The sequence below is a fragment of the Amphiura filiformis genome, chromosome 3 (assembly GCF_039555335.1).
Source record: "Amphiura filiformis chromosome 3, Afil_fr2py, whole genome shotgun sequence".
NCBI classification, from domain to species: Eukaryota; Metazoa; Echinodermata; class Ophiuroidea; order Amphilepidida; family Amphiuridae; genus Amphiura; species Amphiura filiformis.
The window spans coordinates 57,702,852-57,847,030 of NC_092630.1; the positions used below are offsets into that span (position 1 = coordinate 57,702,852).

Genomic DNA, 144,179 nt, shown 5'->3' on the forward strand with positions numbered 1-144,179 from the left:
TCTAGACCCTTTAAAGTTTGCAAAGTGTGAACCCAAAAATTTGGCATGTGCAAAAAGGGGGGCAGACATTTTTGGCGAGCTGGGCTAGAAAGGAGCCACAAAATTTTGTCACGCCATTTGAACATTTCACCCCGGGGGAGGGGTGGCTCATATTTATTGCACAACTATTGTAATAATTAATCCTCCTTATAGTAAGCCACGAGTAAATCATGATTTGTGTTGATTATTATCTTTCAACAATATGAAAATACTCCTATCTCATATCAATCTGTAAGCATTCTTTAGCAAAGTCATAGTTCATTGAATTTACAACCGTGTGGCAAAACAGGCGAAAATAGTACCTTTTTGCACAAGATTTGCAATTTAAAGAGAATTGGACATTGCTCATTAAATTGAAGCTATTAACATTGAATCTGTCTAACCTAATGAAAAAGTGTTTTTAGGGGAAGTGTTAGCTTTCGTTCGATATTTAAAAAATTTGATTGAATGGAGGGAACACTTGAGGTTATGACAAAAACCAAGCATAGATTTCTATTTTCCACTAAATCTCACACAGCTCTTATGATGCTATGCACTCAACCGTGTAGTAAAACACAGTCTGCCTAGAGTATAGTGTCGCTGTGCTTGGACATGTTTGTGGGCTCGGGTGTATTGTGGTGGAAACTGTACGTAGATGCATTTATAAGAGAATCGTTTTTTTAGCCAAACCTTTTCATATGGAAGAACCGTCGAAATTTTATTTCATTTTTCAATGCATAACTACCTGTTAAATGAACATGAATATTCCACGATTATTGAAAACTGATATCGCGAGAAAAATTTACCCGCTTTATATAACTTTACTATAATTCATAAATCGAGTAACCTTAATACATGTATATTCCCTTCTTACTCGTATCTTTGTTTTGTATGATGAAACCGGTCATTATTGCAATAGTACACTCCGAACAATGATCTCTTGAGACATTTTGATATGAAATGTGTAATATCTTACGACGATTTGAAATTAAATTTGATACAACTGACACAAATGCAACATGCGAATACAAATGTTTTTGACACGTATCTGTGGGGCCATACTTCCAACGTCGCTAGCTCGCTTCGAACGTACAGCAGTGTTTATTTGCAAGTAGCCAGGTAGGTGTACTTGTGTGAGAAAAATAATAAAAAAAATAATAAAAAAACCTAAGCATCATTATTTCCCTTGATAGATTTTGTTTTTTTTTTTTTATGTCTTGTTCGAGACACAAAGATGATACATTTGAGGGTTAGTTTCTAGTTTTACTCCGCTTTTTCCTTCCGGCATATCAGTTTAATCCGCAAGGAGCGTCTATATATTAGTATATGAAGATAGTTTAACTTTTAATAAGACACCAAAAACGTGTCTGCTGAATTTTGTTCCGTGTTTACTTGTAATTCGAACTATTTATTTCCGGATTTATAGTTTGAAATAGGCAGTCTCTGTCATTAAACAGATACTTCCGTGTTATTGACTTTCTTCTTCCGGTAATTTGATTGTTGTTGCGGCTGCCACTGAATACTATTGATGATACTTTCATTACTGCTATTGTTGTTGTTGTTGTGGTTGTTGTTGTTGTTATTGTTGGTGTTGACGATATTAATGTTGAGGTAAATCAGTTTTCCAGCACTTTTAATCATAAACATGATAATAATGACTTTAACCCTAGTTAATATTGAGGCATATTTGGTAACACGGACTACGAAGGGGGAGGGAGAGTTGCAACAACACCCCACCCATAATTTGATGACCGGTCCTATCCCGCTCGGGTAAGGTGCTGGGGTAAAAAGTTGATCACTAAAATGAGCGCAAAGGATGGATCTACGATTAGCTTAAACGTTTGGGCATAAACACACACGCGTACGCGTTTTGTGATGACGGCGGGTGAAAAACCTTAGGGTGGTACCTGAGGGCACGGAAAAACCTGAGGGCACGGTGGCTCAGTGGTTACGGCCTTGGACTCATAATCTGAGCGCTTGCTCGACGTGCGTGGGTTCGATTCCCCGTCCCACCACCGTGTTGCGCCCTTGGGCAAGGCGCTTTGCCTCGCTTGCCTCACCCCATCCAGGTGCAATGGGAAGCTGTTAGGGGTAGTCACAGTCGTTGTGCTGATGGACCCTGCGCCACTTGTAGGCTGCAAACGTGGTTCTGAAATATTCTAATGACGGCGAAATAAATGTAAAGCGCTTTGAGGCTGTTTACGGCATAAAGCGCTATATAAATATCTACATTTTTATCTATTTTACCTCCCCCCTCGTAGTTCTAGGGTTAATAAAGGCCTGTAGCAATCTATTCTATAATAGGCACCACAATATTTTGGCGAATTAAAAGTAATCGTACATATCAAGCAAGATTGGACAATTACTGCTCTTTGTTCCCTCATTTCAAAATACTTCAGCTTTCGAATTCAACTCGCTACTTCACAAACTTTGTCAACTTTCAATTACCTCTAGTTTCTTCACGAAGTGCATATTATAAGTTAGAGGTATTGTGCATGTAGTTAGAGGTATTGTGCATTTAATGTATATATAATCAGAGGTTATAGTATATAGAGGGCTAGCCCTTGCCCAATAACCTAAAGCTAGATACGTACTGAATTATAGCTTGCACTTTAGTGTCTCTAAAAAAGCTAAACATGTTGAAATATGTTGGCCCTTGCCTTAGTAAAAGTAGACTCTTGTTATTTAATCTATTAAGACCACGCACTTCCTATTTCTTTGATATGATCACCAATGTCAGATGTAGCAAATGATGATGATTTCATAAGTATGTGGTTGTAACTTTGTCATCTGTTGCGACGTTAGGTATTCAGATTTAAAACCAACACCCCCTCAACGTCATATTTAGGCAACACGGGGTGACCCGTTAACTGAAAAAAGATGAACAAATGTCTATCAGATCTTGAGTTACATTAGGAGGACTTCAATCATCTACATGTACATAACATAACATGTAAAAACACGAGACCTTTGCAAAAATCAAATCCAGGGATTTTTTTGTGTTGAAAATATCAATTGTAATTCGCTGTCGAAGTGATGTAATAATCGGATTAACTACCATAACAATAGTTTCAAACAATTTTTGAAAATATCGCGCTGCACTATAAGCAAGTTGCACGAGCACATGTGTATGTCTGCAATCATAGATTGAATGCAATACCGCTCTTTTTACAGGTGCGAGTGATCAGCATGATATGAATATTCTATAGAATATGCAAGAGCGGTGTTGCATTCAATCTATGATTGCAGACATACACAGGTGCTCGTGCAACTTGCTTATAGTGCAGCGCGACATATTCAAACATTGTTTTAACCTATTGCTATGGGAGTTAATTCGATTATTACCTCACTTCGACAGCGAATAAAACAAATGTAAACCCACTGACCACACACACCTTCTAATCGATTTACCCAGTGATAGGTCTGAAAGATAATGAAAGGCAGAATGATTGACAGCTGATGTCAATGCTCTATTACTGGAAACTCGTAAGTGGCTTACCAAGAATAACATTACAATGGATTACAAACGACCCAATTAGTCTGCCAGTTATAATTTGTAAATCAAAGAATTTAAACAACCCATTGTTCCCATGTATAACTTCAAAGGGTATAAATTACATTCAATTGACGTGGATTTTAGTGCTTACATTTCATTTGCCGAGCAAGTTTGCAGAGTTTCAAAACCTTTTAAAACTTCTTTTTCAAACTTGCCCTCATGAGTTCTCATGATGCCAGCGATCCTTATTGGTGCCCTTGGCCATTGTTTGATTTAAATTTAAGTATTCTAGACAGATTCTAAACTTTCAAATCAAATACGAGTATTTGAAATCAAAGTACGCTAAACAGAATGTGACTTTGTTTAAATGCTGGTATAACCGGAATATCACGAACACTACCCCTTTAAACACATCAGGGCAATACAATGACGTCGAGACTCTTCAAATATATAGTCAAGAGTCAAATAGTGCACGTGTAGACGTAATCAATATCTATCACTATTCCACTGCTTTTATCATCTAGCCAAGTTTCAACTCAAAATATCTGTCTGACTGATTTGGAAAGAAGATCAATTTCCTGTAGAGTGAAAACCGGGTGAACGGTTGTCCTAAATTTATAACTAGGACTAAGTGTCTTGTCACATTCCTGTAAACTTTGGCTAGCATTTGATAATGTGCAAAGGCAAAGAAAGGTGTTTTTAATTTTGCCTATCAAGAGTGACATCGTTGGAACTTCAAGGTACAAGAAAGGTATTTTCGAAATACCACTGACCAACTGTACGCGCAGATTAACAGATCCACAGACTGACTATCGATTTGAAAAATGTTTCCCTTACATGTTTCTTCATGTGCTTAGCAACATTTCATCTTTTGAGTCTTTCAAAAGAGTCTGTTGCGGCGGTACTTAGATTTACCCCCCTCTCTCTCTCCCCTCAACGTCATATTTGGGCAACATGGGGTGACCTGTTTACTGAAAAAGATGAACAAATGTCTATCAGATCTTGAGTTACATTTGGAGGACTCTCTTCAACGCGTATTTATTTTTTGGAACCTAACCATAGATCATGCCAACCCAACCCTAACCCTAACCCTGGCCCTAACTCTAAACCCTAGCCCTAACCTTTATTGTTATTGTGACCTCATCTGGGAAAAGAAATTAAGCTAGTGTCCGATTCTATTTAATATCTCGGATGTCCACTATGACCGTGAAAATTGTCTTAATTACAGTTATTGATATAGGTATTGGTGTCGTCCTTCATTGTATCCTTGTCCTATGTTGAATATTCAAATGTCCAGAAGGCTTGTGTCTCATAGTCCGGCTGCCGAACGCTGTTTAGGCGGTTTAAAGGGGCTTGGCTTTTACATGTACAACCAATTTAAAAAATCAAATTACTGGCACTCTTACAGTATTAGTTGGGTACGTACGACGGGCTTCATAGATTCATAGATGGATCACTTAATGCTATTATATGTCGTTTTAGAGCCCTCAACAAAAAGACGCCAAACCAAGGTAAAAATGACCGGTGGCCGAATTGATGAAAAGAAAATAATTTCTTTAATGTCTTTACATTTATCTCCTGATTTATCTTCAAGCCTTGCCATCTATTTTTATGTCAATATGAAATAATGTTATGACAAATACTTTAATCCTATTATTAAAAGATTTATTACTAAATCCAAGGAATCTCACACCCGTGTTATAAAAGCAATCAATCAGAACATTTCTATTTTCAACTATACAATACGTATCAAAATAAAGTTAAAAGTTTGGAAAATGCCACTAGATTAAAAAGTATGAGATATAGTCAAAATGTTATTGCTGAATCAACATCTTGTCTATCTACAATTTTTTTAATCACTGGCGTATGACTATTAATAAGAGGTCAGGGGCTATTTTTGTGAGCCTAGTAGACCTAGTAGTAGAAATGCAGTATGCGCAAAGTCAATTAAAAGCAAAACAACATGAAAATGACATGTTTCACCAAGTAATTAACTCATCGCCTTGTAAAATTGTTTGACAATCAGGTGCTTGCTTTGAATCATCCAATGGCCTCCAAGACTTTCTGATCTTATACACAAATACTTTATACTTTTTTAATCTATTGGCATTTTTATAATTGTTCACCTAATTTTGATAACCCCCTGAGTCTTCGATTTTTTCTTTTTTACCTTGAGGTGCACTTTTGCACCCCATTTTGAACGTTGTGGTGCAATTTCATATAAGCAGAACAATTTGAAGTGCATCTCAGACAAACAAGTTAAAGTTGAATCGGAACAGGTAAATTTTAGGATAGGGCTTATTTCGAACGCTGCGCCCTTGTAGTATCCCTGGTAGTATACACTGTAAAAATAGTGTCATGGCAAGTTTTTGGCGGTAGTGCCTTGCAAGTAGACACATGTCGTCATCAACAATAATGACAATAGAAACCAACTGCTTTGTTTGAAGATTTGGAAGATTTTACCCGCTGCAGGAAAAGAACATCTGCAGGAGTGTTAAATGTGCCATTTACTGAAGGAAGAGTCCGATTCAAAACCCTAACAAATTATGCATATCTTAAAATGCTGAACTTCTTGCGTCGGCATCACCTTTACTTTTTTCTGGGTCTTTTTATTTTAATTCGTAGCACGCGTCATTTACTTCAGCTTATCATTACCGCGTATCGTAAATATATAGAACATCACGCAGCTGCATTTATTAAATGTTTAAAGAAGCAGGCACTTTTATTTCGTACTTTTGATATATAGAAACGAACATTTTAGGATCATACAACGGCTTTTTTTTTCGACAAATGGAGATAAAAATGGAGACGTTCTAAAAGATCCGACACATTTGTCTTTCCGAAGAATACCATTTTCTAATAGATACATGGAATATTGTAGCATTCAACATAAAGTATTTAAATATCAATGCATCTAACTCCTATAATACATACGATTTGCAAATAGGCGCATTATATACTTCAGTTTTTTGACAACAACACATTCCTAGTCAATTGTAAAAGCTTTGAAGCTACAATAAAGTATTTTTTTAAAGCACCTACCTATAGATTACAGCATGACAGTCAGTTCTGTTTCCAAATTCCTCCAAGTATTCAAAGTTCTTCCAGATGCTGATGGACTATTATTGGGTCCCTACAGATGGTTCTTAACTTCTCTAGTTTCTACACAAGCACGTTGATTACTATAATATTTCCCTCCTATTTACAAAAGCATTCGATCAAAGATTGATTGCACTGACGAATTTCAACTTAATATCTGAGTTTCATCACGCGGGAATTCCTCGAAGCGGCATCAGTGGAAACAAAATCCAACCAACTGTATAATCAGCATGCAAAATGCGTCCAAGTTTTAGTCCACAAAATATAGCTCCTCAAGCTGCTATTTCTCTTCAAATGACGTTGTAGAGCTGTAAGGCAACATGATAAAATGGGCTGACGTGATAACTTGACTATGATCCTCAACTGAGCTTTATGTGTTAAACAGTATTGCGACAAATACACTGTTCGAGACCGCAAGCTATAAATCAAGAGGAAGAGCCGAAAAGTGATGTGGTAACTCCTCGTACTTCCACTGCTACTATTTTATTAACACAGACGAAAGTGTTTTTTTCCTTCAACATGCATCATAATAAATATACTGGTTTAGTTGCTAACTCACATAATACTGTATATACAAAATAATACGCCATATAACATGACCATTTTCTGGTTCTACACCATTACTCACTCATCGGTCAGATAATTATTTTATAAATCTTTATTTTGCGATATCAGTTGATAATTTGCATAATTGATCCAGGTATTGCTAACTCACGCCTGAATGGATATTTGGCTAGACTAACTGGCCCAAGGCTGGACAGAGTGGCTAACGTTAAAGAAGCACTACAAAAATGACGTTAGGATACTAACATGTATGAATATTTCATGTTTATAGTTGAAACTGCTCAACGTGTTTAGTTTTGATTTTTTTCACGATATTCTACCGTTTTGCAACTATATTGAAAAACAATAACAATAGAAATAAAACAATAGAAAACATAATTATAAGGCATTTGGTATTTTAAAATATCTTTTAAGTACACCCCTTCTTTAATAAGCACAATCATGACAATTATATTTGGCATTAACATAATAATTATCAAATTCGATCATTTATAAGGCTCCTGGCTTGTGGATATACATTTGTATGTTATTTCGTTAGTGTTTGTATTCCAATAATCATACACTATATCGAAGGTTCATGAGAAGGCCCTATCTGCAATATAGCTGCCAGATGTCATATTTTGTTGTGAACAATATAGAATACAGAATCTGTCAAATGTCTATAGGGCAGCTATTGCAAATAGTGCCTTCTTGCCCTGAACCCTCGATATGTGCCAAGATGATCTCATTTTCAATGGAATAGTTTAGCGATATGTGACCCAATCTGATTCACTCAGGATAAAGTCTGAAATTTTGAAAATTGAGTTGCTATCATATCTAACTTGTTCAGTACCTACAGTTACTGATGTTGAATCATCAGGTCTCTTGAATGCTTGAAAGTTGTGAACCTTTCATATGTCCATTTTCTATTTTTTATTGTTTTTTCTCCACACTTTTTGCTAAATATCTCAGTTTCATTATTGCCGGCTTTAGCCTGATTGGACCAGATCTGGTCATACAGGGTGTCCCAAAAAAAAGAGGCCCCTCGTTGCGTCCTCTTTTTCTCCTATTTCTGAAAAAAGTTGATTAAATATATTTTGGTATGTTTTAGAGAAACCTTTAATCGCTAGCTTTAATAAACCAAAACCATTATTTCAATCGGCTCACAACTTTTGAAGATATGCCCTTTTGAATAAAAGTACCCGTTTTTCACTCTGTCCACGGATAGCAAACATAGTGGTTGGGATGGCTCATGCTGTGGAGTGGCCTGCACGATCACCAGACCTCATACTACTTTCTTTCCCTTTGTGGCAAAATCCAAGATCTTCGCAAACGTATTACTGAATGCATTCGTACGTATCCGACGCAACGCAATTGATGCAATGAGGACCAGGGCTGAAACCTGTATTCGCCAAGGAGGCAACCAGGTAGAGGGGCAGAGCAGCACAGTAAACTCACTTCAGAAGAACCAAAGATAAACCAAACAGCCTTTTAGGGCTACCTTTTATCCTAAAAAAAGAAAGCAAGAAACAACAAAGTAAGAAAGTAAGAAACATAATAGAACAAAAGGGCATTAATAACCAAGTAAAGCAAAAGAAGTCCCATTCGACATCCATTTTACCCACAAATTAATGACACTATTAACAAAATCCATATTCATAAACCCACCGGTAAAGCCCATTCCATAAATAAAGTTATTTTTATAAAGTTATCATTGAGGAATGTTTGATATTCATGCATGGTATGTGTACTCCGTTTCAATCTTTGAAGTAGCCAAACCTTCTCCGTCATTTGTCCGTGGACACAGTGAAAAACGGGTACATTTCTTTAAAAGAGCATATCTTCAAAAGTTGTGAGCCGATAATTATTTTAGTTTATTAAAGCTAACGACTCAAGGTTTCTTTACATACCAAAATATATTTGACCAACTTTTCAAAAATAGGAGAAAAAGAGGGCGCAACGAGGGGCCTCTTTATTTTGGGACACCCTGTATAATCGAATTGTAAACCCATGCCGTGTACACATCAGAGAAAGGTGCATTGAAATGCAGAAAGGAACTCTTCCGGAAACATAGTAAGATAATTGCACCGATAGAACACCGTTATTTTAACAGCTACTCGACAATTTGGTGCCTTTTATGATACACACTTCTACAAGGTAAATTACATATCGTATCAGATAATACAATAATCAGTTAAATTTTATGTCCTTGTGATTTATGAATCAATGAAAAAATATATATAATACTTGAATAACCGATTTCTATGAATAATCGTCGCTGACTTTACATGCATGGTTTATCATGTTTATGGAGCTTGATCAAAATTATTAAGGCCAAGTAACAAAAATAACATCGGTGAGGGAGGTACTTATTATTTGTTATTGTGTTATTTTTTTTACCATTCATTTCTGTGTAATATTGCAATTGCAAAGCGTTTGTCAACACATCATCAAATCGGGGAGGCCCCAGATATTTTTGTTATTTAATTCTCCAAAGCCCTACCCCTAGCTTGGAGAAAGTGTTTACAATGTGTTTATAAATGACAACCAAGAACTTCTGAACATGTCTTTTCACCACAACAATTTTAGAAATTAAGTAAGGGTGCAAATAAGAAAAATAACTAAAATATTTGAAAATCTCCAAAAATCGGTGAGGGCGGGGACGATATACATGTTATTTTTGTTACTTGGCCTAATAGTCAAAATAATTTGGGATTTTCTATTGCTACATTAGTGGAACCAATGTTTTTGGGATCCTTAAACTTAAAGGATAAAAATTTTATTGGTTCCATTTTTTTCTTTACCCCCTATGTGCAGTTCCCACGAGGGGTCGAATGTCACAGTGAACCAGAACTCAAGAACAGTCCCATCGTGTTGTTATTTATCTCAAATTGTTCATCTCATTACGAGGAATAAAAAATGTTATATTTTTTCTACAGTGCTTAGTTCAGGAGTTATAATGTCGAATAATAGGTCAAATATCAAACTTTTCACACATGAAGACCTGAGCGCAAGAAGACAGTAAGTCCACTTGGCCCCTCAAAAATGTATACACAAAAGTTACGTATAGTTTCTTAGGGTTTTATAATGTTTAATACATGTTCCAGGGTGAAAACATCATGAAAGGTTGTGACAGATTTGTTTTGCACCCTGAACATGTATAAAACATTACCAAACTATACGAAACTATACGAAACTTTAGTGTTACATGTTGAAGGTTTGTCTCAAAGCTCACGAGTGGTTTGAAAACAAATGCTAAATGCTATTTAATTATTATCGACTTTTTTTATGGCGTTTTGAGGAAAAAAATATGATTTTCGCCAAGTTTTTCCTGAAAAATGTAAAATTTTTTTTTTTTTTAAATAAAAAAAAGTTCAGCATTTCGTGTTTTTTTTTCAAATCGCGCGAATTAAAATAAAAAATCAAAATTATTCCGCCATGGGTTAATTCTGAATTGACACTTAATTTGGGTGTACTTTGTCTTGGGTCCAATCTCTATCATGGAAAGTTTGCTATATCTTTCTAAATATAATGATTGTTTGTTCTAGATTTGTGTTTTAGCGTTTCATATTTGAAAGAACTAATGTTTATTAGCCACATTTCGAAACCACAAATCCAAACTAGGTGCTATGATGTACAAGATTGGGCTACAAGTATGCATTTTACCAAGTTGGCAATAGGTATTTCCTTCATGTTGCCAATGCATGACTTTCTTTATTATACTCAAAAACGGATTTTATTATACTAGAAAGTTGTTTACGCGCATATATAGGCTCCTTCACAGCCGGTTTCTGTCGTGTATGTTTGCGACTGAGCCACATGCAGACTGGGTTGCCAGGACTACCAGGACAAAGTATCTGTTTTTGACTATAACAATGTAAATATGAGCAAGATCTGGATTTGGCCTCCTATCAGCTTTACTGATAACATGGTTAATTGGAAATCTGAAAATAAACACATATTTTGTAAACAGATAATGCTCTGTGGTTATTTATGGATGGAAACTTAGGAAATTGCTATTAATGAAATAATTAATATATTAAATATACATTTTGTTTTGTCAACGATGAAAATCCGTTCACAAATAAGGTTTTTAGGAACCATTTGACATTGCTCTGTGAAAAATAATACAATTGCACCCCGGCTGATCCAGGCTACTGTTAAGCTGTCAACAAGCATTGACAAGTAAAGTGTGACCACCAATTCAACAATAATAATGAGCATTAATCTGACCCTGAGTGCAGGTGCCCAGGCCTGGCTACTACCAACACTAATTGATGTTGGGAGTGACACTACAGTGCAACTGAGCATCAATTACCTAGAAAGTACCAAATTTACTTAAATGACATTTGCAACACCATTTCTCTTCCAATAAAGTCAAGTTTCGAGACACATATTCTATAAGTCTTTACGCAAATATTTATTATTACGATTTCACTCATCCGCCTCATTTGCATATTATTTGCATATTTAATTAGCGTCAAGTCAAAAACACATTTTAATGTATTTCTCCAAAACTTTACATCCTGGAAACCTGGAAATCACATATGTTGAGCATATTTTCAATTCTGATATTTCTGTTAGACTATGCCATAGTCGAATTTTATTAAAAATATGTTATTATTAGTCATGATGAACCCATTTCGTTGAACTCAAAATTATACTGATGTTTATTAAAATTAAAGTATTCAATAGTAAAATGGTCATAAAGAGTTAAAAATATCAGATAATTAGTGACAATAAAAGTAACTGAATGCAAACATTATCTTGCATAATTATAATGGCTAACTTTAATACTGAACAATTCTGATTTTGGAATCTACCAGTTTATTGATCTATCTATCTTGCGGACGCATCCGAGAAAGAGTTTACGATTCTTTTCCAGGAATCTCTATCAGCCATCAGATTTGGGAGGTCATTAATTTCTTGATTGACGTCCTTGCCACACAGTCGATGTAGTTGAATGGTCTTCTTCCTCTACATGTTCGTGGAAGCCTCATACAGATGACATCTGAAATTATTTGGTCTTTTGCACGGTAGCAGTGGCCTGCAAATCTGGCTCGCCGTTGAGCAACGATGGAGGACACCTGTGGAACACCATCATAGATCTCTGCTTTGGTTTTATGTTCACGCCAGGATATATTTCGAACCCTCATCAACAGCCGGGTGTAGGTACCATCAAGACGGTCCTGAAGATCTTTCTTCATTGTCCAGGTCTCACTTCCATATAAGAGGATACTCTCTATGCAGGCTCTAAAGAAGGCAAGCTTGGTATTTCTTGATATGTTGGACTGCCAGATGGTGTGCAGTTTGTTGCAAGCTTTCCATGCTTGAGCTTTGCGAGTCAGAAAGTCTTTCTTGCTGTCGGCAACAAATGAACCAAGATATTTAAAGTCCGACACCTCCTTGAGTTGTGTGCCATCCCGAGAAAGGATTGGAGTTGGGTTCTTATCTCCATTAATACACATATATTCTGTCTTCTTGGAATTGAGAAAGAGGCCAACTTTGGCGGAAGCATCTTCTAAAGATGACAGAAGATCTTGGGCATCTTGTGATAACGTAGCTGTTAAAGCGATGTCGTCTGCGTAGTCAAGATCGGTTAAATATTTGTTCTTCTCTTTGTTTATTGATAGCGAACCCCGAAAATCCACTTGGGAAGCTAACAAACAGAGGGAATGCGGTGACTGAAAAGATCAGATACAGATGTGAAAATCTATCAGTTGCACACAAATCAATATAAATCAGAGTTTTATGCTTAAATTTAATGGCCAGAGTATGCAAAATGGGCAAGTGGACTACGGAGAAGTCTAATATTTCTGTATGAGAAAATTGTAATATTTCTTTGTATTTATTTATTTATTTAGCTAATTTGCATAATTAATTAGCGATATTCGAGAATTTATTTGAGCAATACCGTAGTCCCAATATAGGCTTGTGACCTATCAAATTAGAGCTAAAGACATTTAAAACAAAATGGTATGATCTTTGAACAAGTTAAAATGGTATGAGCAAAACTTTGATATTTATCTTCAGTTTCCAAATAACAGTTTATACATTAAATTTCCAAAACACCACATTTACGGAAATAGACCTGGAGTTGAAACATATGATGATCATGATCCAAATCGTATAAAGATGGACTATGTACTCGTCGGGGAGGGGGGGTGTAAATACCAGTAATTGGGGTAGATAATGGCTTTGGTTTTATACATTTTTGGTAGACCAACTGGACAGTTAGTATTAAAGTAGTAACAATATAATCAACACATTCAGAAAATAAAGATTGGATTGAGCCCGGGAATCCCTGGGATTGAGTAATCGGTCTTTTTGATTTATGTGATTGTAACTACCAGTAAACTATACATTGCGAATAAATATCTTAAATAAAATACCATGCTTTTAATGGATTTTAACTGTAATTTACTAAATATTGGTAAATGGTAAAACACAGAAAAGGTAAAAGGACATAAATTTGGAGTTATGAATAAAAGTGTTGAGAGGAATTCGAAGGAGTTAGATTGTTATGGACATGATGGGATATTAAGCGAAAAATGTTGAAGGTCAGGTCAAGTTCATCCGAGGTGAATTAAATATAGATTAGATTGTCAGATTGTGGATAACAATTCTGCCCAAAATTGTTAAAGGTCATTTGAGGTCGACTAAGTATATATTGTGTTGGATTGTCAGAGTGTTCAAATGGTGTCAAGCGCATTTGATGTCAACTGAGCATCGATAGTCTGATTTTCATAAAACGTTGTGCATGTAATCACAATTAGGCCCTAAGCGTCAAAACATCAAGGTCGGTCATATCAAGGTTAACAGTTACTGATAATAGATATAGTTGGATTGTCATGAAACTTGGTTGATATGAAATCCCTTAAGCGCGCTTCAGACTCCGAGTATTGTACGTACAATATGTATGTACAATATGTACGTTATTTAATCTATTGCCATTCTATTTCTAGTAATGTTTAAGTTCTAACGAATGTTTTATGACGAAAAATCGATAATATGTTACATACAATATTTAGCAGAAATATATTATCGATTTTACGTCATCAAACATTCGTTAGAACTTAAACAGTACTGGAAATAGAATGGCAATAGATTAAATAACGTACATATTTACATACAATATTGTACGTACAAAAAAGTCTGTATACTGCTTTAAGCAGCAAACATTCTTAAGGGGGTACTACACCCATTGATTTTTTTTTGCATTTTTTGCATTTTGTGAAGAAATTACAAAAAAAATTGGACAAAGTGGTATGCAAAATGAAGGGCAAATCGTCTCGTTTTATTGGTGGTATCAGTATCAATGTAGCTTACATGCTTTTACAGATAGAAGCCAAAAGGAGGTACATCACTGATGATTTAAATTCACTTCATTTTGGAAAGCTTACTATCAACGGATTTCGTTAAAATTTTGGATATGTGTTGCTAACACATTAGGGAAATAAAGTTGATATGTAAAATGGGAATAAGTGGTTCCTGATTTCTTTTATGACTTCATGAACTTGGTGCTCCACAACTATCAAAAAGGAACTGGTTAAAATGCTTCTATTTTCAATGTTGAGCTATATTTTGCATTTTTAACTTGCGACATTATTGCACTGAAACTTAATTAAGCCATAGGTAACAGGTTACAACAACCATACTACAGCAATGATGAAAAAAATTGTATTTCTTGTCACCTATACAACCATATTGGGTAGTTTTCCGTAAGCTTAAGTTTTGTGATTTTGGTAACTATTTTATATTTATTTGTGAAATCCGTCTCAACTAGGCATTCTAAATTGTACTCACCATTTACATCCCAAGGTATATTAGTATATCCACCATGCACTTCTCGATATATATCCAGTTAAAGACAGAATATCAAAATTATGCCTCATATGATATCACAGACTCTCACATGTGTATTCAAAATTGATGCTTAAATTTGACCTGAACCAATTGACCTATAACCTGACATACGGTGACCTAATAGCCTTTTCTTCTCCTAACAACTAATGACTATACATCCATTGTATAAGTGTTTATTTAATTTATTCAGTGTTATATCATGGTAGGTATTTTGCATGCACCACTATAGATTTTCTATAGAGAGTATAACAAAGGATTTAATGTATTCTATCCATGTACCCTACTTGAACATTTTCAAAAGAATAAATTATGGTTTGTTATGAAACACAGATCTGAGTTACTAGGTTACAGTAAACAAAAAAATATATAGGGCTAAAATGACTTACTAAAATTGTTGAAATTCACTTTATATGTAGATATATTTTATAAGTTCAGGACATGAGGTGATAAACATATATATGTACTTAATAAATTTGCAAGAAAAAAAAGAAGAGGGGTACTGATGAAAATCGGGGTATTATATCGCCTTAAGGTTGTCTGAATATAGATTGTTGGATTGTTGTAAAACTCAGAGGATGTGATTTCAATTGAGCCGTTTGTTACAATTATGAATTAAATGTAGACCTATTTAGCACACATTTTTCAATTCAGCTTTCGACATGAAAATTTTGAGTATTTCCTAGTATGCCATTGGTGGTATTTACCAAAGTACTTGCAATGCAAAATTATGAAACATGATCTTTATCCATGGCGGTTTTTTTTTAAAAGACATTTCTTGTTTAATATGCTGCGCCAATCAAGCATTATTTTTTTCCCCGCCTATTATACTCAAAAACGGATTTTATTATAAGAAAGCTGTTTACGTGTTTCTGTCGTGTATGTTTGCGACTGAGCCACATGCAGACTGGGTTGCCAGGGACTGCCAGGACAAATTATCTGTTTTTGACTATAACAATGTAAATATGAGCAAGGTCTGGATTTGGCCCACTACCAGCTGTACTGATAACATGATTAATTGGAAATCTGAAAATAAACACTTATTTTGTAAACAGATGATACTCTGTGATTATTTATGGTTGGAAACTTAGGAAATTGCTACTAATGAAATAATTAATATATTAAACATACATTTTGTTTTGTCAACGATGGAAATCCGTTCACAAATAAGGTTTGTAGGAACTATTTGACATTAAACATTTTGAACAATTGCTCCATGAAAAAGGATATAATTGCACCCCCCTGCTGATCCAGGCTACTGATAAGCTGTCAACAAGTGTGATCACTAATTCAGTGATAAGGCCCTTCGCACTTAGTTTCCTGTTAAAAAATTTGAAAAAGGGACGAGGTGACTTTTAATTATTAATTATTAATTTTCTTTATTTAGTTTGAACTATTACAAGCAACTATTGACTTGTTTTGTTTAGAGCGGGCATTTAATTATTTCACAACAATATTTGATTTTATAAATAAGTGAAGCTGGGGTTGTACTCTTTGTTCATTCATCATTATTGTTGATATTATCATAGTCAGAAATGGCAAGTAGAAGTAGTTGAAAGTTATTTTAAAGGAGAACATTATAAATAAAAATAAAATAATTAATTATTTTGAGATTTTCAATTTTGGACACGGGCGGTAAACAGGAAACTAATAATCAAGTGCGAAGGGCCTAATAATGAGCAATTATCTGACCAGACAAGAACCAAGCTGGGTATAAACAGTGCAGGTGCTCAGGGCAGGCTACTATCATCACTAATTGATGTTGGGAGCACAGACCTCTTTTTTCTAGGGTCTGTGTTGGGAGTGACACTAGTCGGGGGGGGTCACTACAGTAAGGCCGTATAAAATTAATGTTTTGGTTCTCGTCGAGAGGATTTTCATGAATTGATGAGGGAGGGAGGTGTTTTTTTGTTGTTTTTTTCCCCAATGTAAAATTAGCATTGTCAGTAGTTTTCGGTCTTCTCCAACAGTGCTCGAGGAAACGATAAGGCCCTTCTTTCTTTTTTTCAAATGTGAGATTCTGAGGATAAACCCCTAGAGTACCACAAAAGACTTGGAAGTGATGCTTGTTCTCTAATAAACTTATTTATATGTATGAATATATTTCATAAATCATTCCAAAGTCTAAAAAATCTAAAAATCTAAAAAAAAAAAAAATCTTACAAATCCCAGAAATTGAAGAGGAGGGACGAGAACCAAACTATTAATTTTACACGGCCTAATTGGGGTAGATAGCACACATTTTTCAATTCAGCTTTCAACATGAAAATTCTGAGTATTTCCTATTTATGTCATTGGTGGTATTTACCAATAAATGCATGCCAATATTTCACACCCGGATTCAAATTTACTAGCATTCCAAGTACTTGCAATGCATTATTCTTTCCATAAACATGATCTTCATCCATGGCGTTGTCGTTTTAAAGACATTTCTTGTTTTGGCCTGATTGATGATTGCAGAAGGTGTTTCTGCTAGCAAAAACCGAAAATCCAGTTGGATTAAAATAATCAATTATTACTATTTTTTTTATAAAACTCAGGTTTAAATAGAACTTCAATACAACAGAATAACTATATTAATATTCAAACCTTAACCATTCTTTAAAAAAAATAATTGTATTGAATGTTAAAATCAATATTTCTTTTCTTAGAGATTTTAGAGGGAATTCCCTAAACGTTTCTAGATCTATTAACTGTTTCCGGCGATATTGCATGAAACGAGTCCCGAAACGACGAGTGATTTTGTCTGCGTTATTTGCCTTTTTTCTTATATCATAGCAATTATTTTACCATCGTAAAAGAATCACAATGCCAAAAAAGCCCAATTCAATACCTGACAGGTGAGTATCACTTGATTTAAGCACGGAATTGTGTATTTTCTGTACTGTAAGCTAGTTAACAGATTTATGCCAAAAAATGGTGACGAATTTGACAGCTTTGCCTGCATGATTGCTGATCATGAGATGCAATGACACAGCTGGTGCCAGTGGCAGAAAGCATACTCTTGGACAACTATCCAGTTACCACGATAGGATTGCTATATTCCGTGTGGAGGGTTTATTTTTTATTTGTTCCAAGAAAGAATTTCCAACAACTGAGGAGTCAAATTTTACTACAGTAATAATTTCCCGACTCCCAACAAAATTTAAAGTCATTTTTAACCACATTCCACTGCATACATTTTCAAAATATCGTGCTCACATTCGTGGAATTATTTATCGATAAAGCTGTCAAAAAAAGTAGCATAATTTGCTGAAAACTGAATCAATTCCCATTGGGTTTTCTTTCAGTGGGCGCCATGATGCTTATTAATATTCGGACGTAAAAAGGTCATAGGTTGCGTATTTGCATAATTCAGACCGATAACGGTGGTGACGTCACCTAAAAATGAGCTATCTGCGCTTGCGCAGAGTGAAAATAACAGCGGCCATTACACACTGCCGAATGCATACTTCGATTATGTCCCCTCATGGTAGTTTTCACGTTATAACGGGCCTTCCTTCAATGACCGGACTTTAGGGTACGGTGGGTAATAATTAATTACGAATATTAATGTCCGTTTATTGCAAGACATCCTATAAAAAGTCCGGTAAAAAGTCTGTGCCACAAAGCCATTTAGGAACAGGACACACGGACAAAAAACGACAAGCCAGGATAACCCATTAGGCAAAAAAAAAAAAAAAAAAGAGGACATGCGGGCGGGCGGGCGGATTTTTTTTTTATTTGTTTTTTTGGATTTGGCGTATTCCTGGACCTAGAGCTAAATGCTACAATCATTCATGGTGACTTAAAAAAACAACATTTTGTTTCTTTATGCAGTTAAAGTTATAATTTGTGTTCATGTCATAGTCTTTTAATGATTTCAAATCCAATGTATTTTGAAGTCACTAAAAATAATAGACTATGACATGAACACAAGTTATAACTTTGCATATTGAAGACACAAACTGTTTTTGGGGGGCTTTTTTTTTATTTTCAACCATGAAAGATCTTAGTATTTAGCTCTAGCTAGGTCCAGAGATACTCCAAATCTGAAAAAAAAAAATTGAATTTTACTTATTTTTATTTAAAACAAAAATAGAAAAAAAATATTGGTCAGGCCTTAATCTGAGGAGCGGGCGGTGGAGGACAAACAAACAACTTTTTTTTTTGGGCCTTAAGCCCGCAGAAAGAACAAGTTTATTTCCGATGGGAAGATGAGAGAACAAAAAAAATGCCTGTACACAGTGAAATCAGGCATCTCTTGAGTGAGAGCGTTGCAGGCCAGATGTTGTTTGACACTTTGTTTAAATGCAAACTTGGTATACAATCCCTTCAGTGGCGTACCGTGGCCACTCCTTCCCCCGGGGGGCTAAAGAAAATGTAAATTTTGCCGCCCCTTGGCCTTGCAGCAACAGCCTGAACAGGTTGATCCAATTTTTTTTCCAGCTAGGATAGCCCTCGAAAATCTAAAAAGTGTGTGGGGGGAGGAGCATAAATATTTAAAGTAAAATTTTACAGGTGTTACAAGTAATTAAGCTCAGGTGAGAGTGATTAACAGAGCTCCTGCAATTTTCAAAAATGAAGGCCTGGACTGTGTGTGAAATAGTATTAAAGGGGTGAGTGATTTGAGTAATTGTATGATTTATGAATGGAAAATTGAAAAGATGCCAAGAAATATGCTGCACTATTGATTGACAGCGGTGTTTGGTATTGACGGACAGTGGTCGTTGTATTTTCAACCCAGCAAATTAAATTAAATAACTAAATAATTATATATGATAAAGTACCGTACGTAGTGCATGTTATTATGCTCTGGTTGTTTCGACCCCTGGTTATAACATGGCAGCCTTAATGATTTACAGCTCATCGAGCCTCAACCTCGCTCCTACTTCAATAGCTAACATAGCAGGCTGGATTTATTCATGAAGTGTTTTTAATTTATTATTGTGGGACAAGGTAGTGCAGGGGTCTAAGACAAGCTGCAACCTACTGCAGCCACCATGTTCAAGCTCACATTGAATGAGGGATTTACCTTAATCGCAAAACTGGCAGGACCTTCATCCACACTTAATCTATCCCAGTACTAGACGGAGTAGTCGGAGACATCTGACAATGGCGCACCTGTGTCACTCCTGATTTTACAGCAAAAACTAAAAAAAATTTGAATTTGCCGTTTTAGCTGACATGGACAGAAAAATGAACGGGGAGGTGGGCTTTGAGATTTTTTTTAGCCTAACTTTGTGGTATTCATGTACATACCGTATTTCCTCGAATAGTTGCCCCCCTCAAATAAACTTCCCCCACCACTTTTCAACCAAGATGTTTCAAAAATGCCAATATTTCCATGCTATCTTGTGCAGTAAGCTTACCAAGTTGCTCACATGGTCGATAATAGCAGCAATCATTGGCGAAAATCTGCATCGGAAACCCGAAAGTGAACCAAAAGTCAGTGTTTCTAGATCATAGTTAGTCATTTTAACACGTGATTTTTAAGCTTACCTAATAATTTTAATGGGAATTGTTTGTGCTAAAAATGACCTCTAATAAAAATAAACGCCACCACCCCCCCGCTTTGGAAAATGCAACGCCCGGGTCAAAATGTGACTTGAGATCAGGGAGAAAGAACACGGAGGCAGTTCACCATTGTTAGGCCCCGTAAAATGAGCATTGAGCAACCCTCAATGGACGGCGGCTTCTTTGAGGCCTGCTTGTTATAGAAATTTATTCTGCAAATAATTATGATTATAAAAACACTGAATCAGATGTATACTGCACCTAAAATGTATCCTTACACTTGGAAAAAAATTTCTCAATTTCAAAACAGAACCATATAATTATGGGTACATTTTATTTCAATAGATGCGCTATCTATTCCTGCACATTGTGACTCCAAATTGAATCCAATGTGACCTCAAGAAGTAAAGTTACAAGCAATTGAATAATGAAGGTCCAGTTTTAAAAGTGACAAACTGGCCTATACAAGATGCAAAAAGATTCCAACAAGGGCAACAAAGAGACAACACAGTTTCTTAAATGAAGCTTAAAAAGCAATTTTTATTTCAGTTTTTACTTCTCTGTACATTGTACATGTACTTTTCATAACTTTCATTTTAATTGTCATTTCTTTGTTTCAGTTTTCTTTTGTTCCGTTTTACCCAAATATGGTTTACTTTTAAAATTAGGATTTTTTCCCAAGTGTAAGGATACTTTTTTGGTGCAGTGTATAATTTACTCATCACCCAGACTGGCACAGTAAAGACAAAGAAAAAACCTTTTTCTACTTTATGCAACATAATCTCCTGTTCACAACTTCAAAAGTACTGTGCACCATGTAAACTGCTCCAAAAAAGAAACTTACCAGGTAAGAAATTTGTCTGTCAAATTCAAACGACAAATTGTGTTACACTAAATGGGATATGAGTGGAAGCAGTGTTAATTGACGCGAATTTTTACACCTCATTTGTTGCAAACGGATGAGTATTTTTGAAGTTATGCTTATTTAACCAAACCTATCCACTGGAATGAAAGTTGCACTCATACCACTTGAGATGGTTGGCAGTATACAGGTGTAATCAGTGCTCTCCTCTTCTTCTTTGCATGACTAACTTTCCTATTGCTTCTTGTGAGGATGAAGAATGATCAAAGTTCAATGACAATTGTCCTTATTCAATCATCTGAAGAAATTGGGGGGACCTGCAACTTTCAAATTTGATAGTAGGCTTGTTCAAATGAGCATAACTTCAAAAGTTTTGATCTGTTTGCGACAAATGAGGTGTCAAACTCAGCGTAAATGTACACCGCTTCCACTCATATGCTATTCAGTATAATACGATTTGTCGTTTGAACTTGACAGACGAATTTCTTACCTGGTAAGTTACTTTTTGGGACCAGTTTACATGATATTGGGAATTTTCATCACTGATCCAAGTATATCAAGTGTTGAGAATTCATTGGGGAATTCAGGCAGATCTGGTCTTGCAAGCAAAATGTGAAAAATACTTAATGTTACTACTACTTCATGTAGTAATCACCAAAATCAAGTATGTAGGCCACCTTTATCATAAATATTCATACTTTAATCAGGAAACAGCTCAAATCCCTCCATCGTTCTAAATCCCAGTATTAAGCGTTGTTCTGATTTTGACTGCTTCAATTACCCGTCACCAGTGGCAGTAACAACAACAACATTAATAAACCAGTTCTAATTTTGCATGGAAGCAATGTTTTCAACTTTTCCTTTGCAGGGATAATTTCCAGCATGTGTCACTGGGCAACAAATTATTCTAAAAATGAGAAAAGAAAAAACAAAACTGGAGAGAAAATCAGCGTTTAGTGACAAGTCTCTTTGTATACATATCCTTTCATACAAATCAATGTGGTATATGCATGATTATGATTGTATATGGTCATTTTCACGGTACAAAGGGTGTAACTTTGGATTTTTAACATTTTGATCCGTAGTTTTCTAATAAAGCCACAGAATTCCATGATTTTTGGCCACATAAGTCATCTAGTTAGCAGCTACCTTGGGTAGCATAATCATCTTCAGGAGTTACTGCGTTCAGTTTTAGCAGGCTTAAATGTACCTAATATTGCCATTTTGAAAAACTGTAAAAAATAGTAACATTTTTGTAAAACCCTGTGTTTTCTTCAGTTAGTTCATGGATAATTTTTCTTATCCTGAAAGTACGGTCATATGTTCAGTAAACACTGCCACATTAGTTTTCATTGTGAACAGCCCTGTTTTTTTGAGAACCGGACTTCGATATTTGTCGCTTCGAGGCTTCATTTTCCGTTAACAATTGTTAACAAACTTTGTGGGTATAGCTTTGGTTCATAATTCTTGGTTATTTCTTCACTTCTTCTTGATTCATAACAGTTGATATCTTAACTTGAAATGGGTAACAAAAATTAGTTGATTTGCAAGCTTTTAAAATTTTTATAAAATCTTGACTTCAAAGAGGCGATTTTCCGTTAACTTTTTTGAAGCCTCCGAAACAAACTGTTCAGCAAGCTTGGGCAAATATAAATAAAAGAACTCATCCAATCTATTTATCAAAATGTAGCAAAGTAGATCCTCAAGTCACTTGTTTTTAAATCATGGAGATATATATCACCGTTTGAAAATGGGACCCAATACAAACTTTCCGTTAACAATTGAAGCCTCCGAAACAAATGAAGCCTCCGAAACAACAGTAAGCTTAATTATCATCTATGCATATCTAAATTGGTATGTTCCATATTGATATCTGCATTATAATTGTTGCATGATATGTGCAGAATGTCATAAATTTAAAAAAAAATTGATATTATGGTTAATGCTTGAAAAATATACTGATATCCAAGAAAGCCCGTTTCGGAGGCTTCACATGCAAATAACACCATACTTAACAAATGGGAGAAAAAATTACCATGTTATAAATCTACAATATCTGCCGCATAGAATCATTGATTCAATACACACAAGAAAATAACAGCTTAGATGATCCCAACAGTGTTGTTTTCAAAAAAACTACTTCTGCAATGTTTAGCCATTGTTAACATGAAGCCTCCGAAACAAAAAAAATGACTTGCTGTGATAATTAAATTTTTGTCACAACTGAAATTCAATACTTAGAAGCCAAGCATGAAAATTGGTAATTGTGATATTTTTTACCTATTTTTTCCTGTCAACTTGTAGTAGTTAGCCAAATATTTTACTTTTATGATCACCTGTGTTGTTAACTGAAGCCTCCGAAACACAAATCGCTTGAATTGCCAATTCTAAAAAATAACTCCAATTTCTGTGAAACTTGGCTGGGAGGTTCCTTTCATCAAGTAGTATTTGTACATGAAGTTAGACATTTAAATTATTTTAGGAACCCAATTAAAACTTAAAAAATATGTTCAAGGTTGGGAAATTTCCATTGCAAATGACCCTTGATGTTAAAAATTTTCAAAATTGCAATTACAAACATAGCAAAACATGGTATAAAATTTAACTTATATCTGTTGACTTACTTTGGAATGGGATTTCACATGTATTCCAGCTTTCATGTCATAATTTTCTGAGCTTATGTAAAATACATTTTTTCTTAGATTTTAACGAAAATGTTATGGAAATGTCAAATTTTTTATCAGAAATCAAAAGGTTTAAGCCTTGAAACATTATTTTACTGGAATTTAAGTTGCATCTATGCATGATTACAGTAAACAGAAACATATTTAAGTGGTTTGAAATTTTGACCCTAAAAATCAAAAGTTACACCCTTTACTGTGAAAATGACCATATACATACTGTACAAGTACTTTCACCTTTCAAAATTTGTATAAATATACAAAAATTATACATGTATGTGCTAAAAGTGTGTACCAGTATCTAATATTTGCCATTTGTTGTGTTTTTTGTAGATGGTTGGAGTATCAACCAGTTGGGCAAGCTATAGAGGGTACTCGCTTTATACCTTTCAAAGTGCCCTTGAAGCAGGTGAGTGGTTCTGATAGAATTAATCTTTATAATAGCCCTGTTAATTTCAATTAAATTATCATCCCACTTTCCAACTTCTGTGATTTTGCTAAGGTTGTGCCTGAACAATTGGTAACATTATTTTTCAAATCTTTGAGAGAGATATCTCAAAATATGTTTACTCATACTGAATAGAAATCACTTAATGATTTATTTTTATTATCAAAGAGTCAAATTTATTCATCTAAGATGCTTAAATCACAGGAATTTATCAAAATTATGGAAATTTTCTTTATGTGTTTAATAAAAGATGTGATTTGTGTGTTTTAATCAATCTGTAATATAAATATATTTTATTTTACCAAACTTTTTTCTAGTATCTACATGACACAAATAATATACCTGAAGACCAAGCGTAAGTGAATTACATCTTAATTTGATTTGTTGTTTTTTACCATACATGTCCACCACATACATATTTTTAATGAAATAATCATATATGAGACTAATAGAAAAATATTTAATACCAGATTTTCCCTCAGTATTTAACAACTTGGCTATTTGCCTAGTTATAGACATGTAATTGTAAACATATTAAAAAGTATGAATTATCATTAATTTTTAGAAAGTAGATATCAAAATTTTACTACAGTACCTTGAATTATTGCAGATTTTTGTTTCCTTCTAAATAATATTTGGAGTTTTATGACATTCAAGCATTTAAAAGACTGATTATGTTGACTCTTGTTGTTATTGCTTCTTTTTTAGGTTTTCACCTTCAGATCTTTTAAAAGTTTTAGGTGAGAAAAAACTTGAGTTAGGTTTGCTGATAGATTTGACATTTACAAGGAGGTACTATGACAGTGAGGTAGGTGTATTTGTTATTATTAGAATAATTATAAGCATGTTATTGTTGTGTTGTGGTTCTTGCTGATTTTGTTATTGTTTTTACTTTAGTTTTAGTTTTTATTGCTCGTGCCAGAATCATTTACAAATATTTATATTTCATATTTTACAGGAAATAACTTCAAATGATGTGCAGTATGAGAAAGTGTTTACTCCTGGCCATCATGTACCAGATAGAAGTGTTGTTAACAGGTATGAAATCAGTTATTTCCATTGAACTTATCTCTAGTTGAATAGAAAAAATACCTATTTGGCTACTGATGAGAAATATTGCTGAAGCTAGGTTAGAGGAACTCAACATGTAGAATATGTATTGATTTAGCCTGTATACATAATGCATGTCCTCATGTTTGCTCAAAATATGAAAATTGGAGGAAAACAAGTTTTATTAGTTGTTTGATTTGATTTAAACAATATTACTCTGAGTGAATGTTATTAGTCATCCAGTAGTTTCAAACAGAGTTTTGGAATTAAATCTAGTACTGGAACTTACTTTTTGCAACTATTTCAATGTGGCATCTGGAACCACCAGACTTCATCAGGCAACTAGGCAATAGTTGCAAAAAGTAAGTTCCAGTAGTAGATTTAATCCAAAACTCAATATTACTCTCTCTATATATATACAAATTTAAAAAACAGCCACTGACATATGTAATTAACATTAAATACTATGATGTTTTGTGACTATTAAAAAATTTGTATTGCATTTATTTGTCAGTTTTACAGAGGTAGTAAAGAAATTTGAAGAAAACAATGCTGACAATGGTAAGTTAAGACTATGTGTACCAGATTTGGTGCCAGAGAAGAAAGAAGGAAGTTTGTTGTTGTATGTAACTCAATAAAATAATAAATATAAGTAATATTAGTGAAATGGCACATGTTAGAAAAGATTGTTTTGCATCTCCAGCATGAATGAATGAAAAAATGAACTCCTGAAATACAACAAGGGCAAAACTACAAAACATCAGTCAGCTTAAAAGATGAAAGCCACCAAAACAAAATTCACATCTTTTAACCAAGGCCAGCAGGTTAACATTATAATTATAATTCACATGTCTTGGAGCTTGGATGGCTAGCACAGATCTAGAGCATGATGTCAAAACATGCAAGGCAAGAGTATGGAGGGTATGTAACAGTATTAGTAAAACTAAATCTGGAAGTCTGTTCTACCAAAGAAATTCAAATTTCCGGTCTTCGGTGCAACAGTGGAGTCTGGGTATCTAAAGAGCTGGATGGCTATTATGCCCAAATGCTTAAGGCAATATACAATTTTCATTGGAAACAGCACATAAAGAGCTGTATAAACTCTCAGAGAAGATAAGAGAACAAATTCAAAGGACACACTTTGCTGGACACTGTTTCATGAGTATGAGCAAACCGTTCACCAATTTGATCAATTGAGCACCAAGCATGACGCAATAAGCCCAGGTAGACTGTCCCTTGTATGTAGATGTGCTCAAACAGGACACTTGACTGGAAGCATCTGATATTGGAACTGCTATTCAGGACAGGAGCATATGGAGAGCTGTCATGGTTCTTGAAACCCACCTAAAATAAGCAAGACAAAGCAACAATGAATGGAATGGATTCAATGGAACCACACCACTGCAGGTTGCAGGTCAGAACCTGAGACTAATAATAGTCTTAGAGAAGAACAAATTCACAAACAAACAGAAATCAATTCTTCAATTAAGTAGGCATATGACTTGATGCACAGAGACATGCCAAAACTGGAACACCTTGACAACATGCACCCTGCTAGAAGCTGATAAGAAGACCAGTAACTTAAAATAACTAAACTATCGACCATGTCCTGTATTTACCTTATTAAAGCCCCAAGTGCTCAAGTAAGTTTTAATTATAGAGGTACCTATTAAGTAAAAGGTTTTTGTTGGAATTGCCAAAATGGTGCAACACAAATAGCTTATACATTCGACATTCATTTGCAGTAACCTGTATTTATGTACAGGTTACCTTTTCAATTGAGGGGCTCAGTAACTCCACATTGAGCAGTTAGTTCTGCATGGTGGAAAGTAATCAATAATACTCGTGTTATTGAATTTGTTCTTATTTCGGGCAATGGTTGAGGTTCAATCCTGTAATCTTTTTGCAACACTTCAATGTATTATGGAATCTATTATAATTAAGTTCAAATAATTACAAATTCCAGGCTGCTTTCATGGGGTTTCATACAGATTTAGACCCAATGCAGTAGTTTCACAAGTGCAATTAATTGGGAATATTTATACAAAATTTAAGTTTGAAAAAAGTGGTCTATTATAGAGGGTGCTCATTATAGACTGGGTGCTATTTGAAAGGGCAGTACAAATAACATTAATGGTTGGCCAGCTCCCATGAAATCCAGAACATGTTGGCAGACATTGGTTTGATATTAATGTCTTTACTTTAAAAAATATTATCAAAGATTAAAATACTTTATGAAGCTCAGGGAAACTGACATATATAATAAAATTGAAAGAGCAAAAAAGTCATGACTTGGAAGGTACTGGACCCTGGGGATTGCTTGGGCTTGCATCATTTATTTTGCATGATATAATATTAATTGTGTCTCACATTGTCTTAGCGCTGCAGGGGTAAAACATATAGGCCGCTTCATTTATTTAAAGCTTAAAATAAAAGACAAAGGATTCAGTCAATAATTGCTTGTCTTCTTTTAACACCATTGGAGAAAGTCTATACTTGTTATTTTTCAGGAGTGCATGAACACAATTCCATTTCAATAGTTTTATTGGCTAATTGTGTCACACACAAAATATGGCTTTTTAAGACAAAAATATAAATAAATATAAAAAGAAATATAAAAATGGTACAAAAAAATCTTCCATTCTTTGAAAAATTATTTACCGATATTTACAGCTATATCAACATTATTTAGAAAAAAAGCTATGTTTTGTCATGTTCTTACCGCTGTGAACTGGTCACATCTATTCTAGGTTTTTTTTTGTACAAACAAGAAATTTGCAAAATGCATCAATCCTTGAATCTTGGCTCGCTAGCCTTTGGGACTTGTTCAATAAAATGTGATAGTATAATCACCACGGAAAAAAAAACCCAGAAAAAGAATATATTTTCATGTAGCCTAGAAACTCATTATATTGCACTCTATTTGTTTACCCTCGTAGATCTACTGATAGGAGTGCATTGTACACATGGTGTCAACAGGACAGGCTATCTCATTTGCAGGTTGGTACAAATACTTTTATGGCCATGCCATTCCTCTCCTCTAGTATTATCGCTGGCTATAAGCACATCTATAAAAGTGGTGTATTTGAATTGCTGCTGTATGGTTCAGTAGATCTGGCAGATGCAACAATTGCTCGATGCTGGTTACAGAAACTTTATGCTCTAAAAAATACCTCAACCATTATGCATGATATTCATCTTGCATAGGGCTAAAGGTTAATTTAAAAGTGATACCAGTAAGCCGGTCTGGTGAGGTTTTGTTACAAAACCTGCCTTTTATTTTACCTATATGTATAATGTTAGGTGCGGTAAACCTTCCATCTCCATACTGGTGATTTTCACCTCAAGCTCGCAACCTGTTGGAGCCAATTTCATTGCATTTTATTTGGCTTTACTACATTAGTTTTGATGTAACCAACATCCCCAGTGCATGTAACTACTTTTCAATAGTATTGAAACATATTTTTTTTTATTTGAAATGATTATATATGCTTATTTTTATTCACAGCTTTGAATTCATTACTAAAACACAACTTGGATCTGTCTTCTGTGTGATTTCTAACCTCTTAATATTAATCAGTCTAGCTATAATGCCCCTTGGGTGGATCACACTTTATGGCCCCTAACCTGAATTCAGGATACACCCTTTCCCCTGCAAGGCCCCATTACTTCCCCTTGTTGACAGGCCATGATTTGGTTAATATGTTATTGTTGTTAAAACATAAAGTATAAGTAAAGTATAAGGCCACGCGTTTTGAACTCGCCACCCAAAAATGGTGGTTTTGTTACGCTTTTCCAAATCGAGACTCGTTCAAATTGTTATATCTCTGCTTAAACAAAAGGTATTGTAATGTGTTTGGTGTCATTTTGTAGCTAAATGAGTGACCTAACAGACCTCCAAAGGAGAATTGTTTATCAGCTAAGATAGTGGAGTTATAATTTTTTGAGTTAAGAATGGCCGAGGTGGTTGTTGTGGCGGTGGCGGTTGTGGCGGTGGCGGTATGTACAAAGTCTATGAGAAATATAGATTTTGTGTGTGCACGTTGAATCAACTGATCATATCTTTGCATCCATATGGGCTACAGGCATGGTTAAGAGCTCTAGTGAAAGGTTATTAATTATGCTAATTGTTTTTAATCATTTTGAACTCTTTATGATTGGTTTAGTCTATAAAATACAAACTTTTATGTACAAAACTACCCGTTTTCATATTAAACACTGTAGTAAGCAATGCGGATGTCTTCAAAATCTAAAAGTTGCTGTAAATATTTAATAACTTATCCTATCATAGTCAAAGTATACATTTTCTGAGAGGAAATTTGATGAGGAATCTAAATATGGACTTACTTTTTCTGTATGGGTTAGGGGTAAAATGTTTCAGTTCAAAATATGTTGAATTGTAAAAAAATTTGAACATATTTTGGGACACCCTGTATTCTGAGATTACCAAACAGCTGTGATTTTTTTTCTTCCCCAGTCAGTAGGACCCCCCTAACCTCTAACCAAATCAATGTTGTTTACTTTCAGTTTATAACTGCAAGTTAGTAATAAGCAATGCATTAAGTGACCCATTTTTTATTTGGAATTTTTTTATTCCACCCTGTATAACTTCAAGGTCACCCTGTACACTGAGTTGAAATGTGTATATTTGAATTGCTTATGCCTTCAGCTTTTAAAAAATGTATACTTTTGCTAGTTTAGGGTTGATAGTTGTGTAGATATTCTAATTTGAAACTTGATTGGTGTAAAAATTCATAATATTTGTGATGTAACGCTAAGGGTGGCGAGTTCAAAACACACGGCCATAACTACATTGTAGCATAGTGATTTTTGAAAATATGTTGACCTTGAAAATCTCACCAAGAATGGCACCAATACAGTACTTCCACACTCTTATTGTTGATATACCATGGTTAACTTGTTAAGTTCTGTTGAGTTTAAGGCAGCTATATGCCAATACACTCCCTTGCATAGGCCAGGAACGCATCTCAAGGTTGAAAAGCCCTAAGGGAGATTTGCAAGTGTTAGACAGACGAGCTTGCGATGGTAAACATGCCCATATACAAATCACCCACAGGGGATTCTATACACTCTCAAACTGTCGCATATCTTTTTTCCCCTCTCATTGGTTATGCTCGGACAGGAACATACTGTCAAACAAGTGGTATTTAACCTTTGACAAAGACTTTGATGTTGTTTTAGGGGCATGGAGAAAAGCCAATTGAGTAGTATAGTGTATACTGAAACAGAGACTAGCGGTGTGAACTTTCCATGTGAAAAACATTTGGTTGCAAGTTTTGAAATCATGTTAGAACAGATCCAAGATGGAATGTGATTAGATTATTGCAATGACATGCTAGCAATGGAATGTTACTACATGTATATACATTAATGTTGCGCAGTTTGTGAAAAAAAATTGCTAAGATCAAGAACTTGGCATGTTGTATTGTGAATAATTCATCCTTTGAGAGTAAATATTTCATTAAGGACTTCAAAAATTACCTTATAGTCAGGCACTGTGTCAGGTATGTGTTGTGTTGTGTTGTGTTGTGAGCATATATGTGAGTGGACGCGGCGAATCAGCCGTAAACTCGGCAAATTGTATTCTGAGTTAAAGTGTAAAATGTATGTGAAGGTCGTATTCATAGGTGTATCAATTTGTTGCGACAAGTATCTTATCAAACGCTGTTTAAATCAATCAATAATACTACTGCTGAAGAGGATAATAAGCGTCTACCTATTTCTATAGAATAGTTCTTGTCTTTGTTTGCTTTGGCTAAATCCTGTTCAAGTGGTAGATAACAAAGCATTGTATTTTGTCTAGGTATGTATAATCAACAATGAACAATGAGAGGATATTTCTGAACCTCGTTGACTTGGGGATGATTTGAAATGACCGCCAATTATGACTGTTGGATATTTTTTACCAGAAATGTAGAAAAAGAGACACATGTAGAACCAATAAAAAATACAATTTTGTCGAAGGAACAGAGTTCAACAAATCATAACCCCGCTTTTGGATATCGTTTGAAGTCAAATGATATACCATTTTAAAGCTTATGGTATATATTTTCTAAACACGAAATAAAACAAAATTGACCGGGGCCGACTTTACGGCTGATTCGCCGCGTCCAGTCACATATATAGTCACTGTCAAGTGGATTGCGCCCTATGTCCCTTATTAGTAATTTTATAAAAACTTTATTTATACACAGAAAATGATGGAAAATATCCATGATATGCAATTTACCATGTACCTATATACATCCTCCATAATACTTGATGTTCCTATCAAGTGCAATTTGCACTAGAAACATGGGTGTGTGGCTTTGTTGTTTATGTGCACTGTACTGTATTTTTGGACACAGAAAGCTCTTGATCTCCTTGCTCTAGAAGCAGTGCTTAAGCACCATATTAAATGGTGGGTACAGATCATGGGCTGCAGATTCTATAAAAGATTTCACACTCATTATACACAGAATTCATTGGTATGCTGCAGGGCCATAATACTCGCAGTCTGCATTTGCTGAGTGTACAGTGTCCACAGTTGACATGCTTTACAAGTGTGAGTGTTGGTGCATATTATGTACATATAATGATGTGTATAAATCTGTTCTAGTGAAAAAGCCACATGGAAGTATTGTACCTATAGCTTACATAAGGTCAATGGAAGGCATGGCATGTCAGCTCAAGTCAAAATCAATGAGTTGGTCGTCTATCATGTGGATTTGTTATCGGCAGCCAGGCGTGCAATGTTATACACTATTGATTAAATGCTAAGGTTGGCCGTATCCTTAAATATTTCAGCATACCTGATTTGCTGCCTGTAAACAGTGTCAGTGGATGTTAGTTATGGCGTGTCTTTTGTGGTTTGGTTACATAATATGTTTACTGCAAACCTTGCAACAACAACAGAATTAAGAAATGCAGGATGATATAGCATCCCTTATTGTGGATGAATGTGTTGGAATAAATGTGCACCTTATTGTTATTTGTCTATAAAGGATATTGCAAACCTTTTCTACTCGATTATCCCACAATGTTAGAGAAAATGTCAACTTTCGGATTATGTATCAACAGTGTCAGTGTGTTCCAGTATTTCAAAGATAAGTTAATGCATAGTTATTCATTCTATAATGCTAAGTTACAAATCTTAACACCAACTGGAACTCTCAAATGCAACACTAACTCGAACTTACTCTAAATTATCAAACTTTAAAATGCAACTCAAACTAGGTTTTGAGAATGTTTGATGACTCAATGGTTTTAATATACTGAGTTGAGGTATGTACATTGTATGTGCACTGGCTTTGTGGACACAGAAATCTCCAGGTGTACTCAGGAAGCGTCATTAAAAATGGATTGGCACTCAGTTCTCGGGCACGCACAGGTCATAGGCTGCAGATTCTGTAACAGGTTTCACACACATTAAACAGAATCCACTATAATGTTGTGTCCAGTACAGTTGACATGCTTCGTGAGTATGGGTGCATAATTTTCATTTGTGTATAATGTTCAAGTAATTAGCTACATGGAAGTTTTGTAGCTATAGCTTACATATAAGGTCAATGGAAGGCATGGCATGTTAGCCCAAGTCAAAATTAATGAGTTTGTCTTCTATCATGTGGATTTGTTATCGGCAGCCAGACACTATTGATTATGCATAGGTTGGCCGTATCCTTAAATATTTCAGCGTACCTCATTTGCTGCCCGTAAACATGTGTTGGTGGATGTCAGTTATGGCACATCCCTGGTGGAGTTAAGAGTTATATATCATTTTTTATGGATACCCTAAACTCCGTAAAAGAGGACTGAACTCAAGTCTAGCAAGTTGCTCCCTATTGTACCCCCCTACCTTTTGATAGCCAAGAGGCAGGTCCAATATTTTATCATAGTATATTTGACCTGCTTGTCATCTATCACACGGTAGAAAATAGTAAAAAGAAAAATTCCTATCATTTATGCTAAAATTCGGGAACGTATGGGTATCTCTAGCGACCAATCAAACAAAGCGTTTGTAAATGATGTCCCCTCGGGGTAGTAATAAATAGTTTAATGACTCTCAACTGAACCTACAGGTGACATTATTTTTTGAGAATGTTTGATGACCCAATGGTGTTAATAATGCAAACTTCTCTCCATTAATATGTGGTACATTCATGAGTGTGTGTGGTGTATTTCATTAGTGTCTGGTTCATGCTTTATCTCAGCTGATACATCAATCAATTCAGCTGCAATTGATATACGTACTCTGACTTAAACCAGACACTATTACTGTTTACTGACCTACTTTGTTATAATCTTTCTCTGTCCACTTTACAAAAATAGTGGAATTAGTGTCTATTGTGATTTAAGTAAACCAAATACATCAATTTGCACTTGATAGGGTGGATAATATAGGAAAGAGACAACTTGACTGCTCATGTATCTTGAATGCTTCTGTTTGATACTGCTGCTTGGGTAATTGCAAAAAAGTTGGAAGCACCATTTTGATCATTTTATAGAAAGAGCATTTTTGTGTTTTATTGAACAGTTTATAATGAATGTCCAGATAAAAATTGATACTAGCTGTTTAAAATAAGCATCTGACATGTTTTATATTGTGTTGTATTTACAAAATATAATGGAAATAAAAATGGCATTGAATTGATTTGAATTACAGTGAATACAACCTTGGATTAGATTTATTTCTAGATAAATGGCACTTTACAAATGATTATTTCTATTTTTAACCATTAGAACAAATGGAATTGAGTTTATTCCTATAAAAACAATTCGTAGAATCGTTATTTATGTTCAAATGGGGCATTCTGCCAACAAACATTAACCATTCATTTCCAACTTTTAACAAGAAGTAGAGCTCCATAAATGGATATAGTAAACACACGGAAATGATGAACGATAAGTGCGCTTCAACAGACAGCCTCCATTACTGTTTGTTAAGTGCAATTTTATAAGTGAGGGAAGAGAAGCAAAAAGAGCCAGGTTGCCACATATTACAGCCCAAATGCGTGGTATGCACTATGTCACAGTGGCAGCCAGTGACAGTCAAGTAGCCCAAATTCCACACGAAAATCCTAATACTTGGGTGCGTTTACTCATTCCAGTGAAGAAGTCACTCAGGCAGATAAAACAGTGGTTGATCAATTAAGTGGCCATAATGGGCTAGTCCATTTGAAATCCATACACATTGTATGGAAGACATAACCTTAATCTCCCATACAGGGGGTGTAGATTTCAAATGGAAGCACCCATTCAGGTAACCCCATTTGAATTTTGTGCTCCCTCTTGTGGAAGATCAAGGTCATATCTTCCATAGGGTGTACGTATTTAACCTGAAATAGCCCGATTGGCAAAATAAAGGGAAATCACCATTGAAACCACTACGCCTAGATACTTGAAAAAGCAGCTCCAATATTTAGCAAGACAGTGTGACTTTTTTGGAGGAATTCTTGTCCATTTGGATGTAACCCAAATGTGCTGTGAAGGTGTTTTGCAGCAACCTTGAAAAGACTCTAAATGTGAGGGGTCGGTAGGGAGTATGTTTGCATTGATAGGATCAAACAGAGTAAAACTAATATCAATGTGACCTTGCACTTTTTTCCCTGTCTAGACACTGAAGTGCACTTTTTTTATTAATAAAAATAAATATTCAAAGTACACAGAACCATGAAGATGTAAAGATGTTATGTTGATCTTTAAATTGGTTTACCTTATGCATGACATACTTGATTGGTGAATTGAAAATTCCCAAAGTGATGTCAACAATTTTTTTTTCTGCATTACTCAAGTAGAGAGGTATGGAGAGGTGTACAGTATGACAGGTTGGCACAGGTTGATATACAACTGTTAAATTTCATTTGGGTAATTTTGTATGCATTTAATATTAAATGAATTGTCTTGATTCAATTTCATGAGTTTAAAAGGACATTTTGTGATCCACAGCGTCATCCCCCACTTTTGTCAAAAAAAGTTGAGATGGCTGCATAATGTTTATGTACAAAAATATTTCTTGCAGATTTTTATAATGCGTTTTGCAAAAATATTGTGAAATTTGAATTACGTTTTGGTACACCAGAATGAAATTACAACACATTGTCTATGGAGCAGTGTAATACACATAATCATGCATAACTCACAAACGCAAAATCAGAATCAACCGAAATTTTGGGAATAAGTTTTTTTCGTGGATATCTACTGAAAAATTTCATAAAAAGAGGATGCTGGGATCACAAAATACTCCTTTTAAGATTTGTTTCATAGATCTATGTAAGTTTATTTCAGTATTACGTTGTATGTATTTCAGTCTACCAAATTATTGTCTCGCTTGACTTTGTTCAGAAAGAGACTATGCAGTCACTATTTCTCTGTGTATGTGTATCATATATGTATTATGCTAATTTGGTTAAAGTTTATTAGAATGCAATGAATATTGGGTGGGGAACTGATAGGATGCATGAAGTGAAGGGTGAAATTTTTCCACAGGAAGGAATAGATTGCCATGGTTGGTCAAAATACTTCTTAGGGGATGATGAAATGGTGTGTCAAGAAAAATACGGTCAAAGGTCATCCAAGGGTCATTATACACAAATTTTGTAAAATTTCAGGAAATGGGCCTTATTGGGCAAGTACTTGCTAGCAATACATTTGAAGGTGTGGTATGATAAAAAACAACCAGAGGTCCTCAAAGGTCATAGGTGAAACAGTAAATTGCTCCAATTTAACCTATATTTGGTGGAAATAAACATGAGGAGAACATGCTAAAAACCATCTTTTTGGCCTGGATCAGTCTCTGAAGTATTTTATTATTTACTTCTTGGATTATCAGTGGCATGTGGTATTATGGGGGTTTGCAATCGCTTGTTCAGATGCATGTCTGTGAATGCTCAATTCAGGCGAGACTAATGCACCTTCTGCGCAGTTGTTAAGCCTATGGGGCCAAGTGGTTTAGGACATTGTTCAGTAGTGTAAGTTTCAGATCCATTACAGGGGCTTTTTTGGGACAAATGGGCAATATGTGTTCACTAAACGCAAACGTAAACTGACCTAAAGGTGTACATACATCACAATATTTGCAATCAGATATTTTTGAACTTATACCTCTTACTCCCTATGTTCCTGGTAGGTACGCTGCTAGCATTAATCATATGTCTTATGATTTGATTCTCTGCCAGATTAAATCTTCCCAATTTCTTCTTAAATATTGCATTATGATGGCAAAGAAAGGTCATACGTACATAATATAGTTATGGTTTGTATGTGTATTTGTTCTAACACAAAATGCACCAAAGAGGAAAAAGTAATGTAACATAATCACATTAACAATCAGCAATTGGATCTCGCTAGTAAATAGTGCATGGTAAATCATTCATAGGACTAAAAGACATCCTAATTGCGCAGTTGAGATGTTTAAATTGAAAACTCGCCATGTAATTGAATTAATCTTATCTAGCCTTGATGGATATGACATCATTAATCTGATTTCATTATTTGCAGATACATGATTGAACATTTAAAGTTCACGCCTGATGACGCTCTTAAAGGTACGTCCTTGGTTTTATATGCATTGTGTTTGTAGTCGCTGTAAAATATTTTGTTGCATTAGTGTAAGAACATCGTATATGCATTTTTGACAATATATGTAGTGAAAGTTGACCTGTGGCCCTATATGAAGAGCTTGTTTTCAAACCAGGTTAAGTCCACAACCACATGTTTCTCATTTACTTGTGTGATAAGTTTGACATTAGCAACAATGAGTTGTATCATCAACTAGCCATTATTTACCACAACATTGCTGTTTAACAATATGCAGACTATTGTTCTCATTTGGGAACCAAAGGCCGCACACAGTATTGTTACTGTGCATCCATCCACTGTTTGCTTTGTAAAGGTGCATCCTACTGAAATTACCATATTTATAGCATCACAACCCATTGCAATATCACACAGGTAAATCAGAAACATGTGTTTGTGGGCTTAACATGGTTTGGAATCAAGCTCTTCATATATGTTGATTACTTGTATATTTCATTATGATCACATGTAAAGTCTTTGAAACAACACACACATAAATTGTAAAATATGTAACAGCATTAGCATTAAATCAATGTTCTACAGCAACTGCACGAAAATGAGGGAGAATCAGGAGATTGATGCAGGGAAATAAAGATACTGAAGTGAGGTATTGCAATATATTTTAGATTTTCTAAGAAATTAAAAGTATGGAGAGTTCTGCCTATTGGAACAGTAGTAGTAGAACACACATTTCCAGCTCATAATATCTCCTTTGTCGAGCTGGAAAGCTTTTAACTTATTTATAGCATGCTCTCAATTATGTGGTATTTTTAACAAAAACAAGGTTTTTCTCTCCAACAAACACAAACGTAGAAATTAAACATTTTTATATTTAAGTATCAGAGGGTCAAAGCTAGGGTCAAAGAGAGTGATGTGCCTCATAGGATGGAATTGGTGGCTTCAGTCCCTAACGTTTGATGTTTTCTGGGTACCTGCCTATAATCAATTTTGATTTAATGTTATGATAGCATTTGAGTTCAGCTTCGTAAGTTCTATACAGCAGTAACCAACTTTCAGGGAAAATTTTTTGTGTGTGGATGATCCCTATTATAGTACAGTTATCGGAGCATGCAACAGCTCATGTGTTTACCATGTATATATTTTGGTAATGAATACATACAAACTTCCTGATTAATGCAATAAGGCGTTGGATGTATCAGTTCAATTCATGTATGATATCCATTGATCAGCGTGACTTTAATCAACCATGTGTTCAATCCACCCACTTGATACAACATATGTGATGTGATCAAGCAAAATGAGTCGGATCTCGGAAATATTGATTTTGAGATATAGCCAATAATAGTATTCAACTGTCTTTGTATTTCATTGTTCTAGAATGGCCATATCTCTGGAACCGTAAGTCTAATTATAATGGGGTTTTCAGCAAAATGAAGCCCTAAGAATGGCTCATTTCTGATTTTTGATTTTGATTGACATAATCAGACTCATTTTGCTTGATCGCATCACATATAAATAAATAAAGTAATTTATAAAGCGCATTATGCCAGGCCTCAATGCGCTGAACAGAGAACTAAACTTACTAATACATTATGCAAAAACTACAAAAGAACATATTCTATTAGGCATAATACAACCAATACAAAATAATTATAGTAAACACATTTAAAAACATTATAAAGCAATTACACTTGATAAGAGAAACAGAATAGCATATCATATAATGAACAAAAGCATGATAATTATAAACAACACACTAAAATCCAAATCACTACTCGAATCCCCAGGAAATTTGAAGCCCACAGAAATCACCCCGACAGACCAAGCTTCAAGGTAGACAACCGTCGACCAGCACATGGCAAACAATTGTCCACCCGAGCCAGCCAAAAAATTTTCCCGAGCGAAACACGCCAGAGACTCAGAATAGTGATCCAGGTCCCAATGTGAAGACATAATAATTCAAAAACAGCAATTTCACAATATACAAATTAAATATCATTAACAAATTTACATCGATACATATATATATATATAATTATTGAAACATTTGATTTAAAAGCGTGGATTTGGCCCGCAGAATCAAAACGCGAAAATAACAAACCCGACCGGCGGGGGCCCTGCTGGAGAGGAGAGGTTGCCAGCACTTCACTCTCAACGGCTTCATCAGCAAGTCGCTCAATCAAATGCAGCAGGGCCATAAACAAAGCAGAAGAACACGCAGAAATGATAACCCTGGAGAGGAGAGGTTACCAGCACATCACTCTCAGCGAGATGGTCAGCATCTCGCTCCTGTGAGATGGAAATACAGGCAGGGTTGAAAACAAATATAATTAAATATTAAAAAGATGTGTCTTCAGACGACTCTTGAAGGACGATACCGTAATAGAAGAGCGAACTTGAAGCGGTAAATTGTTCCAGAGTGAAGGAGCTGCATACACAAATGCACGCTCACCATAGAATTTGGTTGATGGTCGACTTATGACAGTCAGAGATAACTTGTTTGATGAACGAAGATTGCGAACTGGTTTGTAGTAAGAGACGATATCGGAGATGTATTGAGGCGAGTTGATTGAGAGCCTTGTATGTCATGAGCAAGATCTTGTAAGCTGCACGCTTCTTGATGGGAAGCCAATGAAGCGACTGTAAGACTGGGGTAATGTGCTGAGATCGAGGAATGCGAGCGACTAACCGGGCTGCTGTGTTCTGGATCAGCTGAAGTTTTGTGATGTAGGAATCAGGAAGACCATAGACTAAGGCGTTGCAGGAGTCCAGCCGAGAGGTGACAAAAGCGTGAACTAATTTGGCAGCAGTTTCGTGCGTCTATGAAATTACGATTTGCCCTATTTTCCGTATGGCCGCCATAGCAGACCTGCAGATACTGTCAATATGATCCTTCATGCAGAGGTTGGAGTCGAATATGGCGCCAAGATTCCGTGCACAAGATGAAGGGAAGATGACGGAATCGCCTATGGCTAAAAACGGTGAAGGCATGTTGACGGTGGTGAACCGAGAACAGATATAAAGAAGCTCGGTTTTGGCGTCGTTTAACACCAGCCTATTCTCAACGGCCCACCGCCTCACTTCAGCGATACATTTCTCAAGAACACGGATAGCATGTTCACGATCTTCTGGTTTAAATGTAATGTAAAGTTGAGTATCATCAGCGTATGCTACTGTTGAAATGCCATAGGAAGTAATGATATCTTGGAGAGGAGCACTGTAAAGGATAAACATTAAAGGACCGCAACTGATCCTTGGGGAACTCCACAATCTAAGGTAACTTTCTTTGAGATGCAGCCATTCACTGCAACAGATTGGGTTCTACACTCAAGATAAGACTTTATCCACGCCAGTGCGGTGCCATTGATCCCATATCTTGCTGCCAAACGCTGGAGTAGAAGCTGAAGATCAACAGTATCAAATCCGCAGGAGAACTCTAGCAACACCAAGAATGCTTCCTTACCCTTATCGAGTGCACACAGGATGTCATTTTGTACACGCACCAATGCAGTTTCCGTGCCATGATTTTGACGATAGGCCGATTGCATGGTGGCAATGAGATTGTGTTCACGGAGATAAACCTGTAATTGGCTGATGACGATCGTTCGATCAGTTTACGAGGAACTTCAAATTAGAGATCGGACGATAGTTGCTAAGATCATCACGATCCAATTTAGCCTTCTTAAGAAGAGGAGACACAACAGCGTGCTTAAGGGTAGCTGGAAAATAACCAGATGCCAGCGAATGATTGACAACTTTAGTCACCATCGGTAGAAGGGCGGGGATGCGTGCCTTGAAAATACAAGAAGGTAATGGATCAAGTAGACATGATGTAATGTGAGACTGCTTGATCACGTCTAACACTTCATCTTCAGAAACAGGTTGGAAAGTCTCAAATGAAGTACAACAAGTAGCATCTGGTGTAGGAGCAGACGAAGTCGTATGCGAGCAATTCAGACGATGGCGAAGAGTGCTGATCTTAGTGTGGAAGTAATCAGCGAATTGATCAGCAAGATCATTCGAGGAATCATGAGTTGGTAACACGGTATCAACCTTCGGCTTCACGAGCTTGTCAACAACCCGAAACAAATCACGTTGATCAGCATCAGCAAGTTCTTTGCGATGATAAGATGTTTTAGCATCATCGAGGAGTTGTTTATACGATGAACACTGATCAGCATAGAGTTCTTTATGAACAGATAGTCCAGATTTCTTGAACTGCCTCTCACGTTTGCGTCTCTCCTGCTTTGCTGCTCGAAGAGCGTCACTGTACCATGAGTTTGGGCTTTATTTTTCTCAATATTTGAGCACAAAAAAAGCCAGCTCATGCACTGCTGTGACTCACCTAAAAGTTTAAACTGAACATAATGGTGGCTATACATCGCGTGCATGTGTATCATTGAATCAATGTCAAAGAAACTGTGTGCATATATCGTTTTTCGTCTTACGTCTTGTTTGTACATTCCAGCTGCGTGAAGCTCATGAATAATCATGATAAAATAATATGATCGAGCTAATACACTCATGTAGGCGCTGGAATGAAATAGCAATTTTCTTAGTTTTACTTCATTTGTTTGGCTCGAAATTAAAAGGGGACAATGTGATCAGTAGCTATCACTGAAAACTAGCATTTAAATATGAATCTATTGGGTTGTATCTCTGTTGTTCATAAAAATGGGTTGTATCTCTGTTGTTCATAAAAAAAATTCTGAATGTCGGATATGATCCTGTGCCATATACTGGGGTACCCAAAAATATGCTAGATTGTCTTTTGAATGTTACAAGTGGTGTAAATGATGTTAAGTATTAACACATTTGGTAAATTGAATGTGTGTGTGTAAATTAAATGTGTTGGTATATGTGTGCACATCACATTACTTCTCAGGACTTAAAGCAATGATAAGCGATTTGCATAAAGAATAGATTCATATTTAAATGCTAGTTTTCAGTGATAGCTACTGATCACATTGTCCCCTTTTAATTTCGAGCCAAACAAATGAAGTAAAACTAAGAAAATTGCTATTTCATTCCAGCGCCTACATGAGTGTATTAGCTCGATCATATTATTTTATCATGATTATTCATGAGCTTCACGCAGCTGGAATGTACAAACAAGACGTAAGACGAAAAACGATATATGCACACAGTTTCTTTGACATTGATTCAATGATACACATGCACGCGATGTATAGCCACCATTATGTTCAGTTTAAACTTTTAGGTGAGTCACAGCAGTGCATGAGCTGGCTTTTTTTGTGCTCAAATATTGAGAAAAATAAAGCCCAAACTCATAGGGAAAAGTATGGGTTCAATACATGAGATCCCAAGGCTCATAGTAATGGGTTTTATTTTCCCCCATCTGCATGATTTTCACTGAGAGGGAGGGAAAATGTTTTACCTATTATTTGTCATAACTCCATAACTGCAATACAAATGGATATATAAATGTAACCAGTGGCTTTCTTCGCTCATTTCCTACAAGATCAATGTATTCCTCTGCAGAAATAAACTGCATTTTTTATAGCAAAATATAAACCAAAACTGGACCAAAATAACCAAAAATGTCCTGAAAGCTCCAACTCATGTTAAATCGTATGTAAAAGAAGACAAGTCTAGAATATAAAACACTTTGTTTTATGTGCTTCTGATGAGTGAGGCCCTATATATACATGTATGGCCTTACGAAACAGATCTGTAAAGTAATGTAGCTGTATCAACCCAAGTGCAAATTAATTATTTAGGTCCCATTATGGTCGAGCAGTTTACCTTTGGCTGATTTAAACCGTCTTGGATGTATATCTTGGATTTATTTGTTTATATTTTATGTTAATCGACTGATTTTTGTGTCCAGACATTTTGTTTTCCACCCACCCTTTCCATGCCCCTTTCTAATCATTTATGGAAGTCCTGTCATGGCAAACTTATGGTAAACATGGAGCGTTAGCCCTTGTATGTCCCGTCTGAAAGTAAATTTACTAGCATGATGTTATTGTGATACAGATTATACTCTTAATTGGATGCTATTTCATCTGATAATCTATTTAGCAATTGCTATTGCCTTGTTAACTACTTGGCACTCTACTTGTCAACTCTGATATAGCGCAGAGATCCTTACTAGTAAAGAGACAGATATTTGAAGTGATTCAATTATCCTTTTGAAAGTTTGAAATATATACTGAAATATTTAATGTTGGTTGTATCAGAAATTGATAGAGTATGAAACTGCAATTGGCAAAATTTAAAAAAAAAGCATGTCCATAATGTTCCGCCCTCTAGGTAAGCTATAAAATCTCACTAGAACACAACAAGATAGCGATATCTATATTTTATGGTATCACGAATGCCACCTATAGCTTCATCAGACAAACCGGATCCAATTGTTAATTTGCACCCTAATGACAGTATATATTTAATGGATGTCTGGGGGTTGTGAATAATTGCCACATAATGTGCTGTCAGGTTTAACACAACCAAAAATGCATGAGCGGAAAAGACATTCATTAGGTGTCTTGCATATATTGATATTCAGCAATTGTCACTTACCAAAAACACCTCTAGGTGTCACCCAATTGCTCAAGTTCATGATCAAAACCGAGGAGGTGTTTCCTGTAGAATAATGGAAGCAGGATTAGTACAACTTATAACTGTTATCACCCCAAGAGATTAGGAGTAGATTTTATGGTTAGAATTAGGATAGGGTTTTGGGATAAGGGTAAGGATTTTAGGGTTAGGATTATGGTTAGGGTAGTGACTATTATAACTCTATTAGTTGCTCTGATGGATCTTATGTGAAGTATTGTCCCTGCCCTTGTCAACCATATGCAGACAGGAATCTCGAAAGCTATCATAAGTTTCGATGTACGTAACTTTTATATCATCAAAGGGGATTTATGATTGATGCACATCGTAAATATTCATAAGGGATTTGGAACAGTAGCATATTGTAGATGATTAAAGAAAAAAAATCATTGTAGATAATTAAAGATGAGTGATGAGTAAAGAGCACTCAGAACTTGAGGATCTAGGTTACTTGCACTATACAAGCATTACAATGGGGTTCAGAAAGGTAACTGCATGCACGCAAATGAATATAACCACCCACACATCTTACATTATTCATGTTGAAGGCGGCTTTGTCTGTAACCCTTCAAATTCCTGATTAACTCTCCTTTGAATATGTGTCAAGTTATTTCAAGTATTGAGTTAGTTGGGTGTCTCAGTAATAGGAATTTTAACTACTGGACAGTTGAGTGGCGGGTATCGTATGTGACATTTGCACTGTAGTCTGTACAACTGACACTTGATAACATGTGAAATCATGAATGTTGATAAACGAGTGTCCCAATTACCTAGATAAGACATTGTCTGGGGTGATTTTACTCAATTTCAAGCAGTGTTAATTCTCCTTGTGGTTGAGGCTCAGACAGCCCCACATCATGCCCTAAAGTTAAATCTAACCTGGAGTTTATTCAAACCCCTGAAGGTGAAAGACAGTTCTATATATATAAGGTAAATGTAGTCCACTTGGCATCATGGATATACTTGGGTGGGGCCTGGAAAACTTACTTTACTTACATGGTCATTTATTGACAAACTAGTTTTTGTTGAGAAACAATCTGCATACTTTGAGTCCAAAATGTTAAATGTTTTGCCAGAAACTCTCTAGCAAAATGTTATTCGGGTTTAAAGTCATTTGTCACTTTAAAAAACCTTTTTTGAGTGTTTTCGATTAAGCAATACAGACTTTTTTCAGATCTTGAATTCTGTCATAAAATTCTAAATTAAATATCTATACTTTACATACAGATTTTCAACATTACAGCTTCAGGTGAAAAAGTTGACCTTGGACTAGTTTTAGCATTTCTGTGGTATGGCTAAACTTGAGTGTGTTTATGAATGCGCACACACCGAATTAATAAATGTATGGCAAAAGCCCAAGATAATACATTATGTGTGTTCCTCATTACTTATTGGAAGTAATGTTTTATTCAGTTGAAATTATTATGGATCACATAACACCATATTCATCAACCTAAATTGATGTAGGCCACATGAAATGAAATGTAATCACTTACACACTTAATGGTCTGTCTGCCTGTATAAGTATAATATCAAATATGTGCAAACAGCAACAGTGACATGCAGATCATTAGCTTGCAGTTAGTTCAGAGTCAGAGTCATGATCTAGTTCTAATTGTAGTTTTTCCATCCATAGAGTTTTTCACTGGGTAGAGTTTTTCACTGGGGCAGCCTCCCCCCTTGCCCCTGGCTATGCCACTGCATATTTGCCACAATATATTGTATATTACTTTGTTTGGGAAACCAAACTATTCTGCCATATGCCTAAAGTTTCCAGGCCTGGAGTCAGTTTCCAGTCTTGATCATGAGAAATGAACATACCTTTCCTTTTCAGGCCTCCACATGTACGTATGTATACAGCATTTAAATTCATCTTTAACAGAGGGTTAGGGTGAAGTCTCTCCCAAATTGATCATTTTGCTTAAGGTGGTACTATACCTGAAATTTCAGTGATTCAAGACAAGTGGTTCATTATATATGTTAAGAAATGAGGTACATTCTAGCGGTACCTCTTTTCTTATCATAAATAACGTGCATCGCTTGTCTTGAGTCACAGAAATTCCAGTGTAGTGACAGGATTCCTTGCCCGTATAATATACATAACTTTTGTTACCAGCATAATATTATTTTTTGAGAAAAATGCAAAAATAGTCACACATTTATCAAGGGGTGTAGTACCACCTTAAATATAGGGCAATTTTATCTAGAGTTTTATAACTGAATTGACTTCAATGTTGTAAATGCAATTTAAATCAAATTCTATAATCTTGTATCTAATAGAAATATGCTTGAAGATAGCAAGACAATTAAAGTGAGTTGATGATTTGACACTAAATAATTTACCATGAATGATTGCATTGATGTTGTCCCAATTCATTTTGAGATGCAAATAAAATGTGAAATGCTCTTTATAATCTCACAAAACTCTTAGAATTGACATTTTGTCTGCATTGTTCTCATTTTACCTGATCGGGTCACATATCTAGTGCAAACCTGAGAGTCAAGTGTGAGTCTATTCATAAAGTGTGAATAAGGATACCCGCAAGGCGGAAACCAGACATATTTATCTTACGCAGCACACAAAGGCTGGTGGTCCTGAACTAGTTTCTCAGGCTGTGCCACAAATTAAAATTAGTCTGTACAGCATTAAAAGCAACTATGCAATCAAGTTAGTGATTAACCTCTTGCTTTTGATTTGATGATATTTCTAATTATGTGAAGTAATAACCCGTTTGTTTGTAACAGCAGTAAGACATAACTCTGTTGTCTTCACAATAAGAATGAAAAGGGAAGAGTATTGAATTACTTTGTCATACTTTTATCACTCTTTGATTTTCATTATTTGCTTATAAATTATTTTGTAGCATCAAATTTGACTATATAACAGTTTTGGGCATTGTTCTGGTTCAAAGAAACATAGGCACTTAGCCAAGAATGGTAGACATGGGGATGATGCTCACAGCAAATGGAGATGATTCTTACAGCACACAGTACTTGATTTTGCAAAAAGTACTTGAACTTTGTTATAAAAAAAATCATTTAAAAAAAAAAGAAGTTTCTTGTGACAATTATTATTTGAAAGCATTGAAGTAACTATGATTCTACCAGAAATTGAGCTCTATTATTAGAATGGTCAAACCGTGTCCATAATGTTCCTTTCTCTGTAGGTTCAGCTATAAACCTAGCTATGACACAACACAACAGCAAGAACTATATATTGTAAGGTGTCACAAATTCCAAAACCAGATCTGACTGTTAATCTGCACCCTATTGACACTATAATTAATGGGTATGTGGGGTTGTGAATAAATTGCCACATACTACTGTTAGGTTTGACAGAGTCAAAAATGCATGAAAGGAAACAACATTCATTAATGTCTGGAATATATTGATATTCATCAATTGCCACTTCCTAAAAACGCCTCTGTGTCACCCAATTGCTCAAGTTCATAATCAAAATCAAGGAGTTGTTTCCAATAGAATAATGGAAGGATTAGTATCACTTTCAGATATAACTCCTATATCACCCAAGGGATTAGGTGTATGTATGGTTAGAATTTAGGGTAAGGTTTTAGGATAAGGATTTTTAGTGTTAGGATTATGGTTAGGGTGGTGACCACTACTCTTATTTGCTCTGAAAGGATCATTGCTTCCTGCTTCCACAAAATAAGCATAAAGTCGCACATTTCACTTTCTGATATATTCTAGATTTAAAATCCTCTTTTCACAGCTTTAAAATGGTTCACATATGTCATACCTGCTCCTTGATTTCTACTTAAAAAATCAATAATTTCGTGAGAAATTCCATTGTTTTCTATTGATTTTAGTCAGGTTTAATGGATCAAATCACTTTTAATGTCCTTGCGACTTTACGCTCATTTGTTGGGTCACAATTAATGAAGCATTGTCCCTGCCCTTGTCGATCAAGTAGACTCAGGAATGTATTTCACTAAACTTTAAATCTCAAAATCCATTGTTTTGATGTACGTAACTTCTATAAGTGATTGTTTTATTGATACACATCATAACTGATTTAGGGATTCGTAAGCGGAACACATTGTAAAGTCACAATGAATGAAGAGTACACAGAACTTAATAATCTAGGTTACTGGTATGGTGGGTTCGAAAAGCTGACTGCATACAAGCAAATGAATATATCCACCCACACATTTTACATTATTCATGTTGAAGGTGGCTTTGTCTGTAACCCTTCAAATTCCTGATTAACTCTCCTTTGAATATGTGTCAAGTTATTTCAAGTATTGAGTTAGTTGGGTGTCTCAGTAATAGGAATTTTAACTACTGGACAGTTGAGTGGCGGGTATTGTATGTGACATTTGCACTCTAGTCAGTACAACTGACACTTGATAACATGTAAAATCATGAATGTTGATAAGTGTTCCAATGACCTAGATAAGACATTGTTGTAGAGGTGATTGTACTCAATACAAGTTTTGGTGAGGCGATTTTACCCAATTTCAAGCAGTGTTAGTGCTGATAACACTTACCCTTGTGGTTGAGGCTCAGACAGACCTACATGTATATTATGCCCTTAAGTTAAATCTAACCTGGAATTCTTATTCAAACCTGTGAAGGTGAAAGATAATACGTATGTACATGTACAATGGTAATGTAGTCCACTCAGCATCATGGAAAGTGTATATATACTTGTGTGTGGCCTGGGAAACTTACATTACTTACATGCATGGTTATTTATTGACAAATTAGTTTTTGGTAATAAAAACAAAACTGCACACTTAACATTTTTCAGGAACTCTTTAGAAAAATGTTCTGCAGGTTTAAAATAATTTGTCATTTTAAGAACCTTTTCTGAGTGTTGCTAATTAATTTAACAAACTTTTTTTCAGAACTTGAATTCTGTCATAAAATCCTAAACTATGCTCCTTAAGGCTCAGTCACTCACTTATGCACAGTTTTTTTTTTGTGGGATCTTAGAGCACATCAGACACCAAATTGCATTTTGAATATGAGGAATGTCCTTCTGATATCAAATAATTTCAAAATGCAACTTGATGTGTCTGTTGTGCCTTCAAGTCCTACAAAAATACTGTGCAAAAGTGTGTTACAGAGCTGTTATATTTGCTATAAAATATCTATACTTAATGTGTGGATTTTCAGCAATACAGCTTTGGGGAAAACTGGCCTGGCTGTTAGCATTTTTGTCTTAAGGCTAAATTGTATGAGGCGATTTTGGATGGATTTGCTAGAGGTGTTTGTGGGCTGCCACACAGATTAGTGTTATATAGTAAATGTCTTTATGAACACACACACCAAACTAATTAATGTATGGCATATAAACCCAAGATGATACATTATCTTTGCACCTTATACTTAATGGAAGCAATGTAATTCCATGGCGTATTTGGTTAAAAGTCTTATGGACCACTTAACACCACATTCATCAACCCAAATTGATGTCTGCCTGTATTAGTGAATATAGTAACAACAGCAACATGCATGCAGATAATTAGCCTGAATGAGAGTCATGATATAGGCCTATATAGTTCTAATTATATTGTAGTTGTTCACATTGGTGTATTTATTTATTTATTTGTTTTTTATTTATTTACATTGGAAGTTCAAGTATTTATTTATTTATATTTATTTATTTATTTATTTATTTATTTATTTATTTATTTATTTATTTATTTATTTACATTGGTTCTTTAATGCAACAGTTCAGAAACTTGTATGTCATATCAACAGGAGAATCAGGACACTCCTTCCAAGGAAATTTGTCATTTGCAGAGAATTTTGCTGAATGCTGATAATGATCAGTACAATGTACATTAGAATTGTGGAAAAGTTTGCTGTCTATGTTTGTACATTAACTATACTTCATGGGCAGCACAAATGTTCATGTTCTACAGGTGAAAATTAGCACATTTCTAACAAAGAAAATGTTGGATCACAATCAGGGTTGTTGATTTTTTTTTAAAAAAAAAAAAAAATAGATTTTTTGATTTATATTGATGTTTTGGATTTTTTTTTAATTCCAAGAACTGTTATACCTCATGATAAAGTCAAAAGAGTACCAGTGGAATGCTAGTCATATGCACAATCCTACCAGGCATTTACAAAAAATTAAAACATGTTTTTACATGTGAAAATTTCAAAGAAAAAAATTTAGTAAAATCATGGGGAACAAACCTGTTGAATTCTGCACTTTGAAGATACATTTTTAGCAATAGATAAGTGACATCATATTTTAATTGTATCCCAAAGTTGTAGAAGCATTAAGAATGAAGTAAAACAGTCAATTTAAGCAAGAAATTGACTTACATTGTACATTTATCAAAATTGGTAAAGAATGGAAAAAGTTGATTTAAATCAGTGATTAAAAAAAATCAAGTGATTTAAATCGCGATTTAATCAGTGTGATTTAAATTAAACAACCCTGAATTCCTAATTTCTTATTTATTACCTTATTTGGGAAAGTAAAATCTTCCTTCATATACCCAAAGTTTTTTTGATGGACATCAGGCCTGGATTCACTACTTTGTCCAGCCCAGTTCACGGGAAATGAATATGCCTTACCTTTTTCAGGCCTGCACATGTTACAACATTTAAATTTGATTTGTATGCTTCCACCGGAGGGATATTCTTCCTGGTTGTCCATCATTCCATTGTCATTCTGTCTGCCTCGGGTTTCGAGTGCAATTTCTCGGAACTAGTAAGGCATATCTACTGATGTGATTTGGTGGAAGGGTAGCCATTGGGGGTCTCAAAATTCCATTAGGTTTTTTCGTTTGCATAAATCAAAAACTTGTACGCATGATTTCCGATTCTGTCTGTCTGACTTTGTGAGTGCAATTTCTTGGATGTGACTTCAGAAGCGTGTCAGGATATGGGTATTTAAAAAACATACATTGTCGGTTTGAAGAAATTTGTGCAATTAGAATTTTCCACTTGGTGTTCTTAGTTCTTACACTACATAAAATGTGAAATTTAGATTATGTTTAGGGCCCAATGTTATTATTTGATCTGAATGAGCAACTGAAGACATTGAAACCAAACTTGTTAGGTTCTTTAAGTATTTGGGTAGATTTAACATTGAAATCATCTTCCTCACTCTTCCCTTCCCACTGCAGAACAACACATTAAATTGACATTTGGTTCATTTTGAGATGCAAATAAAATGTGAAATGCTCTTTATAATCTCACAAGACTCTTAGAATTGACATTTTGTCTGCATTGTTCTCATTATACCTGATCGGGTCACATATCTAGTGCAAACCTAAGAGTCAAGTGTGAGTCTATTCATAAAGTGTGAATAAGGTTACCCGCAAGGCGGAAACCAGACATATTTATCTTACGCAGCACACAAAGGCTGGTGGTCCTGAACTAGTTTCTCAGGCTGTGCCACAAATTAAAATTAGTCTGTACAGCATTAAAAGCAACTATGCAATCAAGTTAGTGATTAACCCCTTGCTTTTGATATGATGATTTCATAATTATGTGTATATAAGTAATAAACCATTTGTAAATCGAGTAAAACATAACTATGTTGTCTCTTATATATAAATTGATAAGTTTCAAACTGCATTTGGAATTCACTCCCTGTCAGGAACTACAATAGGAATGAAAAGGAAAAGTATTTAATTTACGTTGTCTTACTTTCATCTCTTTGAATATCCTTTTGTAAGTAAACTTGCTTTCATCATGGAAGAAAGAGATGAGAAGGAACCACAACGACTTCGATCGGCCAAGTTTTAATCCGCTTATCTATTGACGCATGAAAAGAAAAGCTATCAATGGTACTTCCCTTCATGTATGATCCATCTACCGCGATCGATGCTTGGCGAAATCATTACTGGAAAAATGTATAACAAACCCATCCACGAACAAACAAATGCTACCCAGAAGTAAGATTATGGAATTTCACTGATGCTCTGAACATGTATAGTAGCTTTGTTTTGGGATCTGCAGTCAAACTGTTTTCTTGATCGTGTTGTGTAGAAAATGTCCTATAAAACATCGAAAAGGTAATCAAAATCGGCCGTTTTTTTGCTGAATTTCATCTTTAGCAAATAAGGTAAGATTTTGGTGACTTTTTCGATGAAAAATAGATGTAAAATGTTCTTAAATAATGCACAATGTTCCGGTTGAGTCCGGTACATAAAACCTGTTTAATATAATAGTTTATATGTGTATAATCGTAACTAGCTAACTCGTTTCAGTGCCAAAGACTGCCAACTCTGAGAAAAAAGTCATCAAAGTTCGGAAAAATTGGGCAAAATGGAAGAAAAAGATGTAGGCCATCAATGACCGATGATCACGTTACCAGAGAAAATCCTATAGGGTGCTTGCACGGAAGGTCATTACTGTCTGTTCAATTAGCTTAGATTCTTGTAATTTTAAGATATTTGAAAAAATAAAACACTGTGGTCAAAGTCATCAAAGAAAAGTGTAAGTACAGCCTTAGACCCAGCGTGATTTATACTTTTCAAATTCCAAAGTTCAATTTGAAACCCCATTTCTTTTCAATTTTGGTCTTTTCCCGCGATATTTTTATAAAAAGCTGTAGAACGTCGGGTACCATAAACTTTTTTGAATCAATCCATTTAGTGCAATGGGGACGAATGTCATAATAATTAGATGCGCTGTATCTGAGCCAGTAGGCCTAATTTGTGTTGAAACCCCACTGTTGAAACATTACGTTATTATAAAAATGTGAATAGAACTAGGGTTTTCTAGAATAGGCCAAGCTTATATGAATAAACACAGCCAAAAAAGAAAGTCTCCAGTAGTTCCATCCCCATTTAATCAGATTCTGATGAGTTTATGGCAAAATGATTTATATAATAATTTTCTATACACTCTCCTTCGAAGATTGATACCAAATTTAATATCAAAAGTTTAATCATCGTGAGCATAGAAATATTTGTTTGGAAATTCATGCAATTTTAAAAATGACATAGGGAATTGTATCACGTAGCAGCACGGCCCTGCAAGGTGCTAACACTTCAAAGTGTTCATAGTTCCGGTCGCTAGGGTTCAAATCCCCGCACAGGCATGGAATACCACGTAATATGTATCATGTTCGCTTCCATCTAGCGATCAATAACCTGAATAACCATTGTGTAATTCAATTCAATGCATAAGCTCATACACATGTGGTTCTTTGATGTCAATCGCATACAATATAACCCGTGATCAATAATGAACGTTGGTCAAAAGACGAGCTTACTGAAGTGAAAAATTATGTACATGCAAATTCATCATTTATGCATATTGCCTTGAAAATCATAAAAAGCAACTGCTTGATCAACCCAAATGATTTTATTAGCGTTATTTCTAAACCAAATTTCAAAACCACAAAGTGTTTTACCTGACTTTTGACCCAGAAATGTATGAATTTGATGAGAAATTGTGATGAAAAATAATATTTTACAAGTCAGATTCAGAAAGAGAAAATCTCATTACACACGTTAATTACATCACAATCCAAACATAGATGGTTAAGTTCATGGAGAATGTTACAAACTGTTGTATGTTTTGCCATATTGTTTTTCTATAGGAATAATGTTTTATCGTTAAAATCGGACATGAAAACCTATCAAAACACAACAAAAACGTGCATCGCTATTTGTATGCATGAAACAAATTATAAGAATTGTACAGAAGTGACCTAACACTTATGAAGGCTGTATCTTGAGAAAGCGCATGGTCTGATGCTAGAATCTTGGCAAGGACACTCTGGTGAAATAAAGAAAAATATATGTGATTGATTTTGTGTGACGTTTGAGCGTTGAATGTTTCAAAATTTAAAAATGAACAAAATGCGAGTAACTATGATGTCATCAACATGACAATAATATTCATGATAAATAATTATTGCTCCCTAAAAAAAGAAATGGTTAACACATGGTTTGAATACATCGCACGACCTTATAGTAACTGTATCTAGAAATTTGTGCAAGTTACTTGTCAATTTTCCCTAGAAACGAGCTTTTTCTACGGTTACTGCCCAGCTCATTAGCGCGATTTGGGATATTCTTTACCTCGAGTTTACTGCCCTCTGTTAACGACAGGGCTTCGAACTCTTATCAAGGCGATCTAAGAAGTGCAGGGCCGTGGCAGAGCTAGCGTGAGTGCCAAGAATTACGTCGCCTGAATAGGCCGGCAGGTTAAAGGTTTGCCCATGCATGTCAAAATGCAAATCAAATACCCGCTTTTTTCAATTGTGCGCAGGCAAGTGTACAATGATTCCTGTACGGGCATGCTTCAGGCCACATAATAAGCTGATACCATGCATTGATTTTTGCGTGGTCAATTAAATAATTTGTCATTTTTAAAATTGCACGAATTTCCAAACAACGGCTCCTTTTCTCATGATGATTAAACTTCTGATATCAAATTTGTATAAATCTTAGCAGGAAGGTGTATAGAAAATTATTATATAAATTATTTTGCCATAAACTCATCCGAATCTGATTAAATGGGGATGGCACTACTGGAGACTTTCTTTTTTGGCTGTGTTTACATTCCTTTACATTTACATTGTTAACCAGATGAAATAAGAACGAAATCTATAATTTTAATGTCATTGTTTAGGAAAAAGATAATGCTCAGCATAATGTTATGCATATGCCTAAAACGTAATCGCGCATATAATTTCGTGCAACAAAAACAGGTGGACAATCATCACCTATAGACCCTGTCAAATAAACCGGAACGGTATTGAAATGGCAGGACAGATTGGTGGACAGTTTGTTTTGCTGATTTGGACAGGGTCTATGCCCTAAGTTGAAAATGGACCGTTCCACTCGATTTGTGAAAAGGTCGCGAACCCTTTTGGTGGACCCAAGTAACTGCCTAAAATGAGGCAAAATTGAAAAGAAATGGGGTTTTAAATTGAACTTTGGAATTTGAAAAGTTAAAATCACATTGGGTCTAGCAGTGGCGGATCCAGAGCAGTCAGAGGGGGGGGGCCCAATTTTTGAAAAAAAATGCAAGTAGGGCCTAATGGCCGGGAAGCGGCCATGTCGTCACGCTTGCGCGCCGGGGGTGTCTGAGGGGGGATGTGCCCCCTCAGAAGTTAGAAACTTTTGGAAAATGTAGACCCATTTGAAGCCATTTGGTGGACCATTTTGTCACTATTATTGTGTAAAATTTTAGTTTGAAAAAGCCAAAATTTGAGAAAAACAGCCCAATTGAAGCCATTTGTGGACAAGTTTTGACTTTTATTGTGTGAATTATTGCTATATAATTATGTACCAATAAAGTTATGACGCAGGAGGGTGTCTGAGGGGATGTTCCCCTCATAAGTGAGAAAATTTTGTAAAATGAAGGCCTAATTGAAGCCATTTGGTGGACAATTTTGCACTATTTATTGTGTCAAATTTTATGTTTTAAAAGGCCGAAAATGTATGTGCGAAATGAAGGCCCAATTGAAGCCATTCAGTGGGCAAGTTTTAACCTTTATAAATAAATTAGCTTAAATTACCCGATATTGCTTTAGATTTAAACATAAAGTTGCGCATTAGGGGGTGTCTGAGGGGGATATGCCCCCTCAGAAGTGAGAAACTTTTGCAAAATGAAGTCCTAATTGAAGCCATTTGGTGGACCATTTTACACTATCATTGCTTTTTAAAACAAAAAGGGCCCGAACTCGATTTGTAAAATTTTAAATATAACACGGACACTTTATAGGCCTAAGACTTGAGATTCGCAATTAAAGCATGTATGGTGTTGAATTGAAGTCGGCTCGAGTCCGTCTTAATAGGCCTACTGACTTTGGTGACAAAATGTGACGGGCCCTACATATCGGTGGGCTGCCGTAATTTTCACATGCTTTTAGGCAGAGGACCCGCCTTCAAGCAAAATAATCACATACCTATTAGACTGACCCGACTGCGATTTAGGCATGGGCCTACTATACGTGCAATTTAACCTTTTCCCTTCTCCTTTTCTCCCTTTTTTCTTCTTTTTTTCTCCTTTTCTCCTCTTTCTCTTCTCTTCTCTCCTTTCCTCTTTTTTTTTTTTTTTTGGGAGGAGGGGCCGGCCCCGGGCCCCCCTGAATCCGCCTGGCTGTGCTAACACTTTTCTTTGATGACTTTGACCAAATTTTTTTATTTTTTCAAATATCTTAAAAATACAAGAATCTAAGCTAATTGAACAGACAGTAGTTCAAATCATCCTTCACACACGCTCCAGAAGACATGCAAATACATGGAATACAATACCAATCACCTATTTAATGCGGGGTATTGATCAAAGTAAATCCTCATGAATAACAATGTCAACTAAATGTCGGTAAAGGGAGTGGACAAAGTGAATGCGTTCGTTGTGGTTCCTTCTTATCTCTTTCTTCCATGCTTTCATAGAGTATAGACACAGCTTATTTTGCTCTGAGCTTGTTGTCGTGTTTGCTACCGAGTTCTATTTGAACTTGCCTTCAGATTTTGACTTGAATTTGTTTTTTAACTACAGCATGTAGTTTTCGCTGTTTGATTTTATATTTTGTTGTCTGTCCCTGAAGAAGAGCAGTTTATCTGCTCGAAACGTCGTTTTTTTTTTTTGTTTTTTTCTGCTTATGTGCACAGTGATTTTCATCATTGTACACTTTTGTACTGTTTTCCTGACACTTCTGTGGGCTAATTGGCAATTTTTGGCCATCGAACTTTGCCTGTACCTACATTGGTTGTTTGGTTCTCTATGTCTGCTTATGTGCATAGTGATTTTCATCACTTGTTCCAGTGCACTTTTGTATTCCTGTTGATCTGTGTTGTTTTTGCAGGTTTAACACTTCTGTGGGCCTTGGAATTGGTCATTTTTGGCTATCAAACTTTACCTACTTCTATGCCTACTTTTGTTGTTTTTTGTCCCCCTCTGCATACCGTCTAGTCTGTATTTTGTTTCCCCACATCAAGTTGGTATACCTTGCCCTCTTTCTTTTTAATATCCTTTTGCTTTTATTTCATAGCATCGGATTTGACTATATAACAAGGTTGTGCATTGTTTTAAACTGGTTTGAAGAAAAATAAAAGAACAAGAAACTGTTTTGAAACATTGGCAGTTAGCCAAGAATGAGAGAAATGGAGATGCCCGGGTGGAGATGATGCCCACAGCACATGGTACTTATACAGAGAGTACTTGAACTGTGTTATAAAACAAAAAATAACTTAATTTTTGAGAACGTTTAGTTGGAATTTTCAATTTAGTCAACACTATAAATGTGACTAAGTACTCTCCCGATGAAATGTTTTTCCGCACCCTCTATAACCGCAGAAAATGTTAAATTGTAATGATACTACAAATGGAAAATGTGTCAAACCTAACTGTCACTAAAATATAAACCCTTATAATAGTCATAATTGCAGGAACTTGGAACCCTCATTTATTACAAAAATAAAGAAAGAAAAAATATTCTTATTTTGCGGTAAATTACACAATAAAATTCCATTGAGAAAAGTGGCGGCGCTGTTTAATGAGGCTCATTTTAAGACGTCAATACCCTGTTGCTATCAAAAAGTTGTCATGATCGACTTGTAGTTATCCTGACTGCACTGCTGGTCATCATCAACAATGTTTGATGCAAACGCTATTTGGGTTCGGTTGTTATTATTATCTTGGGTTTGTTTTTTCGGCCGTCCAGATTTCGGGCGATTGTCCATTGAGCCATGAATCTCCTTTTTTCTCAAATTATATCAAACAGATCCCTCGTCAATATTCAATAATCTTGCAATTTCACGGTTAGATTTTCCTTCACTAGGATATGCTTCTATCATTCCCTGCTGGTGATCGGTAATTTTTGGCATTTTGAGCCTGATCTGATGTTAAAACTGAGCAATTTTGGAAGTCGAAATTAAACTATAATGCGCTGCTAGATAGGAAATCCCTGTAGTGAGGCTACATGATAGTAACTGAATGGAATTTATCTTTTTTGGATCGTGGCAAATAACATAATCGCATTACAATTAATAATTTGTTGTAATTGGGGGATAGCTTTATTCCTCTAGTATCACAATTCATAACCTTGATCATTTGTTATGCATCACATGTTTTAAAAAGAGTTCAAATACCCTTCTGTCTTCTGTTGTTATGTTGGTCGTCAAGGACCGACGTCATAATTAGCTAATTAAGGGATCTAAAATGAGCGTTTATTGCGTTTCGACAGTATTTTTTGTGGCACATGAGAGCACCTCAGACCTATCAAATTGTATTCTGAATACTGAAGCATGTCTTTCTGATATCAAATAATTTTCATTTTTGAAAATCACAATATAATACAAATTTTATGACAAATTATAAAAATTTGATATTTTTGTAATTTTTGATATATAACAGTCCTCGAAGTAAATTATATAAATCTAATGATATATTCTTAAAGTGTATGTAGCTAAGGAGGAAAAGTCGACGGTCAATTGAAAATTTTGACCTTTCATATTGAAGATATGGATTTTTTTACCAAAAACCTAATTTTTTTTGGTGTTTTGGGAAAAAAAATCCATTATCTTCAATATGAAAGGTCAAAATTTTCAATTGACCGTCGGCTTTTCAACCCACCTACATACACTTTAAGTATAAATCATCAGATTTATAAAGTTTACTTCAAGTACTGTTAAATATCAAAAATATCAATTTTAATGATTTGCCATAAAATGTGTATTAAATTGCAAATTTCAAAAATTCAACATTATGTGATATCAGAATGACATTCTTCGTATTCAGAATGCAATTCGATATGTCTGATGTGCTCTAATGTCCCAAAATAAATACTGTCCAAACGTTCATACCCCAGCCCTTAAGCACATCGCCGCCACTTTTCCTATGGGGATTTTGTACAGGTTTTTCATGAGATCATAAGAAAGTTTGTTTCGTTATTTTCCAGCAATGTTTTGATGTTGAAAAGTTGATTAAAACTGATTAAAGGTATTATAGATGATATTGAAGTAAATAAATAGGTTTCAAATTAGTATTATTTTCTAAAAATTCAACAATTGTTACTGCGGAAAAACATTTCGTCGGGAGAGTGTAGTCTATATACATTATTTCTCATCTCGGCATCTTGCTGGACACTACGAGCAGAGCACAGTGCATCACACAACTGTCATTGTGTGTTAGCGCAGTTTTTGTGTTGTGCATGAAGAATCAAATGCTTAATGCACCCAAGAAAAGGCCTGTAACTACAAGATGGACATGTAATGTCACATCGGCAACCCCTATTATAGTCAATGAATATTTTTATGTATTTGTGGTTTATAGTCCGAATATTGGAAACCAGCAATGCAATGTCTTCCAAATTTTGCACAATATTTGCAAAATACATGTAGATTAATTTGTGACACAAGGTATGATGGGATATGATAAATTTGCCACAACTTCTTACAAGGTTAGGTTTTGATACAGACTCTGGAGAAGAGTAGATGTTCTAGATTTTGTTTCTTTAATTATCATTGTACAAACATCATTATCATTTCTTTAATTATAGTTGCATTCCTTGCATGAGCTTTGTTGGCCCCCTGCTAATGACATTTGGTATGTGTTGGGCTTATGATGTATAGATATGTTACGGATGATTTGCTTGTTAATGTTATCATAGTGTGGGTGGCAAAGAAACCATTATTTCAATAGACTGTGCTTGCACAACTATAAAATGAAATCAATGTTGGTGTTGTGATGAAGCACCTTGAGTTTGCAATCAGTCTACCTCATATCTTCTAAGATGCTATCTACAGTAGATATCACTAAAATAATAATATAAATGATGAATTTCAACAGTGGTAGGGTGATAAGGGACCATGAGTTCGTGTAGTTTTATGTTGAAATCATTGTACCTCATATTTTCTAAAATGCTATCTACAGTAGATAGCACTAATATGTAGTAGATAAAGGGTGAGAAACAGACCATTATCAGAAATAATGGGCGTGTTGTCCATGACTGGCCCAACTAACATTGAGCCAGTCATGAACAACACGCCCATTATTTCTGGTAATGGTCTGTTTTGAACCGCTTATCTTACATATACGGCGAGCAAAATTAAATTGTTTGCATCAAAATATGTATATATAATTGTTTAAAAATAAGTTTAATGCCAAACTGTACTTTCTTGAATTAAAAACACTAACACCTCAGACGCCAGCATTATCAAAGCAATAATAGTTATTGATCTCAATTTACATTTGTATTTGAAGTGGTTTGGTAGGTTTTTAATCCGCTGGAGTGTATTCACCCCGTGACCGTTGTTATTCAAATGATTAGTGAATAATGCAAAGAGTTGTCAACGTTTGTTCTAGGGTTTCAACACCATGAAATTTATATTTTAGAAAAATGTGAGTAACCAGATATTTGAAACACCTAGTAACGTGTGTCCAATGGTGCTCCCCATTATGGGTAGGTCACAGTAAGGCTTTGCACTCCCAGCCTCGTAATGAGTACCGCAGCAGGGGGATGACACTCACCTCATTTGCATGGCAAAATTACCCGTCTCCTCTGCAGCCAATTTGTTTTCGCTCCATCGAAATCAAGCTGGTCACGGAGGAGACTACCTTCCTTTGTGTTTGTTCATTTGTGTATGGAGAGCCTTTCTTGGAGTCCATGACTTAGGCTACTACGCTCTCAGCTAGAGTCCGACGCTGCATTGTACTAGAAATACCTTTTCTGTGAAATCGCTATAGAGCCAATCGGGAACACGTATTCAATTTATAAATATAGCATTGAATTAGTATCACATAGTGGCCTCCGTGCAGTGGAAAACCTTAATTCTTTCATCAAAAAGAAATGAAAATGACCAAAAAAAACGGATCCACCTGTACGCCTATAAAATGGGCACAGAAATTTGTCTCAAATATGAATGATTTTTAAGAAACATACGGGATATGATGAACCAATGACCTGACGCCATGATAGCAGGATCTATTAGTTGTTTTATATACAATGCATATACCGTGTTGTCATAATACCAATATTTGGCATAATATATAACGACTAATATTTAGTATTGTAAATATGCAGTTCATATGCACAAACGAACACTGATCTTTATGATATTCAGGTTGTTGTACATCTCATATAACATGTCATATAGGAGGTCATATGTGTTGACCTTCTCCTATTGTATTTGTTCATCTGTGTATGGAGAGGATTAGCGCCATTAAACGCCATTAAAACTCCATCAGTATTAGGGCGTAGTTCAGTGAACTCACCAGATTGCTATTCCAAGTACTTTGATAAATACAGATAATATGTATTGATGGGTCGAGGCGATTGCATTGAAAACCTAATACATTATTCATAACAGTTACGTAATCAATCGATAGTGCGGACACTTTTCATTTGCAAACCACCAAAATTCGTGATCTTTTAGCGTTGGAAAAGAAACCACATGAATAGAATGCCCTCTCAAGAATATCAACTCTCTGACCGCAGGTTAGTTGCGAAGCTCCCCTGGTCGGGTAGTATCCCGGGGGTTCTTGCCTAGTAGCTAATTAGCATGGACCGTTGAGCGTTTTGGGGTTGGGCAAGGATAAAGACAGTTTCCCTTCTAGAAACTAATGGCAAGTTTATATACATGTACTGAGTATACATTCAACGAAACGGTTACTTTTCATTTATGAGTATTACCTCGTTATGCTAATTAAATTTCAATTTGCATAAATTTAACTATCTTTATTAATTGAGCACCAGTGGTGTTCTATAAAATAGTATTGTTAATGTTATACGGACTGCAGTAGCCCTCTATAATTTTCTCTTGCCATGTAACATTTGCATTTAAATTGAGCTGTAAATGCATTTGTTTTCTAAGTCTACCTGAGACTAGTAACGAACTCAGATTCTACATGTATGTTGTGATCCTTTCCATAGTGTTTCTAGAATGTCCATGGTATTCCTTTTGTTTAGCTTCGCAGCCCTAGACCGTTATCTTGAGCTATTGTGTTGATAATGGTTTCTGGGCAGCCAGGCACCTCCATGTACTCTAGGTAATGGTGTGGGCAGCGAACCTTAAACAAAAGAAATACAATGGATAATCTGTGAATAGAAAAGGGCTAGACGTATATAACAAGATAACTGATTAATTTCAAAAGTGGTAGCGTGATATGGCACCGTGAGTTTGCATAGTTTTGGGTTGAAATCATTGAATCTCTTATTCTCTATGACGCTGTCTATGGTAGATAGCACTAATATGATAATACAACTGATGAATTTCCAAAGTGATAGGGTGATGAGACACCATGAGGTTACATAGTTGGGTTGAAATCATTGTACCTCATATCCTCTATGATGCTATCAAGGGTAGATAGCACTAATATAATATAACAAATGACAAATTCCATACCTGCAAGGTTGATGAAAGATGAAGACTTTCTTTGTGTCAATTTATTCACAGATAGTTATCCCCAAATTTACGTCTTATAGGAACTATATTTACCCAGCACATCATTTTTGTTAGATCTGAATTTCTTTCTTATAACGTATATGTATAAATGTTCTTGATATTGCAGCCTATGAAAAAGCCAGAGGATATCCAGTAGAAAGGAAGAATTATATTGAAGATCTACGCACAAGACCAAGGTGAGTAAATATGATCTTGGGTGGGGAGCGACCTTATAGGAAAGTGAGGAGCATTTTTAGAGTGGTCACCGCTAGCTCTTAACCAGACCCTAAGGTGACAAAAGACCCATGCACCCTATTTTTTTTGGTGAAATGACCCTAAAATACCTTACGATCATCAAAATCTATAGATTTTATTTAACTTGCTTCAATCACATATTTTCAGTCAAAATCAATTAAAAGAAAAAATGGATTTGACATCAAAAGAATATTCCCAAAGGGCAAAATCTAAGTCAAGTGGGCCGTAAAGCAACTCTGATCCTAACCCTATATCCTGTTTTTTTATAATGCTTGTGATAGAACCTGATCCTATCGTAACTGAAAAATCTACCTTAATTCTTATCTCTTGGGATGGCAACAATCATTCTAAGGTCTTGCCATTATGTATTATGGACAGCATATATTTTGTTTTTGATACGGAGTATGCCCATGAATTGTGTTTCATAACTTGAAATTCTTGTCACCAGCAATGTAAATATGGTACCCATTTCCAGTTGTGTTACAGATGGTGAGGGAGGGAGTTTCATTATAGAGCTGTATTTGTTTGTCTTTTGGTTTGTTCTCTGAGGCCAAAGAAAATGTAAAAAAATTTGAATTGAACATATTACTACTTCAGTATTTCTACTCCTTGTCTCTCACATCTTGCTCTTTTCACCTTACTTGTACCTACTCTGGTGATTACAACAATCATACTGTAATCTGACAAAGGACTCGTTTTGCTCTAAGGGACAAGTCATTTACTTTCATCCTTGCCATTAATACTTGAGGGAGCAATTCATTTACTTTCATCCTTGCCATTAATACTTGAGGGGACAGTTCATTTACTTTCATCCTTGCCATTAATACTTGAGGGGGCAAGTCTTTGACTTGCATGCTTACCATTATTATTTGAGACATAACCTCTGACAGATAACAGTGGCTGCAAGGGTTTTTTACCTCTAATTGAAAATTGCTTTGCCCCCATTTTTGCTTTCAAAACTTTATATGTCAGAATCATGCCACCTTTGAAAAGGTGTGTCAGATTTACAAACTAACAGTTGTATCTTGAATAAGTCTTGCATACTTTGAAGAAACTAACTATAATCCACATTTATCCTGGCCCACTGAAGAGCATAAAGTGTGAAGCAGGTTGTCAGACTACATACATCTCACCTGCCAATCAGTTATGCATATAAGCCCTTTCGCAAATTCAGAATCGTGATGCATTGTGGGTAATATTTGCCGATTTTTTGGAGATAAACACGAGGAGGCTGCAGTGCATTTCCAATGGCGGCGAACTTTGCACTTCCTTCAAAAACATATTTTGTAAAACATTTTTATTCATTCCTACATATGTTAAGATTTCCTGTGAAATACAAATATAAATTTCCTGCGAAGACCAAACTGTCAGCGAAATTCCAGGACAAAACATTTTATGCAAACGGCAAAGTTCACCCCATTGAAAATGTACAATAGCCTCATCGTGTTTATCTCCAATTTTATCGGCAAATATTACCCATGATGCACCATGATCTGAATTTGCGAAAGGGCTTATTGTACTATCTATACAAATGCAGCCCAATTTTGGAAAATGTTTTTGTCCAACCCTCACTAGCAGTGTAAATCAACCTTTTCTTTTATTAAACACATGCTTGCATGCGAGCTCTTTGAATGAATCCTCGCATTTCGAAATCGCGTTCATTGAAATGCGCACTGATGTCACTGACCGCATTTATAGAAAAAGTAGTAAGCCAGTATATCCTTCAGAGACTGCTCCTTTCCCATATGCATGAAACTGTGCAGGGTAAATTGGTCAATTGTACCTCTAGCAGTACAGACTGAGGAACAAAGAATATAACGTGAGCTTCCTTAACCTGCTGTGAATTAATGCTACTAAGTGGAAAAAGAAATCCAAGGTGATAAGTGAGTGGTGATGTTTTAGCTGAGATAATATTCCTACCACAATAAAAGGGCACATCGACCAAATTGATTACTTTAAGATAAAGGACAAAAACTGTACTGAACTTCCATAGACTCGTACATAAAAAGTGGGACTGTTCTAGATATTTTACGGGTAGATATCAGGCCGTGTGTCCTGATCTCGCCACCCTTAGCGTTACATGACAAATATTATGAATTTTTACACCAACCGGGTTTCTAATTAGATTATCTCGACAATCATCAACCCTAAACTAGGAAAAGTATACATTTTTGGAAGGCTGAAGGCAGAAGCAATTCAAATATATACATTTCAACTCATTATACAGGGTGACCTGCAAGTTATACAGGGTGGAATAAAAAAGATTTTGATAAAAAATGGGTCACTCAATGCATTGCTTATTACCAACTTACAGTAATAAACTGGAAGTAAACAACATTCATTTGGTTAGAGGACATGGAGAGCCAACTGACTTTGGAAGAAACCAAAATCACAGCTGTTTGGTAATCTAGGAATATAGGGTGTCCCAAAGTATATTAGATTTTTTTACAATTCAACATATTTTGAACCTCAACATTTCCCCCTAACCCATACAGAAAAAATATGTCCATATTTAGATTCCTCGTCAAATTTCCCTACAGAAAATCTATACTTTGACTATGATAGGATAAGTAATTAAAATTTTACAGTAACTTTTAGATTTTGAAGACATCTGCATTACTTACTACAGTGTTTAATATGACAACGGGTAGTTTTGTATGGAAAAGTTTGTATTTTCTAGACTAAACCAATCATAAATTATTAAAAACAATTAGTAGAATTGTTTAGCTGTAAGGCCATGAGTGTTTTAGATGCTAAATAGAGTCCAAATCCAATTTACAGCCTTTACAGAAGCAGATTACGCACTAAAAATACCAATCCCATAGAGTTTGTGTGTACCACATCCCCACCACCACATCCCCACCACCGCCACCCTGCCCATTCTGAATTCTATGAAGCACAGTGTCAGTATTAAAAAGGTTCAAGTATTTCTTTTTACAGGGTTGAAAGTGCATTTTATTTAGCAATAAAATGAGACCACAAGCATGACAATACCTTCTTGCTTGACAGAGATATCATCATTTGTTTTGAGTCGACTTTGGCAAAATGTAACGTCGCCACCTTTTTTTGGTGGCGAGCTCAAGACACACGACCATCATCAAAAGTGTCAGTTGTGTCCTTCTGTCTTGGTATAGGTCATGTATATATTTTGACATCAAATGAGAATTGTATCAAAATATGAAATTTTAAATAGAGGTAGAGCGAGGTTGTATATTTTATATGAAGACGGTTGCACCTGTGAAGTTCACTAATACAACAAGCGGAAAAACCTCTTTGGCCACACATTCCATAGTAATGTCAATCACCTTTGCCAGTTGTATAAAGTTATAATCTTTCCGAGAAACAGATTCCCTTGAAGCACTTTCTACATGAGTGTGTATGGTTGTACTGAATGTTTTATTAGGACACCCAACACTAGTCGGCCATCTTGACCTGGCAGTGGTAAACATTAGAACTCTTGTCAAATTGGCATTTTTTTCTCCTTCGCATCAATAACTCCCAATTTTTCAGAGATGGCGTATGTAGAAACCTTTTATTTGCACTTCACGCTCAACTTCTGATTGCTTACATTGCCTGGGATGTGAGTGAGCATTTTGAGATGGGCATTCTGTTAAATATTTCAAAATGTGTTTTTGTTGATTTGTTTGTTTATTCTCAGTGACTGTTTGTCAACTTAAATATTGTATACAAATGTGACATGAATTGATCCAATAAGACCAAAGGAGGCAATTTTGAAAATTGAGTTCTTATAATTACCAACTTTATAAAAAACTCAAAAAACTCTTATAATTACTGTAACTAACATGGTAATATGGTTGAACTTAAATTACGAAACTACTTATTATGTTAATATCTTAAAAGTGATTTATCATTTTTGTAGTGATAACTTGCCATTCACCACTTTATTATTCCGCCTGTCAAATTTACCAAACAGCTTTCCTTTTGTGAGTTTAGGAGAGCGTTTCTGGTTCATAATCTTATTTTAATAGACTAATGTAAAAATGATAATGCAGTTGCCCCAATAAACTGGCAGATATGGTCTGATTTGTGGATCACATTTTCAATAATAGTCTGAAAGGTAAAACTTTCCTATTTTCCCTAGAGTGCAGAGAAGCATATCAGCTGGAATTGAATTAGTCTTGTATCAAAATGCTGCTTGTATGTAACATGATGAACTAACACAAAAACAGAAAAAAGGTGATGCGATATGATTTCATGTCAGAATAGTGTAAAATTAGTATCTGTTTATGTAAGTGTTGGCACATATAATATGACATTATTGGTTCATACTATATGGCACAGATACATATTTGTCTGGTATACAGATAATACAGGTGTAAGGGGATATAGAAATAGTGTAATATGACGAAGTATGGGGGATCTTTATCTCGGGAATGTTGATGAAGCTGAACAGATCTAGGTCATGCTTGTGTTTCCAGGCATTGTTTTTAATCCTGCTCCTTTTATCTGACATTAATACTGCTCCTTTTATCTGACATTAGTCTCAGCTTTTATGATATTTTTATTCTTTTCTGAAGTAATGCAATCTAGACTATGCCTTTAGACTATAGACTATTGCTCACAATCAGTTACAATCCTCATGTATCATTCAGATGGGGGCAAATTGTTCTGTCTTTAATACCAAGATCTTGAATTAATGCTGTGACCTGAATTTTATTTTAATCTTGCAAAATCGCTCCTTTAATTTCAATTTTATTCTTTTCTGAAGTAATTGGCGTCTATAATCCTAGCCTTTAAATTTTTGGCTCATAATCAGTCACAAATTCTCATTTATCGTTAAGATCTGGGCGTTTCACTGTCTTTAAGCGGTTTAATACCAAGAATTTGAATTAATATAGCGACCTGATTTTTTTAAAAAAAAACAACAACAACAAAAACAGGTAATATGCCAAATTAAAGTACCTACCTATACTCATATATCCATCATGTTTAAATCACATGAATTCACAAATCTGCATATCATGTGGAGGGTTAAATTATTTTATTAAGATCAATTGATTTTGGTGAAAAAGATCTTAAAGATGTCTGCTTCACAACCATTCAGCCTTGGGAGAATTAAGCTAGCAACTTACATGGCCTAGCTGTGCCTTCCACTTATTGGCAGCAAAGGGTTTCCACCTTACCGACCATCAACAAGTAGGTCATGCAAGTAGAGTTTTCTAAATAATAAATGAAAGATCAAAAGTTGATAAAAGCACTTTGCTTAGCCTATGGGCAGACATTGTGAAAATGTTAGTTCAATTAACATTAAAGTTATAGAGGTTTCAGCACTCTGACATCATGCTGGACATATTCCATTCTCTAGCAGAGGCGGTTTGTGGATTTGAATGCAATGAAAACAAAATAATTAAAAATTAATAGAGGTCTACTTACCGGTATGCTGTATTACATGTAATACTGAAGTTCCTTCAAAATAACTAGAGAATATCAAAGTTCCCATGCCACATTAAAGTTGATTGAACTTGATTATAAGTGTATCCAATAGATTTAGGCAGAAAAGAAAGTCTGTTTTACTTTATAAATATGAAAATAGAGAAGGTTCCTATGTTGTGGGGTTTTTTTAAGCTTGACAAGACAAATCCCAAGTGGAAGGGTAAGGTCTGTTTAAAAGATGAAAACAGATTCCAAATGTTAATGACAAGCTTGTTTTTCAGATCTCCCTTATCCCTACATGAAACCTTATTCGCATGTATTATCATGTTTTGTAAGTGCAAACTGTATTTCATAACTGGTTACGTATTTAGAGTGTCTGTCTCACACTATAATAAATCATGAGATATTGTTAAACATTGATAAATCAACATTGACATAAAATTAAGAAATAAAGTGAAAACATTTTCTTGAATAATTCAAAAGATTATTTGAATTGACACCAAATTCTTAGGAATGCATGTTATACCTCAATATTTCAGAACTGGTGATGAAGTTCCAGAGACAAGTCGTTCAGGAAAGAAGCACAAGAGAAAACAGAAAAACAAGAAAAACGTATGCCAGGGAATTGAGACGGATGATGGAGTGGTGTCACCTTTACCCACAGGGAGAAGCTGTCATTTATCTGGCAACCAGACAACAGAAGTTCATCAAACTGATGATGTCAATGAGCCTATGTTGCATAATAAATCAAACACACGTCTAAAAGAAACGTCACAATATCAATCTGATCAGAGTGAAGCTAGTAATATTGAGCCTCAAACCTTGTTATCAGATTTGGATTCCGCAAATACTTGCAAGCAACAGAGCGGTGGATACTCGCATAAAAGTGAAGATTCTCAAGTGGGGATGATGCTAGAGGAGCAAGTATCAGGTGTTGTTATGAAATATTGTAGGAGAAAGAATTGCTTTATCAGGCGACATGACAATAGCAGTCAAATATTTGGCCATCACAAATCGATCGCTAAAGTTAATGCTAAGAGACGGTTTCATGTGGGTGATATTGTATTGTTTGATGTTGTTTGTGGTGACAGAGGCTTCGAAGCGGTGAATATTTTGATAGGTATTCCAAGCAGCTTGTGAGACAATGCGAATGTGTTAACAGTATCATTCAGTCATCTTTTGTTTTGTTAATAAAGAAGAAAAGAATCTTTTTGTAGCTATTAGAAGATGAAAAGCAAACTCTTACCTGGGATGAATGAGATCCGTACTAAAGGTGATTCATTTCTTGAAAGTTGTCTGTCCATATCAAACCTCACATCTTTTTAATTGAACTATAATTGAATACAAAGGAATATTTATTAGTTATTTACAGTTATTTGGCAGCAAAATAGTTTCAATTTTTGGAGAGGAGAAAGGTGAAGGTACAACATCCAAAAAGAAACCAGCCCTATATTAAATACATTTTAAACTACACGACGGTGCTCTATTTTTACTTAAAGCTTTAATATGAAGAACATAGTTTTGAGAAGTAGCTTCATGCTTTTAATAATCACATAGCTTACTTAATTCTGTCAAAATATTGATAAGTTGGTCATACATTTAAGGGTCAAAATTATTAAATGATTTTATACTCCTCTAATCTTTCTTCAATACTAAATTATTAGTTGAAAGTTTTAATAAGACACGTTAAACGTTAGCCTATCCATTTGTTTTTGGTATTAAAGCCTAATTCCAAAAGGATGAACAGTAATGCAAAGTTTTCATTGTTTTCTCATTTTGTAACAAAGTTAATCGGTGTGAGTATGTGTGTGTGACAGCATTTGGTATTAAGTAAGGCCCAGGCACAGGGATCTTCTTTATACATAAATTCCCAGTTAATGTCTCTATTCGTCAACTTTCAAAAGTTCTGTAAGCACAGGTGACTAGAGCATACAGGCTGAGTCAAAAAGAAGTAAACTCATGTTTGAGGGGCTGTAACTCAAGATCTGCAAAGAATCTGCTAAAAATAAAAATACCACTGAAAAGAGCAAATTATACATGTCTAAATAAAAAAAAGAATTGTTGCAATTACTCACAGTAAACTAAAGTTATACTCATTTGAATACAACCACCCATTTTTGTAGCTGCACACGGCTGATTGATTTTCATCCATTTAAATTTCGACGAATCAGCAAAGTGCTAACAGGATTTATTTTTGAACAGACAACTTTTGCTTTTAATTAATATTCAACAAAGTCCATGACGGTACTATAGTTTGTAGGAATACCAATTCATGTCTTTACGAACGATCTGGCAGAAGCTTGATTGGGGAATGTTGGGTAAAGGATTGAGCTGATCTTCTTGCTGTAACGCATGTCTAACTCTAGCAATGTTCACTTGTGATCTAGCAGTTCGTGCATGGTCTGCCTGAAGCTTCCGGCTGTCTGTTCATTAGCGTCCCATGCACATTGAGCTTGTTCACATTCTTATATACTGCTCCCTTACATGAAACCCGGTTAGCTATAGGAAATTGGAGACGAAGACGACGCTGAGCTTCAGTGGGACTCTTAGTTTAATGATACTTCACGACAGAAACGTATGCGCTCCCGTCTGCGGTAAATTGTGGTGCCATGTTGTCATTTGGCCCGTTTCATTAGAATGTAGTGCACTGAGGTAAAATTCATACTGAAAAGAGCCCTTTTAACATGCAGAAATTATTGATGTAAATCACACCTGCCACAAACATTTTTTTTTGCATTTGAATATCGCGCCTTACCAATCAATATGATAGGTAGGCCCCTACCTGGGAAGTGAAACCGTGTGCAGCTACAAAAATGGGTGGTTGTATTCAAATGAGTATAACTTGAGTTTGCTGTGAGCAATTGCAACAATTCCTGTTTTTATGTAGACGTGTAGAATTTGCTCTTTCCAGTGGTATTTTCCTTTTTCGCAGATTCCTTATAGATCTCGAGTTACAGCTCCTCAAACATGAGTTTCCTTCTTTTTGACTGTATGTTTATCATTGGTCAGTGTCTCTTGTCACACACCCTATTGCATGGCTTGTGCCTTACACTTTGCACTTGTGTGCACTTGCTAGATCTTCTTTTACTTGGCAAGAAGATCACTGGTCTGACACAGCAAATACAATGTAGGAAGTCTATGTTTAATTGTTTTTTCTCAAGCAATTGTGTTTTTCAACATAAAATGTTTAAACCAACGGTGTGCGTAGCATGGGAACAGTTCAGCGACATGGAGTACTGACCACTGACTTTCGGCCTTAAATTATTGATGATTATGAAACGAAATAAAGGATACATTTGCTATAAACATTTAACATAATTCTTTTTGAGATTTCTGGTAGAAAACAGCTTCAGAAATCACCAAGTGTAATAATGGAAATTACATTTAAACCAAAGGTGTGCGACTCTAATCGTTAGTGAACTCAGGGGAAATTCTAAATGTAAAAGAGTGAAATTTGTTCTGATCTGAGGAATGATAAGTCCTTACCAAAAAGGTGATTTCGCTCTTGAAAAAGGAGTGGAAGTAAAGTAAACTTGGTATTTTAGCAAAAGGAAGATCGTACAAAAATTTAGGGCCATGGAGAAAACTCATGGAGAGCTTGTCGAACCACAGACCTGCAGCACAAAACACCATTACATTCTTGTTATTGAATTTGGAGAGGAACGTGATTGTTGTAAATATATGTGCTTTACTCCATATGGACAATATAAAAGGAACGGAACCAAAAGACAGTAAACTATTTTGCAGGCATTCCATATGTTTGCCAGTTGAAGAATAAGAAGAGGAACAGCATTGATACCAAAACCAAAAGAGAGAAAAGTTCTAATGGAACAATCAAGTAAATGGCTTATAAGCCATGGGGTAAAATGAAGGGCAATAAGGGTAATAATCTAGGGCGTTCGCTATATGAGGTTACCAATTCTTTGATATTGTTATCCACTTTTCCCTTTATACGCTCTATTTAACTTTTTGAAAAAGGTCTTACATTGCCCAATTAAAGCCTATGCATTACCCGCAGTACAAAAAATACATGATTAAAATATGTACATATAAAACTCACCGGCGGCAATAATCAAAGTGTAGCCTGTATGCCACTTGAAGCCATATCGGAAATTATTGATTGGAAATGCCACTGGGCTTGGTCTATATAGTGATGGAAAAGAAAACCTAGAGAAATAAGAAGAACCGCGTTTTGAGGAGATGAAACTTTTCATATTTCCCGGTCTATATTTTAAGTTCTACCCATTTTTATTAGTACACCATCCATGAGGTGAGTTAATTTGTTCATACTGTCTACTGCATAATATTATATTGAATTCAATTGCAGGGTGATACGTGGCAATACCAGATGTGTTATATTTTGCACACACTGGACTTTTAGGGAACAGAAGTGACGAAATACGGTTCCAATCACACAACTTAATTAATTGGTACATGTAGATAGCTCGTATCCCTGATTGTATTGAGTTGGTCAACACATAGCTAGTATATTGTCTATTGAGAAACTGCTAACGCAGTGGTGAAGCCAGATCTAATACTTCATAGAATGAGACAAGTTACAGTAGCACAGTGGTACAGCCAGCGCCATTTCAGAGGGTTGGCAAGGGGGAGCAAGGCAACTTTCAATGGGGCAGGGCAAACTTTTCATAGTGGGGCAGCTACCCCCTTGCCCCTGGCTTCGCCTCTGCATTAGCAGTTTTTTGTATCTTTTTTTGTCTTCAAGATAAAAATATACATCATCAATTAAGTTCTGTAATGTACTTTATGTCACCATGCTAATGGGAAAATGATACAGTATCTCATCATTGTTTAAATCGAAAACAGGAGCAACTGCAAGTACAACATTTTTGTATGCATAAAATGACATGCGATCCAATATTTTGCTCTATAACTAAGGCTGATTTAAATGTTTAAATGCTGTTTCCAAGTTTACACAAAACAGCTGCTGCCAGTGACACTGATGTTTATTTTCAAAACAGGTGCAATATTGCAAAATTTATGATAACAGGTTGCCGGTTGAAATAAAGTATACCATGTTTAATATATAATTATTTTCACAACAAAAGTGCCACTAATGTAGACTTCCCATATTACGGATTACCTTGGATGAAGTAACGTCAACATAGAATGATCTTCAATTTATTGAGATTTTAAGAAGATTTAAGTGTTGTTTATGGGCAGTTAAGTTAGCAGTGACACTATTAGGAGAGTGTATTTTTATGTGTCTAACAAATTATTTCAGAGTTTCCTACAAATTATACCACATCAATATACATGTATACAGTATCACCACAAATGCGACATTAATGTGGACTTTTCACAATGTGGATTACCAGGGAGTAAAATACTGGTTTTTGCTATGTTAAAAGATATTTTTGGCATACGAAAATCAAATTTCTTTCAACTGATAAAATTTGTAATGTTATCATTTCCACAGAATAGAAAGTTTCATTGTATATCTCACTTGATATTGTGATTGCCTTGCTGCACACACACTTTTGCGCAAACTTAAGGGTAACGGTTACAATAAAACTTCAACTACTCGCCAGTCATCTCAAGTTATAATTGTTTTTTCACATGCTTGAAGCTCTTGAGAATATGTAATACAGTTTTTTATGTAACGAATTTGGTGCCACTTCTAGCACAGACACATTAAGTTCATTTCATTTTCTGTACAAGCAGAAACTGTTTTCATCACTCTCCTTTAACCGAATCAAAAACGGCTAGCTGTCAAAGAATATGTGAGAACATGACATACAATAAGGGTAATTTGTTCCCAAAATGTTATCATTATTGTGAAACCTATTCGTAAGATATTAGATCACAAAATGTGCCTAGGGATCAGATTTCATAATATAAAGCAGTGGCTGCCACTGCCGATTTCAGGATTTAGTTCAGCTCAGGGTGCACTGTTTTGTGGCCTAGATATATTATAAGGTACTGGAGGTTAAATTATCATGCATTTAAGTGATCTCAATATTGACGAATCCAAAAGAGGAATATATTCATTTGCAAAACCCTAGACTAAGGGAAAAATTAATACAGAGTATGGACTCATTGGGCTTACCCAAACAGCCTAAAATGTTCCCTTTGTTATGTTCATGATGACACTCAATAATTGGCGGCAACATAATGTTGATATTTCTTCATCTGGAGAAGGTGGGAATTGACTATATGTGACTGGACACCACAAATCGGCTGTAAAGTCGGCCGGGTCAATTTTGTTTTATTTCGTGTTTAGAAAATATATATCATAAGCTTTCAAATGGTATATCATTTCACTTCAAAAGATATCCAGAAGCGGGGTTATGGTGTGTTGAAATCTGTTCCTTCAACAAAATTGTAGCTTTTTTTCGGTGCTACGTGTGTCTCTTATTCCACATTTCTGGTAATTCAATATCAAACAGTCATAATTGGCGGTCATTTCAAATCATCCCCAAGTCAGTGAGGTTCAGGAATGTCCTCTCATTGTTAATTGTTGGTTATACATCCAATGCTTTGTTATCCACCACTTGAACAGGATTTAGCCAAAGCAAACAAAGACAAGAACTATTCTATAGAAATAGGTAGAAGCTTATTATCCTCTTCAGCAATAGGATTATTGATTGGTTTAAACAGTGTTTGATGAGATACTTGTCGCACCTTATTGAGATACCTATGAATACGACCTTCACATACATTTTACACTGTAACTCAGAATGCAAGTTGCAGAGTTTATGGCTCATTCAGTAGTGTCCACTCAAATATATACTTTTAGAGCAGAAATCGAGCAATACTTATAGTATGAACGTTAGTATGCCATGGCCCGCTCAAGCACGGCTAACTTTTAAGAACGGGTCACAATAATTATTCCAAATTTTTTGGTGTATTCCTTGCTTTGCTGTTACTGTCAGGTTGCTCATTTTCCAAAAGCCAAACTGAATTTGAAGAATTTGAATTTACAGAATTTGACTGGACAACATTATTGAAAAATAATAATTTTACATAATTAGAAACGCTTTATGACACCCTTTCACTGTCACTCTCTCTTTTTGATCTGAAGTTGAGAAGTGCCACATTACAGATTTCAGCTATTGAATGATGATTGTGTTGACATTCGTAATTTTGTATAAACTAAAATAAAACAATGTTTAATTTCGTGATATTTTATCTTACTTTTTGAATCAATACAGATCAGATTCAGACGAAGAAGCCAGCGAAGAACCGGCATATAGATCTGACTCGTACCGAGAGCCTTATTACCAAGGTAATGGATGGCGAAACAACGACTGGTCAAGAGATTATAACTCCCCAAGAGGAAGACCATATGATGAGAGACGATACCAGCCTTATCATAACCGACAGAAAGACAATTATAGAAACGATTATTATGAAGAATCTGACGGTAGTTATTCAAGGAACTATGCAAGTAATGACCATTGGTCAAGCTATGATTGGAGTAATAACTATGGCTACCAAAATGATCACAGGGAAAGATACTATTCGTCAGGACAAGATTGGGATCAAGGAAGGATACGTAGAAGTGATGACAGGTCAGCTAATCATAACAGCCATAATACCAGAGACTATTACAGTGATACCAGGAGAGGCGTGGAAACTCCGCAGTTAATGGCGGGAGGCAGTTTTGTGGAGATAGCTGGGAGCAAAATCCAAATAATCGGCATCAAAGTAAAAGGACCAAAAAAACATACTATTAGAAGAAAAGTGTCAGATTACTTGTTTGTGTTTATTGTTTTTGGATTTGAATATACTCATTATTACAATCGCAAATTTCCAATTTGCGAGTGTTCTGTTTTTGGTCAGTTCTTAATTCTTTCTTTCTTTCTTCTGTCAAACTTTTAACGAGCCATCGTAGCCATATGCTTTAAGCCAATTAATGTGACCATATTTGGTCACAAGGACCATTGGGTGGGGGCACAAATGTTACATGACCAACTCGGGGTCAAAGGTCATCCAAAGGTCATTATGGCCAAAATGTGATTTTCACTAAAAATGCTTCTTCTTCCACAAATTACATAACACAATGTCGTCACTTGCGTACCTGCATCGCCTTTAGCCAGTGTCTAAAAGTTGTACAAAGAATTGGGGTCAAAGGCCATTAAGGGGGTACAATCTTACAATTGCATTATCTCAACATCCGTAAGGGGTATGGGGCTCAAACTCAGTGACAACAAATCTCATGACCAGGGAACATTTTACAGGGGTCAGGTCAAAGGTCATGCAGAGTTCAAATTTAAGAAATGCATTTTCTGTACATCTGTAATGGGTACAACAAACTTAATGACCAGTGGAATATTTTGGAACACTTTGCAGGGGTCAGGTCAAAGGTTATCTGGGGTCAAATCTTATAATTTCCTTTTCTGGACATCTGTAAGGGGGATGTGGCTCAAACTAAGTGACAACAAATCTCATGACCAGGGGAACATTTTGCAGGGGTCAGGTCAAAGGTCAAATTTTAGAAATGCATTTTTTGGACATCTGTAAAGGGTACGAGGCTCAAACTCAGTGACAACAAACTTAAGACTGGTCTGCTGTATAAATCAAATAAGTGTTGGCAGACTTCAAAAAATGATTTTTCTTCAAACTTTGTGCATGGGTGCACCTTGGGTCAAAGTCAACAGGAATGACATTCATGTCGCCTCTGCACCTTTGGTTGCCATGGCAACCGCCAAAATGTAAATTTGCCCAATTTTCAGCATTTTCAGCATTTTCACATGTAACAAAATGTAGAAATATCAGGTCAGATTTCAGGATGAAGGAAATCATGTTCAGTACCCTTCTTTTATACAGTGAATAAGATATCCTTCCTCTCTATTAAAATCATGTAAACACAAACAAATCACTTTCAGAAGTGGGTGAAACCATTATGTAAAATAGGGGTGTTTTTCATTATTTTCGGCCATGCCAAAACTTGTGTTGGGAAAATTGATGTAACCCCCAAAGTAACTCTTTTCTCACAATTATCTGCTCAGGATAAGTAGATAAGATGTTGGTCTAGTAATATCATGAAAAAAAAGTTTTGGTAATTTTCATACGTGGGAGCAGTGTTGCCAGGAAAATTGCACAATTTTTAGTTTTTTAATTTAATATATTATGAAAAATAAGGGCTTTTATCCACCTAGGGGATGATGATGCATTTTTATGATATTAGTATGAAGACATTACCAACTGTAGTGCATGAGTATCAAGCATTCCTGCCTAAGTGTTGCCAGAAACCTCACTTTTGTGACGTTTGAGGTTTTATTTACAATGGAAAATGCTGATTTTAGCAGACAACTCTCTTGTTAATTTTATGCAACACTCTAGTATTGTTATTTGGATTAAGTGCATGGTGTGACATGATTTGCATTGGTTTCAACACCAGTGTTGCCAGTAGCGTTGCCTTTTCAGGTGCTGTTATAAAGTAATTTTCATACATGGGAGCAGTGTTGCCAGGAAAATTGAACAATTTTCAGGTTTTTAATTTAATATATTATGAAAAATAAGACTTTTATCCACCTAGGGGATGATGATGCATTTTTATGATATTAGTATGAAGACATTGCCAACTGTAGTGCATGAGTATTAAGTATTTCTGCCTAAGTGTTGCCAGAAACCTCACTTTTTTGACGTTTGAGATTTTATTGATGATGGAAAATACTGATTTTAACAGACAACTCTCTTGTTAATTTTATGCAACACTCCAGTATTGTGATTTGGATTAAGTGCATGGTGTGACATGATTTGCATTGGTTTCAACACCAGTGTTGCCAGTAGCTTTGTCTTTTCAGGTGCTGTTATAAAGAAACAGCGAAACCAGTGTTGCTAGTAACATTGTCTATTCAAGTCAGTTTACAGGATAATGACACTCTTACTGACAAACTTACAGAAAAGGAGGTTAACAGCACTGGTATACATAGTATACTCAATTTTTTCAAATCGTGAAGTATAGCGGGTCCTGGTCTGCTATTATTAACATGTCAACAACAGTATTGCCAGAAAACTCACTTTTGTATTATTTCAGGTTAAATTTACTGTTTAAATTAAGTGTAGTATACCTTACTTTGCTCACTGTGATTTCAACACCTGTGTTGCTAGTAACATTTTCAGTTATTTTGAAACAATTGAGAAAGCTACAGAAGAATCTAAAGAGGTGACATGGTTAGCTATGTCTGTTGCAGTTCAGACACTAGATATGATGCAGCAGAGTACCCTTTTTCATCTCATTTGATGACTCACATTACGGAAGATACAAGATTGCCAACCGACATTTACAGACATAGTGCTTAAAAACATTACATGTTTTGAAATTGTTCAAAACATTGTAACTAAACAGGAACAACCTTCCACAAAGCTTTCCATTTTCTTGATATACGGACGTTTAGGTGTCGATGTTGAGGTATATGCATATGTTCACAAATATTACACGGAAAAACAGTGGCAGGATCGACGGGAATTATATAAATAAACATTGTTATTCATCAGGTTCGCCTTCGCAAATAATAAAGGAGACAAGAAGAAAAAATGATCCCGCCTGGGAATTGAACCCAGGACCTCAGGGTTACGAGACCTACGCCTTAACCGCTTGCCACGGAGCTTCATGATTAGGTTGGTTGAAATTGAACTCATCACGTTCGCCGTCATCGCAAATAAACTGAAAAGGTTACTAGCAACACTGGTGTTGAAATCACAGCGAGCAAAGTAAAGTATACTACACTTAATTTAAACAGTAAATTTAACCTCAATAATACAAAAGTGAGTTTTCTAGCAATACTGTTGTTTACATGTGAATAATAGCAGTCCAGGACCCGCTATACTTCACGCTATACTTCATTGAATAGACAATGTTACTAGCAAAACTAGTTTCGCTGTTTCTTTATAACAGCAGCACCTGAAAAGGCAAAGCTACTGGCAACACTGGTGTTGAAACCAATGCAAATCATGTCACTAGAGTGTTGCATAAAATTAACAAGAGAGTTAGTTGTCTGTTAAAATCAGAATTTTCCATTGTAAATAAAATCTCAAGCGTCAAAAAGAGGTTTCTGGCAACATTTAGGCAGAAATACTTGATACTCATGCACTACAGTTGGTAATGTCTTCATACTAATATCATACAAATGCATCATCATCTCTAGGTGGATAAAAGCCCTTTTTTTCATAATATTTTAAATTAAAAAACTGAAAATTATGCAATTTTACTGGCAACACTGCTCCCACGTATGAAAATTACTTTATAACAGCACCTGAAAAGGCAAAGCTACTGGCAACACTGGTGTTTAAACCAATGCAAATCATGTCACACCATGCACTTAATCCAAATCACAATACTAGAGTTGCATAAAATTAACAAGAGAGTTGCATGTAAAAATCAGCATTTTCCATTTTAAATAAAATCTCAAACATCAAAAAGTGAGGTTTCTGGCAACACTTAGGCAGAAATACTTGATACTCATGCACTACAGTTGGTAATGTCTTCATACTAATATCATAAAAATGCATCATCATCCCCTAGGTGGATAAAAGCCTTATTTTTCACAATATATTAAATTAAAAACCTGAAAATTGTGCAATTTTCCTGGCAACACTGCTCCCACGTATGAAAATTACTTTATAACAGCACCTGAAAAGGCAACGCTACTGGCAACACTGGTGTTGAAACCAATGCAAATCATGTCACACCATGCACTTAATCCAAATAACAATACTAGAGTGTTGCATAAAATTAACAAGAGAGTTGTCTGTTAAAATCAGCATTTTCCATTGTAAATAAAATCTCAAGCGTCAAAAAGTGAGGTTTCTGGCAACACTTAGGCAGAAATACTTGATACTCATGCACTACAGTTGGTAATGTCTTCATACTAATATCATAAAAATGTATCATCACCCCCTAGGTGGATAAAAGCCCTTATTTTTCATAATATATTAAATTAAAAAACTGAAAATTGTGCAATTTTCCTGGCAACACTGCTCCCACGTATGAAATTTACCAACACTTTTTTTTCATGATATTACTAGACCAACATCTTATCTACCTACCCTGAACAGATAATTGTGAGAAAAGTGTTACTTTGGGGGTTACATCAATTTTCCCAACACAAGTTTTGGCATTGCCGAAAATATTGAAAAACACCCCTATTTTACATAATAGTTTCACCCATTTTTGAAAATGATTTGTTTGTGTTTACATGATTTTTATAGAGAGGAAGGATGTCTTATTCACTGTATAAAAGAAGGGTACTGAACATTATTTCCTTCATCCTGAAATCTGACCTGATATTTCTACATTTTGCTACATGGGAAAAGGCTGAAAATGCTGAAAATTGGGCAAATTGACATTTTTGCTGTTGCCATGGCAACCAAGGGTTTAGAGGCGATATGACTGTCACTCCTGTAGACTCTGACCCAAGGTGCATCCACACACAAAGTATTAAGAAAAATCATTTTTTGAAGTCTGCCAACATTTTTTGAAAATATCTGATTTTTACTGCATAGTGTTCTTAATGACCATGGGGAATATGTTGGAACACTTTGCAGGGGTCAGGTCAAAGGTTATCTGGGGTCAAATCTTATACCGTAATTTCATTGTCTGTAAGGGGTATGGGGGCTTAATTGCGGTGACAACAAACCTTGTGACCCGGGAAACAATAAGGTCAAAGGTCGGGTCAAACGGCCATTAAAGGGTTACATGCCTTGCGATTGTCTGCGCTCTGTGAGGGCAAATTATCTCTAGTTTTCTTTGTTTCATTTTTATTGATACCTTTTTTAACTGTTTCTTTTTTTTTTGATCTTCCATTATGTCAACTGCATTGTAGACACAAATGTCATGAAAACCGAATTTCAAAGCAGTGCTATATTCGATCATGCCTATTTTGGAGGTTTATACTATGGAGGGTAAAAGGCATTGAGATAGAAAAGCTTGACCTTCATTTGTTTTTAATAGTGTCAATGTACGTTGAAGAGTATAACGTGGCGAGCATAACCCGTATGAACAGTTGGTGATGAGAACATTTGAATACCTGAGTGGAAGAAGGGCCCAACTCCATCAAAACTGTTTTTGAGATATTAAGAAAAAACTTATATTTGGAAAAGTTTTATAGACAGCCTGTTTTCATCTTCAGTGGACCTTTAATACATGAACATACAATATTACATACATTCGAAATCATATATGATGTTTCCATGGCAACGGTACAGGTCTTAATCTGAGCTGGAGTTGGGCCCTTCTTCCACTAATACTAAGTATACTGCAAGTGGCAGTTCCGTAAGCAGATGTGTTATAAATAGCTACAGAAATTTGGTAATTATCCATTAATTGCACAAGTAGAAACATGTAATATGTTAGCAAGAAAGTTTATTGTAGTGAAAAGCAGACTTCATGGATGAACAAAATTCCTCTTTAATCCAATATTTGTGGAAGAAGGGCCCAACTCCATGGAGTTGGGCCTTTCTTCCATGAAAACCATGAATACGTGTACGTGGAAGACTATTTAGAGAGTGGATTTTGGCTCATCTTTCACACACAAGGAAGAACAGTCTGCTGGCAATAAAATCCTGGGTATAACTCATTTTTCTAAAAAATTGGAGTTGGGGGCCCTTCTTCAACTCAGGTATTCATTTCCTTTTCAAAGAACCAGACACAGAATTTGTGGAGTTAATATTCTGTTTATCATTACATTGTGATTTAAAAAAAAATAATATCAAACACTGTCAGTATTTGTAATTTATTTAATAGATGAAACTGCCTTGAAATGGTAGTTTCTGCCATACTATTTTCAACCCTGATGTGGCAGTGACGTCAGTGCACATTTCATTGGGGGCAGCTTCAATTCAAATCTCTTAAAAACGCCGCATAGATGCGCGCGCGAAACAGTTGCCTCAGCGTTTTGACGTTACTGCCACGTCAGGGTGTACAATGGTACTAGTATAGCAGAAGGTTACAATAATGGTGAAATAATGTGTAGCTACTGTTATTATACACGGTTCCAAAAATGTAAGGCCCCAAAAACATTTTGGTATAATCCCAAAACTACTCGATCAAATATTTTGTTTTAAAGTTTGCTACTTAGACTGATTTGTTATCCAAAAAGTTATTTTGACAAAAAATAAAGAAACATTTATATTTCTTTTTGTGAAAAAGGTGTGGCACAAAAAGTGAGGCCTAATAATAAGCCTATGTAGAAAAGTGTAACCGTTTTTGTCCGAAAATGTCATAAATGGCTGTATTTCTCAGTAAAGAGAGTAAAAGATAACAATAAAACCCGCTTACTAAACCAGTGTATGTCCCAAACTTTAAAACAAGAGAATTGATCAAATAGTTTTTAGATTATACCATAATGTCTTAGCGGAAGCTTACATTATTGGAACCGTGTATTTTTAAATTGTATGATTGTAGTTAAGTCTAAAAATATGGAAAGGTGGTGAGGCATAAGTTGAAGGAAGATAGAGAGAGACGTGTCATTTGTGCTTTACACTATGGAAGATAGAAATACGCACCAGTAATGAGTTGTTCTTCATGTTGACTGACCAAAGTAAAAAAGCTCATTCTATAAAACTGATGTGATCTCACCACATGATATGTTGCTTATTGTTGTTATTTAAGGGATCTAAAATGAGCGTTTATTGCGTTTTAGACAGTATTTTTTGTGGGACATGAGAGCACCTCAGACCTATCGAATTGCATTAATCTGAAGCATGTCTTTCTGATATCAAATAATTTTCATTTTTTGAAAATCACAATATAATACAAATTTTATGACAAATTATAAAAATTTGATATTTTTCAAATTTTTGATATATAACAGTCCTCGAAGTAAATTATATAAATCTAATGTTATATTCTTAAAGTGTATGTCAGCAGGGAGGAAAAGCCGACGATCAATTGAAAATTTTGACCTTTCATATTGAAGATATGGATTTTTTTTTTGGTGTTTTGGGAAAAAATCCATATCTTCAATCTGAAAAGTCAAAATTTTCAATTGATCGTCGGGCTTTTCATCCCACCATACACTTTAAGTATAAATCATCAGATTTCTAAAGTTTACTTCAAGTACTGTTAAATATCAAAAATATCTATTTTTAATGATTTGCCATAAAATGTGTATTAAATTGCGAATTTCAAAAATCAAAATTATTTGATATCAGAATGACATTCTTCGTATTCAGAATGCAATTCGATATGTCTGATGTGCTCTGATGTCCCAAAATAAATACTGTCCAAACGTCATACCCCAGCCCTTAAGGGTATTTCAAAGATCGAGCACATCTTTTCTACCAATGCTCCTAATTTATCATTACCTTTTTAATTCAATACAAAGATATGATATTTTTAATTTTTATGTCATTAAACATGCTTTATAAACCTTTACTTGAACTTGGTTCCTGCTTTTTGTTTTCCTTGTTATCTTACACTTTCTTGAATTAGTTTTGCATTTTAAGTACCTATATTGGTTTACTGGTTCTGCCCCTTAAATAATTAAATTCTTTTACGTGTCCTTAAGCTTCAATTTTGGTTCACCCTGGCCACAATTAGAAATAAAGGAACAGAACCAATTACAGCACCAAGATGTTTTCCGACAAATACCTGAAACGAGTACATATCGGAGTTAGTCTTGCATTTCGACTCCCACAGTAGAACAGAATTATCAGTATTACATTATTGAATCTATTATGAGCTTCATTCTCAAACACTCTGAGCGTGTCCAAGTCCAAATAAAGCTACAAGATGCAGACATTAGTTTCATATGGTTAATCAGAAAGTCACAATTGTGTCTGAATCTGGTAGTAAACAATCTCCAAGCAACAAAATATCGTTTGAATGAGTTCAAAGAAAGAGATGCAGCAAACATTAATTGGTTGGTTACTAATAAATTACTTTGTTACTTGTCAATGTCATTTCCCATGGAAGCCATTGTCATACAGACGAGACGAGCGTATTAAATTACACATCCAGCCCTGAACTTGACCTGCAATTGAACACGAAATAAGATCATTTACAAAAGCATGAACTAATAGATCGATCTCCAGTTTACTTTCAGCGAATTGAACTGTGTTTATTAGCAACATATCATGAATCTTCTAAACTAAAGTGGCGACCTATTTTTGTCTTTATATAGCCCAAGGGAAAACGTGTCCTTTTGTTTTTGATATACGGAGTAAACAAGAAGCCCTGTGAACAAATTGTTTCACTACTTCAAGATTCTTGTCACCATCAATGTTATGTTCTACCCATTTCCAGTTGTGTTACAGATGTTGAGAGAGGGAATCTGCTTTGTGCTAAACTACTTTTATTATATAGCTTTTGGTCATTTGGTTTGTTCTTGGAGGCAAGAGAAAATGTACAAATATTGAATTGAACATACTAACATCAGTTTGGGTAGAGTTTTCATGTTGCAATTATAGTATTTCTGCTCCTCGTCTCTCACATCATGCTCTTTTCACCTTCCTTGAACCTACTCTGGTGATTACAACAATCATACTGTAATCTGACAAAGGACTAGTTTTGCTTTAAGGGACAAGTCATTTACTTTCATCCTTGCCATTAATACTTGAGGGGGCAAGTCTTTGACTTTCATCCTTGCCATTAATACCTGAGGGGGAAAGTCATTTACTTTCATGCTTACCATTATTATTTGAGACATAACCTATGACAGATAACAGTGGCTGCAAGGTTTTTTTTTACCTCTAATGAAAAAATTCTTTGCCCTCATTTTTGCTTTCAATACTTTATATACAGAATCATGCCACCTGTGAAGGTGTCGCAGATTTACACACTAACAGTTAGTTGCATCTTCTAAAATTGTATCTTGAATAAGTCTTGCATACTTTAAAGAAACTATGATCCACATTTATCCTGGCATAAGAGCATAAGTGTGAAGCAGGTTGTCAGACTACATACATCACCTGTCAATCAGTTATGCATATTGTACTATCTATATACATGCTGCCCAATTTTGGGAAATGTTTTTGTCCAACTCTCACTAGCAGTGTAGTATAGAATCAACCGACTCTTTTATTTAACACATGCTTATATGCAACCCCTTTGAATGAACCCTCGCAGTTTAAAATTATGTCCATTAAAATGTGCACTGATGTCACTGACCGCATTATAGAAAAAGTAGAAAGCCAGCATATCCGTCAATGGCTGCTCCTTTCCCATGCAAAGTAAAGAGGTCATTTGTACCTATAGCAATACAAACGGGTAACACAGACTGAGGAACAAAGAATATAACATGAACTTCCGTCTGCTTTGAATAGTGCTACTAAGTGCAAAAAGAAATACAAGGTAATAAGTGAATGTTGATGTTTTGACCTGAGGTAATACCTTTCCTACCACAATAAAAGGGCACATCTGACAAATTCCATAGTAATGTCAATCACCTTTGCCAGTTGTATAAAGTTAATCTTTCCTAGAAACAGATTCCCTTGAAGCACTTTCTACATGAGTTTTATGTGTATGGTTAAACTGAATGTTTTATTAGGACACCCAACACTAGTCGGCCATCTTGACCTGGCAGTGGTTAACATTAGAACTCTTCTCAAATTGGCATTTTGTTCTCCTTCGCCAATCAATAACTCCAATTTTTAAATAATGTTTGTGTCAAGTGTGACACATGTTAGTTTGGGGTTCATAGATGGCGTATGTATTTGCACTTTACACACGACTCCTGATTGCTTACATTGCCTGGGATGTGAGTGAGCATTTTGATATGGGCAGTCTGTTATTTCAAAATGTGTTTTTGTTTATTTGTTTGTTTGTTTATTCTCAATGACTGTTTGTCAGCTTAAATTTTGTATATAAATGTGATTAAATGATACCAAGGAGGCAATTTTGAAAATTTAGTTACCAACTTGTACTGTAACTAATATGGTATTATGGTAGAATTCCTACATTTTAGCATACTTGGTTGAACTTAAATTACGAAGCTAATTATTATGTCAATATCTTGAAAGTGATTTATCATTTTTGTAGTGATAACTTGCCATTCACCACTTTAGTATTCAGCCTGTTAAATTTTCTGGCTCATAATCTTATTTTAATAGACTAATGTAAAAAAAAATGATAATGCAGTTGCCCTAGAAACTGGCAGATATGGTCTGATTTGTGGATCACATTTTCAATAATAGTCTGAAAGGTAAAACTTTCCTATTTTCCCTAGAGTGCAGAGAAGCATATCAGCTGGAATTGAATTAGTCTTGTATCAAAACGCTGCTTGTATGTAACATGATGAACTACTAAGTAACACAAAAACAGAAAAAAGGTGATGCGATATGATTTCATGTCAGAATAGTGTAAAATTAGTAAACTGTTTATGCAAGTGTTGGCACATATAACATGACATTATTGGTTCATACTATATGGCACAGATACATATTTGTGTGGTATACAGATAATACAGGTGTAAGGGGATATATAAATAGTGTAATATGACGAAGTATGGGGGATCTTTATCTCGGGAATGTTGATGAAGCTGAACAGATCTAGGTCATGCTTCTGTTTCCTGGCATGGTTTTTCATCCTGCTTTTTTAATAATGCTCCTTTTATCTGACATTATTACTGCTCCTTTTATCTGACATTAGTCTCAGCTTTTATGATATGTTTATTCTTTTCTGAAGTAATGCAATCTAGACTATGCCTTTAGACTATAGACTATGGCTCACAATAAGTTACAATCCTCATGTATCATTCAGATGGGGGAAAATTGTTCCGTCTGTAATACCAAGATTTTGAATGAATGCTGTGACCCGAATTTTATTTTAATCTTGCAAAATCGCTCCTTTAATTTTAATTTTAATCTTTTCTGAACTAATTGGCGTCTACAATCCTAGCCTCTAATTTTTTGGCTCATAATCATTCACAAATTCTCATGCATCGTTAAGATCTGTGAGTTTCACTGTCTTTAAGCGGTTTAATACAAAGAATTAGAATTAATATAGTGACCTGATTTTTTTTAATCCGGGAAGATTGCTCCTAAATTCCATTTTTATACTTTTCTGAAGTAATTGGTGTCTACATTCCTAGACTTTGTCTTTTTCTAGCTCTAATCAGTCACGATTCTCATATAGTATTTAAGATGGGGGGAAATTGTTCTGTCTTCAAAGTGGATTAATACTATATACTACTTTAATTTATATTGTGACCTTTTTTGCAAACTGTCTAACTGTTTTGGGACGTGTTTTTAACAAAATAAAAGTGTCTTATTGGCTGTAAGTTTTTTAGAAAAAAATTGCCCTTCATCAGTCGACTTGGTAACATTTAATGTGAGTGTGAAATCTTGAAACCATATGTGGATTCTTTGGATAATTTAATAGTTGAATGTTTACACTTACAATATGTGATGTGTCTGAAGCCTCTTATGTCGGGGTATCTGTAACAAGGGTCTCATGGGAGGCTTAATTTGTGGAATAGATATGGGAACAAACAAAGATTGAGTTGTGAAAACATGTAATAGGCTGCTCTGTATTAATATTTGAGAAGATTAGGTTTCTCAATTTCATGTTGGTTTAATATTATATGTTAGGATTTCATTTCGACATTATATACAAGGATTTCATTTTTTCTATTTGGAAAATCATATTGCATGTAGCTGACAGAATATTAAATCTGGTAATTACTTTATGATGCTGTATTTCTACATATTTACATATAAATGCCTAAAAATATGCGATCACATCAGATATTATGACGCAACCACTCATGAACATTGACATTTAAAAGTCAAAAATGATATGACGTTTGTATACTGCCAATGTAGAACAGGGAATCTGAGAACTTCATCTGAGGAACATTTTAATAATTGGAGGAAAAGTTTTACTTAGTTTTGTAAGGCAGAGTATTCAACTTTTGAGCAAAGGAAATCATTAAATTTAAGTCATTAAGGATTACTTCACTGGATAGATTGCTATTTTGGTTTAATTGTGATGTTGTTGATGGCTGTTTAAGTGAAAATGGAAAGCACAAGAGAATGTTACAGATCATGAGATGCTCGAGCTTAATTCATGACCGTTTACTGCCGTCTCTTATATGAAAAACAATATTGTAAATCATAATATTTCAAATCATGACATGAGAAATGCAATTTGATTTGGAAAAAAAACCGATGCTGATTGACCTAACCTTGTGTAAGGTGGTAGGGAATTTGTGCACTTAATTGGGAAAATCTGTTTGGAGAGTAGTAACCTCCCTCACCTCTCCTAAGTAAAGAATGAAGCCAATGGAGTATATACATTACAATTAACAAGGATTGGATCAGACCAATGTGAATTTGGGTCAAGTACGATTTTGTATTTTTGTTGTCTGTCCCTGAAGAAGAGCTGCTTATCTGCTCTAAACATCAGTTGTTGTTTTTTTGCCTGTTTGGTTTAGTTTGACTGCTTATGTGTACAGTGATTTTCATAACTTCCCATATATTTTTGTACTGTGTTTCTGGCACTTCTGTGGGCTATGGAATTGGTAATTTTTGGTCATTGAACTTTGCCTGCTTTTGTGCCTACATTGGTTGTTTGGAGTATCGTGTCTGCTTATGTGCACAGTGATTTTCATCACTTGATCCAATGCACTTTTGTATTCCCACTGATCCTGTGGGCCCACAGGAATATTAAAGTGAGTTTTCTGTGGGCCTTGGAATTGGTAATTTTTGGATATCAAATGTTACGTACTTCTATTATATACCTATATTTGTTGTTTTTGTCCCTGTCTACGTATCGTCTAGTCTGTACTTTACTAGCTTCCCCATGTCAAGTTGGTGTACCTTGCACTTTTTCTTTTAAGTATGATGTTTGAATATGAGTGACATTGATGAGAGCTGATCCCAATTATTGTTAAAGATGTTTTTCTAACAACATTCTATAAAGCTAAATTTATCAAATAAAACATGAAAACTCACTTTAATATTCCAAATTGACTCACAGGAAGCAACTGCTAATTGTTTGTCTCGGTTTAGCAAGCTGTTATTTGCTTGTAGTAAACTAAATGCTACCAACCTGTAGATTGTTGAACTTGCAAACTCAACTGATTACTGTGCAATGCAATTAAAACATGTAAAATTACCCAAAGGAGAATATTCATGACATCTAGTGGTGTTGGTATTTAGCGTTATATATTTATTCACATTTACAAAATTGAACATCTTGTAAGCAGAGACACTAATCAATGCAGTACTATATGAGAAGAGTGGTTATAAGTGAATGTTATGCTACTTGCAGAAGAGCACCACATTTTGCAAAAGTGACATGTGTTTATTCTCTACGAGTTTAAATGCTCTCGAAAATAAAGTATTTGAGAGGCCCGCGGTACACACATTGTTTCATGCCAAAATTGATCTTTGTAAAACAAATCCAGCTGTTTTATCTCTCTCTGGTTCTTCACACTATTGAAAATATTGTACAGGAAAGAATACATTGCTTACCCAAATTGATCTTGGTTTAAATCTAGCTTTTGGATTGATTTCTTCCTCAGATCTGTTTGTCCGAAGAAAAAAAGGATATAAAACGCATGCATAATAAACCCTTCCTCTTCCTTTGCAAAAGAGGCGAGAAAATAAGCAGTTGTTTGACAGGAGTTGCTTGAGAAAAGTCCCAGAGAAAATTGACTTAATGGTGTTTGCTATACCTGAATGTAAATTCAGCTTCATCATAGCACATTGCCTGGAACTGGAAGCTCATCTTTTACAATGATTGGAATCAGCTCGTTGTCACTCAAAAGTGATCTAGGTGTAAACCCAAGCTTTAGACTTTTTCTCCTGCAGGATCCCCACAAACATAAAAATAAGGCATAATGATAGTGCTGTAAGCATCTTCCGTTTGGGTGAGAGGTGAAGATTGGTGTTGGTATCCAGCTTTAGTCTTCATTTTTATCTGGATCTTCACACTCTTGAAATAAGTATATTGAAACGCCTGTGCTATATAAACAGTCTTTTACTTGCACATAATTGATTTTTGTTATAAATCAAGCTTCTGGCTCCATCTCTCTCTGGACTGATAAAATTAATTCCCAAACATCCTCGCCCAAAAACAACAACACATTGCTAATGCTATAGGCCCAACTCTTGAATTACACACTGTAACGGAGCGCTGCTATCATAAATTGCATGCATAAAATAATGTTCTCATAATATTATTTTACATACATTTTAACTGAAGTCCAATTATTATGTGATATTACACAGCAATTTACATAGCAATTTTTAAAAACATTTTAAAAGAACTAAATATACTAGTCCAACCCCCCCAAACAAAACAAAACAAAACAACAACAACAAAAACAGGTAATATGCCAAATTAAAGTACATACCTATACTCATATATCCATCATGTTTAAATCACATGAATTCACAAATTTGCATATCATGTGGAGGGTTAAATTATTTTATTAAGATCAATTGATTTTGGTGAAAAAGATCTTAAAGATGTCTGCTTCACAACCATTCAGCCTTGAGAGAATTAAGCTAGCAACTTACATGGCCTAGATGTGCCTTCCACTTATTGGCAGCAAAGGGTTTCCACCTTTACGACCATCAACAAGTAGGTCATGCAAGCAGAGTTTTCTAAATAATAAATGAAAGATCAAAAGTTGATAAAAGCACTTTTTGCTTGGCCTATGGGCAGACATTGTGAAAATGTTAGTTCAATTAACTTTAAAGTTATAGAGGTTTCGGCACTCTGACATCATGCTGGACATATTCCATTCTCTGGCAGAGGCGGTTTGTGGATTTGAATGCAATGAAAACAAAATAATTTAAAATTAATATGCTGTATTACATGTGATACTGAAGTTCCTTCAACATAACTAGAGAATATCAAAGGTCCCATGCCACATTAAAGTTTTGAACTTGATTATGAGTGAATCCAATAAATTTAGGCAGAAAAGAAGTTAAAATATTCATTTTTTGTGAAAGTCCGGTTTACTTTATAAAAATGAAAATAGAGAAGGTACCTATGTTGCCAAGTTTGACAAGACAAATCCCAAGTGGAAGGGTAAGGTCTGTTTAGAAGATGAAAACAGATTCCAAATGTTAATGGCAAGCTTGTTTTTCAGATCTCCCTTATCCCTACATGAAACCTTATTCGCATGTATTATCATGTTTTGTAAGTGCAAACTGTATTTCATAACTGGTTACGTATTTAGAGTGTCTGTCTCACACTATATTAAACCATATGAGATATTGTTAAACATTGATAAATCAACATTGACATAAAATTAAGAAATAAAGTGAAAACATTTTCTTGAATAATTCAAAAGATTATTTGAATTGAAACCAAATTCTTAGGAATGCATGTTATACCTCAATATTTCAGAACTGGTGATGAAGTTCCAGAGACAAGTCGTTCAGGAAAGAAGCACAAGAGAAAACAGAAAAACAAGAAAAACGTATGCCAGGGAATTGAGACGGATGATGGAGCGGTGTCACCTTTACCCACAGGGAGAAGCTGTCATTTATCTGGCAACCAGACAACAGAAGTTCATCAAACTGATGATGTCAATGATCCTATGTTGCATAATAAATCAAACACACGTCTAAAAGAAACGTCACAATCTCAATCTGATCAGAGAGAAGCTAGTAATATTGAGCCTCAAACCTTGTTATCAGATTTGGATTCCGCAAATACTTGCAAGCAACAGAGCGGTGGATACTGGCATAAAAGTGAAGATTCTCAAGTGGGGATGATGCTAGAGGAGCAAGTATCAGGTGTTGTTACGAAATATTGTAGGAGAAAGAATTGCTTTATCAGGCGACATGATAATAGCAGTCAAATATTTGGCCATCACAAATCGATCGCTAACGTTAATGCTAAGAGACGGTTTCATGTGGGTGATATTTTATTGTTTGATGTTGTTTGTGGTTACAGAGGCTTCGAAGCGGTGAATATTTTGATAGGTATTCCTTCCAGCTTGTGAGACAATGCAAATTTGTTAGAAGATGAAAAGCAAAATCTTACCTGAGATGAATGAGATCCGTACTAAAAGTGATCTCAAGTTTTCTGTCCATGTATACTAAATCAGAACTCACTTCCATCTTATTAATTGAATTTTAATTGAATAAAAAGGAATATACAGTTATATGGCAGTAAAATAGATTCAATTTTTACATTCTACATCTTACATCTTAATTCAATGAAAGCAAAACATTGGAACTTGTTACACCAAAGTCTTGGAAGGTCCTTTCCAGGAGAAAGGTGAAGGTACAACATCCAAAAATAATTTTACCGGTGTATGAAACCAGCCCTATACTAAATAACTACACAACGGTTCTCTATTTTACTTAAAGCTTTACTATATATGAAGAAAATAGTTTCGAGAAGCAGAGTCATGTTTTTGATAATCACATATTATTACTTACTAATTCTTCAAAAATATTGATAAGTTGGTCTTACATGTAGGGTGTCAAAATATTAAATAATTATAGACTCCTCTAATCTTTCTTCAATACTAAATTACTTGAAAGTTTTAATTAGAAACACTAAATGTTAGCCTCTCCATTTGTTTTTGGTATTAAAGCCTTCCAAAAAGATGAACAGTAACGCAAAGTTTTGGTTGTTTTCCCATTTTGTAACAGAGTATGCGTGTGTAACTAGCATTTGACATTACTTAAGCAAGTGCAAAGTACAGAGATCTTCTTTATACAGAAATTCCCTACTAATGTCTCAATTCTTTAACTTTCGAAAGTCCTTTAAGAACAGATGACTATACTATCTCGGTATGTTTATTATTGGTCAGTGTCTCCTGTAACACATTATATTGTTTATTGATGATTTGTGCCTTAAGTACACTTTGCACATGTGTACACTTGTTAGATCTCCTTTTACTTGGCAAGAAGTTCACTGGTCTGACACAGCAAATGAAATGTAGGGGTCTATAATGTTTAATTGTATTTTCTCCAGCAATTGTGTGTTTCAACATCAAATGTTTAAACAACAGTGTGCATAGCATGGGAACAGTTCAGCGACATAGGGTATTGACCACTATCACTACGATTTTGGCCTTAAATTATTGACGACTATGAAACGGAATAAGGATACATTTGCTTTAAACATTTTGCTTAATTCTTTTTGAGATTTCTTGAAGAAAACAGCTTCAGAAATTACCAAATATAATTAATGGAAATTACATTTAAAGCTAAGAATTCAATGCAACTCTAATCGTTAGTGAACTCAAGGGAAAATGAAATGTAGAAGAGTGAAATTTGTTGTGATCTGATGAACAATAAGTTCTTATCATAAAGGGGATATCTCTCTTGTAAAGGAGTGGAAGTAAAGTGAACTTGGTATTTCAGCAAAAGGAAGATCATACACAAAATTAGGGCCATGGAGAAAACTCGTAGAGAGCTTGACAACTTTCTTGCAGACATTCCATATTTTTGCCAGTTAGAGAATAAGAAGAGGAACAGAATGATACCAAAATCAAAAGAGAAAACAGTTCTAATGGAACAATCAAGTGAAGAGCAGTTTTGGCAATAATCTAGGGCGTTCACTCTATGAGGTTACCAATTCTTTGATATTGTTATCCACTTTTCTTTCTATGCGCTCTATTTCACTTTTTGAAAAAGGGTCTTACATTGCCCAATTAAAGCCTATGCATTACCCGCAGTGCAAAAAATACATGATTAAAATATGTACATATAAAACTCACCGGCGGCAATAATCAAAGTGTAGCCTGTATGCCACTTGAAGCCATATCGGAAATTATTGATTGGAAATGCCACTGGGCTTGGTCTATATATATGGAAAGAAAACCTAGAGAAATAAGAAGAACCACGTTTTGAGGAGATGAAACTTTTCATATTTCCCGGTCTATATTTTAAGTTCTACCCATTTTTATTAGTACACCATCTATGAGGTGAGTTAATTTGTTCATACTGTCTACTGCATACTATTATATTGAATGCAATTGGAGGGTGATACGTGACAATACCAGATGTGTTATATTTTGCACACACTGAACTTTTAGGGAACAGAAGTGAGGAAATACGGTTCCAATCACACAACTTAATTGGTACATGTAGATAGCTCGTATCCCTGATTGTATTGAGTTGGTCAACGCATAGCTAGTATAATGTCTATTGAGAAACTGCTAATGCAGTGGTGAAGCCAGATCTAATACTTCATAGAATGAGACAAGTTACAGTAGCACAGTGGTACAGCCAGCGCCATTTCAGAGGGTTGGCAAGGGGGAGCAAGGCAACTTTCAATGGGGCAGGGCAAACTTTTCATTTCATAGTGGGGCAGCTACCCCCTTGCCCCTGGCTTCGCCTCTGCATTAGCAGTTTTTTGTATCTTTTTTTGTCTTCAAGATAAAAATCTAAATCGTCAATAAAGTTCTATAATGTACTTTATGTCACCATGCTAATGGGAAAATGATACAGTATCTCATCATTGTTTAAATCGAAAACAGGAGCAACTGCAAGTACAACATTTTTGTATGCATAAAATGACATGCGATCCAATATTTTGGATGAACATCTGTGACTTGTTGAAAATACACCAATCATATATCAATTACTTTACAAAGCAGAACAAGGCAGCATATTTCATTACATCTAACAAGAGGTTTGAAGCTTAAAAAACTAAACTATGCCCGTTTGTTCATAGCTCTATAACAAAGGCTGATTTAAATGTTTAAATGCTGTTTCCCAGTTTACACAAAACAGCTGCTGCCAGTGACACTGATGTTTATTTTCAAAACAGGTGCGATATTGCAAAATTTATGATAACAGGTTGCCGGTTGAAATAAAGTATACCATGTTTAATATATGATTATTTTCACAACAAAAGTGCCACTAATGTAGACTTCCCATATTACGGATTACCATGGATGAAGTAACGTCAACATAGAATGATCTTCAATTTATTGAGATTTTGAAGGTTTAAAGGTCTATAAACGTTGGCCTGATCAACTGCCAGGTTTGTGCAGGAACTAAATACCAACAAATACTAAATGTTTATATTAGGATTTGGGCAGGTAACCTTGTCCTTATATATCACAATGGGTCGCATGTCATAAGTTGGGTATGCAAAAAGGGTGGAGGGATTACACTTTTCTGAAAATTGTGATACAAATTTGATTGGCTTTCCGTAACCCCATATCCTACAGCAGTCATTGATACCTCATTTTAAGCCCAATTTTATACTATTTCAATCTACTGAAGCATATAATTATACATTATTCAGTAAAAAAATCACATCAGTTGAAATGAAAAATGCCAGGGGTGGAGGAGCAGGCGGATGTGGAGCAGGCGGATGCGGGAGTGTGCATTAGGGCCTATGTGAAAATTCACATGTCAGCATGTCAAAACTACTGGTTACTTTTTAAAATCTAGTGAGGGTATGATGTATTGACAGCTTTGAATGTTGATTTTGTACAACTAAAACAATTACTGACTACCTAAGGTGGTACTACACCCCCTGATAAATTTGGTGACTAATTTTGCATTTTTCTCAAATAAGTAACTACACATTGGTAACAAAAGTTATATGTATATAGGGGCACGGAATCCAATTACTTCACTGAAATTTCAATGATTCAAGACAAGGGGTTCATTTTATGTTAAGAAATGAGGTACATTCTAGCGGTACCTCTTTTCTTATCATAAATAACGTACCGTTTGTCTTGAGTCACTGAAATTCCAGTGTAGTAACTGGATTCCTTACCCCTATAATATATATTTACCAGTGTGATATTATTTTTTGAGGGAAAATGCAAAAATATTCACAAATTTATCAAGGGGTGTAGTACCACCTTATAGGGTTATATGTTCCATTTTTAATGAAACCCTAGTTGAATTTCAGTATTTTTAGCAATATGCTAATGTACATTTCTCTTCTTGATATTCATTTCCTCAACAATAGAGTAACTATCTCGCTAATTACTCGTAAAAAGGTCATTGACCTCCACAATGTAATTAACATGCGTACAATTATTTTAAATGGTTCATTTCAAGCATTAATGTATTGAGAACATATCCTCCAAATCTGATGACATTCTTGCAGTCATTTTTGTAATTGAGGTCTGATTTGAGAAAAATGCATTTGAAAATTGAGATTTACATCTACGCCTGTGTATTAATTAATTAGTAATTAAGCATTATCTCAAAAATTAAGCATGTGCTAAGGTTAAAAGTGGTGTTAATTGTTAGAAGTTGTCAATATATACAACATATCAAAAAATACATTTTTTTAATTTTTTTACCATGTAATGGAAATTGTACCCAACTTATGACATGCGACCAATGTTCTTTTAGATGGTCAAGACCTTGGTGACTTGGACACTTTTATTATCATGGATTATGTTATGCCATAAAATGCTGAGCTTGTGTAACATTTTATGAATAAATCCAGATGTCCTGTTAACCCTTTAAGAAGATTTAAGTGTTGTTTATGGGCAGTTAGCAGTGACACTATTAGTAGAGTGTATTTTTATGTGTCTAACGAATTATTTCAGAGTTTCCTACAAATTATACCACATCAATATACATGTATACAGTATCACCACAAAGGCGACATTAATGTGGACTTTTCACAATGTGGATTACCGGGGAGTAAAATACTGGTTTTTGCTATGTTAAATTAGTTTCAACTGATGAAATTTGTAATGTTATCATTTCCACAGAAGAGGAAGATTCATTGTATACCTCACTTGATATTGTGACACAAACTTTTGCTCAATCTTAAGGGTTACTGTAAATTTTACATTACTCACCAGTCTTCGGGAAGTCACAAAGTTTTCTTTACATGCTTGAAGCTCTTGAGAATATGCAATATATTTTTATCTAACAAATTTGGTGTCGATTCTAGCACAGACACATTAAGATCATTTCATTTTCTGTACAAGCAGAAACTGTTTTCATCACTCTGCTTTAACCGAATCAAAAACGGCAAGCTTTCAAAGAATATGTGAGAACATGACATAAAATTAGGGTAATTTGTTCCCAAAATGTTATCATTATTGTGAAACCTATTCGTAAGATATTAGATCACAAAATGTGCCTAGGTATCAGATTTCATAATATAAAGCAGTGGCTGCCACTGCCGATTTCGGGATTTAGTTCAGCTCAGGGTGCCCTGTTTTGTGGCCTAGATATATTATGGTAGGCCTACTGGAGGTTAAATTATCATGCATTTAAGTGACCTCAATATTGACGAATCCAAAAGAGGAATATATTCATTTGCAAAACCCTAGACTAAGGGAAAATTCCCATTAATACAGAGCATGGACTCATTGGGCTTACCCAAACAGCCCAAAATGTTCCCTTTGTTATGTTTATGTCCCAGATATGACACTCAATAATTGGCGGCATTGATATTTCTTCATCTGAAGAAGGTGAATTGACTATTATACACTTTTAGAGCAGAAATCGGGCAATACTTATATTATGAACGTTAGTATGCCATGGCCCGCTCAAGCACGGCTAACTTTCAAGAACGGGTCACAATAATTAATCCAAATTATATCCTTGCTTTGCTGTTACTGTCAGGTTGCTCATTTTCCAAAAGTCAAACTGTTTGCAACATTTGGCAACAGGTTTACAGAATTTGACTGGACAACTTTATGTAAGATATCAGTAAATTGTTTATGTCATAATTTGAAACGCTTTATGACACCCTTTCACTGTCACTCTCTCTTTTGATCTAAAGTTGAGAAGTGCCACATTACAGATTTCAGCTATTGAACGATGATTATGTTGTTACAATTCGTAATTTTTTATAAACTAAAATAAAACAATGTTTAATTTAGTGATATTTTATATTACTTTTTGAATCAATACAGATCAGATTCAGACGAAGAAGCCAGCGAAGAACCGACATATAGATCTGACTCGTACCGAGAGTCTTATTACCAAGGTAATGGAAGGCGAAACAACGACTGGTCTAGAGATTATATCTCCCCAAGAGGAAGACCAGATGATGGGAGACGATACCAGCCTTATCATAACCGACAGAAAGACAATTATAGAAACGATTATTACGAAGAATATGACGGTAGTTATTCAAGGAACTATGCAAGTAATGACCATTGGTCAAGCTATGATTGGAGTAAAGACTATGGCTACCAAAATGATCACAGGGAAAGATACTATTCGTCAGGACAAGATTGGGATCAAGGAAGGATACGTAGAAGTAATGACAGGTCAGCTAATCATAACTGCCATAATACCAGAGACTATTACAGTGATACCCGGAGACGTGGAAACTCCGCAATTAATGGCGGGAGGCAGTTTTATGGAGATAGCTGGGAGCAAAATCCAAATAATCGGCATCGAAGTAAATGGACCAAGAAAACATACTATTAGAAGAAAAGCGTCATACAGATTACTTGTTTGTGTTTATTGTTTTTGGATTTGAATTTAATCATTATTTTCTTTGTTTCATTTTTATTGAAACCTTCTTTAATAACCGTTTCTTTTTTTGATCTTCCATTACTGTTAACTGATGTCAACTGCATTGTAGACACAAATGCCATGAAAACCGAATTTCAAAGCAGTGCTAGATTCGATCATGCCTATTTTGGAGGTTTAAACCATGGAGGGTAAAAGGCATTGAGATAGAAAAGCTTGACTTTCATTTGTTTTTAATAGTGTCAGTGTACGTTGAAGAATATAACATGGCGAGCATAACCCGTATGAACAGCTAGTGATGAGAACATTTCCTTTTCAAAGAACCAGACACAGAATTTGTGGAGTTAATATTTTGAAATAGAAGTTTTAGCTTCTGTTTATCATTACATTTTTTTTGAATACATGTAATATCAAACACTGTCAGTATTTGTAAATTATTTAACTACCTTGAAATGGTAGTTTCTGCTATACTATTTTCAAACCTGATGTGGCAGTTACGTCAATGCACATTTCATTGGGGGGGCAGTTTCAATTCAAATCTCTTAAAAACGCCGCATAGATGCAGTTGCCTCAGCGTTTTGACGTTACTGCCACGTCAGGGTGTACAATGGTACTAGTATAGCGGAAGGGTACAATAATGGTGAAATAATGTGTAGCTACTGTTATTACACGGTTCCATAAATGTAAGGCCCCAAAAACATTTTGGTATAATCCCAAAACTACTCGATCAAATATTTTGTTTTAAAGTTTGCTACTTAGACTGATTTGTTATCCAAAAAGTTATTTTGACAAAAAACAAAAATAAAGAAACATTTCTATTTCTTTTTTTATTAATTTGCTTTGAGTGAAAAAGGTGTGACACAAAAAGTGAGGCCTAATAATAAGCCTATGTAGAAAAGGGTAACCTTTTTTTGTCCGAAAATGTCATAAATGGCTGTATTTCTCAGTAAAGAGTAAAAGATAGCAACAAAACCCCGCTTACTAAACCAGTGTATGTCCCAAACTTTAAAACAAGAGAATTGATCAAATAGTTTTTGGATTATACCATAATGTCTTAGCGGAAGCTTACATTATTGGAACTGTGTATTTTTAAATTGTATGATTGTAGTTAAGTCTACAAATATGGAAAGGTGGTGAGGCATAAGTTGAAAGGAAGATAGAGAGAGATGTGTCATTTGTGCTTTACGCTATGCAAGGTAGAAATACGCACCAGTAATGAGTTCTTCTTCCTGTTAACTGACCAAAGTAAAAAAAGCTCATTCTATAAAACTGAACGTGATCTCACCACACGATACGTTGCTTATTTATTGTTATTTAAGGGTATTTCAAAGATCGAGCACATCTTTTCTACCAATGCTCCTAATTTATCATTACCTTTTTAATTCAATACAAAGATATGATATTTTTAATTTTTATGTCATTAAACATGCTTTATAAACCTTTACTTGAACGTGGTTCCTGCTCCTTTCCCTTGAAAATGCGCAAGGTAAAGAGGTAAATTGTACCTCTAGCAATACAGACTGAGGAACAGAGAATATAACGTGAGCTTCCTTCTGCTGTGAATAATGCTACTAAGAAATCCAAGGTGATAAGTGAGTGGTGATGTTTTTAACTAAGGTAATATCATTCGTAGAATAAAATGGCACATCTAACAGGTTGATTACTTCATGATCGGGATAATGGACAAAAACTGTACTGAGCTACCATAGACTCATATCATACAAAGTGAGACTGTTCTAGATATTTTACGGGTAGGTATCATCAAAAGTGTCAGTTGTGTCCTTCTGTCTTGGTATAGTTCATGTATATATTTTGACATCAAATGAGAATTGTATCAAAATATTAAATAGAGGTAGAGCGAGGTTGTATATTTTATATGAAGACGGTTGCACCTGTGAAGAAAAAAAAGAAGCAAAAAAAAGCCCTCTTTGGCCACACATTCCATAGTAATGTCAATCACCTTTGCCAGTTGTATAAAGTTATAATCTTTCCGAGAAACAAATTCCCTTGAAGCACTTTCTACATGAGTTTTATGGGAATGGTTATACTGAATGTTTTATAAGGACACCCAACACTAGTCGGCCATCTTGACCTGGCAGTGGTAAACATTAAAACGCTTGTCAAATTGGCATTTTTTTCTCCTTCGCCAATCAATAACTCCAATTTTTCAATGATGTTTGTGTCAAGTGTGACACATGTTACTTTGGTGTTCATAGGTGGCGTATGTAGAAACCTTTTATTTGCACTTCTCACACGACTCCTGATTGCTTACATTGCCTGGGATGTGAGTGAGCATTTTGTTTATTTGTTTGTTTATTCTCAGTGACTTGTCAGCATAAATATTGTGTATATTGTGATGAATTGATCCAATGAGACCAAAGAAGGCAATTTTGAAAATTGAGTTTTTATAATTACCAACTTGTACTGTAACTATATGGTAATATGGTGGAATTCCTACATTTTAGCATACTTGGTTGAACTTAAATTACGAAGCTAATTATTATGTCAATATCTTAAAAGTGATTTATCATTTTTGTAGTGATAACTTACCATTCACCACTTTACTATTCAGCCTGTCAAATTCACCAAACAGCTTTCCGTATAAGGAGAGCTTTTCTGGCTCATAATAGACTAATGTAAAAATGGTAATGCAGTTGCCCTAATAAACTGGCAGATATGGTCTGATTTGTAGATCACATTTTTCAATATTAGTCTGAAAGGTAAAACTTTCCCATTTTCCCCTAGAGTGCGGAGAAGCATATCAGCTGGAATTGAATTAGTCTTGTATCAAAACACTGCTTGTATGTAACATGATGAACTAACACAAAAACAGAAAAAAGGGGATGCGATATGATTTCATGTCAGAAAAGTGTAAAATTAGTAAACTGTTTATGCAAGTGTTGGCACATATAACATGACATTATTGGTTCATACTATATGGCACAGATACATATTTGTGTGGTATACAGATAATACAGGTGTAAGGGGATATGGAAATAATGTAATATGACGAAGTATGGGGGATCTTTATCTCGGGAATGTTGATGAAGCTGAACAGATTTAGGTCATGCTTGTGTTTCCAGGCATTGTTTCCCGGGGTGGCACTTCAATATGAAATGGATATTGGTGTAGGGCTGGCCAGTAAGGGGCATCCGGTGAGAGCAGAATATAAAAAAATATGGGGACATTGCAAGCCTGAGAGCATGATTCTTGGCATTCTATGAGAGCAAAAATCAGTGTACAAAATATGGGATCATTGGGTGAGAGAAGAACCGTTTGGATCTAAATTAGGGGGCCATTGGGTGAGAATATGCCTTTTTTAATGGGGTCTTTGGGTGAGAGCCAAAAGAAGCCTCGAACATCAGTGATAGACGACTCGTTGCTGTTCAGATGGGAATATTAGGGTTTAGGTCTTTGGGGTGTTTGGTGACAGCATGTGCTGGTAATGGGGTCTATTTTTTAATATTGCTCCTTTTATTTGACATTAATATTGCTCCTTTTATCTGGCATTAGTCTCAGCTTTTATGATATTTTTATTCTTTGCTGAAGTAATTGGTGTATGCAATCTAGACTATGCCTTTAGACTATAGACTATGGCTCACAATCAGTTACAATCCTCAAGTATCATTCAGATGGGGGCAAATTGTTCCATCTTTAATACCAAAATTGTGACCTGATTGTTATTTAAATCCTGCAAAATTGCTCCCTTAATTACATTTTTATTCTTTTCTGAAGTAATTGGTGTCTACAATCCTAGCATTTAGTTTTTGTGGCTCATAATCAGGGGCTCATAATCACAAATTCTCATGTATCGTTAAGATCGGGGAAATTTTCCTGTCTTTAAGCGGTTTAATACCAAGATTTTGAATTAATATGGTGACCTGATTTTTTTTAATCCGGGAAGATTGCTCCTTTAATAATTCCATTTTTATACTTTTCTGAAATAATTGGTGTCTACATTCCTAGACTTTGTCTTTTTCTAGCTCTAATCAGGTACGATTCTCATATAGCATTTAAGATGGGGGATTAATCTGTCTTTAAAGCAGTTTAATACTGAGATTATGAATTAATATTGTGACCTGCTTTTGCACAGGCTGTCTAAATGTTTTGTTTGGGAAGTATTTTTGACAAAATAAATAGTTGTGCTTTGAATTTGAATGTATTAGATTTGTAAGGGGTAAAAAGTACATGCATAACAACAATATCCATGATATTGTTGCCTACAATTGTAAGCGAAAAAGTTTTTAAAAAGTGTACAAAAGAACAAAATTGAGTAGTACAAAAGTGACAAGTGTCTTCTTGGCAGTATACGTAAGTTTTCCAGAAAATAAATGCCCTCCATCAGTTGACTTGGTAACATTTAATGTGAGTGTGAAATCTTGAAACCATATATGGATTCTTTGGATAATTTAATAGTTGAATGTTTGCACTTACGTTACGTGATGTGTCTGAAGCCTATTATGTCGGAGTATCTGTAACAAGGGCCTCATGGGAGGCTTAATTTGTGAAATAAATATGGGAACAAACAAAGATTGAGTTGTGAAAACAAGTAATAGGCTGCTCTGTATTAATATTTGAGAAGATTAGGTTTCTCAATTTCATGTTGGTTTAATTTCTCACAGCAGACATATTACATGTTAGGATTTCATTTCGACATATTATATGTAAGGATTTAATTTTTCCTATTTGGAAAATCATATTGCATGTAGCTGACAGAATATTAAATCTGGTAATTACTTTATGATGCTTTATTTCTACATATTTACATATAAATGCCTAAAAAATATGCGATTATATCAGATATTATGACGCAACCACTCAAGAACATTGACATTTAAAAGTCAAAAATGATGTTTGTATACTGCCAAAGTAAAATAGGGAATCTAGGAACTTCATCTGAGGAACATTTTAATAACTGCAGGAAAGTTTTACTTAGTTTTGTAAGGCAGGGTATTCACCTTTTGAGCAAAGGAAATCATTAGATTTAAGTCATTAAGGATTACTTCACTGGATAGATTGCTATTTTGGTTTAATTGTGATTTTGTCAATGGCTACTTAAGTGAAAATGGAAAGCACAAGAGAATGTTACAGAACATGAGATGCAAAAGCTGAATTCATGATGGTTTGCTGCCGTCTGTTATGAAAAAAATATTGTAAATCATAATGTTTCAAATCATTACATTTTAACATGAGAAATGCAATTTGAATTTGCCAAAAGATGCTGATTACCCTAACCTTGTGCAAGGTGGTAGGGAATTTGTGCACCAGGGAAAAATCTGTTTGGAGAGGGGTTACCCCCCCCCCCCCCCACCACCACCTCTACTAAGTAAGACAAGAATGAAGCCAATGGAAAATCTACATTACAATTTACAAGGATTGGATCAGACCAATGTGAACTTGGGTCAAGTACGATTTTGTATTTTTGTTTTCTGTCCCTGAAGAAGAGAGCAGTTTATCTGCTCTAAACATCGGTTTGTTTGTTTTTTGTCTGTGTGGTTTAGTTTGACTGCTTATGTATACAGTGATTTTCATAACTTCCCATATGCTTTTGTACTGTCTTTCTGGCACTTCTGTGGGCTATGAAATTGGTAATTTTTTCCATCAAACTTTGCCTATTTTTGTGCCTACATTGGTTGTTTGGTGTATCGTGTCTGCCTATGTGCACAGTAATTTTCATCACTTGTTCTAGTGCACTTTTGTATTTCCATTGATCCCTATTGTTCTTGCAGGTTTAACACTTCTGTGGGCCTTGGAATTGGTAATTTTGGCTATCAAACTAAGTATTGTCTAGTCTGTATTTTACTTGTTTCCCTACGTCAAGTTGGTGTACCTTGCTCTTTTTCTTTCAAGTATGATGCTTGAATATGAGTGCTACTGATGAGAGCTTAATCAGCTGATCCCAATTATTGTTAAAGATGTTCTTGTAACAACATTCTATGAGGCTAAATTTATATTAATTGCTGTTTTATAAAACATGAAAGCTCACTTTAATATTCCAAAGTAACTCCCAGGAAGCAACTGCTAATTGTTTGTCACGGTTTAGCAAGCTGTTATTTGCTTATAGTGCACTAAATGTTACCAACCTGTAGGTTGTTGAACTTGCAAACTCAACTGATGACAGCTCTCTGCAGTGCAATTAAAACATATCAAATTACCCAAAGGAGAATATTCATGACATCTAGTGGTGTTGATATTTAGCATTATATAATCTATTCACATTTACAAAATTGAACATCTTGTAAGGAGACACATTAATCAATGCAGTACTCTATGAGAAGTGTAGTTATAGTTGAACGTTATGCTACTTGAAGAAGAGCACCACATCAACATTGCATTTGCGAAAGTGACATGTATTTATTCCCTACGAGTTTCAGCAATCTTGAAAATAAAGTATTTGAGAGGTACACACGTTGTTTCATGCCAAAATTGATCTTTGTAAACTAAATCCAGCTGTTGGTTTTATCTCACTCTGGTTCTTCACACTTTTGAAAATATTGCACATGAAAGGCCTGTATAGCGCCTTGTTTGCCCAAATTGATCTTGGTTTAAATCTAGCTTTTGGATTGATCTCTTCCGCAGAGCTGCTTGTCCTGAAAAAAGTATGTGAAAGGCATGCATACTATATAAATCCTTCTTTTGTAAAAGAGGTGAGAAAAAAATGCAGTTTTTTTTACGGGAGTTGCTTGAGAAAAGTCCTGGAGAAGGTGTTTGTTATACCTGTAATTAAATGTAAAGTCAGCTTCACAGCATGTTGTGTGGAAGTCCACTGGCATCTTTTACAATGATTGGGATCAGCTCTGTCACTCAAAATTGATCTCGGTGTAAACCCAGCATTAGGCTTTGTCTCCTTTGGGATCCCCACAAAAATACAAAATTAAAAATAAGGCATAATGAAAGATTGCTTTAAGCATATTCGGTTTGGGTTTTTTACGTGCACATAATTGATTTTTGTTATCAATCAAACCTCTGGCTTCATCTCTCTCTGGACTGAAATGAATCCAAAAACATCCCCACCAAAAAACCAACAATACCTTGCTCTAAAGCCCAACTCTTGAAATCCTGAGAACTACACACTGTAATGGAGTGCTGCTATCATATATATAATGCGTCCATACATAAATGATATTTAATACACAGCAATTTTAATTTTTATTACCCATCAGGTATATGCTTCTGGTGGTTACTGCATAATCTCCTCAATCGTGGGATGTATAATGCAGGCGCGACTGAGCAGACCACGATTAGTTTTTGAAATGTGCCCCTTGATGACGTCCCCAATATTTACTGCCTGAAGTTTTGACTTGAAAGTTCCTAAAGATGGTGCCTCCCGAACATCGGGTGATAATCTATTCCATTCAGCAAATGTTCATGGGAAAAGTGAATATTTGTAACAGTCTTTAAGCGCAGGTATTTTGACAAATGCAGTGGAAGCTTGTTGTGGTGACCCCGTAAACTTTGGATTGGTAATGACTGGTGTCTACGGCAACTAAATTGTTGACAGACTTGTACAGAAGTGTTAACCTCTCGGCTGCTCTACGGTGTTCTAGAGGCTCCCATTCAAGTTGAGAGAGCATTTTAGTGACACTCTCCTTCCTCTTGTTATTGTTTAAAACAAATCTGGCGGCTCGACGTTGAAGCCCTTCTAACGGGAGTTTGTAGTCCTTCTGATATGGATCCCAGATTGATGCGCAGTACTCTAACCGCGGCCTAACTAAAGTATGCTACGGATTTCACTTCAGCTGAACAGCTGTAGTGGTTTCTGCGCAGCAAGCCAAGGATTTGGTTTCCTTTTGATGTGACTTTTTGAATATGGTTTGCCCAGCTCAATTTATTGTTTATTTCTACTCCCAAGTAGATGTGATTTGTCTTATCTGGATCAAATTTTTCTTATGGGTGATGTTCATAGCGTAGCATTTGGACTTGTTAAATTTCATCTGCCAACGCTTTTCCCATTTACACAAGCGATCAATATCTTTTTGAAGGTTAAGGCTGTCTTGGATGTTTTCAATTTGCCTGTACAAGATGCAGTCATCTGCTAACAGACGGACTTCTGACGTAAGATCGTCTGATATGTCATTCAAGTACATCAAATATAACAGCGGGCCTAGGACCGTGCCCTGTGGCACTCCGGAGGTTACATGAATGGAGGTTGAAACTACGCCTTCCAAAATAACTTGTTGGGATCTTTGAGTGAAAAATGTCCTAATCCAGGTATGGAGCGAAGCATGTATTCCTGCATGACTAAGCTTTGCAAGGAGTCTTTCGTGAGGGACAGCATCAAATGCTTTGCTGAAGTCCATGATGATGACATCAGCTTGGCCTTTGTTGTTAAGAATTTGTTAAGAAGCTGCTGGTTGTCGAGAAACCCATTTCCTTACAGATGATGCATTACATTTGAATGAATGATGTGCTCCAAAAGTTTACATGGAATTGACGTTAAGGAAACCGGGCGATAATTTCCCGGTTCAGAGCGATTTCCTTTTTTAAATAAAGGGGTGACATTTGCGCTCAGCCAATCCTCAGGGAGATCACCTGTTGAAATGGATTTCTGATAAATGATGGTTAATATAGGAGCAACACTGCTAGCACATTCCTTAAGAATCTTCGGGGTTAAACCATCGGGACTGGGTGCTTTTTGAGCATTTAGTTCTTTTAAGAGCTTTTCTACACCCGGGGTAGTTATATGAATAGGTAAAATGTCTGGGTACTCAGGTGCAAGAACTGGAACACTGCTGCGTCCTCACTTGTGAACACAGATTGAAATTGTTCATTTAACATGTTAGCTTTTTCAATAGCTGATGTAGCGATGCCCTTCACAGTATTCAGCGCCGCGATACCTGAAAAGTTCTGGCGAGTGTTTTTAATAAACCGCCAGAAGGGTTTTATATCTCCAGATTTCAAACTTTCACCAACTTCAAATAAGTACTCAGCCCTAGATTTACGGATACTGCGGTCCGAGGTTCTACGGAAGTCTTTGAATTGATTCCAATCCTCCATATTGTTTGTACGTTTTGCTTTGTTATACATACGTTGTTTACGACGAATCATACTAATATGGGAGCTATTTACCAACGGTAATTGGGTGTTACTTTTAGACAATCTACTGGGGATATGTTTTGCCACAGAATTGAGAATTTCATCCTTAAAAGCAATCCAAAGTTGGTTGACAGTTTAATGTTTTATGACGTCATCAGTGTGAGTTTTTCTAATGTCTTGCATGTTTTCATTAATGAGTTCAAAATTGCCTTTTTTGTAAAGGTAAACTTTCCTGCGAGGAATTTTAATTCTTTTAATATCATAATACGCCAAATTAAAGTACCTACTGTAAAAGCTTCATATTCACCATCTTGTAATCACACTCACAAATCTACATATCATGTGGAGGGTTAAATTATTTTATTAAGATCAATTGATTTTGGTAAAAAAGATTCTAAAGATGTCTGCTTTACAACCATTCAACCTTGAGAGAATTAAGCTAGCAACATGGCCTAGCTGTGCCTTCCACTTATTGGCAGAAAAGGGCTTTTTGGGACCATCAACAAGTAGGTCATGCAAGCAGAGTTTTCTAAACAATAAATTAAAGATCAGAAGTTGATAAAAGCACTTTGCTTGGCCTATGGGCAGACATTGTGAAAATGTTGATTTTAATTAACTTTAAAGTAACATAGGTTTCAGCACTCTGATGTCATGCTGGACATATTCCATTCTCTGGCAGAAGAGGATTGTGGATTTGAATGAAATAAAGTAAACAAAATAATTTGAAATCAACAGAGGTCTACTTATGCTGTATTACATGTGATACTGAAGTTCCTTCAACATAACTAGAGGATATCAAAGGTTACACGCAACATTCATAACCTTCGTGTATCACGCCATATGCGTCCCAATCAAATTGTTCATTAGATGATAAACGCACACCGACGCGGAGGTTATTGTTCAAAAGAAATTGATTGCCTGACCGCTCACTAATTGCGAGGTCATTAATAATTTTATCACTCATACATAAATTCTAGACAGTTCATTGGTTGATTACCATTTATCATTTTTACCATCAGCCTCTCCGTGTGATAGTTTTTACCATCATAGTGGTGCGCCGTAGTGCGCCTGCGTCAGGCCGTGCGCTGACTCTTAGACTCGCCGATTTAGTTATGGGGTGAACACCAAAATGTGAAGTACGTCACGGTAAAATATGATGTTATGTTGATGAAAAATGTATTCCCTATCTCAAATAGTATTTTTAACTAATATAATTTATGTATGAGTGATATAAAACAAATATTAACTGTCTTAAAGGAGGATTTCGTGATCCTCCCATATCAAAATATAATAGGTATCGGGATAGTATCTGATACTAATACCGGGATAGTACCCGCTACCTAGTGGGATATTAGTATCGGTATAGTATCCGGATATGTTTCACATGCAAATTTTTTGTCCATATATAGACAAGGTCACTGGAAAATTTCAAATGATTATAGTTGTACATACATTAAATGTGTAGCAATTGATTATTGTACATACATGCAGCATTGACATTTGTGGCAAAAAGCAATTGAAAATGTACACTATGAATGCTCAATTGCATGCTAAAAACATATAATATACACATTCACATTTTAATATTGCATGCATTGAGCACCATTTTGTCTTGGGTGCAGAATTCAACATACTCCGTGGTTTGATATAGCCTACATTGTACGATGTTCTTAAGCTTATACTAAATTTAGATAAAATATAAAGTTCTGTTCAGGAGCTGTCACCCAATACAACCATACCTGTATTGTGAAGCCCAGAAATAGAACACACTGTACATTCCGTGTACAACAGTATATATTATCCTTTGAATCAGAGGAACTCATTCCTTGCCTGTATAGCAATTTGGCTCCAACCGATATGGCAGTTATTCTAATTAGTCATGTGACATGGATTGGCGCCAGCTGAAAGCGGGTACTATTCCGATACTATATAGTATCAGATACTAGTATCGGAATAGTATCGGAATAGTACCACTATACCGATACTAGTATCCAACTAGTATCTGCTAGCAGATACTTTCGGATAGCTCCAGAATACCTACCGGATACTATCCCGTATACAGGGTGTATCAAAATGATTGGTACCGAAGACTTCTCATTTTTTGCCGATTTTTTTTACTATTTTTGTGCCAGTTTGGGGTTAATTGTTTAAATATTTGTAATTATAAAAGTTTTATCTTCTCTAAGAATTTTTGATCATAAAGATAGCACATTCTATTCAGAAGTTACATGATTCAAAAGGAAGTAGGTGTTTTTACACTTTTCATCGTAACGCTGGATCAGTAGCGCACCATTTTCAAAGCTCTATTTTACTGCAAATACCTTGTGAGGATGATAATGTTGAAAATCATGGAAATGTTTAATATTTTACTTGCCTTTTTCTTCATTCATAATATATATAAATGTTATAATCAATATTTATTGCTTGAGAGTAATATTATTGACTTGAATAATTTAGGTGGGGTGAAAGAAGTTTGTGTATCAACACCATCCAGGGCGGTAATTTAAATTGTATTATTGAGATTACTAAGTAGATGGTGTGCGGCAGAATGGCTATAGACTGTAGATAGTGTAGGTTAGTTTAGACCTGGTAAAAGTTATTGGAATGGCTCCACAGTATCCCACACTTCAGTGTGCATTCATCGAATCACTGGTAATTGTGCTTTTAAGAATCACTGGTCGACACGAATCTATGGAGAAGTTCAGAGAAGATTTCGGAGACCGCTAAGAGCAAGGCGTATATCCCATGCAAACATAACTTGCAATGCTTCAAAATTTGATATGGGCAGTTACAGAATGGACACATCCCAGGTGTTAAGTTCTTTCAAGACAGGGCTTCACCTCACACTGCCAGAGTCGTAAGGCAGGGACTTCAGGAACTATCTTTCTAAAAGCATGTGTAAAGCAATTTTATGTTAGGTATACTGAGGAGTATGTATGCAATAAATGGTTCAAGCAGTGAACTGACCTATTCATCTTGTGTTGTGTAAGTCAAACCATGATTACGTCGATCTTCGTTTAAATGACAATAGCTCCCAGATGCATCAACCTATCAACTTCAGATTGATAGATCAATAAGTTAACACATGTCCCTTTCTATTTATAGTACAAAAACTATATTAATTAGCAATTTTATATTTTTGATATATTTTTTAAAATGTCACATAGCCCGGTACCAATCATTTTGATACACCCTGTAGTAGCCGCAACTATACCGATACCTTTTCTTTTTGCTATGGGCTAGCATCCTCTTTTTATGACATTTTTCAGTAGATATCCACAAAAAAGCTTATTTCCAAAATTTCAGTTGATTCCGATTTGCGTTTGCGAGTTATGCATGATTATGTGCATTACACTGCTCCATAGACAATGTGTTGTAATTTCGTTCTGGTGCACCAGAACGAAATTCAAATTTGGCGATATTTTTGCTAAACGAATTAATCTGCAAGAAATATTTGGTACATAAACATTATGTAGCCAGAGGTATCCAGTGGTGTAAAAATCTCAACCGTTTTTTGGGAAAAGTGGGGATGAGGCTGTAGATCACGAAATGCCCTTTAAGTTCGTGTAATGGTCAAAATATAATCACTCGGTGAAAGATGTATTGTTCTATGGAAGTGTTTAAAACTTATTATCTGAATGCTGATTTGTATCAAAATTGTAAAATGTTTTCAGAGCAGGGGTAAGGATGTTGTTACACTATTTTGTTTAGCATAATCTCACTTGCAGGAAATAATCCCCAGATTCATACTAGCATTATATCCATGATCTGTCTGATGTGTTTGCATTTATAGTTTTTGTACATTTTATAGATTTTCTCTGTTTTTATATTAAGCCTTGATTTGTTTTGTTTTTGGATGGTTCCATCATCTTATTTTTCATTATAAGCCCTGTCTTATTATTACTGTTATCAGGTAATTGAAAAGAAAGGGGAAATATTATGTTTCAGTGAATGTTCTTATAATACTTGTCATTTATCTGGCAACCAGACAAAAGAATATAAGTTCATCAAACTGATGATGTCAATGAGCCTATGTTGCATAATAAATCAAACACACGTCTAAAAGAAACGTCACAATCTCAATCTGATCAAAGTGAAGCTAGTAATATTGAGCCTCAAACCTTGTTATCAGATTTGGTGTTGTTATCAAATGTAGGAGAAAGAACTGCTTTATCAGGCGACATGATAATAGCAGTCAAATATTTGGCCATCACAAGTCGATCGCTAAAGTTAATGCTAAGAGACGGTTTCATGCGGGTGATATCTTATTGTTTGATGTTGTTTGTGGTGACAGAGGCTTCAAAGCGGTGAATATTTTGATAGGTATTCCAAGCAGCTTGTGAGACAATGCGAATGGGTTAACAGTATCATTCAGTCATCTTTTGTTTTGTTATTAAAGAAGAAAAGAATGTTTGTCTAACTATTACAAGATGAAAAGCAAAATCTTACTGGAGTTGAATTAGATCCGTACTAAAAGTGATCTCATTTTTTTGTATTAAAGTTGTCTGTACATGTATACTAAATCAGACCTCACTTACGTCTTTTTAATTGAATTTTAATTGAATATAAAGGAATATACAGTTATTTAATAGTAAAATAGATTTCAAGTTTTACATTCTACATCTTAAATCTTAATTAATTGAAAATTTAACATTGGAACTTTCAAGGAGAAAGGTGAAGGTACCACGTCCAAAAAGAATTGCCGGTGTATGAAACCAGCCCTATACTAAATCACTACATGACGGTGCTTCATTTTACTTAAGGCTTTAAGGGATCTAAAATGATCGTTTATTGCGTTTCGACAGTATTTTTTGTGGGACATGAGAGCACCTCAGGCCTATCGAATTGCATTCTGAATACGAAGCATGTCTTTCTGATATCAAATAATTTTTTTGAAAATCACAATATAATACAAATTTTATGACAAATTACAAAAATTTGATATTTTTCAAATTTTTGATATATAACAGTCCTCGAAGTAAATTATATAAATCTAATGTTATATTCTTAAAGTGTATGTAGCAGGGGAAAAGCCGACGGTCAATTGAAAATTTTGACCTTTCATATTGAAGATATGGATTTTTTCCCAAAAAGACCTAATTTTTTTTGGTGTTTTGGGAAAAAAATCCATATCTTCAATACGAAAGGTCAAAATTTTCAATTGATCGTCGGCTTTTCATCCCACCTACACACTTTAAGTATAAATCATCAGATTTCTAAAGTTTACTTCAAGTACTGTTAAATATCAAAAATATAAATTTTAATGATTTGCCATAAAATGTGTATTAAATTGCGAATTTCAAAAATCAAAATTATTTGATATCAGAATGACATTCTTCGTATTCAGAATGCAATTCGCTATGTCTGATGTGCTCTGATGTCCCAAAATAAATACTGTCCAAACGTTCATACCCCAGCCCTTAATATGAAGAAAATAGTTTTGCGAAGCAGGGTTATGTTTTTTAATAATCACATAACTTTATAAAATGAATGTATACTCCTCTAATCAATACTAAATTAGTTGAAAGTTTTAATTAGAAACACTAAATGTTAGTCTATCCATTTGTTTTTGGTATTAAAGCCTTCCAAAAAGGATGAACAGTAATGCAAAGTTTTCATTGTTTTCCCATTTTGTAACAAAGTTAATCTTGTGCTGAGTATGCGTGTGTGACAGCATTTGGTATTAAGCAAGGCCCAGGCATATGGATCTTCTTTATATACATAAAATTCCCTGTTAATGTTTCAATTCTTTAACTTTCGAAAGTCCTGTAAGCACAGGTGACTAAAGTATCTCAATATGTTTATCATTGGCCACACCCTATTGTTTATTGATGGCTTGTGCCTTACACTTTGCATTTGGTGTGCACTTGTTAAATCTTCTTTTACTGGTCTTACACAGCAAATACAATGTAGAGGTATATGTGTTTTTAAACATCAAATGTTTAAACAATAGTGTGCATAGCATGGGAATAGTTTGGGGACATGGGGTATTGACCACTGGCATTACGATTTTCAGCCTTAAATTATAAAACGGAATAAAGGATACATTTTCTTTAAACATTTTGCTTAAGGGGGTACTACACCCCTCGATAAATTTGTGTATATTTTTGCATTTTTCTCAAAAACTAATAGCACAGTGGTAACAAAAGTTATGTATATTATAGGGGCAAGAAATCCAATTACTACACTGGAATTTCAGTGACCAAAGACACGCGGTTTGTTATTTATGATAAGAAATAAGGTACCACTATGATGTACCTCATTTCCTATCATATTTACTGCACCGCTTGTCTTGAGTCACTGAAATTTCACTGTAGTAATTGGATTCCTTGCCCCAATAATATACATAACTTTTGTTACTAGTGTGTTATTGGTTTTGGTGAAAAATGCAAAAATAGTCACAAATTTACCACAGGGGTGTAGTACCCCCTTAATTCTTTTGAGATTTCGGATAGAAAACACCTTCAGAAATCACCAAGTTTAAATGGAAAATACATTTAAAACTAAGTGTTCGATACAACTCTAATTGTTAGTGAACTCAAGGGGAAATTTTAAATGTAAAAGAGTAAAATTTGTTCTGATCTGAAGTTCTTACCGAAAAGGTAATATCTCTGCTTTAAATGGAGTGGAAGTAAAGTGAACTTGGTATTGCAGCAAAAGGAAGATCATAAAAAAATTTAGGACCATGGAGAAAACTTGTGGAGAACTTGACGAACTACAGACCCTTATCTCAAAATACTATTACATGCATGTTATTGAATTTGGAGAGGAACGTGATGTGTTGAAGTTGTAAATATATGTGCTTTACTCCATGTACTCCACATGGAAGATATAAAAGGAACGGAATCAAAAGAGAGAAAACTATCTTGCAAACATTCCATATGTTTACCAGTTGGAAAATAAGAAGAGGAACAAAATTGATACCAAAATCAAAAGTTCTAATGGAACAATCAAGTAAATGGCTTATAAGCCTTGGGGTAAAATGAAGGGCAATTCTGGTAATAATCTAGGGCGTTCGCTATATGAGGTTACCAATTCTTTGATATTGTTATCCACTTTTCCCTCTATGCGCTCTATTTCACTTTTTGAAAAAGGTCTTGCATTGCCCAATTAAAGCCTATGCATTACCCGTAGTGCAAAAAATACATGATTAAAATATGTACATATAAAACTCACCGGCGGCAATAATCAAAGTGTAGCCTGTATGCCACTTGAAGCCATATCGGAAATTATTGATTGGAAATGCTACTGGGCTTGGTCTATATAGTGATGGAAAAGAAAACCTAGAGAAATAAGAAGAACCACGTTTTGAGGAGATGCAACTTTTCATATTTCCCGGTCTATATATATTAAGTTCTACACATTTTAGTCCATCATCCATGAGGTGAGTTAATTTGTTCATACTGTCTACTGCATAATATTATATGGTATTCAATTGGAGGGCGATACGTGACAATACCAGATGTGTTATATTTTGCACACACTGGACTTTTAGCAAACAGGAGTGAAGAAATGTGGTCCTAATCACACAACTGTAGACATTGGCAGCTAGATTGTATCGAGTTGGTCAACGCATAGCTAGTAATAGCTAGTAATGTGTATTGAGAAACTGCTAATGCAGTGGTGAAGCCAGTGGCAATCTAATACTTCAAAGAATGAGACAACAAGTTACATTATAGCACATTGGCATAGCTAGCACTTTTTCAGAGGGTTAGATGGTTGGCAAGGGGGAGGGAGGCAAGGCAACTTTCAGGGGAGGGAAAAAGTTTGGAAGTGATCAAAATTGTACAAAAGTCTAAAAATATGAGTGCGGCCAACAAGGGGGGGGGGTCAAAACTTCTCACATTGGGGAAGCTCTCCCCCCCCCTATCACTGGCTTCACCACTGCATTACCATTTTTTTTCTTCTTTTTCCCCTTCAAGATAAAAACTTCCATATGATGTTGTATATGATGTTGGGTATGTGTTTAAACCTGTACGGTGTTATGTGACACTAAAGTTATCTTTCTACAACCTGCGTGTCCACATATTATGTAACTTATGATTTATTGATTATCTGCTATCAGGAGTTATAATTTCAAGTAAAAAATACATTTTTGTATTCACAAAATGGCATGCGATCCAATGCGATGAACAGCTGTGACGTGTTGAAAATATACCAATCATATAGCTATACAAGTCAGAACAAGGCAGCAGATTTCGTTGCATCTAACAAGAGGTTTGAAGCTTAAAAAACTAAACTATGCACGTTTGTTCATAGCTCTATAACAAAGGTGATTTAAGTGTTTAAATGCTGTTTCCAAGTTGACACAAAACAGCTGCTGCCAGTGACACTGATGTTTATTTTCAAAACAGGTGCAATGTTGCAAAATTTATGATAACAGGTTGCCGGTTGAAATAAAGTATACCACGTTTAATAAATAATTATTTTCACAACAAAAGTGGCAATAATGTAGACTTCCCTTATTACGGATTACCATGGATGAAGCAACGTCAACATCGAATGATCTTCAATTTGTTGAAATTTTGAAGGTTTACATTCTTTAATCCAACGAGTTTGGTGCCACTTCTAGCACACACATATTAAGTTCATTTTGCGGAAATTGTTTTCATCACTCTGCTTTTACCGAATCGAAAGCGGCTAGCTGTCAAAGAATATGTGAGAACATGACATAAAATTAGGGTAATTTGTTCCCAAAATGTTATCATTATTGTGAAACCTAGATTCGTAAGATATTAGATCACAAAATGTGCCAGAGGGATCAGATTTCATAATATAAAGCAGCGGCTGCCACTGCCGATTTCAGGATTTAGTTCAGCTCAGGGTGCACTGTTTTGTGGCCTAGATATATTATAACACACTGGAGGTTAAATTATCATGCATTTAAGGTATCTCAACATAGACAAAGCAAAAAGAGGTATTTATTTATTTGCGGAACCCTAGACTTGGGACAAATTCCCATTAATACGAAGTATGGACCCACTGGGCTTACCCAAACAGCTTAAAATGTTTTCTTTAATGTTTATGTCTCAGATATGTCACTCAATAATTGGCTGTAATGTAATATTGATATTTCTTCGTCTGGAGAATGCGGGAATTTAGTATTATATGCTTTTTGAGCAGAAATCAGGCAATACTTATGAGCGTAGATGCCATGGCCTGCTCTAGCATGGTAACGTTCAAGAACAGGTCACAATAAGTAATCCAAATTAAACTTTTGTGTATAACTTAATTGCTTTGCTGTCATTGTCAGGATTTTTTCTTCTTCTTTCATTTTCTAATAACTGAAAGTTGTGTAGTTTGTGACACTGGGCAACAGGTTTGCAGAATTGACTGGACAACATTAAAATATCAGTAAATTGTTAATGTCTCTTTTGATCTGAAGTTGAAATTGCCAGCTATATTGAACGATGTTTATTTTGGCATTTGTAATTGCGTATATTAACAAAACTAAAACAATGTTTAATTTTACTTTATTTTACTTTTTGTATCAATACAGATCAGATTCAGACGAAGAAGCCAGTAAAGAACCAGAGTTTAAAGACTCTATAGAACTGAACGTGTTGTTATTTAAGGGTATTTCAAAGATCGAGCACGTCTTTTCTACCAATGTTCCTAATTTATCGTTACCTTTTTAATTCAATACAAAGATATGATATTTTTTTATCTTTATGTCATTAAACATGCTTTATAAACCTTCATTTGAACTTGGTTCCTGCGGTTTTTCTTGCTACCTTACACTTTCTTGAATTAGTTTTAGTTGCATTTTGAGTACCTAAATTGGTTAACTGGTTCTGCCCTTTAAATAATTCAAGATTCTTTTAGGTGCCCTTAACCTTCGATTTTTGTTCACTCTGGCCACAATTAGAAAAGGAACAGCACCAATTACATCACCACGTCCATAGACATTTTCCGACAAATACCTGAAACGAGGACATACCGGAGGTGGTCTTGCATTTCGACTCCCACTAGAGCAGAATTATTCATATTACATTATTGAATCTATTGTGAGTTTCATTCTCAAACACTCTGAACGTGCCCACAGAAGTCAAAAGAAAACTGCAAGATGCAGACATTTGTTTAATATGGTTAATCAGAAAGTCACAATCGTGTCTGAAGCTGGTTGGAAACATCGCCAACCCACAGAAAATCGTTTGAATGAGTTCAAAGAAAGAAGCTGCTTAAGAAATGTATCATACATTAACTGGTTGATTATTGATAAATTACTCTGTTACATGTACTTGTCAATGTCAATTCCCATTGAAGTCACAGTCATACAGATGAGACGAGCATATTAAATAACACATCCAGCATTATACCTGATCTGCAATTGAACACGTAATGAGATCATTTACAAAAGCATGAACTGATAGATCCCACAGTTTGCCTTTAGGCATTTGACGATCAGGCTGTTTATTAGTAACAGATCATGAATCTTCTAAACTAAGTGGCGACCTATTTTCGTCTTTATATAACCCAAGGGGCAACGTGTCCTAGAAGAAAGTAGAAACTCCCCTCCCTGTGATTTTCGTGTTTACTGCCCTTTAGGGTGTGACCATCAAGTGATACTTCGTTCTGCATACATAAATGCAAGGTGCTAATGTATAACACTCTTATGCAAGTGCTCCTTTTGATCACTCAAAATTTATGTAAAAAAGAAAACTTGATACTCGCCGCCTACTTCGGTTAATGTCTCAGATTTGTTAAGCTGAGACAAATATGGGGAGTGTAATCAATGAGCAATGGGTATGATGGGTACGTTTTAATTCTGAAGAGTGAAAAAAGTTTAGGTTTTATTGTGTCGAATGCGAACGAATGTTCTTGGTGACATCAGTCCAAATTATGTCTGTGTGTAAGGATATAAAGTGGAAAAAACACAAAATCTGTTATTATAAAATTCCTGATAATACCTGAGTAGTAAATTATGGGAGACGCCATTCCAATCGCAATACTGAGTACGATGTAAGATCGGGACCTTGTGTATGTCCTGGAAATTATAAGAGCTGGACATTAATGTGTTAAAGAGCCATGCATTTCGTAAATTAAGTAGGTGACATTAAAAATATCCTCGTTTCTTTCGATGCGGAAAAAGTTAATTACCCCCTCCCTTAACGAACGACCATTAGCATGATTAGTCCAAAACGGTTGTCGATCGTATGCCAAATCTGGGATATGCTGTCGAAGTAGAATTTATTTCTGTGTTGATACCACAATGTCTGGTGTTCTTTATAAGAAATGCAGGGGGAAGATAAATATAATATTTGATCATCACAAAGCAATCGCTGAAGTTAATGCTAAGAGACTGTTTCATATGGGTGTTTTTTATGTTGTTAGTGATGACAGGCATAGAGCGATGAATATTGTGGTATTCCATACAGATTGTGAGATAGTGTGAAAGTGTATCTTCATCCTTATTATATGTCATTAAACATTTTTTCAATGCATGAAGTTCAATTCAAGGAGAAAGGTGAAGGTACATTGATCATAAAGAATTAACCAGTGTATGAAGCCAGACTTTGACTGAATTCGCGACTGCGCTCTATTTTACATAGGAAGAATATACTTCAACAAAACGTATTCTTTCAAAATATTGGTAAGTTGGTACGTCTTAGGGTGTCAAAATTAAATGATTGTATATCCCTTCTTTCTTCCTTACGAAATTAGTTGGAAGCTTTAATCATAAACACTAAACTTTAGTATATCCATTTACTTTTCTTATTAAACCCTTCCAAAAGTTTTCGCTGCTTTCCTGTTTTGCAACAAAGGTAATCTTTCACGGAATATGAGTCAACGAGTGTACGTATAAGACATTAAGCAAGGCCCAGGCACAGGGATCATTATACATAATTGCCTTCTGGTAAATATCTCAATTCTTAAACTATATAAAGTAGAATGACTACAGAGCGTCTCTATTATGTTTATCATTGTATAGTATCTCCAGTTGCACCGTATATTTATTAATTTTTCGTGCCTTATTACACAATGCCTTGTCTGTGTTTGAAGTTGAAAATCCTTTTAAGCCCTACTGTTAATAATTATTTCTGTATGCATAAATCTGATCAAGCCAAACGCGTGTGCACTTGTCAGATCTTCTTGTACTTGGCAAAAAGTTCACTGGCCCGACACAGTAAATACTCAGTACATTCATGTTTAATTATTTTCTCTCCAGCAAATATGTTTTCAACATCAAATGTTTAATCAACATGGTGCGTAACCTGGGAATAGTTCATTGACATGGAGTATTGACCACTGGCATAATGATTTGCGGCTTTAAAGCTCTTTAAATAATTGACGATTATGAAACAGAATAAAGGATACGTTTGGTTTAATTGAATTTGGAGTGGAACGGGATGTGTTGAAGTTGTAAATATATGTGCTTTACTCCATATCCATATGGAAGATGTAAAAGGAACGGAACCAAACGAGAGAAAACTATCTTGCAGACATTCCATATCTTTGCCATAGAGGAATAGAATTGATACCAAAAGTAAATGGCTTATAAACCTTAGGGTAAAATTAAGGGCAATTCTGGTAGTAATATAGTGCGTTGACTATATGGGTTGCCAATTTAACATTTGTCCCTTTATACGCTCTATTTCACTCTACATGACTTTAAAGATAATATCAGACCTTACCAGTAATTTACACAACTCTGACGAGATGACTCGTCACGGTTTCACCAATCACCATCACAAACCTTCAAATTGCAAGATATGCGATTTGGGCTGTCATTCACTGATAATTACTCAAGTACAGAAATATCAATACAAATCATGAAGAAATATAGCAAAAACAAGTTCATATAAAGTAGTTGCAGAATTATGAGAACGCATATGAGCAGGTGTGGAATTTGTTAAGTGAATATGTGGAAGTTGAGTCTAAATTGCTTCTCGCATTTAGAACAGGTGAAAATGGTAATATGTGGAATCGTCAATGAAGTTATATACATGTACAGGTATTTTATGTCACCATGCTAACGGGAAAATGACACAGTATCTCATCAATATCTGAATAATCTTTGTTATCAGTGGAATTCCATAAGTCTCCAGCTTTCAAAATCAAGTTTCTTTTACAGATGCTTGTACAAGTGTAACAAATCATATTTGAAAATGCTTCAGTATGTTGAAAATTGATTTATATCGTAAAGAATGAATCCAGAAAAGTTGTTTGTTCTATTAACCCTTGGTAAGATAACCTCAATGTAAAATTAAGGAGATAACTATTATAGGGAGGACAGCCAAAATGGTTCACTGAGCTCAGCCAAGCTTCGCTGCCTTCGGTAACGCATTCTAGCGAAGGGGCTTTTATCAGAGCCCAAACCTATAAAAGCCTGTACAAAATTAGCAGGCTCCGCTGAATTTGCACACACCACTCCGATACCACCTTTCACCAAAAATCGATCGAATCTTTTTTACGACCATGCTTGAATTGACAACCACTTGACACCTAATTGACTTTCTATTGACCGCAGACAATGACCCCAGACATACTTGTTTAAGGACCACTTGAGTATTTGATGAGTGGGTCATTATGTACTTACTAAACACAAAGGAAATTGATAATGGTTGTGTCATCGACCCTTGTTTATAATCCTGCTACTTTAAGGCAGCAAAGCTTGGCTGAGCTCAGCAAACCATTTTGGCTGTACTCTCTAACATTTCCGGTAAAAACTTTGGCAACTTAAGATAAAGATCAGTGTATATCTTTAGTCATATATCATGTACACACTTGGTACTAACTTGTATTTGCCAGTCGCAGTAGGTCTACCAACATAATGAACTTCCATTCGTAAATTCCAGACACATAAAATCTGTTTTGTATCATAACATTCTTGATGTGGTAGGATGGAGTTAGGCCTACTTAAGAGATGCATGAAACATTCTGTTGACTATTGGTGAATTATCAATGTTATTTCCCATTGAAGGCACTGTCATACAGATGAGACCAGCATATTAAATAACACATCCAGCAATGTACTTGATCTGCAATTGAACACAAACTGGGATCATTTACAAAAGCATGAACTGATAGATCCCCAGTTTGCCTTCAGCGAATTGACGAACAGATCATGAATCTTCTAAACTAAGTGGCGACCTATTTTCGTCTTTGGCAACATGTCCTATAAGCATGGAGGTATATAAATAAATGGAGAATGATCGCCAGAATTCTAATCTCCTAAGTGGAGATTATCCCGTTACCTCTATTCAATGAGTCACCAAACTTGAATTGACCAGTCACTTCAGCCAAGCTATTGATCTCCACGATGGTTATGAGCCTCTACCATGGTTCATTGATTGTCACTTCCAAAATTTCCTCATAGGAATTGACCCTACATTGACCCGTACCGGAAGCCTTGTAAAAGAGACTGTATAGTGACGTCAGCTAGTCAATCAGATGTTCAAAGTCACCAGTTTTGATAGCTTATAGTTTCAATGTATGATCGTGCGAAAACCCGAAGAAATTCGGATGTTATGTTCTCAAGTTATGAAACTGTTTTCTACACTAGTTGTGCCGTAACTTGACAAATATACTTAGTTTTCATGTTCATATATTAAGCTTTTAAGGGGGTCTGAGGGAGTTCAAATATAGTGCAAATGAAAGCAAAACGTTTTTACCTTCCGATTGTGAAAAAAATTATGTTGGGCCAATTTGGGCCATTTGAGTTACGAGCGAGCAAAATTTACCGGAAGTACTTCGGAATTCAAGCAAAAGTGATGATCAGACAATCTTTTCTAGAGAGAAATTGATATACTGAATGTATAGGCCCTACATACTTTGTTTAAACAGTTTCTCATAGTTTAGTGTATGATAACCGTGATTTTGGTTGAAGCTTCGGGTCAAATTGATTGAGTGCCATGACGGATATGTCATGTTATTGTTTTAAACTTTTAATTCTGTATTGTCATGAAATCGTATAGGCCGCCTAAATCATCATCATTAAACTTCTCATTTTATAATAAATAATTATCAGTATTTAGGCCTAAATGATTATATTAATATTATTAGGGGGCTATCATTTTCTTTGGAGGAGGGGTTCCAAATATACGGGGGTCATAACATTTTGAGAAAAAAAAAAAAAGTCATAATTCAATTTTTCATGACCAAGTGTAGGGAGTCACAAGATGACAACAGATAAGGTGTTTCTTTTTTCAAAAAGACTGATTTCTTGATGCAATTTAACTGAGACAAGTATACCTAAACCTAGGTATACTAGTCTCAGAATTTAAGCACTCAATTTTTGGCGAAAATGAGATTTTGATATCAAAATTTTATGAAACATGAGCACTTTCCAATAAGTATAAACTTCATTTTACCCCATTGAAATCAATGGCCAGTGAAACAGACTTCACAATGTAATCAGCTTAGCATAATCAATATAAACCTGAAATTGCCTATTCAACAATAATTGGTCATAACCAACGTAGTACAAAAGAGGCTTGGCTGGATCATTCTCCATGTATTTATATACCTCCATGCTATAAGAAAGTAGAAACTCCCCTCCCTGTGATTTTCGTGTTTACTGCCCTTTAGGGTGTGACCATCAAGTGATACTTCGTTCTGCATACATAAGTGCAAGGTGCTATTGTGTAACACTCGTATGCAAGTGCTCCTTTGTAAAACTCGAGAGATACAAAAATTACGCACAAAAGGAAAACCTACTTCAGTTAATGTTACAAATGTGACGATAGAAAAGGGGGTTTTATAGCGTCGCCTGAACGAGTTATCGCGGAGACGCCAGTCCAAACTCTGTCTGAATGTAACGATATAAAGCGGACACAAAATCTTAATACAGGCGATATCACCTGAGTATACTGCCGTGTGCCATAAGTGATTACACGCCACCCCTATTTTCAAGTGTAAATGATTACTAGGAAACAAAAAAAAAATGAAACATTTCTTTAGTTGTGATTAGTGGAGGCACCGGTGGGGCGGGGGTTTTTGGTGCAGGAATTTTGAATATAGCGTGTTGAAAGCCGACTGTTCAATATGAATTTGTTTAAAATACATGTAAAACAATGTGATTCGTGCTTGATAATTTTTTTCTAAGACATAATGTTGTGATTGTCGTACACTTCCTTAAACTTTTGAAAGTCCTGTTAACACACACTGACTCGAGTAGCTCAATATGTTTATTATTGTTCAGTATCTCCAGTCGCCTACCCTAGTGTTTATTAATGTTTCGTGCCGTATACATTTGGCTTTGTCTGTGTTTGAACATGGAATAGTTTGAAGTCGAACATCCTTTTAAGCCCTACTGTTAATTTCTGTATGCATAAATCAGATCAAGCCAAACCCGTGTGCACTTCTTTAAAGTTCACTGGCCCGACATTGTACATTCATGTTTAATTAATGTCTCTCCATCAAATATGTTTTCAACATCTTACATGTTTAATCAACAGTTGGCATAGCATGGAAAAAGTTCAGTAACATGGGGTATTGACCACTGGCATGACGATTTGAGGCCTTTGAAATCATTGATGATTATGAAATGGATTACAGCATACGTTCGGTTTAAAAATGTTGCTTCTTTTGAGATTTCTGGTGGAAAACAGCCTCAGAAATCATCAAGTATGGTTAATGGAAAATAAAATCAAAGCAAAGTGTTCAGTACTATTCTGATCGTTAGGGAACTCAAGGGAAAAATTCTAAATGTAAAAGAGTGAAATTCGTTCTGATCTGAGAAACGATATTTACCCATAGCAAAAAGAAAAGGTATCGGTATAGTTGCGGCTACTATACGGGATAGTATCCGGTAGGTATTCTGGAGCTATCCAAAAGTATCTGCTAGCAGATACTAGATGGATACTAAGTATCGGTATAGTGGTACTATTCCGATACTATCCCGATACTAGTATCTGATACTATAGTATCGGAATAGTACCCGCTTTCAGCTGGCGCCAATCCAGGTCACATGACTAATTAGAATAACTGCCATATCGGCTTGGAGCCAAATTGCTATACAGTCAAGGAATGAGTTCCTCTGATTCAAAGGATAATATATACTGTTGTACAAGGAATTGTACAGTGTGTTCTATTTCTGGGCTTCACAATACAGGTATGGTTGTATTGGGTGACAGTTTTTGAACAGAACTTTATAATTATTTTATCTAAATTTAGTATAAGCTTAAGAACATCGTACAATGTAGGCTATATCAAACCACGGAGTATGTTGAATTCTGCACCCAAGACAAAATGGTGCTCAATGCATGCAATAAATGTGAATGTGTATATTATATGTTTTTAGCATGCAATTGAGCATTCATAAAGTACATTTTCATGCTTTTTGCCACAAATTTCAATGCTGCATGTATGTGCAATAATCAATTGCTACACATTTCACATTTAATGTATGTACAACTATAATCATTTGAAATTTTCCAGTGACCTTGTCCGTATACCATGTAAATCTCTGGACATATCTCTATGACCATATTTGGGCAAAACAATTTACATGCCAAACAAATAGTATCAGATACTATCCCGATACTAGTATCAGGTACTATCCCGATACTAGTATCGGGCACTATTCCGATACTATTTGTCAGTGTCTCCCAGTAACAGTATCGGATACTATCCCGATACTATATGTCCATATATGGGCAAAAAATTTGCATGTGAAACATATCCGGATACTATACCGATACTAATATCCCACTAGGTAGCGGGTACTATTCCGGTATTAGTATCAGATACTATCCCGATACCTATTATATTTTGATATGGGTACTTACAAAAAATGAAGACCATAAAACAAACTTAGGGCCATTAAGAAAAGTCTTGACGATCCACGGACCCTTAAACAGAAAACACTATTACATGCTTGTTATTGAATTTGGAGAAGAAGGTGATGTGTTGAAGTTGTAAATATGTGATTTACTCAATATAGAAGATGTAAAAGAAACAGATTCAAACGAGAGAAAACTAACTTGCAGACATTCCATATGTTTGCCAGTTGGAGAATAAGGAGAGGAACAGAATTGATACCAAAACCAAAAGAGAAAACGTTCAAATGGAACAATCAAGTAAATGGCTTATAAGCCATGGGGTAAAGTGAAGGCCAATTCTCATAATAATCTGGGGCGTTTGCTTTATGGGGTTACCAAATCTTCGAGATGTTTTCTACTTTACCCTCTATATACGCTCTATTTCACTTTTTAAAAAGGTCTTACATTGCCCAATTAAAGCCTATGCATTACCCGTAGTGCAAAAAATACATGATTAAAATATGTACATATAAAACTCACCGGCGGCAATAATCAAAGTGTAGCCTGTATGCCACTTGAAGCCATATCGGAAATTTTTGATTGGAAATGCCACTGGGCTTGGTCTATATAGTGATGAAAAAGAAAACCTAGAGAAATAAGAAGAACCACGTTTAGTGGAGATGAAACTTCATATTTCCCGGTCTATATTGAAGCTCGTTCTTTTTAAACTTTTATACATCGTTCATGAGTTAAGTTAATTTGTTCATACTGTCTACTGAGCAACATAACATGATGTACAGCTGAAGGGTTACACGTGACAATACCACATGTGTTATATTTTGCACAAACTCTAACAACGCAACGTTATTACCAAACTTAAGATTGGCATATTGTTTAGTATCGAGTTGGTTAACGCACGTTGTTAGCAGTGTTTTTTTTTCAAAAATAGAAAAGTTATATCGCATATGATATTACTATGAAATAGTTTATATTATTGAATTTTTAGGAATCTTTATAGGACTTGCGTGTCCACGGGTTACGTAACTTATAACCGACACAGAACCATATTACTTGTGTGTGTATACTGCAGTTTTGGAAGTATCGAATCAAGGCACAACGTTGAAAAGTGCAAATCATGGATTGTATTAGGTATATGCTATGTTTCAGCTAAGTTGTAATGCACCACTTTAACATAGATTCAGGGCATGTTACTGGGTCTAAATGGTCCATTATATTTCGCGAAAGTACTCTATTAAAAAAGCCGTAGGGACGTGGTAATCATGCAATTAAATCAAGCAAGCGCAACAGTTTCGAAGCTTTGTTACTTGCCTCTACGCTTAATGGTAGCTCTTTAACTAGATTCCTCAGTAGTCCACTTGCCCTTTGTCCATACTGACTGGCTATTACATTTGTATATATTAGTTTGTGTTCAATTGGTAGATTTTCACATTTTCAGTCGCCGTACTCCCTCTGTTTGCTAGCTTCCCAAGTGGACAACTTACTTGCTTAACACAGGTGTCTATGGAAAACCTGTCGGATTTCTGGCCTACTATAATTAGCCATGATGTAATGCATCTTTAAATGGATCTGGCTTGTGATTGGTCGCCCAGATCTCGTGATGATCTAAATCCTCTGGACACGTACGTATACTTTATTTGTACTGTCACTAATTATATAAACTTTTTTCATGTCCATAATTTATTGAATACTTGTGATTTTTTCTCGCCCGCTATTACAAGTGACAATAATAATGTTTAGTTTCAAAACAGGTGCAATGTTGCTAAAATTAACAACGGTCGCCAGGTGGGCAACAGTAACATAATATTATTATTAATATACGGTCACCGACAAATGTAAACTTTCCATGTCGTGGATTACCATGAGTAAATTGTTTTCAACATAAATACATAATATTGTTGTAATTTCTGTGCGCTAGAAGTACAGTAAGTCATTGTAAGACAAGTTTTGTGTTTCTTCATAACCAGTTCTCGTTTTTACAACTAGAGCCAAAAGTGACACTACTGACATACATATTACGGATTACCACAGATTGATTAACTTCAACATAGAACTGATCTTCAATTTGTGTTTAATTAAATTAAGTAAAATCTAGTATTACAAATTATAGCAGGCCAATATTGTTACCACAAAATTGACATGTCAATGTAGGCTTTCCACCTGGTGGCTTACCAGGGAATAAGTACGTCTAAGAAAGGCCAGGAATAATACTGGTTTTCTCTTCGTTCAAAGGTATTGCTGTCATTCAAACATATGTCATAAATATTTCAATTGATGAAGTTGTCATTTCCACCTTGTCTTCCACAAAATAACAAAGTTTTGATTTTGTGATTTTCTTTCTTTTGAAGATAGTTTTACCGCACAAAAAGGTGCTCAAACTGAGGGGTAATGGTAACAAAAACATTTCCCAGTCAGCTGAAGTTGGTTGCTTGAGATTATTTAATACAAAACCAATTTGGTGCCAATTCTAGTTCACACACAACAATATTCATTTTATTTTTGGTGACAGCGAATACTGTTTTCATCACTCTGCTTTTACCGAATCGAAAACGGCTAGCTGTCAAAGAATATGTGAGAACATAGCATAAAAGTAGGGTAATTTGTTCTCAAAATGTTATCATTATTGTCAAACCTATTTATAAAATATTAGATTATAATTATGCCCGGAGTATCTTAATAATAAAAGTAGCGGGTGCTGCAGGAAAATATATAATATGCCTGATAAATGTACTCGCAATTTTGTCATGCAGAACAACTAGTCGATTATAGGATTTAATTCAGCCTTTGGTGTACTGTTTTGTGCCCTAGATATGTTATACGGTACTGGGAGTTAGATTATCGTGCAATCTCCATAGTGACGTATCCAAAAGAGGAAATTAATTGGTGGCGATTTTGATTCCGTTTGCAATACCGTAGACTTATATGAAGTATGAACACAGTGAGCTTACCCAAACAGCATCAAATGTTCTCCTTGTTATGTTTATGTCCCAGATATGCCACTCAATAATTAATTGGCGGCAACGTAAATGTTGACATTTCTTTGTCTGGAGAAGGCAAGAATATTTGTCTAGCAAAATCAGGCATTATGTGCTATGGTTGTATAACCTATCCCGCTCCAACACGGCTAAAATTCGAGAACAAGTCACAATCAATATAGGCCTAACTTACACTTCGGACGATCAGCATGTTGCTGAAAGGTGAAACTTTGTGTCAATGGGCTAATTTGTTAGAGAATAGTTACCAGTGAATTGTTAGCGCCCGAATATGTAACTTATTATGATTTTTAAAGGTTTAAAAGTCATAATGCAAAAAGAATCCTACATAGCTACATTATAAATCAACCTCTAATGAGTCAATATTTTACCAGAGACCATTACAGTGATACGCGGCGGCGATAAAAGCTGCGAGCAAAATGCAAACCAGTGGCTCCTTCACCAGTATTAAAATTCTTCCTGAGCTTTTGCGAATGATCGGCGTCGGATAAATGGACCAGGAAATATTTTAGAAGAAAACCGTCATATAGATAGCTCTTTGTGTTTGTTGTTTTTGCATATTATTTTCTTTCTATTTTTCTTTGAACTTTTTTCTTCAATTAAGGTTAACGGTTTCTTTTATTGATCTTCCACAACTGTTAAATGTTGTCAAATGAGCTTAGACTGAGAGCCCAGATAGTTTTTTTCAGCTGAAAAGCTACAAAAGGTACGTTGGTCTGGTTATTGTAGTATAGGACCAAAGTTCAATATACCTGCCAGACCACATCCTGTATATTCAACTTGAAAAAGGTCGCATTTCAAAGTTTTTCAAATTGTATTACATTGGTTAAAACATACCAATGTAATATATACAGATGCTTTTGAGTCATTCTCAACTTTGATTTCCCCTCTTTTACAAAATTATTCGCTTTTATAGCATTTTTATAGCTTTTTCGGATATAAAATGTATCTATTAATGACAAAATTGTTGGCGCTATTTAGTTACTGGAAATTACTCTTCCAAGCTTTTAAAACAGATAATTCCTTTAAATGTTTGATGAAATATGTTTATAAAATTTCCTTGTTGCTTGTTCCACCTATTCCAACTGTTTTAATGGCAGTATTAATCACCTACCCCTTGCAAATAAAGAAATATAATTTAGGATAAATAGCGCCATCTATAGTTTGCATTTAGTTAATAATGAAGCCAATTCTATATGCATCAAACAACCGTGTCTAGTCATAGGGATTCAGAAAATGGTTTAATATATCTAGGATGTATCGTTCTTGACTTATTTCCAAAAAGGTCAAAAGTCAACATTTTGGCTCTATTGTGCCAAAAAGGTGTCAACATTTTCGTTTTGATATAACAATTAAAATAAAGAATAGCTTGCACAATCTAAAAAAAGTAATTCAGCATGGTATGTCAAGGTCAATAAGACTCAATGAGAGTTGACCTATTTTTTTTCGTTAATAGCAAAACATCCTGGATACCGCAAACTATTCTTTTTTGATGTTTTTATATGCAAACGAACATCAAAATTTTTTTTTTCAGTGCTAAATATACAGGATGGGGTCCAGCAGACAATAAAACCGTTTAAACCTTTTAAGCTGAACAATTGGCTCCTACATTAAACTAAACATTATGTGTCAAATTTCTGAACATTGGTCAGTGATGGTGTGCAATATCTAAACATCTGACATCTATATTCTAAGCATAACGTTTCTAAACACATTCTTACCTTCACTTTCTAAACACTGTTTTTGCAACTTAGTCTAATTGTAGACAACATTCGAAGCATCGTTGTCATCGATTATGACAACGTTGATCTTGGAGGGCAAAACCAGCTGGGCATTGATATAGAAACGCTTGTCTTTTATTTGTTTGTTAATGGAACGGAAATAATTGTTATATTGTGAATTATTTTGAATAATGTAGAACACTCTCAGTATTTGTAGGTGTAATTAGGTGTCAGTTACAACAGATTAATGGACACGCCTTGAAATTGTAGTTTCCTGCTCACCGAGTGAAAATGAATAAGCCCACTAAATCAATACAAATCTACAAGTCTACATTTCTGGCATTAATGTAAAACTTCCATCTCAGGGATTACCACGAGTAAAATAGTTTTAACATCTAGTAATATGGTATTGTACTTTCTCTACGTTAGGTATATTAGGCATCCAAAACATTTAGTTTTAAGTTTCTAAATAATTGGTCGCCGTTTTTTACAACTAAAGCCACTCAAATTTATATTGTCACAACAAAAGTGCCACTAATGTAGACGTTCCATATTACGGATTACCATTAAGTAACGTCAACATAGAACGATCCTCAATTTCTTGAGCTTGTGTGTGTTTAAGAAGGTGTAGATTAAAGTATTGTTTATGAAAAGTGTACAATACAATAATACAATATACGGAATTTATATAGCGCCTTAGCATAAGTATGAACAAAGCGCTTTACAATGATCTTAAAAGTACAACTTACACTACATCTTAGGCTACACTTAATGTACAACTTACTTAAAAATAAAAAACTTAGTTTGGAAACAAATAGGTTTTCAGGTTAGATTTAAAAGTGGCCAGACTATGTGAAGTACGAAGTTTTAAAGGTAATTTGTTCCAGAGAGCTGGCACAGAATTGCAGAAGGCATTATTCCCATATGTTGTGTGAGTTCTTTTACATTCAAGCAGACTGCCATCAGCATGTGATCGTAGGAACATACCATCAGAAAATGTGTGAGATTTTAGGAGATTTTGTATGTACAGTGGTGTTGTTTCATGTCTACTTTTATAAGCGAATGTGAGTAGTTTGTAGGTAATACGCTCATTTACTGGAAGCCAGTGAAGCTCTTTCAGCAGAGGAGTGGTGTGTTCCATACGGTTTGCCTTGAAAACAAGTCTGGCAGCTCTGTTTTGTATCTTTTGTAGTTTTTTGTGTGTTTTTTACAGTTGTTCCATATAATAAAGAGTTACAATAATCAATTCGAGAAATAACAAGTGAGCGGACAGCATGGTTGCAAGTATCGTTATCAATATAACAGCGAATGCGTCCTATATTACGAAGAAAAGTGTATTTTTCTCTGATACTTCCAATGTAGTGTTATTTTACTTGCATAGCCAGTTGTTTCAGTTCCCCGTTTCCTATCAATTGTAATACACTAATATAATTGTCAAAACAAACTAGCACTAATGTAAACTTTCCACTTTGTGTATTACCAGGGAGTTAGTACATTCAAAAAGGCGAAGACATAGTGCTGTGATTTTCTCAGTGTAAAGAGATATTTTTGTTTTCCGGCAATGGAAGGATGCATGCAATAAAGTGCAAATAAATGTTTTTAATTTATAAATCTTATGAGTGTAGTAAAGTGTGTTAACTTTGGGAATGGAAGTTAAGAGGAAGAGAGAGGGCGGTAAGGGGCGAGTGCGCTTTTGCTTGTGCGCTGTGTTGTTTATCTGGAGCAGTATTAGATAAAATTAAGGAAAAGGTGAAAACTCATCAAAATATGCCTTTATATTTATAACAGGGTCAGGCTGAGGCTATCATGTATTCGGCAATCAAAATCTTATAGATTAATACAATGAAGTTGACAAGCATCTCCAAATTGTGTTTTTTCATATCATAAATACAAAATATTATACCAATGTTCTTTATTTTGTCGCTACGTTGTTTTAGTTTAATACAAAGATATGTATGTTTACATTTTAAAGTCACCTCTAGTTGAACTTGATTTTGCGCGTAATACTTTTCGTCGGCATCCTTAACTCAGTAATATGAATTGTTGTACTGGTTCTAGCCCGGGAGCTGTAGAAATATCATTGGAGCGAAAATCAGAGGAAAACGTTGACTGAAAAGGCAGATCACGTCCCAATGGACCGTCATCTGTTATCTCTGTGCACCCTTACATGTGATTTATAGTAAATGTTGCGTGGAATTCACAAGATACCGGCATAGTTCATATCAATATTAAAATACACTCTAGCACTGTGAGCCATTAATGGTTTTTACTCTAGTGGTAAAGTTCAATGATCTCTTTTCTGAAATAATTGCTAAAAGTTAAATGTGTTGTGTATTGAGTTTTTGTACCCGACACATTTTGTTTGGTTTGTGCATGAGTGTGCATGAATGTTGGTGTTCAGTAACTGTTTCCTGCATGGGCTTCGGTTTGGGGTTGTTGCAGTACGGGGAGCAGCAACATAATAATCTACACTCATGCATCTGATTATCTTGTTTGATTATTGCCCAAAGTAACACCAAATATTTGTAGCGACGTCTATAAATTAATCTTCAAAATGTACCCCTTGCTTTAATATCACATCTAGACGCCATATAATGGGTTAACATAGACTTATCATTTCATCCGCCAAGCAGTGACACCAAAGACATGATTTTGACCACTATCAGCTAATTTGTGCAACACTTCCGAGTCCGTATATACCTGGATAAAGAAATTTAGTTAAATCTAAAGGCTTAATCCATAAACTTGTTAAAGAGATTGTGCAACACAACTCATGTACTGTGACCCTCTGCAAATACACAGATCTATATGGAACCTAGCCACTGCTATGGCTCGTCAGATTCTAATCCGGTGTGCATTATTTGAGTTTAATTTTATCTCCCACCCTTATGAAAGTGTATTGTTGTATCATGCCCGTACTCAAGTAAAAACAAAATAAATCAAAATAAAAAATACTTTGTATTGCCCCTCGTCCCTGTTCATGATGTTGTCTTGCTTCCTGATCTGAATTGCCTCCTTAATCCATCGCTTATATCTGTCCGCCTCCTTGCCTACTACCCTAGCCTCTTCCCAGTCTATGATGTGATGTGATGGCCGATTTGTTGACCTTTGATTCTGATGCCTTTCTGATAGCTCTGGTTCTTACTGTAGCCCCTGCTTTCTCCGCCTCTGCCCGGTGCTCTTCGATCCGCTTACCAAACTTCCTACCTGCCTCTCCAACATACATAGATTCACAGTTCTTACATGGAATGGAGTATATGACATCCGTGGTGTTGAGCAGATCACGCTTATCTTTGGGATGAACCAACATGTTTCTGAGCGTGCAATGAGGTTTCATAGCTATTGCAATGTTGTAATTTTTGAAAGCCCTGGCTATACGTTCAGAAACCCCTTCTTAGTCACGCATTTGACGATCTTCTTGGAAAACCAACTGGCAACCGCGTTGCTAAGCAACCAGTATCATCAGCGGTAAACGGAAGATCGTCACAACAACATCAGTGTTGAGAAAGAAGTCTGCTAGACTTCGAAACGTCCACAGCGAGTACAAAATATGAAATCTCTTCATTTATTTATCAACAACAGTCCTGAGGAATTTGTTCAGTAAGGCCATATAAAGCCTGTGCAATAATTATTTGCCCACCACCGAGACAAATTTGAAAATAGCCTGCCAAGAAATGCTTACCACCCCCTCTTGGCCTGCCCCAAAAATGATTTTCCCCCTCTCGGCCAGCCAAAAAAATCTTTACCCCCTCCATTTACATATGCCAAATTTTTTATAACACAATTTGCAAACCTTGTGGTACGGTCCGTATGCACAAAAGAGTTAGACCGGGTCTGAAGTTAGAGCTGGTCTAAGTGGAATTTAGTTCCATCAGGAATAGCCCTTACTCTTAATTCCTTCCTAGAGTGGCTAGCAAATTCTAAAGATTTAAGTGAAAAGTTCAAAAATAATACAAAATAACTTAAGCAAATGTAAAAGAAAATGTCCTTCTTAGACCAGGTCTAACTTTAGACCCGGTCTAACTCTTTTGTACGTACGGACCTATATGGTCTAGATATATAATGTGAGCGTGGCAAAAGTTTTCGATGTTAGTTAAGAAAACTCTGTATAACCATGATCAGTTCTGGACCTCTCATATATGTATAAAGTATCACCTACACAATTAGGGTTCATATTAGTCAGCTACCTTCGACTATATTCATAAATACGTATATATACATACGCACGTGAGCCATGGGCACGACATACCAAGACCAGCGAATGACCAAATCCTCATAAAAGGATAGCAACTCTTTAGATGAATATCATCAAATTTAAGTATTCCGATTTGTAATATGTCAAAAACAACATTTTGAAAGTATACGCCGGCGGGAAAAAATATTTATTGACGGAAACGTTTACAAAATAACCAGAAAGTTGAACAAAATATTGTACCGGAAGACCGCCCGCTATGTACAAGGTCACTTCAAGACTTACTGTCTACAAGTTGTTATGGCAGCGAGGAGGTAGTCACATACGTATTTATTATAAACGTATAAATATAGTCGAAGCATAAGCAATACTTGTTTGAGTGAAGCAGGCATTTTACTTTTTCGTATCGTTTTATTTTAGCTGCATTTATTTTATATTATTTTCTTTGTGTTCCTTTAAAATTACATATAATCGTTTTCCGCCTTGAATTTGTGGGAAATACCTGCAACAAGGACAGGTCCCAGAAAATTGTCAATTACGACACCCACAGTAAAACAGAACCGCGGAAGCAGCAGTAAACTTAATAAATTGTGGGTTTCGACACAATGAACGTGTCCATGTTCCCTGAGTAAGCCGAGGTTAATTTGAAAATCATAATTGTGTCTGGAGCTGGTATTCAACACCCATCGACCAACAGAAACTTTTTGAATGAGTTCAAAGAAAGATCTACGTCTGAATACGATATAGGAGAATTCACAAAAGCATGAACTGGTGGAGCCCTAGTTTGCCTTTAGCAAATTGACGAACAGACTGTGTATTGGTAAAAGGCGACCTATTTTCGTCATGATATATCACAAGGATTATAGTAACCCATAGTGCAGTTATACTGCACAGCAAATATGATTCGACCTTTGCAGTACTTAAACCTGGTTAACATGAAACTACTCCAGCAAAATCAATCGATGAAGTCTAGTCTATCCTCCACATTGAATGGTGGACTGTATTTATGCCCAAATATGGCACTTGCCAATCAATAATCACCCACTTGAAATCCTTTGACTCGCTGCACGTCTGACCAAAGTTATGGACAGATATGGGAGCTGTTTTTGCTGTTATCTGTCATTTACATATCAGGAAGGTACGAACATTTGCAGATGCCCCACATACTCAGTTTTTAGCCTACATGTAATGTATACATTATTCTTGATTGACAGGGAATTTTGCAGGCCATGCCGTGCCCTACTTACTAAAACATCAAAGTGTGAATATTTTCAAATATCTAAATGAGCTAAAAATTTAGAACATGTTACAAAACTATATTTTCTAGAATTTCAGAGAGTACAAAAAATATTAGCCGGTTATTTTTCACACAGTTACGTTAACTATAGGACATGCCCTATACCTTCAACATTCACTGTTTGTAGAGGTCACACCTCAATACTGAGAGCACTGTGTATTGTGTATAGGAAAATGAACAGTAACTGCAGTATGCTAGAAAATAGTAAAGTCTCCCCTCTCTGTGAAATGCGTACTGCTCTTCAGGGTGTAACTATATGTTGATACGATTCGTACGTAATACTCTTACACAAGTGATCGTATGTAAAGAGTAACCAAAGAATGTATAAAGCAGAACTTATTCGGCTCATATCTCACAATAAAAGCTAACATTTTATGGAAAATAAATACTAATTTATTTTTACAGAAATGTTATAATATGGCTTTAATGCCTCGTCCTTACCCTTTGAGAGTCCTGTAAACACAGATTGACTGCAGCGGCATCATGTTTATTATTGTTCAGTGTTTCCAGTCGCATACCCTCGTGTTTATTAAAGCCTCGTCCTTACACTTTGCCTTGTCTGTGTTCGAAGTTAAACATATTTTTAAGCCCTGCTGTTATAGTCTAGGGGCCGTGCAGCCAAAAGTGCTCTATTCAACGGTTTCGTAGGACAGATGTAGATACAAACTTTTTAATGTAAGAAATTGCTCAATATTGTGAAAAGCGGTCCATTTAAGGCCAAAATCAGTAAAATTTTAGACCTTATGAATTCCAAGAGGTCATAGGTCACAACCATAGGTCACAGAAAAATGTAGTGATTGACTTTTTGATCCAAACATTCGTCTTAGTAAATTGATATACTTTCCATAACGCATTAATTCAAAATCTGGGGTCATTAATTTTCAAAAAAAAAATTCCCATGTTAAAATTATATCGGTCAAAACTGCTCAAAAATCCTCACAAAATGGCATATCGACCCATAAATGAACTAAGTTATGATTTTACTCATGGATATTAAATATCCATATGTCATGTTTTCTACACACCAAATATGATGTTTTTACTCCATTTACTTTTAAAGAAATAGCTAGTTAAAATTGGGGTAAAAAATAACAAAAATCTTTAAAATTAGGGTCAAAGGTCATTAAGGGGGTAAAATCTAACAATTGCATTATCTGGACATCTGTAAGGAGTATGGGGCTCAAACTCGATACAATAAATCTCATGACCAGGGGAACATTTTGCGGGAGTCAGGTCAAAGGTCATGCAGAGGTCAAATTTTAGAAACGCATTATACGTATATATACATACGCACGTGAGCCATGGGCACGACATACCAAGACCAGCGAATGACCAAATCCTCATAAAAGGATAGCAACTCTTTAGATGAATATCATCAAATTTAAGTATTCCGATTTGTAATATGTCAAAAACAACATTTTGAAAGTATACGCCGGCGGGAAAAAATATTTATTGACGGAAACGTTTACAAAATAACCAGAAAGTTGAACAAAATATTGTACCGGAAGACCGCCCGCTATGTACAAGGTCACTTCAAGACTTACTGTCTACAAGTTGTTATGGCAGCGAGGAGGTAGTCACATACATATTTATTATAAACGTATAAATATAGTCGAAGCATAAGCAATACTTGTTTGAGTGAAGCAGGCATTTTACTTTTTCGTATCGTTTTATTTTAGCTGCATTTATTTTATATTATTTTCTTTGTGTTCCTTTAAAATTACATATAATCGTTTTCCGCCTTGAATTTGTGGGAAATACCTGCAACAAGGACAGGTCCCAGAAAATCGTCAATTACGACACCCACAGTAAAACAGAACCGCGGAAGCAGCAGTAAACTTAATAAATTGTGGGTTTCGACACAATGAACGTGTCCATGTTCCCTGAGTAAGCCGAGGTTAATTTGAAAATCATAATTGTGTCTGGAGCTGGTATTCAACACCCATCGACCAACAGAAACTTTTTGAATGAGTTCAAAGAAAGATCTACGTCTGAATACGATATAGGAGAATTCACAAAAGCATGAACTGGTGGAGCCCTAGTTTGCCTTTAGCAAATTGACGAACAGACTGTGTATTGGTAAAAGGCGACCTATTTTCGTCATGATATATCACAAGGATTATAGTAACCCATAGTGCAGTTATACTGCACAGCAAATATGATTCGACCTTTGCAGTACTTAAACCTGGTTAACATGAAACTACTCCAGCAAAATCAATCGATGAAGTCTAGTCTATCCTCCACATTGAATGGTGGACTGTATTTATGCCCAAATATGGCACTTGCCAATCAATAATCACCCACTTGAAATCCTTTGACTCGCTGCACGTCTGACCAAAGTTATGGACAGATATGGGAGCTGTTTTTGCTGTTATCTGTCATTTACATATCAGGAAGGTACGAACATTTGCAGATGCCCCACATACTCAGTTTTTAGCCTACATGTAATGTATACATTATTCTTGATTGACAGGGAATTTTGCAGGCCATGCCGTGCCCTACTTACTAAAACATCAAAGTGTGAATATTTTCAAATATCTAAATGAGCTAAAATTTAGAACATGTTACAAAACTATATTTTCTAGAATTTCAGAGAGTACAAAAATATTAGCCGGTTATTTTTCACACAGTTACGTTAACTATAGGACATGCCCTATACCTTCAACATTCACTGTTTGTAGAGGTCACACCTCAATACTGAGAGCACTGTGTATTGTGTATAGGAAAATGAACAGTAACTGCAGTATGCTAGAAAATAGTAAAGTCTCCCCTCTCTGTGAAATGCGTACTGCTCTTCAGGGTGTAACTATATGTTGATACGATTCGTACGTAATACTCTTACACAAGTGATCGTATGTAAAGAGTAACCAAAGAATGTATAAGGGACTGTTGCGTTATTGACCCGAAAGACCTGCCCGGGACGACCCGGGACGAAACAAGCTTAGCTACCCGATGAAATTCAAAGACCGGGACGGAAGAAGCATGACCATGATGACCCCAAGATCGATCGTGTATTCAAACAGCAATTTGCGGTGGCCAATTTCAAGTGCTTTGCTGAAGTGGTCAATTAGTTTGGTCACCGATTACATTGATCGTAACTGGAGTACTGGACTGGTTTTTATAAACCTTGTTATTGATTTAGAGAAAGGATTCCTGATTAAACCGTCTTAATTACTTTTTTTTTCTTTAATTTATAATAAATAAAATGATACAACATTTAAATCACGAGCAGTATTATTATATGCCTATACCTATCATGCTTTATGGACGATCCTGCCCAAGCTATATAAACATTTATTCGATTAAACTTTTGCAACAAGCAAGACAAGGTTAAACATGTATGTTTTAGCTGTATAAACATACTTTTTATTTCATTGAAAAAGCTTTAATTTTGTTCCAAAATTTACAGTTTTATCTATAAGTTTTGACGTAAAAGAACTGAATGCAAACATGTTATCTCTTTTGACGGTAATGCGTATTATGCATTTATTAAAGTCATAATGTACGATCTTTTTTCAGAATTTACCTTTATTTTTTCAAAACCGATTTTTGGCATATTTGTAATACTTACACATGTTCTAACTTAAATCTATGAGCAAACTGTCAAATTCGTCCTATTTGTAGTAAAACGGGACGATTTTCTGTTGGTCCGACATAAAGTCATAATTTCTTAGATTATGGATGACTTTATGTCGGCTACGATCGCAAACCGTAGTCTCGTACAAAACTAGCTTGGTTACGCTCCCTCCACATGTGGAGGGAGCGTAACCAAACTGGCCGCGTAGGAGACTAACTCTGAGGCCGCACTCGCTGTCCTAATCCAAATAGTGCGAGATGTTTCGAGTGATAGAGGTGAAGTTTATGATGTTGTTTCTTTGCAAATTCCCAATGTTTTTCGCGTCCAAATGTATTGGGAACTTTCATAATGATTGCATATTATCTTTTTAGAAGAAAAAAAGAAAAATCTAAAAATTTAAAAAGATCCATCTCAATATCTGACCATTTATATATTTATTTGCTTGTTTAACTCTTTATATTTATTTATTTATTTATTTATTTATTTATTTATTTATTTATTTATTTATTTATTTATTTATTTATTTATTTATTTATTTATTTAATTAATTAATTAATATTCATCTATCATATCCATTTTTCATTTCAATATTTAAGCCGTTTCTTGTTTTGTTTTTTTATTCATTAATTCATTTTTATTTTGACATATTTATTTATTTATCTTTACGGTCATATTGAATTTTAATTTTGCTTTCGTTTAGGCCTAGTTTATATTTCATTGTATAATCTGTTATAGTTTAAATCAGATAATAGACTCAGATGTGTATGACATTTTAAACTTTAATTTTAATATTGCATCGTTGAGCCATGAGGAAAAATAATTTTATTTAAAAGTAGCATGCACTTTAACATGTTTAAGAAAATTGTGTTTTTATATTACTTGGTTGTGATTTGAGAGCCTGATTTGCAACAGTGTAGCCAGCCTTTTAGAGTGAAGTAGAACAGCCAAATATTCGTCCCATTTGTCATTTTTCTCATCCCGTTTTTAGTAATTTTAACGACATTTTTCTCTTTGCTGTTTCCATTTTATCCCTGAAAAATTTCTGGGGGGTTATATACCTCCGGCTCCCCCTGGCTACACCACTGCTGATTTGGCTCAGATCCAAAATATAGTGCGTGCTACCAGTATACATTTTGAGTTATTAATTTGCGTGTAGGCCTACTAGTTTTTTAGCCAAAATTAAAAACATATAGGCCTACTATTTTCCAAACAGATCGAATAGTTCTTCAGAAAATACGTCAATACTGCTGAAGGTTTTCTTTTCTCTACTTTTGACTTTTTGACTATAGAAATAATACAACTTTATTTTTTTTTTTAAGATTGTGTAAAATTTAAAATAAATAACTTTCAAAAGCAAATTAATTACCCTTATTATTTAAAAAAAAAAATTTTAATCAAACATTTGACAGCGAAATGCTATTACATGCGGTCAGCTTCCTTTTGTGTTGTGATAAGTGGTTTTGAGAAGTTATTACAAATTATAACAATAGCATCGAGTACCGGCAATTTACAAGATCGATTCTCACGGCGGGCGGTCGTGATGCTCATCTCAATTATCTGGTTTATGAATGACCTTTTCATTCTTCAGTGATTCCAGGGGACGATGATGTAAAGAACACGGCCCGATTAAAGGTCCGTAACCCGATCGACAGCATCATCCCCGATTTTTTCATTGTTGATGAGGTTTTGGTATCACATAATAGATACTATTTTTCTCATTACTATCCTGAAATTTGACGCTCCAAGTCGATGTATTTCCGGAGAAATCATGAATCACAGCGGTTTTTACAGGTATACCAGTTTGTAAACAATAAAAATTACTTCGGATCATGGGAAGAGAAAACAGCGAACTACGCTAAGTGTAGTCTCCTACACAGCCAGTTTGCGTCGGTCTGACACTCGTCGATCCTCGTCGATAGCCACATACAGTCTGGCTCGAGACTACGCTAAGTGCTGAGGAGACGGTCGGCCGTATATAATTAAAACAATTCCTTGATTATTTCAGTTGGTGAAATAGCTCAATTGGCTAGCGCGCCGTTCTTTTACCCTAGAGGTACCCGGTTCAAAACCCGGTATCGGAAGGTTTTTTTTCTCCATTTTAACCCAAACTTTTTTATATTCATTTGAAATGTACATATTGCAAGGGGAAATATATTTTGTTTCCTTTTTTTCTGAAACGGTACGAAAAAACAAAAACAAACAAATATTTTCCGTTCAATACGGGCCGGGCATTGCAGCATGTCAGCATTCGTCATACGAACGGGAATTGTTGTTGTTGCATGCCTACCCAGAATGCAATTCACGTATACAAGGTATTGGATTGCAAATTTGGCTATTTATTCACATTTACGCTGAAAATGCTCTCGTTTTTTCACAAAGCAGCATAAAGGGGAGATATTTGATATTATTATGTAATTTTAAAGACAATCCATATCCAAAACCAATAGGGTTACCCCTTTAAGTATTAGTCTACCTTGATCGTCCGACCCGGAAAATTCTGCGGGTCAATAACGCAACAGTCCCTAAAGCAGAACTTATTCGGCTCATATCTCACAATAAAAGCTAACATTTTATGGAAAATAAATACTAATTTATTTTTACAGAAATGTTATAATATAGCTTTAATGCCTCGTCCTTACCCTTTGAGAGTCCTGTAAACACAGATTGACTGCAGCGGCATCATGTTTATTATTGTTCAGTGTTTCCAGTCGCATACCCTCGTGTTTATTAAAGCCTCGTCCTTACACTTTGCCTTGTCTGTGTTCGAAGTTAAACATATTTTTAAGCCCTGCTGTTATAGTCTAGGGGCCGTGCAGCCAAAAGTGCTCTATTCAACGGTTTCGTAGGACAGATGTAGATACAAACTTTTTAATGTAAGAAATTGCTCAATATTGTGAAAAGCGGTCCATTTAAGGCCAAAATCAGTAAAATTTTAGACCTTATGAATTCCAAGAGGTCATAGGTCACAACCATAGGTCACAGAAAAATGTAGTGATTGACTTTTTGATCCAAACATTCGTCTTAGTAAATTGATATACTTTCCATAACGCATTAATTCAAAATCTGGGGTCATTAATTTTCAAAAAAAATTCCCATGTTAAAATTATATCGGTCAAAACTGCTCAAAAATCCTCACAAAATGGCATATCGACCCATAAATGAACTAAGTTATGATTTTACTCATGGATATTAAATATCCATATGTCATGTTTTCTACACACCAAATATGATGTTTTTACTCCATTTACTTTTAAAGAAATAGCTAGTTAAAATTGGGGTAAAAAATAACAAAAATCTTTAAATTATGTGACCGTTGCCATAGAAACGTAATCTAACATGCGGGTTACAAATTTGACAATATGGTAGAAAAGATTCTGCAGACTCTGAACATTTTGATATTTGATTTGTCCATTTGGAACATCTGTCCAACGACCCGGACATTTCATGGTGCTGGCCCTAAACTGTTACTTTTCATGCATAAATCTCAGTGATAATACCAGTGTGCACTTGTTACCTAGCTGGGGGGGGGGGTTTACACCCCCCAGCTAGGTACTGTAATGCTCTCCGATTCTTCTTTCTTTCTTACCTAGCTGGGGGGTTTTCAACCCCCCAGCTAGGTACTGTTTTGCTATCCGATTCTTCTTCTTCTTCTTCTTCTTCTTCTGGCAACAAACTTCAAAATGTTTCTCCTCCTACATGTTACACCCTACAATTACGTAACTTGCACATATGTATCGACTATATCCAGTGCACATAGGGTGCAAACAGAATTGGGATCAAAGGTCTTTAAAGGGGCATTTTTGGTATATAACCAAATACCTTCAAAATGCTTCTTCTGCCACATATTACATAGCACAATGACGTCACTTACACATGTGCATCGGCTTTACCAAGTGCCCATACCTTGCACTCAGAATTGGGGTCAAAGGTCATTAAGGGGTAAAATCTTACAATTGCCTTATCTCGACATCTGTAAGGGCTGTGGGAGTCAAATTCAGTGACAATAAATCTCATGACCAGGGGAATATTTTACAGGGGTCAGGTCAAAGGTCATGCAGAGGTCAAATTTTAGAAATGCATTTTCTGACCATCTGAAAGGGGTACAGGGCTCAAACTCTGTGACAACAAACTTTATGACCAGGGGAATATTTTGGAACACTTTGCAGGGGTCAGGTCAAAGGTTATATGGGGTCAAATCTTTATAACTTCATTTTCTGGATATCTGCAAGGGTATGGGGCTCAAACTCAGTCACAACGAACCTCATGACCAGGGGAACATTTTGCAGGGGTCAGGTCAAAGGTCTTGTAGAGGTCAAATTTTCTAAATGCATTTTCTGGACATCTGTTAGGGGTACGGGGCTCAAACTCCACAACAACAAACTTACTGACCAGGGGAACATTTTGGAACAATGTGCAAGGGTCATGTCAAAGGTCATCTGGGGTCAAATCGTAGAATTTCATTTTCTGGATATCTGTAAGAGGTACGGGGCTCAAACATGGTGACAACAAACCTCAAGACCAGGGGAACATTATGGAACATCATGCATAGGTCAGGTCAAAGGTCATCTGGGGTCAAATCTTAGAATTGAATTTTTTGGACATCTGTTAGGAGTGCGGGACTCAAACACGGTGAAAACAAACCCCATGACCAGGGGAGCATTTTTGGAACATTTTGTAGGGGTCAGATACCTCCACAACACCAACATGCCCCAGCTAGGTTTGTGGTCTATGACCACCATTTGCCACTAGTTCTTCTTCTTCTTCTTCTTCTGGCAACAAACTTCAAAATGCTTCTCCTCCTACATGTTACACCCTACAATTACGTAACTTGCACATATGTATCGCCTATATCCAGTGCCCATATGGTGCAAACAGAATTGGGATCAAAGGTCATTAAAGGGCATTTTCGGTATATAACCAAATATCTTCAAAATGCTTCTTCTGCCACATATTACATAGCACAATGACGTCACTTACACATGTGCATCGGCTTTACCCAGTGCCCATACCTTGCACACAGAATTAGGGTCAAAGGTCATTAAGGGGGTAAAATCTAACAATTGCATTATCTGGACATCTGTAAGGAGTATGGGGCTCAAACTCGATACAATAAATCTCATGACCAGGGGAACATTTTGCGGAGTCAGGTCAAAGGTCATGCAGAGGTCAAATTTTAGAAACGCATTTCCTGGACATCTGTAAGGGGTACGGGGCTCAAACTTGTTGACTACAAACTTAATGATCAGGGGAACATGTTGGAACACTTTGCAGGGGTATAACTTCATTTTCTGGATATCTGCAAGGGGTATGGGGCTCAAACTCAGTGACAACAAATCTCATGACCAGGGGGACATTTTGCAGGCGTCAGGTCAAAGGTCATGTAGAGGTCAAATTTTCTAAATGCATTTTCTGGACATCTGTTAGGGGTACGGGGCTCAAACTCCACAACAACAAACTTGCTGACCTGGGGAACATTTTGGAACACTGTGCAAGGGTCATGTCAAAGGTCATCTGGGGTCAAATCGTAGAATTTCATTTTCTGGATATCTGTAAGAGGTACGGAGCTCAAACATGGTGACAACAAACCTCAAGACCAGGGGAGCATTTTTGGAACATTTTGTAGGGGTCAGATACATCCACAACACCAACATGCCCCAGCTAGGTTTGTGGTCTA

At 35.4% G+C, this 144,179-nt stretch overlaps 1 protein-coding gene across 2 annotated transcripts; it reads left to right on the forward strand.

Moving 5' to 3' along the window:
• The first annotated feature begins 17,719 nt into the window (after positions 1–17,719).
• Positions 17,720–76,175, forward strand: LOC140148817 (RNA/RNP complex-1-interacting phosphatase-like). 2 transcript variants are annotated; one of them, XM_072170889.1, is made up of 10 exons: positions 17,720–17,859; positions 24,392–24,467; positions 24,824–24,861; positions 25,215–25,314; positions 25,465–25,544; positions 26,071–26,117; positions 28,496–28,556; positions 37,053–37,099; positions 62,139–62,208; positions 74,833–76,175. In XM_072170889.1, exons 1-10 carry the CDS (start codon positions 17,828–17,830, stop codon positions 75,500–75,502), a joined length of 1,221 nt encoding a protein of 406 aa, XP_072026990.1. In that variant the 5' UTR covers positions 17,720–17,827; the 3' UTR covers positions 75,503–76,175. The 2 variants fall into 2 exon arrangements, with proteins under 2 accessions (XP_072026990.1, XP_072026991.1); XM_072170890.1 differs by lacking the exon at positions 74,833–76,175 and adding an exon at positions 68,200–69,643.
• Positions 76,176–144,179: the final 68,004 nt, after the last annotated feature.

Excerpts from the sequence above, each read along its gene's own strand:
- LOC140148817 (XM_072170889.1), top strand. The coding sequence starts at position 17,828 with ATGCCAAAAAAGCCCAATTCAATACCTGACAG. Across the intron at positions 17,860-24,391 it reads CCCAATTCAATACCTGACAG|ATGGTTGGAGTATCAACCAG; the intron begins GTGAGTATCACT and ends TGTTTTTTGTAG. Across the intron at positions 26,118-28,495 it reads AGAAAACAATGCTGACAATG|ATCTACTGATAGGAGTGCAT; the intron begins GTAAGTTAAGAC and ends TTACCCTCGTAG.